Source organism: Macaca nemestrina, chromosome 6, assembly GCF_043159975.1.
Source record: "Macaca nemestrina isolate mMacNem1 chromosome 6, mMacNem.hap1, whole genome shotgun sequence".
NCBI lineage: Eukaryota > Metazoa > Chordata > Mammalia > Primates > Cercopithecidae > Macaca > Macaca nemestrina.
Window position 1 is genome coordinate 75,693,647 of NC_092130.1, and position 144,179 is coordinate 75,837,825.

Genomic DNA, 144,179 nt, shown 5'->3' on the forward strand with positions numbered 1-144,179 from the left:
TGTTTGAAAATATTTTAATACTCTATTATAAAATTCTATATTACTTTGGCATTTCTACCTTAACACCTTTATACAGTATAATTACTTTTCAAACAACTGCCTTGGAACATAAAACACATCTATTATCAAACAACAACACAAAAGGCATAGTCAGATACCTAAACAATTGGAAAAGTTGAAGAAGCCTGAGTTTAAGTATTTACTTTTTTTGTCACCAGGCACTGCCTTTGAAGATATATGTAGCATATCTGTACGACAAAGTTATATCCAGCTGTTTGCTGAAATAATTATCATTTTGGCTTCTCTTTAATAAATTATGTAGCACAAAGAAAAAATAAATAATTATGCAAAACAGCCAAGGATTTGTGTTAGAGTTTAAATAGTAAAGACAATTTGAAGTAGATTATTAGCCCATATAGCTATCCAGGAAGCTTTAGATTAACAACTTGAAACCTTTGGTTTGTGACGAAATAGGTCAGTCCTTGAGTTGAGATTTCTTTGGTATTTTAAGAAGATTCAAAGAGCAGAGTTTAAGAGAATATGAACACGACATCCATCAACTGGAGAGCTGGCCGGGCATGGTACCTCACACCTGTAATCCCAGCACTTCGGGAGGCCAATGCAGGTGGATCACCTGAGGTCTGGAGTTCGAGACCAGCCTGGCAAACATGGTGAAATCCCATCTCTACTAACAATACAAAAGATTAGCCAGGCATCGTGGTGAGCACCTGTAACCTCAGGTACTCAGGAGGCTGAGGCAGGAGAATTGCTTGAACCTAGGGAGTGGAGGTTGCAGTGAGCCAAGATTGTGCCATTGCACTCCAGCCTAGGCAAGAAGAGCAAAACTCTGTCTCCAAAAAAAAAAAAAAAAGTAAAAACAAAACAAAACAAAAAATACTGGGGAGATATGAAGAAAATAAAAGAAAACAAAAATCCACAGTAATGATTCCTACATAGCATTTATTGTATATAGCATTATATATTTGAATGTATTAATACATCTACATAGCATTATATATGTATATGTGTTACATATATATATAAACTTTTTTGTATGTATATACATATATATGTACGTGTGTGTGTGCGCATATATATATAGAGAGAGAGATAGCAAGCACATATATATGAAGGGGAGGGAGCAAGACAGATTTGTTACATGGATATATTGCATAATGGTGAGGTTTGGATTCTAGTGTATCCATCACCCAAATAGGAAACATTGTACGTAATCAGTAATTTTATAACCCTTAGCCCCCTCTCATTCTTCCCAGTTTTAGAATTCCCAGTGTCTATTACTTCCCTCTGTATGCCCATGTGTAACCATTGTTTAGCTCCCACTTATAAGTGAGAACATGCAGTGTTTAATTTTCTCTTTCTGATTTAGTTCATTTAAGATAATGGCCTCCAGCTCCATCATGTAGCTGCAATAGACATGATGCCATTCCTTTTTTTTTGGCCATGTAGTATTCTATGGTGTATATATAGCACATTTTCCTCATCCAATCATCCACTGATGGACACCTAGGTAGTTCAATGATTTTGCTATTGTGAATAGTGCTGCAATAAACATAGTAGTGCAGGTGTCTTTTTGATAGCATGATTATTTTTCTTTGGGTAGATATCTAGTGGTGGAGTCACTGGGTCTAATGGTAGTTATATTTTCAGTTATTAGAGAAATCTCCATACTGCTTTCCATAGAGGTTATACTAATTTGCATTCCCATCAACAGTGCATAAGCATTCTTTCCCTTTTCTTCTGCATCTTCACCAACATCTGTTGCTTTTTTGACTTTTTAATAATGGATATTTTGATTGGTATGAGATTGTATCTCACTGTAGTTTTAATTAGCATTTCTCTGATGATTTAGTAATAATGAATATTTTTTAATTTGTTTGTCAGCCACTTGCATGTATTCTTTTGAGAAATATCTGTTCATGTCCTTTTCTTACTTTTTAATGGAGTTATTTGTTGTTTTGTTGTTGAGTTTTTGCATTTCTTGTTGAGTTTGGGTATTGGCTCTTTGTCAGATTCATAGTTTGCAAATATTTTCTCCTTTTTGGTAAGCTGTTTTTTTATTGTGTTGATTATTTTGTTTGCTATGTAGAAGATTTGTTATAGTTTGATTTAGCTCCATTTGTCCATTTTTGGTTTTATTGCACTTGATTTTACAGTATTAGCCATAAATTCTTTGCCTAGGCCAATGTCCAGAAGAGTTTTTCTTGGATTTTATTCTACAATTTTTAGAGCTTCAGTATTTACATTTCAGTATTTAATATATCTTGAGTTAATTTTTGTATATGGTAAAATATACGGATCTAGATTCATTCTTTTGTATAGGGCTAACCAATTTTTCCAGCATCATTTTAAAAGAGGGTGTTCTTTCCTCATTATATATTTTTGCTGACTTTATCAAAGATTGGTTGGTTGTAGGTATGTGATATTATTTCTGGGTTCTCTATTCTGTTTGATTGATCTATGTGTCTACTTTGTACAAGCACTATGCTATTTTGATTACTATTGCCTTGTAGCGTAATTTGAGGTCAAGTAATGTGATGCCTCCAGCTTTGTTATTTTTGCTTAGGATTGCTTTGACTATTATGGCTCTCTTTTGGTTCCTTATTAATCTTAGGATGTTTTTTTCTAAATCTGTGAAAAATAATATTGGAAAATTTATAGAAATTGCATTGAACCTATATATTGCTTTGGGTAGTGTGGTTATTTTAACAATATTGATTATTTTAATCAATGAGCATGGAATATTTTTCCATTTGATTGTGTCATATCTGATTTATTTCATCAGTGTTTTGTAGTTCTCCTTGTACAGATTTTTCAACTCCTTGGTTAAATATATTCCTAGGTAGTTTAATTTTTTTGTAGCTATTGTCAATGTGATTGTATTTTTGAGTTAATTCTCAGCTTAAGTGTTATTGGTGTATAGAAATTCTACTGATTGTTTATGTTGATTTTGCATCCTTAAACCGTAATGAAGTCATTTGTCAAATCTAGTAGTTTTTCAGAGAAGTCTTACGATTTTCTAGGTATAAGATCATGTAATCAGGGAATAAAGATAATTTGACTTCCTCTTTTCTAATTTGGATGCCCTGCATTTGTTTTTCCTACCTGGTTACTCGGTTAGGATTTCCAGCACTAAGTTGAACAAGACTGATAAGACTGGGCATTCTTGTATTGTTCCAGTTCTTAGGCAAAAGGCGTTCAACTTTTCTATATCCAATCTGATGTTGGCTGTGAGTGTGCTCTATACACCTTTTATTATTTTGAGGTATGTTCCTCAACATCTAATTTGTTGAGCATTTTATCATGAAGAAATATTGGATTTTATTGAATGCTTTTTCTGCATTGAGATAACCACATAGTTTTTATTTTAAGTTACGTTTAAGTGGTGAATCACACTTATTGATTCATGTATGTTAACTCATCCTTGCATTTCTGGAATAAACCCCATTTGATCATGATGCATTATCTTTTTGATGTGCTATTGATTTTAGTTTGCTAGTATTTTGTTGAGGACATTTGTACCTATGTTAATCAGAAATACAACCCTATAGTTTTATTTTGTTGTTGTGTCCTTGACTAATTTTGGCATCATGATGAATTGATTTTGTAGAATGAGTTGTATAGAAATCTCTTCTCCTCAGTTTTTTGGAATGATTTCAGAAAGATTTGTACCAGCTCTCCTTTGTGTGTATAGTGACATTTGCCTGTGAATCCATCAGGTCCTCGGCTTTTTATGCTTGGGAGATTTTTATAAAAGAACTTATTCAATTTCATTCCTTGCTATTGGTCTGGTCAAGATTTCAGTTGCCTCCTGGTTCAATCTTGGAAAGGTGTATGTCTCCAGGAATTTTCCATTTTCTCTAGATCTTCTAGTTTCTGCACATAACTAGATAATCTCATGATAATCTCTGATGATCTTTGGTATTTCTGTGGTATTGGTTATAACACCACCTTTATCCTTTCTGATTTTGTTTATTTACATATCCTCTATTTTTTCTTGGTTGATCTAGCTATCACTCTATCAATTTTGTTTATGTTTTCATAGAGTCAAATTTTTGCTTCACTGATCCTTTGTATCATTTTTGTTGTGGTTTCATTCTCATTTACTTCTACTCAGATATTTGTTATTTCTTATCTCCTATTAGCTTTGGGTTTGGTTTGTTCTTGTTTTTCCAGTTTCCTGAGATGTAATGTTAGGTTGTTAATTTGAGATCTTTCCATCTGTTTAATTTAGACATTTAATTCTTTAAACTTTTTTCTCTTAGCACTTCTTTGGCTGTATCCCACAATTTTGAAATGTTTCATCTCCATTTTTCTTGTTTCGATTTTGTTTCTGCCTTAATTTCTGTTTCTCCAAAGATCATCCAGGATCAAGTTGTTTAGTTTCCATGTATTAGTAAAGTTTTGAAAGCTCCTCTTAGTATTGATTTCTAATTTTATGCCACTTTGGTCTGAAAGATATTTGATATTATTTTAATTCTTTTTAACTTCACTGAGACTTAATTTATGGCCAAGCATATGGTCTATTTTGAAGAATGTTCCATGTGCAGATGAGAAAAGTGTATATTCTGCAAGTGTTTGATAGATATCTGTAAATGTCTATTAGGTCTGTTTGGTCTAGATTCCAGTTTAAATCCAGAGATTCTTTGTTGATTTTCTGCTTCAATGATGTCTAGTGCTACCGGTATGGTGTTGAAGTTCCTCACTATTATTTTATTACTGTTTCTCTTTTCTTAAGTCTAGAAGTGTTTGTTTTATAAGTCTGGGTGCATATATATTGAGGACAGTTATATTTTCTTATTGAATTGAACACTTTATCATTACATAATGACCTTCTTTGTCTAAATTTTACTATTATTGATTTAAAGTCTGTTTTATCTGATATAAATTTTTGTTTTCCATCGTGTAGTGTACCTTTTTCCACCCCTTTACTTTGAATCTGTAGGTGTCTTTAACCATTAGGTGAGTCTCCTATAGACAATAAATGTTTAGAACATGTTTTGCTTGTTTGTTTGTTTTCTTAACCCAATTTGCCTGTCCGTATGTTTTAAGTGAAGCATTTGGGCCATTAACGTTCAAGGTTAACATTGATATTTGAACTTTTGTTCCTGTTATAATGCTGCTACCTAGTTGTTTTGTAGTCTCAATTGTGTAATTGCTTTATAGGATTTGTGAGCTTTGAACTAACGTGTACTTTTATAATGGCAAATATCACCTTTCCATTTCCACATTTAAAATTCCTTTGTGCATTTCTTGTAGGATTAGCCTAGTGGTGACACATTTCTTTAGCTTTTGCTTCTCTGGGAATGATTTAGTTTCTTCTTCCTCTATAAAGCTTAGTTTGCCCAGATATGAAATCATTGGCTGGCATGTTTTTTGTTTAAGAAGGCTGAAGATAGTATGGCAATCTCTTCTGACTTGTAACATACCTACTTACAGTCTAGGCTGTAAGTCTGATGGAACTTCCTTTATAAATGATTAGACATTTTTCTCCAGATACTTTTAGGATTTTTTCCTTCTCTTTGATGTTGGATAAACTGATGGCTATATGCTTTGATGAGGTTAGTCTTGCAGACAATCTGCCAGGTGGTCTTTGAAGCTTCTAGTGTCTGAATGTCTAATTCTCTCTCTAACCAGGGAACTTTTCCTGAATTGTTGTGTAAAATACATTTTCTAATATTTTATGTCTCCTTCTTCCTCAAGAATGTGTAATTAATATGTCTGGCCACTTTACATAATCCCATATTTCTTGAGGGCTTTGTTATTTTTTTATTTTATTATTTATTTATTTATTTATTTTTGCCTGACTAGGTTAATTTTAAGGACTGGTCTTCAATATCTAAAATTCTTTCTTCTGCTTGATTTAGCCTACTGTTAAAGCTTTCACATTTTGTGATTCCTTCAATGAATTTTTTATTCCTAGAAGTTCTGTATTTTTTTAAATATCCATCTCTTAAGCAATTTTTTTCATTTATATCCTGAATTGTTTTCCTGGTTTCTTTCTGTTGGTGTTCAACTTTATCTTTGATTTCATTGAGCTTTCTTACAATCCATATTTTGACTTATTTGTTTGTCATTTCAGAATTTTCATTTTGGTTAGGATTTATTGCTAGAGAGCTACTGTGATCTTTGGGGTGTTGAGATATTTTGGGGTTTTGTACTGTTAGAGTTATTGCATTGATCCTAATCATCTAGAAAACCTGCCATTTGTTATTTTTAAATTTATTTTCTTGGATGAGATAATTCCCCCCCTTGGGGGTGTGACTGTAACGTCTACTGTGTATGATCATTTGGCTTCAATTCTCGGTGACTTTAGAGTGCCAAGGTAATATATGAGTTCCTTGGTTATAGGTAGCTTTAGGACAGTTTCCTTCTCTAATGCGGATTATTGTAGCAATGTACTGAGCATGTGAGTTGGTTCACTCTCTTCTGTGGGGCTTCAAGTATGGAGGTCTCGGGAAGCTTATCTCATTCCCCAGCAGTTACACAATTGCCCGACCAATCTTTTGTCCAGTAGGTGGCACTGAGGAGTAAGAGCCAGCTTGCCCACAAATTCTCCAATGATCAACACAAGCACATATGCTGACTTGGGTGGCAGAGGGAGAGCATGGTGGGTTGTGCTGAGGTCTTGGAACTCTTCTCTCAGTATTCCACTCAGGCTATGATCATTCACCTACTATCATTCACATAGCATCTTAACTGCTCATTAAAATATCTTTACTTCTAAGCCAGATATGCTTTTTAAAATCATTATTTACAATTAATATTCACAATTTTCCTCTTGTCCCTGGCATCTTTTGCTTTTTTAGGGGCACCAATTCATCTCGAGATGTGTAGTACACAAAATACGTTTTAGTGTCAAAAACTGCTGAAAGTAAACAGTAATTTCTTAGAAAAACAGATACAATAGAGATTTTCGAAACACACATATTAACAATTGTGTGTTCCAATGTTTCATAATCTTGAAAGTAACCGATTTTGATCAACTGTTATCACTGTTTGAAATCTAGTCTATAGAGACCCCCATGTATCAAAAAACTTCATTGAATGTACCTTTATACAAAATCTAGATTGACATGGAAACAATGAGGCCAACCTAAATGCCCAACATGCACACACATGTTTGCTTTAATAGATGTAAGATACTGTAAGTAATAAAATGTTATGCAAATATTATTCCTCTATGACTTTTTTAAAGTAATCCAGTAAAGCATATGTTGAAGTTGTTAGTAAAGTAAAAGAAACATACAAGTAAATATAGATTATGACTATAAATTCATTAAAATGTTTATAGAAAAAAGAATGGAGGAAAGTACATGAAAAAGTAAATTATACTTTATTATGCAAGAGTTATTATAAATTTATTTTAAATAGTTTATTTATATATTAAGTAGATTCACTATGCACTGATTACAAACTTGTGTGAGTCTGGTGAGACACAACACCAATGCACACAAATTACACAAAGTGGATGTATTACTTATAAATAGACAGCAAAGGACAACGGAGGCTTAGGATTTATTGTGAGCTGCTCTCCCAAGGTTGAGGAAAGCAGCTTAATGTGGTTGGAGTCTTGACTGTGAGTGCCCCACTTGCACTGCAGCTGAGGGATCATGAAGGGCAGACCCAAGGGTAACATACATCAGGGACAACACGACATGCTGTTAAAGCCTGGAGGTACATTCTGCTTCTAAGGGAAAGAAGAATAGATCCCAGGTCGTTCTCACCAGTACAGCCCATCTCAGGATTTTGCATTCCGGCACATTCTACAATTTCTTGAGTACTGCAAACAAGAAAAGAGAGGAGAACTGAGTTGGTGCAAGGCTACCTAGTGAATTGTCCTGCACTCTACTATGCATATTTGACCAGTGAGAATGTCTTATCGTAGCAGAACAAGCCTCAGACAAAACCCCTCAGACACCAAGATAGCGCAGGGAATGGCTTTAATCAGCTGGGAGCATGGGCAGGCTAGCGTCTTAAAATCCGAGCTCGTCAGATGCTTAACTTCTGTCCCTTTTAAGGGCTCACAACTCAAAGGGGATGCGCGTGAGGGGGTCATGATCGACTGAGCAAGCTGGGGGGTATGTGCCTGGGGCTGCGAGCACCTGTGGTCAGAATGAAACAGAACAGAACGGAAGGTTTCATACTGTCCTTCCATACAATGTCTGGAATCTATAGATAACGTAACCGGTTATGTCAGGGGTGGATCTTTAACTACAAGGCTTAGATCAGGCAGGCCCAAGCCTAGTTCCTGATCTGGTTCACAGACGCCGGTCTACCTGCCTTTAGTTTCGCTTCTCTTTCCTTTTCTGAGTATAAAACAATATAAAACAATATAAGAAGGTCTCTCTCTTCCCTCATAATCACTTGTAATTTTAGTGGTATGAAAAAATAATTTGACAGTGATGACATTCTTACAAATCTTACCTTATTATATAATAAAAGTGTTTAAAATTTTGTTAAAAGCGTAATGGTAAAGTATTTTACTAAATGGCATGTGAAGTAAATTAAATAGAAGAAACTTGCTTTTGCTCTCAAGATAATTACAGTATATTTGAAAAAATGAATATGACTTTGGAAATAATATCAAGAAAGACATAAAGTTATACAGAGTTCACAAACAAAAAAGATAAACGAGGAGATTTCTTATTAAGATATTTTAATTAACTTTATAAAGGCTCCATACCATTGAAGAAAAAAGAAGAAGATTGACTAATTACAAGTCTGAACACTTGTAGTCGGGAGAAATAGCATGGAGACGGGAAAGAATACATTATGCATGGTGAATGATAACAGATCTAGTCTAAATTCTGTGCTATGAAGAGGGCAAGTCATTTTCGCAAACAGAGAGCAGTATATAAAATTCAGAGAGAAAATTACTTTTCCATTTCCTACATGTGATATATAAAGAGAGACACTTATATGTAAATAAATAGAGTAAACCTTAAACTGTTATGCTAACACTATTGACAACATATCATAAAATTTACTAAAATAAAAATGTAAAGGATGAAAGTTGAAATCACAGAAGAAATTAATCCTGGATCTAGGAGAGGAGCATTTGCTATTCAGAATCCTTATATTCTAGCAGAGTTCTTATATTTCTCTGTAAATAAATTGCCATAAAGTTTGGCTTGAGCTTATAAATACCAATAGTACGAAAGGCCAAATATGAAAGGCCTGGGCTTTCCTGATTTGATTAGTGTGTTCTTCCTTTAAACTATGGGAAATATACTCTTTCGAAAAAAAGGGGCTGTGTCTACTAAGTTATTTTAAGACACTAAAATATATTATGTGTTTTGTTTTTGTATATCTTTTTTTATTTTTTAGTTGTTACTTAAGCATAAGAAGCCATCGACAATTTACTTTTATTAAAAAGGAAATGCATCAGACAATTCAAAAGATTAGATAATTAGTAAATGTTTCTCTCTTACTTCAGATTTATGGTAACTTATTCCCCAAAAATAACTCTGCTAACCGTTTGTTTTAAATATTCTTCCACAAATATACTTCATATATGAAGAGTAACGTGTATTCATTTATAAATTTATACTTTTACAGAAAGGGAGCATATACTAGAAAAAAGATACCCTCTTCCACTCTTCCTTTTAGATCTACATAGCTAGCAGATCATTCATATCATTGATACTGATCCACCTTACACTTCAAAAGGAATCAAAATAACTATGTATTATTTTGTCTAATTTTATGAAGTTATCTTGGATTATTCAATTGGTACCTATTAATGGATTTTTAAAAATATCTGTCTTTTGCGATTACATAATGTTCATTAACATCATCTCTATTCTTTCTTTATTTATTTTTTTGTCTTCCATGCAGTCCAAATTATCTTGCTTTTTCTGTACAGACACAGCCTGTCTGTAGAATAAGTCAACACCAGTAGAATTTTGGGATTGAAATTAAGGTGTATTTTAAATGTGGATACATATTTTATCAACACTTTTTGAATAATCATTTCTCCATAAACTTAGGACATTGCATATTACTAGCCTTATGATTATTTCTGTGATTGGTGACTATTGTTTTGTGGTGTAATGTGTGTGGAGTTGAAGAATTTTTATGGACTTTTTAATTTTTTTTTGAGACAGGGTCTCATTCTGATACCCAGGCTGGAGTGCAGTAGCATGATCACAGCTCACTGCAGCTTCAGCCTCCCAGGCTCAGGTCATCCTTCTACCTCAGCTTCCTCTGGAGCTAGGACTACAGGCACACACTACCACAGCAGGCTAATTTTTGTGATTTTTTTTTATAGTGATAGGGTTTCATCATGTTGCCCAGGCTGGTCTCAAAGTCCTGGACTCAACCAATCCTCCTGTTTCAGCCTCTGAAAGTGTTCAGATTACAGTCATGAACCATCATGACTGGCAAAGTTTTATATTTTTAATCAGTAAATTTTTTTATTTTTCTATAAACTATATGTTCATGTCCATTTCACCGTTGAACGTTAGGTATTTTATCTGTTTATTTTTAAGAAAATATGTCTTTGCGAAATTGATGATTTAGATATTTTTCTGAGTTATTTTAATAATTTGTTTCTACTTGGAAAATTCATAATTATGACATCTTAAATTATTTGCTTAAAAAATATGATTTCAAGTTACAGGCCCTGCTTAGAAAGTCACTCCTTAATCTAAATATACATTAAATGTAATTATCCTACATATTCCTCCAATAGCCTTCTAGTTTCATTTTTAACTTTAAATTATTATTGACCTGTAATTTAATATTGTATAACAAGTGAAATAGGCATCTATCTATATTTCGTTTGTTTTGTTCATACATCTATCATGAACCAGAAGGCTGAAACTCATGTATTAAAATAACCACATTCTAATTCCCTCACAATTTGAAATAACTTGACATTAACCTACTATGTTCACATAGGAATTTGGGGTTATTTCATGTCTCTCTATTCTATTTCATGATTTGCTTAAAAGTACAAGGTGATAGGAAATGCTTTAATTAAATTTTAAATACCTATCTGACATGTTGAAATGTAAATTCTTAGTAAATACTCCTCTATAAGATTTTGTTTATTTTATATGCTATTTTTTCCATATATACTTTAAATACCTCTTGTCTAGTTCACACACAAAAAGCCTGTTAACATTTATTGTGATCATAATGTAGTTCTAAGTTAATTTAGGGAGAAAATATGTCTTCGTAAAACCATCGCTGTTGTCAAATTTTACTTCATTATAATCAACAAAGTTAAACACTCTGCTATGCGTACACCTACAAGCTATAAGTTTATTTGTCGCAACAGGAAGCCCCTGAGATGTGGTAAAACAGTAAAGCATTTAGCCCTGTGAATGAAAAGTCTCAATTAAATAAATATACACAAACTTGGCCTTATATATGCAAACAATGAATGATGCCCAGAAGTTTCTGAAATTCTCTAAGATACGTTTTCTTACATTTATTACTGTAAACTACTAGATTTTAAAATATCCGGGAGATTGCAGTTAATACTGTGACTTAAGATTTTTAACATCCAATACTAGTGAACTATTTTCCTTAATATTGCCACAGTCAATTTTATAGAGCTATTTCATGAAATATTTTTATATTTGTTAATACATTTTATTTTTAAAACATTCTGATATTGGTATATCAGGAATCATCATTTTCATTTATAGACAAAACACTGAGTCTTTTAGAAATAAAATTTCTTAGGCAAAAAGGTTAATTAAAGTAGCTAACATGGACTATAAATTTCAGTAATTTTGATTTCTGATTCAATGTAATCATATTCATTATTGAATATTTCAGAGTCTGTACCTCAAAACAATTTTCATTTCACCAATTTTGGTCATTATTTGTGTGTGTGTGTGTGTGTGTGTGTGCGCGCGCACATGTGTATGCAAGTGTGTGTGTGTCTTTCTGTTTGTTTTTAGAGGTTTTCTGTTTGTTTCTGATTTTTTTGCTTGTTTATTTGTTAAAATGAAAATAAGAAAAATCAGTATTGATGAGAAAATATAAGATTGAGAACATGAAGAGCAAAGAAAAGTTTATTGTTATTATCACAGGGACTTGACTTTAAACGTCATTTATTCTTTTTGTTTCCTCTTTGGAACAATATGAATAACTGTTTTCAATTTCTAAGGAGTTTCCTTGGGGTCTAAGGATATTTGTCCACTTAAGATGCAAAATTATAAAGAACTCTAATATGAAAAGACCTCCCCATTACAGAGGAAATAGAGTAGGATAAATAAGCAGGAAATCTGAGAAAGTGTATTAAGTGTATTTGCCCAATAATAAAAAGGAATGGGGGTTTAAATGGAGGCGGCAAAAGAAATAGAGCACATCAGCTGTGGATGTAGCCTCTAAATTTCACTACAATATCCTTGTGTCTTGTAATTATTGCCTTGTTCAAAATCTGCATTTCTAGCAAATATTGACTAAACATTTTATACAAACTTGAGAACTTTTTTCAACTTTGGGAGAGAGAATTCTGAGGACTTGATGATGATTCAGTCTTAAGGAAAAATGAAGACAGTAGAGGCAATGATCTTTGAAATCCAGTACAAGTGTAGCAGGACAAGCCGCAGACAAAAACCCTCAGACACGGAGTTAAAGAAGGAAGGGCTTTATTCAGCTGGGAGCTTCAGCAAGACTCACATCTCCAACAACAGAGCTCCCCGAATGAGCAATTCCTGTCCCTTGTAAGGGCTCACAACTGTAAGTGGGTCTGTGTGAGAGGGTCGTGATCAATTGAGCAAGCAGGGGATACATGACAGGTGGCTGCATGCACCGGTAATTAGAACGTAACAGAACAGGACAGGGATTTTCATAGTGCTTTTCTATATAATGTTTGTAATCTATAGATAATGTAACCGATTAGGTCAGAGGTAGAGCTTTAACTACCAGGCCCAGGGGGTGGTGCCGGGCTGTCTGCTTGTGGATTTCGTTTCTGCCTTTTAGTTTTTACTTCTTCTTTCTTTGGAGGCAGAAATTGGGCATAAGACAATATGATGGGTGGTCTCCTCCCTTACAAGAAGTTACAGAAAATTATCTCACTGAGCTCATGAAGAAATGGAAGCTGTTACTTAGAGCAGCTCTGGAAAACAAAACAAAACAAAACAAAACAAAACAAAACAAAAAAAACATAACTTGCCACGTCAGAATCAGGGGCTCTTCTCTCCCTCCCCTGGAAATCTGCTCTTCTGTTAATTCATCAACTTTCTTTCTGATTTGAGCTTCCTTAGATATACGATCCATCACTCACTATTCTCTGAAAATAATTCATAGCTTCTTTGTAGCCTTGGCTTCTTTCACTTTATTGCTTCTACCATAAACCATATATTTTTTTAAGTGTATAAGGGTGAAGTGAGGGAAGAATGGTAGTATCAAAAGCAAAATCATACAGAATAAAATTTAAAAGGTGACAAAGACTTTATTCAAGACCCTTGCAAAAATGGAATGAGTCTAGAACTCAGTCTGAGTTATGCTGAATTGAAAAAAAGAGCTATAAAGATTTTAAGGGCTAAGGTGGGAGGGACTATAGGCCACCTGTGTTTGTTAACTGGCCTTAAACTAAAGAAAAATACACTTTCTCCTGTCTTTACAACGGGAGATAGTTCTACAGTTTGGAGCAAGGCTCTGTAGAATGCAGGCTCCTACCATCCCACAGAAACTGGGAGATCAGGGCACTATCTGTCTTGATGCTTGCATTTCAAAGGAGTGCCTCCTAGGTCCTTGAGAAACATTCCTGGGTTGTAAACCTGGCAAGAGCTTTTAAAAAGATTTACATCTCAAAGAAGCAGAGAAAGAATTCACAATTGCAAGTTTTCTAAAGTAAATGTTCTAAAAAAAGAGAGGTCAAGAGCCTAAAGTCAAAAAGAAGCCTGGTTAAAGTTTAGTCAAGCTGAGGTGAACATTAAGGCCATCTAGGTCAGGAGGCATAATCTCTCATGGGTGTTAACCTATGTACATGTGTTAGGTTTTTGATGATTTTTAATGCAGTTTTTTAACATTGCTTCAGGGTGAAAAGAATTATTTCCCTATGTAGACCCATATAATTTATTTTAGGTACGATTATGTTTCATATTATAGCACATTTCCAAGAATCATTTTTATTTTCCTCTGGGATATCAGAATGCACACATGGAATCTCAGGGTGAAAATAGTAAAAATGTTCTAAATTAGGAGCTAGTATAGAGTGTTGTAAGAGAGGCTCATGTATTTTGTACACTGGAAATGCAAATACTGGAATCTATCCCTACATTATTTCTGGTTCCTGCCTCCTCATATCTCTTGGCAATTGCACCACTCTCCTGCCTCTTTCCCATGTTCCTGTCTTAGATTTTAGCTATATTAGGCAAGTTATGGTTGAATTGGTAAGTCACTAGCTAGTAACATGTGCTACTGTTGGAGTAGAAATTTCAGATTAAATTCCCAAATGGATCCTGAACTTTTCTGTGTCTAGGATGGCAGCCTTGGATCCAAGTAATAAAGTCTAGTGAGTTATTTTGTGCAAAGCCTTGCTGTATCTGCCCTAAGCATAATTATTATTAATTTAAGTACTTACTTGGAAGGGGTTTTAGGTTTGGCACCCTTGGTAAGTATTAGTTAATTTTCTCAATTGCAGTTCTAAAGAGAAAGATGTTCAACATCCGTTGGGAAGAATTGACTTCCTTGAAATGAAGAATCAGTTCAGGAGGTTAGAAATAGAGGAGTACAGAAGGAAAGGCAATTTTGAAATTTCTTAGAAGGAGTGGAGAATGAGACATTGGGACACAAAGGGATTACAAACATTTATACATACACATGTGTACACGCACATATATATATATATATATATATATGCACACACACATAAACATATTTAAATTCCTAACTTTCTAATATTTAATATTCTTAATATTAATAATTGGCTCTTCCCTACTTGTCATAAATAAAGCCACTCTTAGACTGAGAAAATAGTACTCTCCATCACCATCACCAACTTATATAGATCATTAGGCTTATTGACCCGTATTTCCAGCATATCAAAACATAAACCTGGAAACTAGTATGAGTATGGAGTTTGACCAGAAAATTAAATGTGTGTCTGTAGTGTGAACACGTGTGCCTATATTCCAGTTGCTATAATGGGTGCTAATGTTTGAATGTGTTCTATGAATTCACATGTTGTAAAATTAATCCCCCGTTCAGCATTGTTGAGAAGTGGTACCTTTCAGAGGTAATTTGGTCATGAGGACTCTGCCTTCATGAATGGAATAATGGTCTTATCTCAGGAGTGGGTTACTTATCCAGAGAGATGATTCTTGATAAAAGGATAAGCTCAGCCCCCTTCCTTCTTTCTCCTGTGTGCTTTCTTGCCTTTCTGCCTTTTGCAAAAGGATAACGCAGTAAGAAGGCCCTCACCAGATGTGGGCTCCTCCACTTTACACTGCCAAGCCTCCAGAACCGTACAAATGAATTTCTGTTCTTTACAAATTACCCAGTCTCTGGTTTTCTGTTACAGTAGCACAAAATGAACTAAGAAAATGGGGTTGTATATAATAATCACCTGGGCAAATTTTGAATGACACACAGCAGAATGCCATTCCTGCTCTATATAAGAGTTTCTTATATAATGCAGTTCAGTGTATTTTCAAAAAGTTCCTCCACTATTATGATGCTTTCATTGATTAAGAATTACTGGTTTAAGTTAGTTATTTCTATAAATACTGAAGTAAAAATTTGTCAAATGGATACTATTCAGTATTCACTTTTACAAGAAACTATATGAAGGCTTTTTTCTCTTGATGTAGTCCCTTAATATTCATACATTGTGAATCAAAACAAGATATACTCATCCAAAATACCATAAGTTATCATAAGCCACATCAACCAAGTTTAAAAAATGTCTTCACAGTAATTTGGAATCATAATCCCATTATAATATTTTTTATAGAAAAACACTATTGTCATATTTTTTACAGAAAACAATCCAGAATTGATAATCAAAATCTAAATTAGGTGATTATAAATCACAGCTCTTAACAAGAATTTTAGAATGTACACTGCAATGGATTATCTAGGAAAACATATTCTTCTAAAAACTATGAAACAAATGCATTTTAACATGGGATAATTTTTAATTGATTTAATTTTGTAAAGTCCAGAAATAACTATGTACTCATTTAAAGTGAAATTAATTGCCTAGAGGCCAATGTTCCTCTATTGAAACAAACTCAGGGATAACAAATGATTAATACACAAGATAAATAATTCATGCATTTACTTAAACATTTATTAAGCTCCTACCAAATACAGATTACTAAGTAAAATTATGTTAGATCCCATTTCCTATAAAAGATTTTGTATCCTCTGCCTTCAAGAGTTATATTTTAGTAAATAAACTTATTTTCAAATTTTAACATCACTATAGTTTATGATATAGATAATACTATCAAGTGCAAAGTGTTGCAGGAAGTCAGGGACCCTGAATGGAGGGACCACTGAAGCCGCAGCTGAAGAACACACATTGTGAAGATTTCATGGACATTTATTGGTTCCCCAAATTAATACTTTTATTGTTTCTTATGCCTGTCTTTACTGCAATCTCTGAACATAAATTGTGAAGATTTCATGGACACTTATCACTTCTCCAATCAACACCCTTGTGATCCCTATGCCTATCTTTACTTTAATCTCTTAATCCTATCATCTTCGTAAGCTGAGGAGGATGAATGTTGCCTCAGGACCCTGTGATGATTGCGTTAACTGCACAAATTGTTTGTAGAGCATGTGTGTTTGAACAATATGAAATCTGGGCACCTTGAAAAAAGAACAGGATAATGGCAATGTTCAGGGAACAAGAGAGATAACTTTAAACTCTGACTGCCAGTGAGCCAGGTGGACCAGAGCCATATTTCTCTTCTTTCAAAAGCAAATAGGAGAAATATCGCTGAATTCTTTTTCTCAGCAAGGAACATCCCTGAGAAAGAGAATGCAACCCTGAGGGTAGGCCTCTAAATGGCCCCCTTCTGGGAGGCTGTCTTCTATGGCCAAAGGGATGAAATAAGCCCCAGTCTCCTGTAGTGCTCTCAGGCTTATTAGGATGAGGAAATTGCCGCCTAATAAATTTTGGTCAGACAGGTTGTCTGCTCTCAAACCCTGTCTCCTGATAAGATGTTATCAATGACAATGCATGCCCGAAACTTCATTAGCAATTTTAATTTTGCCCCATCCTGTGGTCTTGTGATCTCACCCTGCCTCCATTTGCTTTGTGATATTCTGTTACCTTGTGAAGCATGTGATATCTGTGCCCCACACACTATTTGTACCCTCCCTCCCCTTTTGAAAACTGCTGATAAAAACTTGCTGGTTTTACAGCTTGAGGAGCATCACGGAACCTGCCAACATGTGATGTCTCCCCTGGACACCCAGCTTTAAAATTTCTCTCTTTTGTACTCTTTCCCTTTACTTCTCAAACCAGCCAAAATGCTTAGGGAAATAGAAAAGAACCCACATTAACCATCGGGGGTGAGTTCCCCTGATAGCAAAGAAAATGCACATTTAACACAGAAGGGTGTTTTTATATACACTTTTGGTGAAAAAGCAATCATGAGAAATTTGACAAAATTAAAATAAATTTTGTATTTTATTATAGAGGTAGAAAGTTAAAAATTAAATATGCAATTTATATTAATTTACATTCAGTTATATTAATTACAATTTATATTTATAAAACTGATACAGCTGAAAATTAGTTCCAAGTTTTCTTTGAAAAAATGGTATTAGAAGCATTTATAATATTTTTAGCAAGGATAGTACATACTAGTGGAAAACAACTAACCTAGGAATTTACTATGAAAATGCAATACAGGTTGCCATGTAACTATTTGTAAGTAACTATTTACATAGACTGGATTTGCAGCAGCAGATAGGGATTTTAAAAAGAATGAATCCCCAGTTAGCTCTGATTCAAGGAATTATCAGAACTTTACATCTTAAAACAAACCACCTCCAAAATGTTTTATTTGTAAAAAATATTCTAAACAATCTTCAATCATCTCATTTTTCTCAATACTGATCAATTATCATGATTCTGCAAATTTGAGTGACTCTTAATGAATACACTCGGGATATTCAGTGTCTTTCAGTTCAACCTTGCCTGTTCCCTGTTTTGTTTTTCTGGGCTGAATCTGCATCAATAGCTCAAAGGATTGTGCATTAGAAACTTATATTTTATGGAAAAAAGCACATATTCTATAATGTTTTATTTAAAAATAAAAGTATCTTCAAAAACAATCATTTCCTTTATTAAAGATAATAGATTTTCAGTGTTGTTGCTCAAAGAAAAGAATTGCCATATAATACTGATATTGCAATTTGAGTGACATCTCAAATTACTTCCATAAATTTCAATCTAAATAGAAGCATCAGGCCGAGGAGTCCTCAAAATCAATTATGCCCTAAGAGGTACCCTTGAAATCCGTATATAAAGAGGGTGCATTTTCTAAAAGAGAACTATTGCTTGAGAAAGGCAAAATTGAAAGGAAAAGTATAAGAACATAGATTTCACCTATCTCAGAAATACATGCTAGCCAGAGTAGTCTCAAGAAAAGACACAATCATGAGGTGAAAAGAAAGCTACTTCAGTCAGCAAAATTAATACAGCTTGGAAATTAAAGGTATTATAGCTGAAAATTTCAAATTTGGCATTTTCTCAATACTGAATCTTAGTAGTGAGAATTATAAATATATGCCAAGGATGTTAAGTGCTTTTAGGAATCAAAGTTTATGCAAAGTCCTCCAAGGTTAGGCAGAATTTTTTTATTATCAGTGAAAAGTTTCCTGAAATAGATGCCAGTGTTTGAAATGTTAACTGAGATGAAAGAGAGAAATTAAACTGCAATAGAGAAATCAGGATTTTAAGGGAAACACAGAAAATTTAGCTGATCCTCCTAGGTCAGTGGCATTTATTTAGGCCCTTAACATAGTACGTCTGGCTTCTCTAACCAGTTTTCTAAAATAACTATCAGACTCTCCTCTTGAATCTTTTCTGTGACTATTTTCTTTCTTTCTTGTACTCTAATTTATCTTGAACATGATCTCTGAATTAATGTCCTTTCATTCTGTTAGTGTTCAAAAAATCTACAACAGCTCCTAGTTGTCTTCCTAAGCAGATTTAAATTTTATTCTCTCTTTTCTTTTTTTTCATTTCTCTGCATTATTTTTATCTCCCACTTAGACACTACTCCCAAGTATGGACTTTTCTCTAGAGTTGATATCGTCATTCTGTGTACAGTGTACTTGCCTAGTATAACATTTCTCAACTTGCTTCCTTGCTGAAACCCATCTTCTCTCCTTCATAAGCTGAAATTCTTCCTATCCGTTCTTCATATCCAAGCTTCATCCTAAAGTCTACTTATTTACATTTTTCTTCTTTTTTTTATAGTGTTTTGCAGATACACTATTTGCTCTGAATAATTTATAATGTAGGCGTTTATCATCTTGTTTTTCACTTTTATATACATTGAATCTTAAAACATATATAAGACAGTAAGCTACTGAATGACATGAACTACATCTTATGTTTTTATACTATAGGATAGACAGTGAGTACATAGAGGAAGGTATTTTGTTTCATTTAATAAAAGTGGAATTCAAGGAGTATTATTAAAATACATGTTGTACAATGAAGGATAACTAATTAAAAATTAGTGAAGGAATTGAGAATAAAGGTAATGTGGTAGTTTTCCATGTGACTTAAAAACAACAGAAACTGGCTGGGCATGGTGGTTCATGCCTGTAATCCTAGCACTTTGGGAGGCTGAGGTGGGTGGATTACCTGAAGTCACAAGTTTAAGACCAGCCTGGCCAACATGGAGAAACCCCGTCTCTACTAAAAATACAAAAAATTAGCTGGGTGCAGTGGTGCGTGCCTGTAATCACAGCTACTGGGGAGGCTGAGGCAAGAGAATCACTTGAATCCAGGAGGCAGAGGTTGAGGCAAGTGGAGATCACGCTACTGCACTCCAGCCTAAGCAACAGAGAGAGACTTCATCTCAAAAAAAAAAAAAAATTGAAATTGATTGACCCATGATCTCTTTGACTAAATAAAACACCAGGTAACTATTTCACCTGCCAATATTATTATTTCCTACAATACAGATAATTCATGTTTTTGTTTTCCCATATATTTTCTGAACCTTCCTTGCCATACTCCATATGGAGATCAGGCACATGGGGGTGGCTGGTTGGGGGTAAGAGGGAATATATCCAACAAATTGTTTTTCCTAGGCTTCTGGGCTAATTGAATTTAGTTTAGATATCCTTTTATTATTTCCTGACTTCCATTTTCCGTTAAGATCTCAGTTGTCAGTTATACAACTTTTTCATTAAATGCTATACATCACTTTTCCCCTCCAGCTTCTTTTAATATCATCACTTGGTCTTTGATTTTCAGCTATTTGATTATAATACACCTAGGTATTTTTTTCTTTGTATTTTTCCTACTTGAATTCACTGGCAATATCTTTCAACTGACATGGGAAGTCATTCACCATCATTTTTTCCAGTTTTTTTTTTTTTTTTTCTAACTCTGCATTCTCCTCTGAGAACCACCCTCCCTGTCACCTTTTTTTTTTTTTTTTTTACCATGTTCTGCATATCTCTTATGCTTTGTGTGTTTTATGTGTCTACTCTTTTTTCTCTCTCTGTTTTAGTTTGTGTATTTTTCTAAAACTGTATTTCTGAGTTCAATACATGTTCTAGGCAATGTATGGTCTACTATTTATCACATTCATGAGACCCACTTAACTCTTCTTTATATAAAATATATACACATTCTATTAATTTTCTCCATCTATTTAATCCCCATTGTTTTCCCTTTTCTCTTTTTCTACCATTTATAAATATCCATGGTTTGAAGTCCTTATAGAACAGCTATAATAATTATATCATCTCTGGGTCTGCTCTGTTTATAGACTACTGTATCTCTTTGTTACATATAATTCATTCCTGTTTAGTCATATGACTGGTGATTTTATATCTTATCTAACCTATTGGTTATGAGACATTATAGAGACACTGGATTACATTGCCTTCTCCATCTCCTAGGTATATTTGTAGGGCATGGATCTTAAGCCTAGGATCTTTTTCTTCATTTTCCAGCATGGTTTTCCTTTAACAGAAGTCCTGGGTTTCACTAAAATAGCTTATTTTTTTGCTGAGCTTGAATTCCAGTATCTTTGTAGAGTTTTGCATCCACTAGAAGGAAAGTAACTAGAAAAGAGGAATATGACATATTTATTGCTTATCAAACATCATCCAAACTAGTGAACCAAATATACAGTATTTTATAGAGTTTTGTGGCTCCTTCTTCATAATGATTTTCTCTTTGACTCCTGAAACTCAAGTCAGAAAGGCAGCAATGAATACAATTTCACTTTTTTCTAGCCAGTGATTGTATTCATTCATTTTCACGCTACTGATAAAGACATACCTGAGATGGGGAAGAAAAAGAGGTTTAATTGGACTTACAGTTCCACATGGCTGGGGCAGTACAGTATGAGGTGAAAGTCACTTCTTACATGGCAGTGGCAAGAGAAAAATGAGGAAGAAGCAAAAGCGGAAATGCTTGATAAACTCATCAGATCTCATGACACTTATTAACTATCATGAAAATAGCACGAGAAATACCAGCCCCCATGATTCAATTACCACCTCCTGGGTCCCTCCAACAACATGTGGGAATTCTGGGAGATACAATTCAAGTTGAGATTTGGGTGGGGGGACAGCCAAACCATAGCATTCTGCCCCTGGCCTCTCTCAATCTCATAACCTTACATTTCAAAACCAATCATGCCTTTCCAACAGTTCACCAAAGTCTTAACTCATTTCAGCATTAACCCAAAAGTCCACAGTCCAAAGTCTCATCTGACACAAGGCAAGTCCCTTCTGCCTATGAGCCTCTAAATTCAAAAGCAAGCTAATTACATCCTAGATAAAATGAGGGTACAGGTATTGGGTAAATACAGTGATTTTAAATGGGAGAAATTGGTCAAAACAAAGGGGTTACAGGGCCAATGCAAGTCCAAAATTCAGCAGGGTAGTCAAATTTTAAAGCTCCAAAAAGATCTCCTTTGACTTCCTGCCTCACATCTGGGTCACGTTGATACAAGAGGTGGGTTCCCATGGTTTTGGGCAGCTCCACCTCTGTGATTTGGAGGGTACAGCCTACCTCCAAGCTGCTTTCATAGGCTGGTATTGAATATATGCAGCTTTTCCAGGTGCACAGTGTAAGCTGTCAGTGGATCTACCATTCTGGGGTAGGCCTTCTTCTCACAGCTCCACTAGATAGTGCCCCAGTAGGGACTCTGTATGGGGGCTCTGACCCCACATTTCCCTTCTGCACTGCCCTAGCAGAGGTTTTAGATGAGGCCACCATCCCTGTAGCAAACTTTTGCCTGGGCATCCAGGCATTTACATAAATCTTCAGAAATCTAGGTGGAGGTTCCCAAACCTCAATTCTTGACTTCTGTGCACCTGCAGGTTCACCACCACATGGAAGGTGCCTGGGTTTAGGGCTTCCACCCTCTGAAGCTGCAGCCTAAGCTGTCTGTTGGCCCCTTTCAGCCATGGCTGGAGCAGCTGGGACAAAGAACATAAAGTCCCTAGGCTGCACACAACATGGGGACCCTGGGCCTGGCCCATGAAACCCCTTGTCCTTCTGGGTCTCTGCGCTTGTGATGGTAGGGCCATGAAGGTCTCTGACAGGGCCTGGAGACATTTTCCCCATGGTCTTGGGGATTAACATTAGGTTCCTTGATGCTTATGCAAATTTATGCATCCAGCTTTAATTTATCCCCAGAAAATTGATTTTTCTTTTTGATCACAGAGTCAGGCTGCAAATTTTCCAAACTTTTATGAATGCCTTTAACAGAAGCCAAGTCACCTTTTGATTGTTTTGCTGCTTAGAAATTTCTCCTGACAGATACCCTAAATCACCTCTCTCAAGTTCAAAGTTCCACAAATCTCTATGACAGGGGCAAAATGCTGTCTGTCTCTGTGCTAAAACATAACACGAGCCACCTTCACTCCAGTTCTCAGGAAGTTCCTCATCTCCATCTGAGACCACCTCAGCCTGGACCTTATTGTCCATATCAGTATCAATGGTTTAGGCAAAGCTATTCCAAAAGTCCCAACAAAGTTCCAAATTTTCCCACATTTTCTGGTCTTCTTCTGAGCCTTTGAAACTGATCCAACCTTTCCCTGTTACCCAGGTCCTAAATAGCTTCCACATTTTCAGGTATCTTTTCAGCAATCCCCCACTCCTGGTACACATTCACTGTGTTAGTCCATTTTCACACTGCTGATAAAGATATACCTGAGACTGGGAAGGAAAAAAGGCTTAATTGGACATATGGTTCCACATGACTGAGTAGGCCTCAGAATCAAGGCAGGAGGCAACAGGCACTTCTTACATGGTGGTGACAAGAAAAAATGAGGAAGAAGCATAAGCAGAAACCCCTGATAAATCCATCAGATCTCATGAGACTTACTCTCATGAGAATAGGATGGGAAAGACCTCCATGATTCAATTACCTTCCCCTGGGTCCCTCCCACATGTAGCAATTCTGGGAGATACAATTCAAGTTGAAATTTGGGTGGGAACACAGTCAAACCATATCAGTGATATTGCCACTTTCTGTTTAAATTCTATTTACCTGCACTGTGATTTTGGAAGTGCTCCTAGAGAGAAAGCCAGAGTGCAAGCCTGATGGTTCATTTTATGTGCTTCTCTTCTCTTAAGGACTCTCAACTGCATTGTTAATTTCCCAATGTCTGTTTGAAGTGTTTATATAAACTTTCTATTGTTGTTGTTATTATTATTATTATTACTTAGTTAGTTAGTTACTAAGTGGATAGAATAAGTAAAACAGCATCTGCATGGACAGTGCTGGGGCCTGCTTTTCTTGTAATTCCAAAATTTCATGGCACAGATGCTTCCTTGAAGAGAAGTTGAATATTGTCTAAGTGTAATGCAGTCAAATCTGTGCATGGAATAAAAGTGAAATTTGTTAACTAGGAGGAAAGAATATGGGATAGGTATTTATTGCTTATGAAACATCACCCATATTTTCTAATTTCTTGTTGATATAGTTTGGCTGTGTCCCCACTCAAATCTCACCTTGAATTGTAATAATCCTCACATGTCAAAGGCTGGACCATGTGGAGATAATTAAATCATGGGGGCAGTTTTCCCCATACTGTTCTTGTGGTAGTGACTAAGCCTCACGAGATCTGCTGGTTTTATGAATGGGAGTGCCTCTGCACAAGCTCTCTTGCCTGTTACCAGGTAAGATGTGAATTTGCTCCTCATTCACCTTCTGCCATGATTTTGAGGCCTCCCCAGCCACGCGGAACTGAGAGTCAATTAAACCTCTTTCCTTTATAAGTTACCCAATCTTGGGTATGTTTTTAATAGCAGTGTGAGAACAGACTAATATACTTGCTTTAGGATTTGTGCCAATCTGGCAAAGAGATATGAGCAGAAATAATATAATAAAAGATATGAGCAGAAATAATATAATAAAAGTCTCTGTAAAATTCTCATAAGAACTCTTCTCTTTGAAGCTCTTGATATGACAAGAAGATTCTTGAGTCACTAGTTAGAAGTAATCAACCAAGCAGCATTGGACTACATCTGAATAAAAACCATTCTTTTTTTTAAATTGAGATATAACTCACCATTTAAAAGTATACAACTCAGTGATTGCTTTTTTTAGAAACACGTTAACAACTTGTATATCTAGATGGATGGTGTACAAAAGAGTGGTTTGTCATATATTTTTACTTTTCTGTGTGTTTGTAATTTTTTTTATTATACTGTAAGTTCTGGGATACATGTGCAGAATGTGCAGGTTTGTTATATAGGTATACACATTCCATGGTGGTTTGCTGCACTCATCAACCTGTCAACTACATTAGGTATTTCTCCTAATGCTATGCCTCCCCCAAGTCCCCACCCCCAACAAGCTCCAGTGTGTGATGTTCCCTTCCCTGTGTCCGTGTGTTCTAATTATTCAACTCTCACTTATGAGTGAGAACACGTGCTGTTTGGTTTTCTGATCCTGTGTTAGTTTGCTAAGAACAATGGTTTCCAGCTTCATTCACGTCCCTGCAAAGGACATGAACTCATCCCTTTTTTATGACTGCCTAGTGATCCATGGTATATATGTGCCACATCTTCTTTACCCAGTCTACCATTGATGGGCATTTGGGTTGGTTCCAAGTCTTTGCTATTGTGAATAGTGCTGCAATAAACATACGTGTGTATGTGTCATTATAATAGAATGATTTGTAATCCTTTGGTTATATACCCAGTAATGGAATTGCTGGGTCAAATGGTATTACTGGTTCTAGGTCCTCGAGGAATTGCCACACTGTCTTCCACAATGGTTGAACTAATTTACACTCCACCAACAGTGTAAAAGCGTCATTTCTCCACATTCTCTCTAGCATTTGTTGTTTCCTGAATTTTTAATTGTCGGCATTCTAACTGATGTGAGATGGTATCTCATTGTGATTTCTATTTACATTTTTCTAATGACCAGTGATGATGAGCTTTTATTCATATGTGTGTTGGTCGCATAAATGTCTTCTTATGAGAAGTGTCTGTTCATATCCTTCACCCACTTTTTGATGGGGTTGTTTGAAAAACCATTCTTTTATTGTGTTTTATCACTTAGATTTCAGGATTTATTTTAGAAACACAGCACATTCACAAAAGTACCATAATTAGTGCAGAAACTCTGGATAAATTCTAGATATAATTACTTCAATTATTAAGCATATTTTACCACTAGATTCAGAAAGCCCTGACTAAAAGAGAAAAGAGTAATGGTTTTTGGTTTTCTTTTTTAATAAAAGAAATAGTAACCAAAAAACTACTGCTTTGTGGAGTAGCAGTGCATTTAAGTCTTCCTGAGTTTCCCAAGAAAACAGACACCGGGAATAATATGTTAAGAAAGAAATAAGTTAATAAGTAAAACATCAAAATTATTTTAAACAAAAGTAGGTAAAGAGGTAGCAATAAAATTTCAAAATTCCATTGATCTGTGCCAAACTACCAACATAAACAACACCTTTGTATATAATTAACAGTGTGCGAGAAACTAGAAAGAAGATAAATAAAATAATTTCTGGCAGCTCTGATGTTGGTATACCCAGAAACTGCTAAAAATGATTCATTCAGACAGCAAGAGAAGACACTATGGAGTATAAGTCAGTTGTAACAATCTGAGGAAAACAGCTAAACAACAGTAGAGGAGGCTTTGCTCTCTCCATTTCAAGGGGAGTTTGAGGGGACTCCAGAGTGTTAGTGCTGAGATTGTCTGGATGTCATGGAAGTTTAAAATCAACCAGCCAAAGAAGGTTTCTTCCAGGGCAAAGCCCATGCTAAAGAGAAACTGTTAGGAATAGAACACAAATTCAGCAAGAAAAACATTCTAACAAGAGAGAAACATAGAAAGAGAGACAGAAAATATTGATTTTAATGAAGAAGAGGGAAATCAAGAAGGTTCTCAGCACTTGAACTAACTTGTTGATACTTCACTATAGAAAGCTCTGGAGTCATAAAGCTATGAAAGTTATCCTGGCACATTCCCATGCTGGGTAATTTAATTTGAAAAATACTTTAAAAAAACCCATCTCGTGTAAATATTTAGAATACAATAGGATGTGGATGAATTCCATACAAACTCAATCCAGGTAAAAAGAAAATTATGAGCAAAATAAACTATTTTCAAACAGCAAAGACATACCAAAATAACATGACCTTCCCACTTAACATTTTTTGGCAGGAAGACTAGCTTAATATTTCAAAATAAGCAGTGAAATTAATTTATGAATAAAAGAATAAATAAGAACTAGAAAAAAATTTTAAATTATGTCACTAAGGAACTTTTGAACTCTGAGAGAGTTCAGAAATGATTTAGAAATAAATTTCAAAAGTTAAGACAAAACTAAATAGATAATGAAAGTTAATGCGTATTCTAAATAATATGGTAAAAGTGATAGTAGAAAATAGAAAAATTGAAATTAAAATCAAGCAAAAATAAAGAAACACATAAATGAGGGAGGAACTGAAAGAAAAAAAAAGATAGGGAAAATGGTTCTAATGTATGGGTTAAAAGACAAAAATGAAAACAAAAGCGAGAGCAAAGCATAAATATGAAAAACTGCAATTTAATAAAACTTTTCTGAAATAAAATAAGAATGATCTCTTCCTATTGAAAATGAATACCATGCCTCTGAAAAGCTTTTCCCAGGCATCCAAAACCAACACATATTGCGGTAAAATGATTTGACTTAAGCTTCAAATGATTTCACAAGTGAATTACTTTAAAGAACTTTAAAGATAATCCTAGTACAACTTCAACAATTTTAAAGCATAAAGGGAGCAAAACTTCAAAAATTCTTATAATGAGGTGAATATAACATTGATTATAAAACCTGATCAAAATCACACAAAAGAGGAAACTATAAAATAATTTTTCATGTGAATATTAATAAAAAATTTCAATTTTTAAATGTAATATAATTGTAATATAAACAGCATTTTTTAGCTAGAAGAGTTTATTATAAAGTTCATGTGAATGGACAAACAAGCAAAAAATAGGATGACTGTAAAAATTGTGAAAAGGGTATGCTGGCCATGTCCTATATGAAAAGTATTATGTATCTCTATAATTAAGACAGTAAGATATTACACCATGAATGGGCCAGAATAGCACATCTGGAAATGGACACATTTGCAAATACAAATTTAGTATATCATAAAGGTTGCATCAGAAATCGGTGAATAAAAAATGTACTTTATACTAGGTGGTATTGGGATAATGGCAGAGTTATATGAAGAAAACAAAATTATCTTCTTACTGTATGTACAAATATTAGAAGAAAACATGTATGGATTCATCTATAAATCTAAAAGTAGGTAAAATAGTCTTACCTGTGACTCACCATATAGAAGCAATAAAAGTTAATTTTAATTAGGTAACTTGTCAAAAATATCTATGACAAATAAATATTATGATCAACAATGACAAATGACAAAATAGTGAAACACATTTGCAACAAAAATGTTTAAAGTCTATCAAGAATCATTAAATAAGACTTTACGATGCAGGAATTTTGTAATACAGACAATTTAGATACATCCTAAGGACAAAAAGAAATGCAAGGTGTTGCTTTAGCAGCACATATACAAAAATTGGAATGATACAGAGATTAGCATGATGCCTGACCAAGGAGGACATGCAAATTATGAAATGTTTTATATTTTTCTGTACACTTAAAATGGTTAAAATGGTAAATTTTATGTAGTATATATTTTGCCATAATTAAATATATATAAATATGAAAAAATTTTAAAATAATGTGGAAAGCAAAAAAGTGTTAGACAAGGACATCTTCAAATGTTTTCAGTAATCATAATTTCAGGAATAACAATGGTATTGGTTTCATTATGTTTACATTGATACTAAAAAAGTAAAATGACTAACTTATTATATCAGTCACAGTAATAACAATGAGAATAAAAACCAGACATGATCTCCCATCGATGTGACACAGCAGAAAGCTTACAACTCCTCCTATGAAGTGTTCTTACTAAAAAGTAGGACATAAATTATTAGATCACACTCTAGTTTTTCACAGGAAATAAAGAGGTCTGCAGACCATCTTAAGTGTCACAAAAGATTACAATTCACAATAAGCAAAATCAATAAGCAAAATGTTAAACATGCCAAATTATACAGAGTCAATGCCATGGGTTTCTTTATTGAATAAATTGTAAAAAAATAAAATAAAATAAAATAAAACTATACCAATTTACTGCAATGTGTATACTCTCCTGATTCAAACAAACTGGCTCTAATTTAAAAACACTATGAGATATTGGAGGAATTGTGAATACTGTGTTTCTCATAACACTAAAGAATCATAGCCATCTACCTTAGGAATAACAAAAATATTGAAGTGACTATTTTTAAAGTTTCTTATAGATACATACTGAAGGATCTATAAATGCAATAATAGGTTATCTACATTGGACTAAAGAAATACCTAGGGTTGGGTATGGGATGAAGAGTAGATATAGACTTAGAGCAAAATATATTCACTGTGTTGAAACTGAATATTGGATTCATAAAGATTCATTGTGTTATTTTTCTCTCTGTTATATACTAATACATTTTCATAAGAATTTTTTAAGTAATACCAACAATAATTTCAAAGACCAAATAGTATTCAATGAGAGAAAATATTTGTTACAAGTTATTTACAAGGCTTTGATTGAGGAGGAACAATGAAAAAGAACTTAAGCTTATGCAAGCTTCATTTATTTTCTTTTACAACCTTTTTGTTTCACATTGTTTCAACCCACTGTCACATGTACCCTGGCTTTCCTATTTTCAAATGAATATAACTAGACATACAGAAATTTGTCAACCAAAAATTTTTGTCAAATTCTTTTGTGATGAAATAGATATATTTGGCCTTTTTTTTTTTTTTTTGCCTTATGTAACAAACTAATCTTAAGGATTAGACATCAAATGCCAGCTATTTTTTCTAAGTCTATTTGCTATTTACTCTCTACCAGGGGGAAATGTGACCTCATTGCATGTTCCATATAACACAACAGTACCCTAGTGATTAGTGCATCAGGTCAGATGGGAGAAAAACACATGGCTCTGCACTTACAACCACCTGCTCAGCCGTAACCCAGTTACCAGGGAATCTAAAGAGAAAGAAAAGAAAATGTTAATTGATTAACCACAAGGGACAATAAATTGAAAATATTAAACAATATCCTATATTTATATTCTTGATACAGAGGTAACAGCCTCCTGAAAATATTTATCTTTTAAGCTCTATTGAGCTATAGTAAACATACAAATGTTTTTATTCATTTTAAGTGTGTGGCCCAGTGTTTTTGAGGAATGTTGACCTATTACCGCAGTCAAAGTTTAGAACACACCCATCACTTCAAAAAGTCCCCTATGCCCCTTCCAGCCAATACCCGATCCAACTTCTGCAGCTAGGCACACCCAGTGATCTACCAGTATGCAAACTATAGTTCTGCCTTTTTGTAGAATTTTATATAGGTTTCATACAAAACCCTAACGTATGTGCTCTTTAGTGACTAGCTTCTTTTACACAGCTCCTGACAATGTAATACTGGGAAACTTTGCAGTATAATTCAAAAGGAACTCCTTGATGTAATAGGGATACCACTGAAAAGTAGGGCGGAAGGCCTGAATTCAGTCTCTGCAACCCCAGTCTGTACGAACGTATATTTCTTAACTTTCCTGCTTTGTCAACAGTCAGATGAGAATAGTACGATTCTGCTCTCCTCAAGGGTGCTGGGTGGGTCTAACTAGAGAGGGTGAACAAAGTGCTTTCTATGGTGAAGACATTACATGGATGAATTCTGGAAAGACAATCAGAGATAAGAGAAATAGGCATTTTTAAAGATGCTATTAATCTAAATAAATGCACATAAACATATAATTTTAAAATTCTACTTTTTTAACTGTGGAGACGAGAATAAGAAGAAGAGATGTTATGAATGGATGGTAAAAGGTTAAATATAATAGAAAAAAATGGAATCAGAATTATAAGAAGAAAGAACAACATTAAGCCCACCTAAATAAAAAAGCAAGCAATCAGCTTAAAAAGTAAACTATATTATTTTCATTTTTATCATTATCATCAAAACTTACCAAGAATTTATTCTACACAGAATATATTACTTGACAAAGTTACAAATATAAAATACATAAAGCATATTATCTATGCAGCCATAAAAATGAATGAGATGATGTCCTTTGCAGGAACATGGATGGAGCTGGAGGCCATTATCCTTAGCCGACTAATGCAGAAACAGAAATCCAAATATTGCATGTTCTCACTGATAAATAGGAGCTAAATGAGGAGAACACATGGACACAAAGAAGAGAACAACAGACACTGAGGCCTACCTGAGGGTAAAGGGTGAGAAGAGGGAGAGGATCAGAAAAAAGTAACTATTGAGTACTAGGTTTAGTACCTGGGTGAGAAAATAATCTGCATAGCAAACACTCGTGACTTGAGTATACCTATAGAACAAACCAGCACACCTATCCCTGAACCTAATATAAAAGTTTTTTTAAAAAACAGAGTATATGAACATTGACATTTCTAATATCAAAGTAAAACATATATATATACACACATATATACACACACACACACACATACACACACACACACATATATATATATATTTTTGCTATTAATTAGTTTTGCCTGATGTCAAGGCAGGAGACAATATAAGTTACCTCTCTGTGTCTACCTCCTTACAACCATGATGGATGTCCATTCCTGGTCCAGTTTTTTTCGGCATAAAGTTCTCCTATCCCTCTCTATAACCTAAAGAAAGGGAAGCAATTGCAGAGTCAGGGGCTTAAAGATTTCTGAGACCAAAGAGGAAGCTTAGAGGGAAGGGCTCCAGTTTGGGATTAAAGAAATCTTATGATTCTTGAGCAGGCATAAAGGATGATGACATGTGGAAATGGGAAATATGGGCTATACAAGAAGAAATGTTATATGGGCAGTCAAGTTTTGACAGTTGGAAAAAAATACACACACACACACACACCAAGTTAAATGCCTGGACAATCTCACCAGTTTTCACGTGGATGGAGCTGGAGGCCATTATCCTTAGCAAACTAATGCAGAAAAAGAAATCCAAATATTGCATGTTCTCACTGATAAGTAGGAGCTAAATGAGGAGAACATATGGACACAAAGAGGAGAACAACAGACACTGAGGCCTACTTGAGGGTAAAGGGTGGGAAGAGGGAGAGGATCAGAAAAAGTATCAGAGCCCAGTAAAATATCTGAGATCTCTTCATTAATGATGATGTGAGGAGAAAGAATTTGACCTACTGAACTGATGTAGCTAGTTAAAAATATAACTAATTCCCCTCAATTCAGTCACTGTGTCCAAGAAAATGTACAAAATATACAAAAAGTAAAATGTAAATTAGTGTAATAAATGTTGAAGTATGTAACATATTGGACAATAGTTTTATTAGTAATAAAAGTGAATCATTGATAGTTAGAACATTTGAACATACCAGGCAGAAGTTAATTTACATAAAAAAATTAAAAATTTAAATTTTAGAATTAGAAAATAAAATATCAGAAAAGATTACATAATGTGCTCAATATTAGTAGTAAGAGGATCAAAGCCAGATTTTATAATTCTAAGAAAACAATTTACAGCTCCTAAGATGGTTGCCATACCTTTACATATTTGTTCAGTATAATGTATTGAGTGCCTATAATGTATCAAGTTCTGTTCTAGCTGCTAGAGATAAAGCAGAAAGCAAAACAAAGCAGTGAACAAAAATAAAGTCCCTCCGTTTGTGGAGTATATATACTAAAGGAAGGTTGCAAGATAGTATATAAGTGATAGTGGCAGGAGACAGACAAATTCCTAGGGAGACAGGGGCAGGTCCCCAGTGAAACCTGACCTTCAAACCAAAGACAATTTAAAACCTGAAAACGGAGCTGCCAGTTCTGGATAGAGTCCATGATCAGAATGAGAACTTTTATTCCTGTTTGCCTACTGTTTCCCAATTGGTTCTTTCTGAATGATGCCTTTTAACTAATTGAACGTTGCGTTTTCCAAGGCTATCCACAGTCCATGCCTCTTCATTCCAAACCTATAAAAACTTCTGGACTCAGCCACACAGACGGCTACCCGCTTTCAGTCCCCTGTCACACAGAAGACTACCCACTTTGGGTCCCTTCTTGTTGTCAAGAGCTTTTCTGTAACTCAATATTTTTCTCTGCTTTGCTCACTCTTCGGTGTCTGCATACTTCATTCTTCTTGGAGGGCCGTAACGCTCTCCAGGCCAGCTTGCCGAGTGGTGGGCAGCATGAATGAAAAGAGCTGTGACACGCTCCTGTTCGCCGGACTAGGGAGTGAAGAGCTGTGACCATTTTGGGGACCCAGACCTTGGGACTCCCTGAGCCAGAGCTTTAATATGCCCCTGTTCACCAAGCCGTGGGCTGCAGGAACAAACGAGTTATGTAACACATCCTCCCCATTGGCAAAGCTGCAAGTGACAGGAATGAGAGAGAAAACTGTGGCATTCAGACCTCGAGACTCCTCAAGCAGAAGCTGTGACACCCTCTTGGGGGCTCCGTGGTTGCTGGTTTCTCTAGGTTTACAGGTGCCACCATGTCCTCCTCATACTGACACTGGTGCCCAAGGCGGAAGGTGGTTGCAGCACACCCAGATCAGCCACGGGCTGAACGCAAATCTGTGGTGGGTGCCGTATCCCGGCTGGTGGCAAGAGTTGCGCACAGCCTGCTGGACTGAGTGGACAGAGCGAGACCGGGGGCTCCAGGAAAGCCCAGGCAGTGGTTCCACCAGCTGTGGAGACTTTCAGCTGTTGAAACAGCACGAAAAGGATCCTGTGTCAGAAGCATGTATTTAAAACATGTATTGTTATATAAATTAACTTCTGCCTGATAATGTTCAAATGTTCCAACTATTAATGATTCACTTTAATTACTACTACAACTACTCTTCAATATGTTACATACATATTTTATTACAAACATAAAATAAATATGTATAGTACAATGTCATATAATGCTGTAAGAGAATTAGAAAGGGTTAGAAGACAGGAAAAAATAGTGAAACATACTTTTAGACAGCGTGTCTAGGGAAGATGTCTCTGGAGAGTTAACGTTTAAGGTTTATTTTAAATGAGATTTTAGACAGGGATAAGTGGGTATGGAAACTCCAAAGTGGAAATATGTGAAGCATGAGATATTAATGGCCAAGAGGTCAGTGTAGCTAGAGAAGGAAAAGCCAGGGAAAATCATTAGATTTGTTCAAGAAGTCTAGACATTTTAGGTAAACATATATAATATATTTATTATATTATGTCTAGACTTCAATAAATCTAATGATTTATATATATATATAAGCATATAAATATATAAAATGTGTCATTATTGTTTAGAGAACCTCTCAATGCTTATTCCACATCCTCACAATTTCAATTTATGTTTTTTGACCCTGGTCACATTTCTGTGATACCTTCCTAACCTTGCTAAATAGCAAGCATGCCCCTCTATTTTTTCTTTCTACTGAAAGATATATTGATAAATTGATGGATAAACAAATGGTTGTATCAGTTAGCTGTTCTCATAGAAAAGGGTATTCTGTAACTTAGTGGTTTATGCCAATAAGCTTAATGACAGAAGTTTTTTCTAAATATTGAAAGACACAAATAACCAATGCTTACTCAGGAAGGAATAGTCCAAATACTACTACATCTATGAAGACATTGCATTAATAGTTAAAACTTTCAACTAGAAAAACTGATTCAAATGGCTTTACCAATTAATTCTACACAATATTAAAGGGAAAAATACCAATCCTACAAAAAAACTTATACAAAATAGAAGACAGAGTACATCCTAACTCTTTTTATTTGGCCAGCATTACAGTGATACCAAAACTAGACAGTGATATTATAAGAAAAGAAAATTACAGACCAATTTCACTCATAAATATAGAAATAAAAATCATTTAAAATTACTGGCAAATTAATCCAGCATATTTAAATTGGTAATACAAGTGAGATTTATTTTGGAAATGCAAGATTAATATAACCTTCAAATATCAATCAATATAATTCACTTATACAAAAAGTTTTAGTTCATTTATCAAATATTTTAAGAGGAAGGGTCCCACTCTGTCACTCAGGTAAGATTGCAGTGGTGCAAGCATAGTACAATACAGCCTCAAATTCCTGGGCTCAAGCAATCCTCTTACCTCAGCCTCAAATTCCTGGGATCAAGCAATCCTTTCCCCTCAGCATCCTAAGCACCTGTGACTACAGGCATACACTAGGCTAATTTTTATAGACAAGTTCTTTCTATATTGCCCAGGCTGGTATCAATCTCCTGGCCTCAAGCGATTCTCCTATCTCAGCCTTCCCAGTGGCTAGGATCACATGTGTGAGCCACTATGCCCAGCTACACCAATGTTTTAAAAAAGAAAAGAAAATAACTTTGTCTTTTCATCTAATACATGCCTGAAAAACATTTGACAAACTTCAATATACATTTATGACAAAATCTCTCCTCAAGCTATGAACGAAAGTTAAAATTTTCAATCTTAAAAAGGATATTGATTGAGAACTACAGGTAACATCATATTCTATTGTTAAACACTAATTTTTTTTTTCTTATGAGTAGAGTCAAAAGAAAAATATCCACTTGCACAACTCATCCTACAGCATACATGCCAGTGCTATAAGACAAGGAAGAAAACATAAGTGATAAAGTTTGGAAAGTAAGAAATAAAACTGTCTTTACTCAGAGGCAATGAATGTTTACACATGAAAGTTCCAAATAATTTACCAAAATTAATGAGTTTTACAGGTTACAGAAAACAAGCTTATCCTATAAAAACTGTTATCTTTAAATATACTAGCAATAAACAGTTGGATATTGAAATGTTAAAAATATTATTTGCAATTGCACTAAAATATTAATTAATTAGGAGTAAATCTAAATAACATGGACATGGTTTGTTTATTAAAAACATACATTTTGAGAACTATTAAAGAAGATATAAGTAAATGGAGAATTATATCATATTCATTGAGTAGAAGACTCAAAATTTTCAAGACATACATTCTTCTAAAATTGATCTATAGATTGTGCACAATTTAAAAGAATCCTGTATGGCCTTTGAAGAAGCCTACAAGCTGATTTTAACTTTATATGAAAAAGCAAGAGGCCTCATATCTCCAAAATCATTTTTAAAATGAAAAAGTTAGGAGACTCAGTACCCGATTTTAAGATGTTCTATGAATCCACAGTCATCAAGATAGTATGGCACTGGTAATACAAGTGTCACATGTAAGTTGAACAGAATAAAACACACAGAAATAAGCCAACCTGTATATGAGCAAATCACTTCTGATGAAGTTGGCAATGTGATTCAACAGAGAAAGTATAATTACCCAACCAATAGTTCTGAAACACATATCCCATGTGCATGGAAAACAGTAGTCTTAAAGTAAAACCTGAAATTGAAAACTTCTGTCTAGAAGAAAACATAACAGAAAAATCTCTGTGATCTGAGATAAGGCAGTCACTTTTTAGATAGGATTCAAAAGGTCTTTACTTTTTAAAGAATAGTGTTTAAAAATAGAAGGCAAACCATAGCTTCAGGGCAAATATTTGCAAAACACACTTAATAAAATAATGGTAACCAAAATAATAATGAAATACAAAAAAATACTAATAAGAAAAATTAAAAATGGGTAAAATATATTTTAAAAAATTACTACATAAGAGATATGGATTTAAAACAAGCCCAAGTAACAATGCTCACTATCATTAGGCACCAGGAAAATGCAAATTAAAACCACAGTGAGACATCACAACATACCTCATCAAATGTCCAACAAACAAACAAAAGCATGACAATAGTAAATGCTTATAAGCAGGCAAAGCAACTGGAACTTGAATAGATAGCTGTTGGGAATGTGACGTGGTATAGCCAATCTGGAAAACTGTTTGGTAGTTTTTTATGAAGCTATGTGTATATTAATATATAACATGGAAAGTAAATTAAGTTATGTTCACACAAGAGCCTGTATACTAATGTTTACAGCAGTTTTAGTCATACATAACCACCAAAACTGGGGGACATTCTAAATGTCCACTAACTACTTAAAGAACAAAGAAATCATTGTATATCCATATAATAGAATACTACTCAGAATAAAAAGGAATGAGCTATTATTTACACTATGACATGGATAAAATGCAAAAGCAATATCCTAAGAGAACTTAGACTCAAAAGACTACATTCTATATGATTCCATGTATGAAACATTTTAGGAAAGGCTAAACTATAGAGACATAAGTCAAATCAATAGCTGCCAGAATCTAAAGCAGTGATGATGTTTGGGGATTTGATTACAAATGAACACAAGGAAATCTTTCAGCATGATGGAAATAATCGTCTATACAATCGTTGTGATGGTGGTTAGGTTATTATATAGGCTTGTCAAGTGCATGGTCCTCCACACCCAAAATGGGTGAGTTTTATTCTTCATACATGCTACTTCATTAAATCTGAAATATTACAAAATTTAGCCAATTGCTTGAAGAAAATAGTCATTAATTATTAGTCATATTCCTATATGTTATTGAAATGGGAGTTCCATTGACCCCATTGTGGGGCTGGAGAAGGGGTTGGCTCATTTACTCAGCCCACAGCTGTCAAACTCTCATGGGAGGGGTGGCACGCAGATGAGTGGGTGCAGGGTCTGGGTCGAGTACTTCTGGGCACTGGCAGAAGTAGCATTTTATGCAGCCCTGTGGCAGTGTCTAGGGAGTACCCGTGACCCCCAGAACCCCAGAAGGTGTGTGTTACAGTGTGTTCTTTTAGCTTTGCTGTCCACAGATGGCTTAAGTGTTTAACAGCTCAGTGGAGGGTCAGGGTGACAGCGTTTTGCGCCTGCCCTCTTGGTATCTGAGTTGTTGTCTGGCATCCAGGGAGAACCAGGTTGCATGAACAAATTGAAGGGTGGTGAATCTGGAGGCTTTTATTCAGTGGTGGAAGTGACTCCTAGTGGGAAGGGGAGCTGGAAAGGGGTGGAGCGGGAAGGTGGTCTTCCACCTGGAGTTCAGCTGTCCCAAGCTGACCTCTTCTCTGAAGTCCCACTGTCAAGCTGTCCCTCTGAAGTCAAGTTGCTTCTCTCCGACATTCAGCTGCTTCTCTTCTCTCCTTCTCTGCCACTCTGCCCATGGAGCCTGGGGTTTTTATGCGAACAGAAGGCAGGTGGGGCAGACAAAAAGCAACACTGGAGTGGGAAAACAGGAACGCATGTCCTCACTTTGGGCCACGAGTCCAGGCTTAAGAGTGGGGCTGCGCCAGGGAATCCTACCCTTTTCTGCCTAGTATTTCCCAGTCTCCTGTCTGTATCATTATGTAGAACTTTCTTTAGGGATTGGCTGCACTAGGTTAATCTTGGGTAGCCTTATGTGTCCAAGGTCAGCATGTGTATATATATGGGGGCAGGCAGAGCTAACTGGTCTATGTGACCTTGCCTAAGATGGCTCTTTGACATGTGTTTTCTCATTCATACCAATATGTTTCACTTGATAATCTCAGGGTTTCCAGAGAGAGTAGAAAAGTCTTGGGTCTAGCTTTTGATCTTACACAGCATAAATCCTGCTTGATTTTATAGGACATAGTAAATTATAAGGATGAACACCAATTCAACAGGAAGAGATATACTGCCTTGTTATAGGAAATGAAATTATTTTGAAGTCTACATAGTGAGTGAATAAATATGTCATCATCCTGTATCCTATCACCTAAACTTCTAATGTTTCCTGCCATTTTCTTCATACACTATAATAATATGTATATATTCTTCATATATATAATATATATTTACACACACATACATATATATATACACAATCAATCTTGACAAGTTATAATTCAAAGGCTATAGACTAAACTCTAAAACTTGGGTTATGTAGTAAACTTAGTGTTGACAACTAACTTGTGTAATTAGTCTAAATTAAGAGCTTTTACTCACATTTTCTGAGGTATTGCAAAAAGAAAAAGGTGTTTTGTACAAAATGCTTTAGATTGTGAATAAATTGTTTTAGCATCACAATAAATTTTAAGAAAAAGTTGTTTTATGAAAGTTAGTTAGCCTGAAAAATATATGGAGTAGCATTTATACTAAGTGAAAAAAATCATAAAAAGCACCTTTGCCATAAGCAATTTGTGTGACCATGGATATTTCTAAAATATAAAGTTATATTTTGATTAGATAACATGTAACAGGTAAAATAAAATCACATGCTTATATGGTGCTCACTGTAGGCTAAAAAATACCCTAAGTAATTTACATATGTTATATATTTTAATCTTTATAACACTGTTATTGGTTAAGTCTAATAATCTCTATTTTACATATAAGAATACAGTGGCACAGAGATGTTAATATTTCTTCAAGGTAACTTATATTATGAGATAGAGCCAGGATTTGAACTCAGGCAATCTAGCTCCAGAGTAAAAGCCTGTTTTGGCAGAGACTGAGATGAAGCTTTACTTGGGAATATTGTCCAGGGAACAAAATTGTGCTAGGGTACTGAGGCTAGAATTCTACCAGTATTTTGGTAGGTCACTGGCTTTGATAGGATAAAAAAATCAGGTATTCCTTCCTTTAGGGAAAGGCATTTTATTCATTGTCCTGTCTCCCAACTCTCATCAGTCAAGGGTAGCCTGAAGGATGTTAAAGCCCTTACACTTCTGGATGGCTCATGAATGTATCTCAGTCCTTTTATTTAGGCATCACAAATATTACAGGTACATGAAATGGTCCCTAACAAGACAAGATGAGGTTGCATTTAAGTCAGACTAAAACCTATGTTCATCTACTTAACTTTTCTAGACAGTAGGGCCTTGAAATGAGGCATAGACGGAAACAAGGCTCTAAATTGCCTTTAAATTTAGAACATAAAAAAAGTGATCTAAAATAATGGCTATCTTGTCAATATATTTTCATGAGATTCATTTAAAATAAGAGCTACGAGATGTGTTGAATGCATAAATCATATTGATTATTAAATGTAAATAAAGGTACGTAGTTATTTTCTCCTAGTCTTTTCTGAATCTCTTATTCAATATGCAAATGACTTGGGACTAAAACTAATCATGAAATATATTACTTTCCTTATGAGAACTATAAATCAAAGAGGGCAGACTGCTCCTTATCAAAAAAAAAAAAGGTGCATGGAGGGAGGATATACTGCCTTTAGACTAAGTGGTTCAGACTCCAGAAATGTACTACGCCATACGTTATCTCTAGTTAGAGATAAGAGATATTTTAATATCCAAAGCCTTATTGTTTTTTATTACTTTCTAAAATGCAAATAGATAAAGGTTATTATTAAATAAAATAAAGTTGACTGCATCCTCCTCTTCTACATAGAAGGAGAACATTTTGTGGAGAAGGTGTAGAGATTAATTAGACATATAAAGGGTTACTCTCTCTTCCAGCATACAGACATACGTTATATAATGGAAATATATTCTATCAAAGGAAAGAGGCTAGGTTTTCTGTCCTTCAGAATGTACTAAGTGTTTGGAGGAACAGATCTGAACAGACCTGAACAATAGCTAAGATAGACAACCTTCTTCAATAACTCAAGCTGCTTCCACAATGGATTCAAAGTGCCTTCAACTTCAGGCACATTAAACATGCCTGGATGCAACAGCCTGTTTTAAAGAAGGCAGGAATTTTTTAATTGTGGTTTGGCTTTCCCTCAAATTAAGTTAGTGAATCTTAGAAGAATGAGAATAAAATACCAGGCTTTCTTTCTAGGTCAAAGTGAAGCTGTTAGAAAAATAGTAGCTATGCTTTAAAAATGTTCTCTTTCTGCTTGATTGATACTGCCTGGAAAATAATTGCTTGAAGAAGAGGAAAAACATTTAAAAGATAATCAAACTATTCATGAAAACTCCTTTTGTTTTTAAAAAGGACAAATAACAATATAAAAGAATGGGCTTCATTAAATTTATCAATCAACAAGCTAAAAGCCCAGCTGTGTTCCTTGCACTGCATGCCAAAAGGCATTCAAAAGCATCAAATGACATTATGTTTTCAGTATTAGTGTAAGCTGAATTTAGTCCTAGCTACATTCATTTGAGATAGTGTTCCCATGTATCCTTACATACTTTTTTCTTTCTCTCTAATTATCTTTTCAGGTTTTTGTTTAGAGGGGAATATATTTCTGATAAAAATTAATTTTCAACAATAAAATTTCATGTGTGCATTTTTGTTTTCAAATTTAACGTAAAGAAACTCACTAAAAAAGAAAAAAAGATTTTGAAATTCGCTGTGTTTTCCTCAAATTAAGCTTCAGTTAAAACCATCGCTCCATTTGGGAGTATGTTATTAACAATAAATGAAATTGATAGAAATGCCCTGTTCTGTCATGAGCCTTCTGCTTAGGGTTGTTAGCTTTTCAATACATTTGTATTTAGAAACAATCTTTAAATATTGTGCTTCAAATAGTACAAATGTGCTATAAGACTTTAGCAATAAATGGTGAGTTTAAATGTTGGAAACAATGTGTATCTTTAACTGTCATGAAGGAATTATGGGAATATCATAATTACATGATTGCTTATAACACTTTTAAGGACATCTGAAGATCTAATATTTATTTTCCAAACATTTTGTAGTGAAAATATTTAACCCTTTAAAAAGTGGAGAGTAGTATAATTAACCCTTATAAAGCCATCACCCAAGCTCAAAATTAACCAACTTGTGGTGAATCATTTAAAATCTATACTCCACCAACTTCGACTTCTGTATTATTTTGAAATAAAATTGATACATATTATATCACTCATAATTATTATAGTCCATAATATAATTTTAAATGTCATCTCTTTCATAGACTTTGAGAATTCCAACAGAATTGATAGAATCTTCCAGGCAAACTATTTAATGAATATAAATATCTGGAATAATTTCTGGTATATAGTAAAAGATTAAAATATTTTTAAATTGAGCAAGGTTATCAATGAGTATCTTTAATATGTTAATAATACAGAATTATGTTATGTACATAATCAAAACATTATAATTGGTTGATTCACAAATATAAGTTGCTTTGACAAAGAAGAGATATATTACATTTATATTATAACTTCTGCTCAAGATGTCAGACAAAACCCATATAAGACATCATTCTTGATTCTCACACACAGAAGTGCTGTATTAAATATATTGAACGTAGATATTTTAGGATTTAAGAACCTATGTTGGGAGTAATTGAATGTAGTCAGTGCTCTCCTTAGTGAAATACTCTAATTTTCTTTCTTTTTTTTTTTTTTTGCATAAATCAGAAAGTATGGACAAAAATAATCTAGAAAAAGGAGACAAACAAAAGTGAGTTAACAATCCCAAGTCCGACTGGCAAAAAAAATGTTACTTAACAAAAATGAGAAAACCAGGTATTATACATGAAGATGTACTGGGACCCACATGAACTGATAGGGGCAGTAGACAGAGAAGTTCTAGGCAGAAAAGGGCAGGGTCCATGGTGAGGGTCCCCACCCTCAAGCCTGGAACTGTAGCCCAAAGTGAAAATTTTGTATCCCTGTTTTCCAATCGAATGTTGCCTTTTCCAAAAATCACCCTGACCCACTCCATCCCCTATCCTGTACCCATAGAAACCCCAGGCTCCACTGGCAGACAGCAGAGAAGAAGAGAAGAGAAGCAGCAGCTGGACAGTGGAGAGAAGCACCTTGACTTCAGAGAGACAGCTTGATGGCGAGACTTTGGAGAAGAAAGAGCCTGTCCAGGGATGGCTGGACTTCAGGGGAAGAACACCTTCCTGTTCCATCCTCTTTCCAGCTCCTCTTCCCACCAAGAGCCACTTCCATCTGCAAAAAAATCCCCTGCATTTACTATCCTTCATTTCGTTTGTGCAACTTGATTTTTCCTGTATGCTGGACAAGAGCTTGAGATACAGACGGCTGTCACACTGACCCTCTTTCTTCACTAAAAGGCAGGGGTCCACTGAACTGTTAAACACTTAAGCTGTCTGCGGATGGCAAAACTAGAACAACACTGCCTGTAATACTCCTATTGGTGTTTTGGGGAATCATATGTACTCCCAAAGATGCTGCCACGGGGCCTGTGTGAAGTTTTGCTCCTGCTGTCACGCAGAATCACTCGCCCCGGCTCCTGCACCCACTCAGCTGCGTTCACCCTCCTGAGAGGAGTAGAGTGCAGTGGGTCTGAGCTAGTGAAGCCAGCTGAAGCAACTGGCTAGCTCCAGTTCCTTCATTTCAGTTTCTGTCTGCAAAGCAGTCAGGAAAATTGTCCTGTTTCAAAACTAAACATACAGATATTAAACCCAGACTGAGAGAACTCGATGTGACTGGCTAAAAAAACAAAAACAAAAACAAAAATCTATTATTTAAAGATAATTGCTTAATCTAGATCAAAGGCATATCTGAGATTTTCATGAATGAAAACTCCCACTGATTTGATATCTATAGGCAATTTTTTTTTAAAACATGTGACACAATTCACCTATGTGTTGTAACATAAACTATGAGAAAACAGCTGAAAATGCAAAGATTATGAAGACTTTATTCTTAAAACATGTGAAATAAAAAAAAAATAAAAAAGAAAAGAAATTGGACTACATGAGCTGATACTCACGTAGTTGGTGCTGGAACATCAGTTGTGAACTATCAGTTGTGAACAATAATTTTGTGTAGCATTTGGGGAAAGCTCCACTGGAAAAATCTCAACACACTTCCTTAGGTTTACAAAGAAAGTCCATGACATCTACAGAGAAGAATTATATACCATTTGAAAACCAATTCCTGAATTTCTATTAGGCTCTGATAAAGATGGAGTACCTAAGCATTAGACACTAGTTGCCCATGTATCCAGAACTGCTCATTATGACCTCAGCACTTTCAGAACCTCAAAGACTTAGTGCTCAGGGGATTAAAAAATAATGCATTGTATGCTGGAAGGGATAAATCTGGGACTGAGTACAAGCAAAACAAGAAGACCAAAGGAAGTTAGCTGAGCAGGTATCCCAGATATTCATGTCATCCACCAAGGTTGTATCGGTGGCCCTTTCTCTGTGACACATCCATCCATTGGAAACTTTGTACAACTAGCTGAAGGAAGAGAAACATCCTATTTTATGGTATGTGGTTGTAGAGCAGAAGCAACTTAGAAAAACAGTAGAGAGGGAACATTGTCCCAGAGGGCAGAGCTTCTGGCAGGGTACTTGGTTGTTCACTTTGTATGAAAAGAAATATAGCCCCAAATTAGAATATATATGGACAAATTGACAGAAGTAAATGGCCTGGCCACTTGTTAAGAGGACTGGAAAAGAAGCATTCGGAAAATCTGGGACAACGAGGGTTATAGTAGGAGGATGTGCATGGTCATACTTGAGTTGGTATGAAGCGTGAAGATTTTTGTATTACAGGTAAATTTCTACCAAAACATGTCCACTATGGTAGAGTCCCACACATCACTCACACACACACACACACACAAATAAGTGTACTTAGTTGATGTTAGCCAGACTTTGTCATTGGCAACCCCAGTGTGGAACGATAGTCACATAAATGAAGAGGCTACAGTAGCAGAGATGGAGGCTATGCATGGGCACTATAGCAAGGACTCCCTTTGAGCAATCCTGTCCCAGTTGATTCCCCTTCTGAGTAACAAACTTAGCAGCAACAAAAAACAAATGACATTAATTTGTTCTGCTCCTCAAGGAGAACAACTGAATACTTCTCAAGTTGACTACATTGGATTCCTTTCAGCTGGGAAGGTCTAATGGTTTGTTTCCACAGGAATAGATATATAGTTAAGGGGTATGTTTGTATTTTATACCTGTAAGATCTCAATCAGCAGTAGTGTCTGAGGGCTCACAAAGCATTACATCCGCTAAAGGGGATACTTTATGACCTTATAACAGACCAGAGGACATATTTTACACTAAAGGATGTTTGAGAGTGGATGTTGGGAAAAACCAATGTTTAAGTCCTTATTCATTGAACAAAAAACAAAAGAGTCCATTTGTTGGGTAAATAGGGCTCTATTAGAGCATTGGAATGGCCAGTTAAATGCAGAACTGAAACACCAGCTCAGTGGCATTACCTTGCCAGGACGGAGCATCATCAAGACATAGTGTACACATTGAATTAACATTTTTTATACAAAATGGTGCCCTCTATGAGAAGATTATATAGGTTCAAGAACCAAAGAGTGGAAATATGAACATTGTTGCTTACCATCACTTCCAGTGGTCCATTTTGAGAATTTGTATGTCCTCTTTCCACAATTCTGGAATCAGCAGGGATAAAAGTTCTGTTTTTTAAAGGGGGCATACTGCCCCTTGGTAATACAGGAAGGGTCATATTGAATCCTATGGGGCAATTAACACCTAGACATTTGGTGCTTCTATGTCCACAAACCAATAGGCCAGAACCACAGTCAACATCCTGGCAGAGTTATATCCTTTGATCTATATAGCACATATAGCATCTATTTTCATTGTGTCTTTAGATGAACAGAAGTTTGTGTGTGTGTGTGTGTGTGTGTGTGCTTCCTTATGTGTCAATAATAAAATTGCAAACAATCCAATTCAAAAATACAAGCAAACAACCTGAACAACCCAATTAAAAAACAAACTTGAATAGGTACTTTACGAATGAAGATTTGGGAATGGCGAACAAACCCAAAAAACTAGTCAACATTATTCAATCACAAACTAATGTAGATTAAGTAAAACTGCATTCTTACTGAAATAGATGAAATTTTAAAAACTGAGGATATAAACTGCTGGATTAAATAAGAAAAATCTGGAACTTTCATACATTGCTGGTGTGGTTGTAAAAAGGTACAATTACTTTGGAAATAAGTTTTAATTTTTCTGACAAGTTAAACATATACCTAACCTAGAATCCACAACTCCAATTCTAGGAATTAATCCAAGAGGAAAAAAAATGTACATATATAAAACTTGAACAATAATATTTGTAACAGCTTTACTCATAATAGTTAGAAACTAAGAACAACCAAAATGTTCATCTACACCAAATGGCCAAAAAATTCAATGAAATAATTCTCAGCAATATAAAGAAATAAACTACCAATACATGCAAAATGAATGAATCTCAAAAACATAATGCTAATTGGAAGAAACCAGACAGAAAAGAGGATGTATTATATTTTTCAGTTAGGATGATGTTCTAAAACAAGCAAGACTATGGATGGTAAATGAAACCAGAACTGTGGCTACCTGGAGATGAGCATGAATTGACTGGGAAGTGACCTAAGGGATATTGCTGATGAAAATATTCTATACTTAGACAGATGTTTGGATTATATTAGTGTATGCAATTGTGAATACTCATGGAACTTTACTCTTAACATATGTACCTTTCACTTTAGGTACATTAAACATATTTTATTAAAAAATGTTATCACTGAGTATTATTTGCTAGACTATGTTAAGTAGAGTAAAAGTATACATTTCTGAAAAGAAGGATAGAAATTGTTTAGCAGATTCATCCTCCTCCACAAAGCATATTAGAATATTGACTTTTTAAAAGTAAACTCTTAAAAGAATAATAATTATTTCAAAAATAAATGTGGAAGCAACAATTCACTTTAACAAGATTGAAATGTTTTTATTGAGTACAGATAAGTAATCATCTTGCCAAAATGCAAAGTTTCATATTTCTTTTTCAATGTCCCGGGAGGCGCTCCTCATTTTAATTGTTTAATTGAGGTCATAAGGAAAATAACATCTTTCAATGTAATTTGCAGAGGTGTTCCAATAAAAAACACAAGCTCTCTCAACATCAGTAAATTTAAAGGCTAAAATTTCTGATTTCTCATCAATAGCTTATGTACCAACAATGCTGCCTCCACCACCATTTAAAATATATTTAGGCTGACAACTGCTAGTATGAGAAAACAGTCAGTATGATTTCATTCATCTCTCTATTTTTAACAAAACATTGAGGAACTCCAAAGACCATTTTTATTCCTTTGATATTTATTAATTCTCTGAAAATCTGTTTCTCCTACCTCCTTTAAGTTGCTATTTTTGACAAATGATTTTTCATTTTTTCCTATCTTCAGAGATCTGTTCACACTCTTCCTTTATTTATGGTGCTTAGGAAAATGAGGAAATTTTTGTATTGCAAAAGAAATACTGTCTTGAAATATTTCACTGGAGTGGAAACTGTTAAAATACTAATACATCTAGTATATGTTAAAATACAAACAATAAAGAATAGAAAATTTCAGAATAATATCTCCATCACTCTTATTCCTACCATTTATCCTATCTGTCAGTGCTGACTACTAATAGTGCATCTTTCTAAATGGCATATGATAGACACTTTAGATATATTGAGGGACTGACAAAACATTTAACAAGAATATTTGACTAAGCCATTATTCTTAGAAAAGTAGGCATGGCATTGTCCATATGAAAGTTTAATGGACTTTAAAAAAACCTCATGCTGAAGTAATGAAAAAATAGCACTGTGTGTACCAAAAGATACAAGTTAAAAATCTGGATGATTTCTTTTAAAAATAGCACAGAGGACACAATTCCATTATTCTGTGCTCAGTTACTTTGCTTTTTAAATGCAGATGATAAATCAACACGGCAACAGAAAGCAAAATGTAGAATTTAATAGCCAGAAAAGATACAAGCTCAACTACAGCATGAAGTAGCCTCTAAAAGTTTACACTACAATTTTGTAAAGAGTCAAACCTTCATGTCTATGTAATTAAAACAAGACGGTGTACTAATTCAGTCCTTTGTGTTATACTGCATTTTAAAAAGGTTATTTGAAATTATTATGAGAATATATTCAGCAAATAAAAAATGCTCCTAAAAATGTGTTTTAGTAAATACATAGAAAAATTATATGAATATAATTTGCTATGCAAATAAATCACTGTGTAAAAGCCATAGAAAATTTTTAGAAAGATTATATTCTATGTGCATCATGATTTCATGAATGTTAGCTTGCCCACTGTAGTGAAACCTTCATGTAGGAAAGTGTATAAACTCATAAGTTGCACATCATCTACTCAACATTAATTTGATCAAATGACTATAATAGAGAACTAAGAGAAAAAATATAGCACTAATGGTAGCCATAAAAATGACTGGTTTGCAATCCTGTGGAATTTATGGGCATGTTTTCCATGTGATGTGAAAGTGAGGGCATGAACCCTAAGCGCATACATAACTAGAATACAGGAGCTCAATCAAACGTACACAGTCTTTCAGGAAGATGCCTCATTTGTCCACTCACAAGAAAAGCTTATCTGGAATTAAGCATTTATATTGTGACAGTATTAGGCAATGGAGTTGGTTAAACATTATATTTTAATTTATTTTAGTAAGTAAAAATTTTAAATACAAGATAAATATAAATTAGGTAAGATACTTCAGTAGTATAAAAGGGAGAGTAATTAAATGAGTCTGAGAGGAATGAGAAAAAATAAAACTTCATATGTTAGTGATATCTACCATACTACATTATTTCTAAGAGAGTATACATAGACTATCATTAAGTCCATCAACTGGTCAAACACTAAACTTAGCAGTTATTATGCTAATATATACTTGTCAGTCAGAAAGGTGCGCAAAATAACATTATAAAGCAATCAAGTAGTGATCAACAAGCATAGGAAGACAGAACCAGAAAAAGTTTTAAAAATGTATTAATAGTAGTGTATAAAAAATAACTAAAACTGAAGCCTCATACTGCTTCTGCTACTAATTGTATAGCAGAATAACAATGTAGAATACATTATTATATGACAAGTGAGTTAAACTTATCCAAAACCTTACTGTTGTAAGTCCTCACTAAAAATCATCGATGGTTCTTAGAAACAGCAACTTCAAGCAAAATAAAGTACAGGGAAACCAGTTTCACCATAGTCTAAGTGATATAAACAAGAGTTAAGTTCCTACAGCACAATTCTGGTCACAGAAACATCACCAATATTCTAAATAAAGACTCAAAACACTTTAATGTAAAACACTGAAGTAAATATGAACTATATATATGTTTAAGAAAGATTAACAAAAAAAAGTAAGATAATTATTTACCCAATATTTTGGAAATCAATGAGAAACTTCACACTTTTTTTAACTGGGACATGTTAGACATGTGCACAGCTTATACACAATCTAACGGACACGGTCTTGGGATGTTTGAGGAAACCAGGGTACCAAGAGTAAACTCATGCACACATGAGGAAAACATGCAAACTCCATACAGACAGTAGCCTCAGCCAGTAATTGACTTTTCTCATCAACGTATAACCAAAAGACAATGAAACAAAGTTATTCGAAGACCTGCTGTATCTATACCTATCAAATAAATACATTGAGTCATATCATCTCTGGATCTTCTTTTTCTCTAAAAAAACTTGATCTACAATCAACATATTTAGATACAGACAGAATGGCCCATGCTAGAGATGTTTGGTTAAGAAAATCACCTTTTGGTGTAATTTTGTGAGAAATTTTGAAGAAAATTAGAAAAAGGAGCACATTGTTTAGCCTTGAAAAGAGCAATGGAGAGCCATACTTATTACAGAAAAAAATTCTAAATTGGTTGATTGGGATGGAACACCCAGAAAGTGGATGAAGGAAATGCAATTATTGTTGCTGAATTATAGAATATAAAGCATAAAAAGATGAAAATAAGAGTAATTAGAGGGGAAAAACATATAAATAAAAGCTTTAATTGAGATGAAATTAAAACATCATAAGCTTCTGTGAAGTTATCTCCCAAAATGTTGTAGACTAACATTTGGAACATTATTCACTACAACTACCATCTCAGAAAATATATCTAGCCCCTTGATATTTACACCAAATTAGTAGAAAAGCAGGCCAACTTTAAGTTTTAATATGTTTAGGTTTTGAATATTTTTCTCTTCCAAGCAATAAAACAATCACTAGAGAGAGTGTAGCAATTTTAAAGCTTCTCAGCAAAGGTCATGTCATTTTTAATTTATTCTATTGTCATCACAAACGTGTTATGCATTTAACTACCTTATATTAAAGATGACATTTACACATTGCAATCTTACAATATATTGCCTCTACCTTCATCCCCCAGAATGGTAAATCTGAGTCAATAAAATGGTTTCTTTCAAGGAAGAACATCCTTCTTTGGAGATTAAGAGATATATGTATATTTGATTATGAAAAGGAGGCCTCTGGGAGAAAACTTGAAAGAACTGAGACTGAATGAACTGTTCTTCATCAGGAATTTGAAAATAAGGGGCAAACTGACAACGGAGGGAGTCTAGAAACATGGGAGAACAGGAATCCAAGTAAAAAACAGATCAAATTCCTTCAGGATCACAGGGTCAAAGGATACTTTTTAGAGATACATCTACTCCTCTTTTCATGTTGCCTGCTTTTTTGCACTACCCCAATTAATTCAAATAATTCCAAAAACCAGAAGTGTCATAAATGTAGTATCTAAGAGTAAGAAAGGCAGTCCAAAGGTAGGAGACAATAAACATACAGGGAAATTGACATTCGGTTCAAAAGTGACAACTGAACCAGCGATGATTAAGCAGAAGTTCCCCAAGCTTCTGTAGAAAGAGGAGGAAGGTTTCTGTTTACCTTTGAAGACAATTGGGTGTGTGTCACTTGTCCATTGCTGTGTTGCAACTCACTACAAATTTAGAAGCTTAAAACAACACACATGTATTAGTATTTCACGATTTCTGTGTCCGTAATCTGGCATAGCATGGTTGCTCTGACTATGGTTTCAAAAGTTTGAAATCAAAGTGTCAGCCAGGCTGCTATCTCATCTGAGACTTCATTGTCTTCAAAGCTCATGGCAGAATTCAGTTCCTTGAGGTTATAGGACTAACGTCACTATTTTCTTGTATGGCTATTGATTCTAGGCCACTCTCAACCCCTAAAGCCTGCCTCTTGTTGCTTTGAATCACTGATTTTCTCTCTGTCTGACTTCTAGACCCAGATTTAAAAGGCTCATGTGATTAAGTCAGCTCACCCAGATAATCTTCTTTTCTTAAAACCGACTGTGCCATATAACATAATCTAATCATCAGAGTGAAATCTCATTATATTCACTGATCTTGTCCAGTTTAAAAGAAAAAGAATTATACAGGGCATGAACACCAGGGTGGGAAATTTTTTGTACATCTTCAAATTTTCTTACCACAGGTATTCAATCCATTTTTACTTTAGTTTTACATGGCTGGACGACTTCCTGGAAACTGCAACACTTGGGACTACCCAAGGATTGAGACTTCTATTATGTGTAAGTAATTTATTCAATTTTTCTAATACAATCTTTCCATAATGGTTCAAATATTCTGGCTTCTGTTTCTTATTATATTAATATATAACTCAAACTTGAAATGTATTTTAAAGAAAAATATTCAATACGTATTATGGTTTTCCAAGCGCAGAATTTTGAAAAACAAGTTTGTCTGTGACTTTTAACATAATTTTAAGTTTCCCTAGAAAAGATAGATATGAAAGAATAAATACCCTCAATTTTGTAAGAAGCAAGAGAGTGACACAAACTTACGGTAAAGAATTGAAGTTGTGAAAACACCTTGATCTTAAAGATATGCTTTAGTAGGAATCAGAAAACTTTTTTTCTTTTCCATAAAGGGCAGGTAGTAAATATTTCAGGCTTGGAAAGCCAAGAGGTAAAATCAAGGGTATAAGTAGATGCTTAAATGACAAAAAAGTTTCCACACAATTTTTAATTGATGAAATTCAAATTTCATTTCTGAACACAAAAATTTAAATTTTACATAAGTCATCATGTGCCACAAAATATTTTTTTTGCCTCTTTTAAAACAATTTAAAGAGGTAAAAAATTTGTAGTACATTAGTTATATAAAAACAGACAGTAGCCCAAACTTCGTTTGTGGGCCTATATATATATATATATTCCTTATTTCTGTAGTTTTACTGAATGCTGCTCTAGAGTTCTTTTACAGAAGTCACTTTTGGCCCCATTAATAGCTAAATCCTTATTTTTTTTCTTACTCTTTTAAGGCCTCTCTCTTTCTCTGTATATACACATATATGTATGTGTACATACAAATATACATACATACATATATATACACAATTATAGTCAGATTTTTCTTGTTTCTATTAACTACCATTTGAACTTATAAATTCTCCCACTTATTTCCACAGTCATTACCTCATTTAATTTCATTTAACTAGATTTAGACAAAAGAAATCATTATAATGTAGATAGAATACATCCCCAATGATTTTTTTTTGTTCCAAAGGGACTTGGTTCTATTATCTCTTACAATTAAATGTATTATACTATGTATCAGTAATAATAGTCTCTAAAATTTATGATGTTCTTAATTTGTATGCTTTCTGTAACTAACACATAAAGATTTGTAAAGAGAAAAATGGTATTTTGTTGATGTAATGTTTGAAATCCAGTTCTTGGAATTTTAACAGTAGTATTCTGTGTTCTGCAAAGCCAGAAGTTAGGTGACTGGAATTTACACATTGTGCATTTTGGACTGTTAGAGAGAATATGTGCTAAAAGTCCTTGATAGTCTAGGTAGCCCATAATCTAAAATCATTTTTTTGCTCTAAAAATTTTTTACAAAATGATTTATTCAAAAATTGATGGCTATTGTACTGAAAGGGTATTTTTAAGTTCATATTCAATAACGTTTTAAAAGATTAAATTATGGTCGGTATACCTGGAACCCATGTGGGTTGTTAAATACCTTTCTTGGAAAGTAAACATCAATGTTTGATGGAACTTTCTAACGTTAAAACCAGATGAAAAACAGGCTTTTATTCTATACTTTTTCCAAAGCAGTATTTATGATTACTTTTTTGACAAACTAGTATTTCATAAATACTTCAAAATAGCCTTTTATAGGTTTCCAGGAAGCTTCTTGAGAAAATGTTTTGAACTTTTGACCCAACAAAGGTTTCTAGACTGAAAATACCTCACCATCTTTTCTCACTTACCGTTGAGGTAGTGATACGCAAGGTGGTTACCAGGGGAGGACTCAGTTGTTTTTTTTTTTAATTAAACTAAAGAGATTCCTGACAGATAAGGAACTACATAATCAAAGCAAAAGACAGCTGTTATCTCTTCAGCCTTGGGGAAGACCTAAAGGACTTCTAAGAAACTGAATCCCAAAAAATGAGACAGTTCACAAACGTCTCTGAACTTGACAACAGAGAGGAGCGTTTCTCTTAATTTAGGTATTGAAAGGGGAAATGCGAAGGTGGTAAGTCAATGTCTAGGAAATAATAGAATGAACAATTCTGACTCTCAAAGTAATCGTTTCAGAGTATGACACACAGAATCTCTTCAAGCTAAAAAACAAACCAACAAAACTATATTTATTTAAATTCCATTTATTATAAAAGTGTTGTGTTTTTTCTTTTCATGGTTGAAAAATACAGGTTGTCATTAACTTGTGTTTCTTTTAAAACAGTGTTCCATATTTATTTAAAGAATATAAAGGCTCATGTCCCCATTTCTAGTAGAAGACTAAAATATTTAGCTTTAGCATTTTATTTATTTCATTGTAGAAAGCTTTTACGATTTGTAATTGTTGTTATTCACAACATCATTTGTTATGCTGAATAGATTTTTTAGATTACAGATTCACAAATTACAGTATGAAGGCCAAATCCAGTTGTACATTGTTTTTGTAAAGTTTTATTGAAACACAGTCGTGCCCATTCTTTTATCATTGCGTGCATATGCTTTCCCCCTACAACTACAAGAGTTGAACAGTTGTTTCAGAGACTACATTGCCCACAAAGGTCTAAAATATGTATTATCTGGACATTTACAGGAAGATTGCTGACCCTTGAATCTTTTAGATAATCAAAGCTGTTTCCAAATAAATATATCTAGTAGTTCAAGTGTTGATAATTTGAAAAACATATAGTAAATAAAAAATTAAATAACACTTTTAAGTTTATCATGTGATGCTCAAAGATTGCCTAACCAAAGAGAACATTTTGTAGCGCCTCATAATATTAACAAACTGCTGTCTTAGGTACAATAAGCAGCTGATTTATTGAAAGTGACTTGTGCAGTCAATATCTGGAATGAAACAGCCAGTTTCATCTTGTCCAATTTTTACATTACTCTTCATTTTCCCTGAGAACTACATAGTGGAAACACTTTTAGTAAAGCACTTCCTTGTAAAATGATCAGTTGTATCTGTCACCAGGAAGAAATGCATTTTCCTGCTTTATTACAGCCATCTGCATCCTTCATTTTCTTTTAATTCAGTCACTGGAGCCCTAATGATCGCAGCCATTTCGAGAGATGCCATCAATTACAGCCAGGAGCTCATTCAGAAGTGAAAGATGAGTTCCATTCTCTGTTACTTAGAGGTCAGTGATCATTCCCCAACCTCTTCGTAGTGAACAAATAGTACAGTAACTTTCACAGGCTCCTTCATTTTTCTCAAGTCTGCTTCTTTATGACTTTTTGTAGACCTTGGTTATAATAACTTCATATGTTTGATGCTGGCAGCCCTAAGACAAGCCTGACCCAATCATTTTCCTTGCATCCACCATGATAAGTTCAATCATATATAAGTCTGGCTTTCAGGAAGGATGTTTTGAAGAACAAGTATTGTTAAGGTGGCATGTAAAAAATTCCGAAGCAAACACAGTTTGTAAAATTTATATTCAAAGGTTTCCAAAGTAGTAATTGTTTTTCATCAATTAACTTTATGTTGCTTTCTATAAAATAATCATCTTGAAGGATTTAGTATAATTATACAATATTCAGATACTAATTTTACATACCCTAACTGAAATACTTTTAATAATTAGGAATACAAATCAATTGTCAATATTCTGTTTGGTGGCAAAAGGATTTATATGACTAATACAAAACCAGCAAACAGATGTTTGTAGCTGTTTTACATATAGTCACTTAAAACTAGAAACAACCAAGGTGCCTTTCAATGAGTAAATGAATGAACAAACTGTGATATATTCATATAGCAGAATATTATTCAACAATTTTGAAGAAAATGAGCTAGCAAGCCATAAAAAGACATGAAAGAATCTTAAAGACATATTACATAGTGAAAGAGTCATTTAAAAGGCTACATTCTGTATCATACCAATTACATGATATTCTGAAAAATGAAAACTAAGGAGACAGTTAAATGATCACTAGTTGCCAAGGAATCGAGGGAGGGAAAGATTATTAAGTAGATGAAGCAGGGGTATTTCAAGGTCGTAAAATTATCCTGTGTGACACTGTATTAGGGAGTAAATGACACTATTTCTATTGCCAAAACCCACAGAACTATATAGCATATAGAGTTAATCTTAATGTATCCAAATCAGGAAAATTTAATCACTTAGTAAGCTGGAGAATCCCAGATTGGAATGGAAAAGTTGACAAAATATAAATATACAATAAATGCATAAAATTACCTTGCTAAAGAGGATTGGGAAAATGGTGCTTACCTATATAACTCTGGAAATAAATAGACTATAAAAATAAAGATAAAAGAAATTGTACTTAAGAACTATACTTCAGTTGATAAAATTGTTACCCTTAGGGGACCGTGATAATAATTCTCATACTTCTATATGGGTGTACTAGATGAGAACAATTAAGTAAATGGTGGATAGTAGGACCAAGTTTCACATATATATGTGTATATGTAGTTCTGTGTGTGAGTGTGCGTGTGTGTGTGTGTGTGTGTGTGTATTTATATATATGCTTTCTTTTTTCTTACTCTGTCAGCTGAAAGGGCCTTAAAACAATAATAGCTAAGAAAATTAAGATGATTCACAAGAGAATGACACAAAGCAAAAACTTAAGGAAGAGTCGAGTAACTCATCCTAGATAGAAATCTTTAAACAGCTATTTAAAAATGAGATAAATTGGCCAGGCGTGGTGGGTGACACCTGTAATCCCGGCACTTTGAGAAGCCTAGGTATGTGGATCACTTCAGGCCAGGAGTTTGAGACCAGCCTGGCCAAAATGATGAAATCACATCTCTACTAAAAATACAAAAATTAGCCAGGCGTGGTGGCACATGCTTGTAATACCTGCTACTCCGGGAGGCAGAGGTTGCATTGAGCCAAGATTGCACCACAGCACTCCAGCCTGAGTGACAGAATGAGACTCTGCCTCAGAAAAAAAAAAAAAAAAAAAAAAAGGGATACACGAAGTGAAAATTGAGACATCGATAGGGTACACTCTCTTTTTGTTTTGGATTCTAATGAGGAATTCTCTGTAATTCTTACACTTCATCCTATGTAGATAAGGTATTTTTTTCATCCTGTATAGATAAGCTGTTTTTATCTCTGGTTTCCTTCAAGACTTTCTCTTTGTCTTTCATTTTCTACATTATGGATATTTTGATATTTGTCCTGTTTCATGTTCTCTGGACCCCCCGGATCTCTGCTTTGATGTCACTAATTTTAATAAAAATTCTAGGCCATTATTACTTCGAATATTTATTTTCTCTCTCTTTTTCTAATATTCCTACATGTATATGTTACACTTTTTGTAATTCTTCCCACAGTCCTTGAATATTTTGTTTCATCTTTCTAAATGTTTTCTATTTGAATTTCAGTTTTGAAAGTATCTGTTGACGTATCTTCAAGCTAACTGATGTTTCCTTGGCCATGTCCAATTTACAGATGAGCTCATTAAATGCATTGTTAATTTCTCCTACAGTATTCTTTATTTTGAGCATTTCCTTTTGTCTCTTAGCGTTTCCATCTCTTTGCTTACATTACCCATCTGTTTTGGCATGTGGTTCTTTTTTTTTTTTTTCATTAGAGCCCTTAGGATATTAATCATAATTGTTTTAAATAGATAGGCTGACTACTCTAAAATCTCTGCCATTTTTGAATCTGGCTCTGACATTTGTCCTTTCTCTTAAAACTGTGGTGTTTGCATTTTAGTATGCTTTTTGATTTTTGTTGTTGTTGTTTTTATTGAAAGTAGGATATGATGTACCAGGTAAAAGAAACTGAAGTATAAAGGCCTTTAGTGTGAGGTTTTATGTTTGCTGGCTAGGAGTTAGTCTGTTTGCCATTTGCCATAGCTACAGGTATCAGAGGCTAAAATTTCCTCTGATGACCTTGTTTTTGTTTCCCTTTTTTTCTTTGAGTTTCCAAAGAAATTTCTTAAGTAACTTGAGACTTCCAGTTTTTTTATTTGTAATCTTTTCTTATTATATAGAAGCCTATTGATATGGTTGTAAGGTGTGGGGTGAGGGGAAGTATACTACAGTTCTGTGATGAGATCTCAGTCTTTCAGTAAGACTGTGTATTCATGAGTTCCCAGCTATTTGGTTGTATTTTGTTTTGTGGGATAGGAAGACTAGAGATGGATGGAGATGGGTATCTTCCTTCACATGGATGCCTAGGATGGACTGAGGTTGAGTATTTTCCTTTCACCAAGTTGCTTAGGCTTGGGAAAACCCCACTCAATTTGTGTTTAGTAAAATCCTTTCCCTTGAGTGCAGACTTTGTTAAGGAAAAGAGAAGCTCTGAGTTTATTTCAAAATGGCTGCTTTTTCCCTCCTAGTGACAGAGAGATGGTATTGGGGCTTTTTTGTTTTGTTTTGTGTGTTTTGAGGCAGAGTCTGGCTCTGTCCTCCAGACTGGAGTGCAGTGGTGTCATCTCGGCTCACTGCAAGCTCCTCCTCCTGGGTTCACACCATTCTCCTGCCTCAGCCTCCCGAGTAGCTGGGACTACAGGCACCCACCACCACGTCCAGCTATTTTTTTTTTTTTTTTTTTTGTATTTTTAGTAGAGATGGGGTTTCACCATGTTAGCCAGGATGGTCTCCATCTCCTGACCTCGTGATGTGCCTGCCTTGGCCTCCCAACGTGCTGGCATTACAGGCGTGAGCCAACAAGCCTGGCTGGTGTTGAGGCTTTTTATCTGCTCTTCACTGAGTCAACCTGGTAGAGTTCTTGGAGGCAAAACAGACACAAATGTGGTGACCTTCTTAAAATGAGGCCCCACCAAAATTTTAAGACTCATTTTGTGTTGTAAACACAAAAGCATCTGAGACAGGTCTCAATCAATTTAGAAAGTTTATTTTTGTCAAGTGACACAGCCTCAGTAGGTCCTAACAACATGTGCCCAAGGTGGTTGGGGTGCAGCTTGGTTTTACACATTTTAGGGAGATATGCGACATCAGTCAAAACATGTAAGATGTACCTTGCATGTATGGTACATATTTCTGGTTTGGTCCAGAAAGGTAGGCCCACTGGAAGCAGGGGCTTTCATGTCACAGGTAGATTTAAATATTTTATGATTAGCAATTGCTTGAAAGCATTATTATCAATAGAAAGAAATGTCTGGATTACAATAAGGGATTGTAGAGATCAAGCAAGGTTTTATCATGCAGATAAAGCCTCCAGTTAGCAGGCTTCACAGAGAACAGACGGTAAATGTTTCTTTCAGACTTAAAGAGCCTGTTCTATCAGCAATTCCAAAAGGGAGGAGGTTATAATGAGGCATGTCCAGCTACCGCTTCCCATCATGGCCTGAACACGTTTTTCAGGTTAACTTTGGAATGCCCTTGGCTGAGAGGAGCATTTGAAAATTTATTTTTGGTTTACAGCATATATGGAACCTCCAGCAATTCATTAATTACAGTCTTTTCTGTTTCTTTTTTCTTTCTTTTATCCTACCCTGGTCTGGCTCTGACTGTGGTTTCTCTTTCTGGACATTTGCTCTAATGAAATGTGATTCTCTATATCTACCTATCTGTCCCCCCACTTTTGGTGGGGATGGACAACAGTTTGCTCTGTGACCTCGATTCTCTGATGAATCTAAGCAGAGTTGCTTATTTCCAGTTTTTTCTCCTTTTTTTTTTTTTTTTTTGCATCTAGGACATGTTTGATGACTTCCAAGTTTCTTACATGTTGGATCCTAAGTTCACTTTAATGAATTCATCATGAGGAAATAATTAAGTATAGTCCTATATAAGCAAAATATTGTTAATCACAGTATTAAAAATTATAAAATATAGATTAAACACACTGTAGAATTTAAAGTGATAATGCATATTTATGTTTTGAACTGAGAAGTGAGAAACTGCAGATATAAACAAGTGAGAAATGGAAATTACAAAAGTGTACAGTCCCATTTTTCTAAATGTTATGGAAAAATGTGCACATATTAATACCAAAACTTTAACAGAAGTCATCACTTGTTAGGACAATAATAAGTTATATTTTTATCTTAATTTCCTTATATCTGTAGCAAATATAGATTATTTGAGTAAAAATAAAATAGCTAAATTTATTTTAATAACAGATTTGTTTACAAAGAAAGCTATATATTTAAACTTAATTACAGAGTGCTTTGCATATATGACAATTTGAGCTAGGCAATAGTGAAAGGAAACAAATAAGAGTGTACATATCCTCATGGATCCCCCATCTTCTGAAAAATGGAGATACACTGAATTTTAATGAAATAATGAGCAAGAAAGAAAAATTCTGTCTCTTTTATGCATATTTCATAGGCATCTATCATACTAAGGCATTTTTTATCTGCTTCGGAAAGTTAACTAACAGAAGCGATGTAGTCTATGGGTTTTGAGCAGATTTTTGTTAGATTTTTCTGTGTAGAGAGAAAAAAAAATGTGTGTGAGTATATGTGTATGATTGTCTTGTTTGTTATTATACTGTTATTTGTTTGCTGTCATTTTCCTAAGATACTGATGAAAAAATTAAGGTAAGTCATTGTATTATCAATCATAGAAGGCTGACTACATCCTGTTGTGTGATTAAATCTGTTAAATTGCTGATTCGGTAATACTTAAAGACTTTAACATACTTATGGCAAAAAATAATCCATAGGTTAATGGAGGCATATTTTCATTTTGATATGGTAAAATTTATAAATAATAAATTATTTTTATTAGTTTATTTGTTTTGGTTTGTTTTTAACTCATTTTCTTCATATTCTTCTGCCTTCTCTAACAATTTTAAACTTTATAAAAGCCCTAAATAAATAAATCACAACCTATCTCTAAACTCCACTGCAGTTTACATACATTTACATAAATTCTCACTGATAAATTGAGGAAATAGCTCTAGAATAGCAAATATCATACCCCAGCAGTAGAACAGCTGACCTTTATTTAGATTAAATTTTCCCGATGTACAGAAAGGATTATCATACTTTTAACACAATTAAGTTGAATTTTTTTTTTTATGTTTAGCTACAGATGTATAAAAATGGTATTCATTTTAGAAGAGGAAAAAAATAACTCTGGCTATATCAATTTGTCCTCCATGGATTTTCCTCTGTTTACTATTAGTGGTAATTTTTCACAATCTTTAAAATTAATAATTTATTTCATATTATTAGTTAATAATTTACTGTAAAATTTTATATGAGCTATAGAAATATATAGGAATAATAAGAACTATACAAAATAGTGACTGTGTTTTAGCATTGGGTTTAAAAAAAAAAAACCAACAAATTTTATTTTTGGTTCAGACAATGAGTCCCCAGATATTCTGCTACTTCCAGACTGATTGCTAGTAAAGAAATAAATTGGGTTAGAACTCCAGCTGACTAAGTACTATATTCAGCACTTCCAGAGTACAGACTACATCCATAATAAATGACTTTAATTTAAATGTGATTTCTAACAAAAATCATTTTACCATTCTGACCGTATATATAGTAGTTCCTTAGGATAACAATTATTTCTAATAATTTAAAACTTTGAACCTGCTGGCATGAACTTTATTTCCGGCACAGTACAATATGAAACATTTAAATTGGGCAAAGTCAGAGGTATATTATAAGATTCTCTCTCTCTCTCTGTCTCTCTCTTTCTCTGTCTCTCCCCCGCCCCACACACACACTCCCTCCCTCCCCTCCATTCTCCTCCTTTCTCTTTTTTCTTCTGTCTCTCCATTTCACAAATTTTGAATGATTAGTGTGAATATTGGGAAACCAAGATAGATATTTTGGGATGTAAGTGTAAATTCTCACTAACTCTTTCAAAAATACTTGTCAACTAGATGCTCCAAAATATAAAGGGAATTAACTGATGCATCCTGCCCTCTGGCAGAAAATGGTTCAAAGGGGAACATAATGGTGCCTATAATAAAGTTTTACATGAGATAGACAATTATTTCAGCTCCAAGGAGGGTATATATTTTTTAAAAGGGGGGATTCAGAGGAGTAAGAAAATTTGTTTAGTTGATGAGATTAGAGAAACATACATTGAGCATATGATGGTTAAATTAGTTTTCTAAGGTTATTGAAGAAAGAGTTTCTTGAGAGTGATTGTAGTCTGAACATGGAAACATGACTGAGACTTTAATGCACATATAGAAAATATAATTCAATTTGTGTGTGCATGTTTACACAAAATAATGGGTCAGTAAAATTAGAAAATAGCTCATACTCTAATTAAGTACATCAGCTATATAACCATTACAAAGTATGTTTCAGCAAAAAAATACAAATAAATCTTTCTCCTTTCTTGTTGATTTTGATGTTAACTGCTTTCTTGCCACCTTGAGTAATTCTATACATACTCTCATCCCAAATCCTTGTAAACACAAGATGATTACAGAAACTAAATTGTGTACCATTTCTGTATGAAAAGAAAAACATGAAAAAATTTTGATAACCAAAATGGATTTATATCATTTCTATCTATCTAATTAATTAAATGTTTAAATAACTATAGATGCACAGGAAATATAGCCTATAATTATTTAAAATTTAAAGTTATAAAAATTCCCAATAAATATCTATTTGAGGACTGGGTCCTCAACCTACACATTTCTACCTAAGAGATCTATGAATGCCAAATCCTCATCACCTTAAAAGTGGCTCTAGAGAGCACTATGCCTGTCATGCGCGTCCGTGTGAAGAGACCACCAAACAGGCTTTGTGTGAACAATAAAGCTTTTTAATCACCTGGGTGCAGGCGGGCTGAGTCCTGAGTCCAAAAAGAGATTCAGCCAATGGAGATAAGGGTGGGGCCGTTTTATAGGATTTGGGCAGGTAAAGGAAAATTACAGGCAAAGGGGGGTTGTTCTCTGGCTGGCAGGAGTGGGGATCACAAGGTGCTCAGTGAGGGAGCTTTTTGAGCTAGGATGAGCCAGGAAAAGGAATTTCACAAGTTAATATCATCACTTAAGGCAAGGACCAGCCATTTTCAATTCTTTTGTGGTGGAATGTCATCGGTTAAGGAGAGGCAGGGCATTTGCACTTCTTTTGTGATTCTTCAGTTACTTCAGGCCATCTGGGCGTATAGGTGCAAGTCACAGGGGATGCAATGGCTTGGCTTGGGCTCAGAGGCCTGACAATACCATTTTATGGCATCATTGGAATCCACTTTAATTTGTCTGCTGGCTGTACCGTTTTTATTTATTTATTTATTTATTTATTTATTTATTTATTTATTTGTTGCTACATAGCAGAAGTCTACGAGTAGCAATCTGGATGGAAAAATAGGCTATGGAAATTTCCCTGAGGTTGCATATCCAAACCAATCTTGAATTTTTTATGTAAAATATGTTTATTTGGAGTAGCCTAGGGAATTGACGGAGTTTAATAGGGAACAAAAACCTATTCAGGTTAGCACTTGGAAATACCATTATCCACTCATTCAACTCATATATACTGAATGCTAACTGTGATCCAGGAACTATGATAGTACACTATCATATGAAGATATAGTAACATGAAAAAGATAAAGTCTACTATGTCCCCAGGAGACATTGGATATTTGAGGAAGAGAGAACATTCAATAAGAATAAATAGCACTTTTAAATGAAGATAATATGATGGAACAAAAAATACAATATTGGAACACAAATATAAAAATATTTTATGAACTCCAGAAGTGGATATGCCTGCCTAACAGTATCATTCCCTTTTCAACTACATCAAAATTATGTATTCCTAGGGTTGGAAAGTTACTTGAGGATCAAAAGAATTACTAGTTGAAAGGCGAGAATTTTATATCATCTGAACATTAAATAATAATCTCCAAGCTCTCAGCTGGAAATTCCTTACAGTTCCAGAGTACATACTGCTGACTGACAATCACAACTGCATCCTAGAAAGTACTTCTTTGCTATCTTCACTATATACACAGGAAAATTCGCAGTTCAAAAATATTTGAGGTGGTCATCTATATAAATAAATCTGACAAAGTGTGTGAAATTATAAAACAGCTCTACCGTGTTAATTAGGTCAGTATATTCGCATACGTGGAGACATGACAACATAGCTGTAGGTCTACTGGTTAAATTGATGCAGTGAAAGTATATACTTAAAACTAAGGGTGACATTGAATCAAAATATTCACTGTAATGAGTTGGTTGAGGGGGCTATTACACATTTTGTGTTTTAACAGGACAATAGATTATGTTGGATGTAGATGAAGTTTGGGCAGAATCAGGGATCAATGACTCCATTTAAATTGTTACACCAAAACACAGGCATATGCCTGCTTTTAGATTTGAAGAGGGAATCCTCTCTGGAAAATGTAGAAACTACTTACAAAAGGTTGGAGGACCAACACTTCTAAGAAGCAGGAGGTGGGTGTTGTAATTCAAATTATATGCTAATTCTCATTGATCAGACTATTTAAATGGTAATGAGGCATAGATAGTGCTTCTGGTCCCTGTGTTTGAAACTCTGTGTAGAGCGTGTCTGTAAGCAAGAAAAAATACCGCTCCTTGCTTGAAAAGTTGTGGTTGCTTTATGGGCATGTGATTGTAAAAGATATTTAACTTCCAGCCCTCTGACCTGTGGAGAAGGAGATCCTATTGAGAATTTTTAAGACTACAGGTACATCTAACTTCTACTGAAAGGACACAAAGATAGATGTGTACCCGCCCCCCACCCGCTACACCCTTGTTCTGCTCTCTAATCTTTGCACATACCAGAGATTTCGTAAGTTCTGTGAGTACCTGGTTTTCTGCACGTACCAGAGATTTTGTTTTGCACATACCAGAGATTTTGTAAGTTCTGAGGCAAGGTCACAAGACGTGTTTAAGTAAGATAAACTCTTGCTGCCATAAACCTGCTCTCCCGCCTCAAAGTTTGAACCAAAATATCAGAAATGGCAGGAACCAATCATAGTTAGCCAAATCACCTTGTTCAAACACTAGCCAATCATATATCTGATTTGTATAATAACTCTATGCCCACTTTTCTTAGACTATATAACATTATTCGGAGCTGAGTGGGGGAGCTCTCCTGCCCGTCTCGTTTCACGAGCGAGGGAGAGTTCCAGGTTCGAACCTGTAATAAAGATCCTTGCTGCTTAGCTTTGACTCTGGACTCTGGTGGTCTTCTTCGGGGAATAAACGGTCTGGGCATAACAAATGGGGGCTCGTCCGGGATTTCCCCCAAGCCCACCAGACCCCCAAGTCAACGGATCTTAATCTGTAGGTAAGCTGGCTTTGTCACTGTCTCTGTCTTTGTCTCTGTCTGTCTCCCTGAAATTTCGCAAAATCCGTAATCTGTAATCTGTATTGGTCTGTTCTGTAAGTGGCACGGTCTTGGCGGATGCGCTAGAAGACAGCCACTCGGGACTGGTGGGAGACGTTCCCCAGTGCCCATCTGGGGGCCTCCATCCTTGGTTGCCCCGTCTGACTCAGGTTGGAAGTCCGACACGCGCTCGCGAATGCTCATCGTTATTACTGTCTGTCCGTTATTGTTAAGTGTTAAGTGTAAGCCCAAAACGAAACATAAAACCTTTTCTTCCCCTTCCAGGACCGGACCTGTGAGATACTCCCCTCTGCTTCACACTCATTTTCGTCCCCCCTTCTCTTTGTAGGAGCAGTCCAAAGATGGGCAACAACCAGAGCACGCTGCTCTCACTCCTTGTTACCAATTTTAAGGATGTGAAGGCTCGGGGGCGTAACTTAAGCGTAGAACTAAAGAAGGGAAAGCTAGTTACTTTCTGCCATTCGGAGTGGCCCTCTTTCGGCGTAGGGTGGCCCTCCGAAGGAACTTTCTGTCTCTCTATTATTACTAAGGTAAAAACTAAGATTTTCCTGCCAGGGCACTCAGGACATCCTGATCAAATTCCTTATATTCTAGTGTGGCAGGATCTTGTGGAAAACCCACCACCCTGGATAACTCCATTCATCCCTGAGCCCTGCAAAGTCCTAGTAATGCGACCTACAAGACAAAAGACTCCCTCTGCTCCCTCGGCCCCTGTGCTGCCGGACAGCCAGGACCCCCTAACGTTAGAACCCACATTTCCCCCACCATGTCCGCACCTTATCCCGCAGGACCCAGTTCCCCAGGGTGGTGCTTCCGTAGAGGGAAACCAAGAAGCGGAAGCAGCCGAGAGCGAAAGTAACCTGGGGGGGCCGGCTGGCCGAACATGAGGCCGCGTACAGCGGGACCAAGCTTCCCGACTCCCTGACTCCACTGTAGCCCTGCCTCTCAGAGAAATAGGATCGCTCGATGATACCGGGCTCTCCCGTCTCATGTATTGGCCTTTTTCCACCAGTGATTTATACAATTGGAAGTCCCAAAATGCTCGGTTCTCAGATAATCCCAAAGATCTAACCTCGTTGTTAGACAGTGTCATGTTTACTCACCAGCCGACCTGGGATGACTGTCAACAGCTCCTCCAAATCCTATTCACAACGGAGGAGCGGGAAAGAATCCAAGTTGAGGCCAGAAAACTGGTTCCAGGAGATGACGGCCAGCCAACTGCAAATCCTGACCTCATTAATGTGGCTTTCCCTTTGACCTGGCCCAGATGGGACTACAACACGGCAGAAGGTAGGGGACGACTGCTCATTTATCGCCAGACTCTAATGGCGGGTCTCCAGGCTGCAGCTCGCAAGCCCACCAATTTGGCTAAAGTATATTCTGTGTTACAAGGTAAGACAGAAAGCCCCGCTGTGTATTTAGAGAGATTAATGGAAGCCTTCAGACAGTTTACCCCTATGGACCCGGAAGCACTGGAAAATCAGGCAGCGGTAGTAATGTCCTTTGTAAACCAGGCAACACCAGATATTAAAAGAAAACTCCAGAAATTAGAAGGTTTAAAGGGAAAGCAGATTCGGGACCTCCTTCAGATGGCCCAGTGAGTTTATAATAATAGGGATACTCCAGAAGAAAAACAGTTCAAGGCAACCAAAGAAATGACCAAAGTCTTAGTAGCAGCTTTCCCCCAGGCAGGAAATGGCCAAAACAGAAAGCAGAAAAAGCAAGGTCCTAGGCAAGGATTAGAAAAAGATCAGTGTGCTTATTGCAAGGAACGTGGCCACTGGATTAAAGACTGCCCAAAGAAACGGAGACCAGCTAACCCTACCTCCGTACTCGTTACCCAGGACTCTGACTAGGGAGGACGGGGTTCGGACCCCCTCCCCGAACCCAGGGTAACTTTGCAAGTGGAGGGGTCCCCAGTTCGCTTCTTGGTCGATACTGGGGTGGAACGCTCAGTCCTAACCAAACCAATTGGAAAAATATCTAAGAAAACATCCTGGGTGCACGGGGCCACAGGCATCAAAAAATACCCCTGGACAACCCAGAGGACTGTAGACTTAGGAACGGGAAAAGTCTCCCATTCCTTCCTAGTCATCCCAGAGAGCCCCTGCCCTCTACTAGGGAGGGACTTGCTGACAAAGATGAGGGCCCAAATCCACTTTGAGCCAGAAGGGCCCAAGATAACTGATTCCCAAAACAGGCCAATATCTATCCTGACTGTCACCTTAGAAGATGAGTACCGACTCCATCAAGAGCAAAAGCCCCCCGATCAGGGAATTGACTCTTGGCTCCAGCGTTTCCCTGAAGCGTGGACAGAAACTGGGGGCTTGGGGCTAGCTAAACATCGACCTGCCATATTTGTGGAAGTTAAGCCAGGGATGGACCCGGTTCGGGTTCGCAATATCCTATGCCCCTGGAGGCAAGAGAAGGAATTACGCCCCATATCCGCCGACTCCTTGACCAGGGAGTCCTACGGGCTTGCCACTCATCCTGGAATACTCCACTGTTACCTGTTCGTAAACCCAACAGTATGGACTACAGGCCAGTACAGGATTTAAGAGAAGTTAATAAAAGGGTCATGGACATACATCCCACTGTGCCCAATCCATACACCCTTCTGAGTGCCTTACATCCCAAAAAACAGTGGTATACCGTTCTTGATCTAAAAGATGCTTTCTTCAGCCTTCCTCTGGCTCCCAAAAGTCAAGAACTCTTTGCATTTCAATGGAGAGGGGCATCAACGGTCAGCTAACATGGACCAGACTGCCACAAGGGTTCAAGAACTCGCCAACCCTGTTCGATGAAGCCCTTCATGAAGATCTGGGTGAGTACCGGCGGCAACACCCTGAAATAACTCTTTTGCAATATGTTGATGATCTCTTAATAGCGGCCAGGTCCCCGGAAACTTGTGTTCGAGGGACTGAGGACCTCCTGAAGACTCTGGGGGAGCTAGGCTACTGAGCCTCAGCAACAAAGGCTCAGATCTGCAAGTCGGAGGTAACTTATCTGGGGTACCTATTAAAAGGGCGGCAACGCTGGCTAACCAAAGCCCAAAAGGAAACAGTCCTACGCATCCCTAGACCCCAGTCAACACGGCAAGTGAGAGAATTCCTGGGGTCGGCAGGATTCTGTAGGTTATGGATACCCGGATTTGCTGAGTTAGCCAAGCCCCTATACCAGGCAACAAAGGAACGGCAGCCCTTCAATTGGACGGAAGAGGCTGAGCTGGCCTTTCAGCAAATCAAAACTGCCTTGTTATCAGCCCCCGCGCTGGGGCTCCCTGATGTCTCCAAGCCCTTCCACTTATACGTGGATGAAAGTAAGGGTGTTGCAAAAGCCGTGTTAACACAGTACCTAGGCCCCTGGCAGAGGCCAGTTGCCTATTTGTCAAAAAAATTAGATTCAGTGGCTGCTGGCTGGCCACCCTGCCTCCAGATAATCGCGGCGACCGCCCTAATGGTCCGAGACGCTGATAAACTTATCATGGGGCAAGAGTTGCACGTTATAACCCCGCATGCCATTGAAGGCGTCCTCCGGCAGCCGCCGGACCGATGGATGAGTAACGCCCGGCTCACCCACTATCAAGGACTGCTGTTAAACCCCCTCAGAATAACTTTTCTGCCCCCAACCTCTTTAAACCCTGCTTCACTGCTGCCAAATCCAGACTTGGACGCCCCGTCCCATGAGTGCACTGAGATACTGGCTCAGGTGCATGGGGTGCGGGAGGACCTGCAAGATCGTCCGCTCCCCGACACAGAACTCACCTGGTTCACTGATGGCAGCAGCTACGTCCACCAAGGCCAGCGGTATGCAGGAGCGGCTGTAACGTCAGAGACTGAGATACTTTTTCAGGATGGACAGAAGCGTTCCCAACTAAGAGAGAAACTGCTCAGGTTGTAGCAAAGAAAATTTTGGAAGAAATCCTCCCCAGGTATGGCTTTCCCGTCCAAATAGGGTCAGACAATGGACCAGCCTGACTTACCTTGCTAAGGTAAGTCAGGATTTGGCTTCCTTTCTGGGGGCAAATTGGAAATTACATTGTGCTTATAGGCCCCAAAGCTCAGGACAGGTAGAAAGGATGAATCGGACTCTGAAGGAGACCTTAACTAAATTGACCATGGAGACTGGCGCTAATTGGGTAGTATTTCTCCCCTACGCTCTGTTCCGGGCCCGAAATACCCCTTACAGACTAGGCCTCACACCATATGAAATCATGTATGGCAGACCCCCACCCCTGGTCCCCAGTCTAAAAGATGACTTACTCAAACCTGAAACTGAAAATGTCTCTGAGCTCCTGTTCTCCTTACAAGCCTTACAGAAAATTCACCAGGAAATTTGGCCCAGACTACGAGAACTGTACAAGGCAGGACCTCCGCCGACGCCTCATCCGTTCCAGCCGGGAGACTGGGTCCTAGTCAAGCGCCACCGGCAAGAAACTCTTCAACCCAGGTGGAAAGGACCACTGCAAGTACTCCTGACTACTCCCACCACTCTCAAAGTAGAAGGCATCGCTTCGTGGATCCACTACACACACGTCAAACCAGTGGACCCAACATCCGACCTTCTCGAGCCGTCTGGAGCACCGGTTACATGGACTATAGACAAAGCTAAGAACAATCCCTTAAAGCTAACCCTGCGCCGTCATCCCCATAGCCGTAACCATGTCTAGCTTACCTATGCTTTTATGCCTTATGCATCTGACTCTCCTCACTGCTGCGCCGTCTAATCCCTATGTCTGGAGGTTCTGGCTCTATGAGAACAAAACTCACCCCGGGGAAACCCCCCAAGCGGGTAAACTGCTAGCTAGCGCAGACTGCCCCCCCTCAGGGTGTAATACTATAGTTTACCTCAATTTCACTAGGTTCCAGATTGCCCAACCAGCAATACCCATGATCTGTTTTGAGTATGATCAAACTGAATATAATTGTAAAAATTATTGGTGGCACCAGAGTGCAGGTTGCCCATATAGCTACTGTAAGACGCACTCTGTCCGATACTGGAGAGAACGACAAGGGTGGTATTTTTACAAAACTGAGTCTCCCGTCACTTACACTTGGATAATTAGAGACCCATGGGACTCTCGGTGGACAACCCCACAACATGGGGGAGTATATTACTCATCAACTAGTACCTGGCCCAGTAGCCATTTATATCTGTGGAGAAGTCTAGTCCAGATTCAACCCTTAATCCACACACAAATCCACAGGCAAGAAACCAAGCTATCACAAGACTTGCAGCCCTTCTCCTGGCTAACTCTATTACGGGAAGGGCTAGCATTCGCCAACCTCACTGGTTTAGGCGACCTGTCCTCTTGTTTTATGTGTGCAACCCTAGGAAGACCACCATTAATGGCTGTTCCTCTATCCTCCCCTCCCACAAACTATACAGGTTTTAACTCATCGATAGTCACGATACCCGATGTGGCCTGTACCGTGGCCCATACCAAGAGAAATACCCCTATTGTTATTCGGCATTTAGCAACAGCCTCTGTAACCAATCGGCTACATACCCTAATAGTCCCATATATGCTCCCCCTGGTGTGTTCTTCTGGTGTAATATGACTCTGTTAAAAACTCTGTCCAAAAGTATCTCTGATGGACAGTTGTGTATCCCTGTTACCCTAGTTCCCCGACTGACACTGCTAACCCCGGCAGAGTTCATAGGCTGGGCAGGGACCGCCCCAACTAAAACTGCGTGACATAGACGAGCAGTTTTTCTACCACTAATTGCCGGAATATCCTTAACCACCTCTGTCGTCGCAGCGGGGTTAGCAGGAGGGGCCCTACAACACTCCATGATAGAAAACGACAAGCTGTTACAACAATTCTCTGTTGCTATGGAAGACTCCGCCTATTCCCTAGCCTCCCTTCAGCGGCAGCTCACCTCCCTAGCACAGGTCACCCTTCAAAACCGCAGAGCCTTAGACTTACTCACGGCTGAGAAAGGAGGTACCTGTATGTTCCTCAAAGAAGAATGCTGTTTCTATATAAATGAGTCAGGGTTAGTTGAGGAAAGAGTCCAACGCCTACACGAACTAAGCTTAGAAATGAAAAAGCAACAATTCACTACAGCCGCTAACAATTGGTGGAGCTCTTCAATGTTTTCCCTTCTGGCACCCCTTTTAGGCCCCCTAATGTCTTTACTACTTCTATTCACTATAGGCCCCTGTGTGGTAAATAAAATTTTACAATTTGTCAGAGAAAGGTTTGATACCATCCAACTAATGGTCCTCCGTAGCCATCACCAGCCTCTCCTGCACCCAGAAAGTGAGGCTATATTATAAGACTCTGGAAATCCAAGATTGGACATCCAGTTACTTATGAGAAGGGGGAAATGAAAGGACACAAAGATAGATGTGTACCCACCCCCCACCCGCTACACCCTTGTTCTGCTCTCTAATCTTTGCACATACCAGAGATTTCGTAAGTTCTGTGAGTACCTGGTTTTCTGCACGTACCAGAGATTTTGTTTTGCACATACCAGAGATTTTGTAAGTTCTGAGGCAAGGTCACAAGACGTGTTTAAGTAAGATAAACTCTTGCTGCCATAAACCTGCTCTCACGCCTCAAAGTTTGAACCAAAATATCAGAAATGGCAGGAACCAATCATAGTTAGCCAAATCGCCTTGTTCAAACACTAGCCAATCATATATCTGATTTGTATAATAACTCTATGCCCACTTTTCTTAGACTATATAACATTGTTCGGAGCTGAGTGGGGGAGCTCTCCTGCCCGTCTCGTTTCACGAGCGAGGGAGAGTTCCAGGTTCGAACCTGTAATAAAGATCCTTGCTGCTTAGCTTTGACTCTGGACTCTGGTGGTCTTCTTCGGGGAATAAACGGTCTGGGCATAACACTACCATCCTTCCAAATTGTCACCGTTAGCTGACCAGGGCTGTATTCTTCTGTAAACCAGAAAGAAGAACAGATACAGCTATAATTGCCACTTTTGTGGTGGAGATGGATGACCACATCACACATCATTTTTAGCAGAGTGCAGAGGAAGTCTGATTGCTTTTCCTGTTCAGCAAAATCTTAGCTACACAATATGGATGCAAAGTATTGATTCAGGAAACAAAGCAAAATTAAGATGTAATCATTTAGATAATGAAATGTTGTATAAAAGGAGGTTATGGCCCAAAAGGGAAGGAAGGATGTAAATATGTTTAATACATGGTAGCAAGCAATGCCTTTCAACAACAGTGTAAGAAAGGGTGCCAGGGAACAACACAGAAGCAAGAAATTGCTCGAGGCTGGTTGATAGGGAGCACTTATCTGAAATGCTGGTATGTGAAATAGTTGTTGAAAACTGTACAGAATGTGAGAATTGAGGAATAGTGAGCTGGAGGAGGAGTGGAAGACATTTGATATCTAACAGGGTAGGAATCAGCTTATGAAAGCCTCTTGGAAGCTACGGTGCCAAGAAATAAATATGGCCTGTTGCCCAGGGTGACCTTGAAATAGTTGGAGGAGTAATTAAAATAATTTTTATCAAATAACTGTTTGATTTTAGAGTTAATGATGAATAGGTAAATTGTAAAATGAGTGTGTGTGCGCCTCAATTTTTTCTCATTTGTTTATAATTTTATAATTATTATCCAATTCATACTTAGTACTAATGTTTGTTTCATTCATAGGAAATAACTAAGTTTTTTGTTATTTTTTAAATGTTTACTGTCAGGCAATGTATTAAGCACTTAACCTACACTTAATACATACACAGTCCAGTAAGCTGTCACAATAAAACACAGATTTTGCTAACCCTGAGAAAAAGCCAATGTTATGTTACCGATCATTTTGAATAAAATAATTTGAATGATTTTCTGGAAGATAATCTGGAGCCAACCTGATTGTTAGAAGTGATGAACCGAAAGTTCTGGGAGGTTAGATTACAACCGGGACAGCTACTGGGCTTGTTCTCAGCCCCAAATCCTCAAATCAGATATTTAAAGTCACAAGATCCTTTAACCAGTCTAATCACTATGCTAATAGTATAAGCAAATTCTTCCCTTCTTGTAACTATGTTAATTTAATCTAGTATCTTCCCCCCCCCACCCCACAAAATTCTCTGTCAAATATAAAAATTTGAAATGTTTTTTTTTAGAAGTATATTTCCCTAGTGGCAAATTTAAATGAAACTTTGGACAACATGCTCACAAACATTCTGTCTTGAGAAGTTGCTTTATCATATTTAAAGAAAAATCACATATGTCTTTATGTGGTTAGTTTCTTCACAAAAATACACAAAAATATATTCTCATTAAGTACAACACAGTCCTTTAATAGTCTCTTGTGGCCACTACTGTCGATCTTTATATTTCTCTTGTATCACAAGTACTCCAAAATCTTCTCTACAATTTAAATAAAGAAATAATGACCCTCCCACTGGACTACATCTTATAAGGCTCTCCATTATTTCACCTGTCAGTTCTCTGGCTCAGCTCTTTTTAATGTGCATCAATTTAGTTCTTCTTGCTTCTTCCAATCCTCCTACTTGACAATGTCCCGGACTCCTCGCAATAATGAAGAGCACAAGAGTTGATTAACAAAGTAGAACTCTTTTTCCTCCTCCTCCTTGAACCCTTACATAATAAATAGTTTTAGTTTTCTAGCATATGTCTGGCTAGATATTTTTCATCCTCTGCCAAAAGAGACATAAAGTATAATTTTCAAAATAGTAACATTGTTACTCTCATGCAAATATAAAATGAATGTGTGTCTGAGGTTTTATTCAAGTAATTAAACAAAAAGAAAACTAGTAAAATGTATTTAAAACAGACACGCACATAAGTTCAAAGAATATTTAAGGAACTGGGCATCTATGAGCAATCTAGCATAAAATTGTTGGGTTAGATACAAACCTGTTTAATGTCCTACCCTTGGGGTTATCTCTCCTATCAAAATTAATTACTTTCATCTTTTCCAGACAAAAATCTGCAAGTTAAACTCTACTCCTACAGAGTTGTGGAATAGTCCAGTCAATATAAAATAAATCAAAGTTTCAAACTCAGAATCACAATAAAAGAACACCCAGGAATTTCTTCTGCTCATTTCCAACATTCAGATAATTTTTTTTTTAAACTTAAGTTCTTCCCATTTACAGACATTTCCTACTTTTTCTCACCCTTCTCTTGAGTACAGGGTTTCCTCTCTGGCACTATGAAGTTGCTGTCATGGCAAGTTTAGGTATGTCTATCAAAATATTTCCTAGGACACCAGAGTTGTGATAGCTAAGAATTGACTCAGTCTTGAGATGACTGTGCCAGCATTGTCTCAATTGCTTTCCATTCTAGTTTCTGCCCATTGAAATATGAGAAAAATAATACATTCCTCAGCTTTTTAAAAAATTTTTTCCACAGGACCAATACTTAACATTCTGGTTTATATATACTGAAATTATTATAGGCTCACATTTTACCCCCTGTGATTCTGAGAAACACAAGTACTGTATATCTGTTCACCATAATTATATTTGTAAAAAATATATATATCATACTAAAAGCAAATTACGGGACAAACTCCTGCCTGAGAAAACAGTTATATTAAATTTATTGTATTTTGATGGTAAAGTGGGGGGAGGTAATGGAGGTGAACAAATCTATGACTGTGGGTGGAAAACCTGTTAATCGTCTCTCACTAGAATCTTGCTCATTGAGCTCTTACATGTTGCATTTTTATACCTCAAATATACCCTAGCATCTCTGTCTGAGCTGAATTATTTATTGTTACTTCCTGAGTAGAGCCACGAGGCTTCATTTTTTTCTTCCCAGTTCTGATTAGCTACAGAAAAGAATTAAAATTCAAGGACACTCGTGGTTCCTGATGAATTATAATAATGTTGGATAAGTTGTTGCAAAAGATTCCTCCAGATACATGTCCAGGCATTTCTTATTCCCTGAGCCAAGTTATTTTGCTTCATATTAGATAGTTTAAGTGTATTATCCATTAGCAATTGTATGCACTTACTGAATCTTTATAACAACAGTTTAATGTCTTTCCTAATATTATCAATTTTCTAAAGATACAGAACCTGAGGGGCAGAGAAGCTAAATAGGTTGACCCTACATCACTATGAGAGAACTAAGATTAAAATTTGGATTTTCTTGTCACAGGTGAATAGAAAAAAATTTGAGTTACTTTAGTGTCCCACTGTCTTATATCATAAAGGATTTTAAATATTTCAAAATGTATCATAAACTTGATTTTAAAGTAAGGTAAAATTATTGGTTAATTGGTTAATATAGGTGAGATATATAATATGAACAAATCACAACTACAAACTTTATTTCCTAAGCTACTAAATATGATACTATATCTGCCAATTTTTAAAACTAAAGAAAAACAAAATGTATATTATAAATACACAAGTACTGAAGATACTGATTTTATCTTTATATTTAAAAGCTAACTTTGTTTTAATTTATATGTTTCAGTATTTTGCTAACATTTTGCAACATGCTGCATGTTTGTGGTAAAAAACTACTAACTTATGCACACAAAAAATGTCAGTTAAATAAATTTAAATGTCTTATCTTTTTTTCTAGGAAAATAAGTTTGAATATTTATTTGGTAGTTTGTTAACTATTGTTCCAGATCAGAAATGTTGCTTTGTTCTTGTTTTGATTGATTTGGTTTTGATTTAGCATTTCCAACTTTGGGTCTGCTTTCAAATTTATGAAAAAATAATTATGTGATCTTATATAAATACGATTACAGCTCATGATAGTACAGGCTTTTGGAGTCAATAGCACTTCATATTTGTGAAATACTTTAAAAGATCACCTCTGTTTTGAAGAAAATGAGGGACTGAATCAAATGATCTTGAAAGTTTCTTCTAGTTCTGAGATACAATGCTAACCAATTGACCATTACATATTAGGTATGATTTATAGGAAGTGACCCTTAACATTTTTAACATATAGCATACAGTTGCCTGTAGTTGAATAACTTATAATTATATATTACAGGTTATTATATTATTATTAATAATATATTGAATATACAGTTGAATTATCTATAATAATATAGGTAATTCAACTCTATATTCAATAGTGTTATTATATAATTAATAATAGCAAATTAATATAATATTAATAGCTATATTATATAATACTATTAATAATTAATAATAATATAAATAATGATTAATATCTATTATACAATTAATAATATATATTAAATATATGTTGAATAACTTATAATAATATAGATTTTATTTAACTTATTAAACAAAAAGAAAACCAGTAAAATATATTTAAAATAATAAAATATAAATGCATTATATTTAAAATATAATAATATAGATTATTCAACAGTATTATTATTAATACTTTTCCTATTATATTCCCCACCCCAGAGGCATTGTATTATTTTATAACATTACAAAAAAACTTACATTGCTGTTTACATAAACAAAATATTAAATTAAATATATATTATACTGTTGGCTATCAACAATTTATGTTACTGTCACGGAAGAAATAGAGAGATTAAAAGAAGGTGTGCCAGAATATATTCACTCTGGACAATGGACATATATATAGAAACATATATATGTAGGACATATGGACATACATATAGAAACATGCATATATGTGTATATTTTAGACTACTACAACAGGCCTCCGATAGTACAGATATAGTCCATTATTCCAAAGAAATAGAGAGATTAAGTGTACCAGAATATACTAACTCTGGACAATGGACATACCTATAGAAACATACATATATAGACATATATAGACATATAGGTTTGTTTCTATAGCTATGTCCATATGTCCTATATATATGTTTCTATGTATCTGTCCATATGTCTATATATATATATGTTTCTATATATATGTCCATTGTCCAGAGTTAGTATATTCTGGTACACTTAATCTCTCTATTTCTTTGGTGACAGTAACATAAACTGTTGATGGACATATGGACAGATACATGGAAACATACATATATATACACACACACACATATATATGTGGAAACATACATATATACATATGTCCATATGTCCATACTTACAGAAATTGGTTTTTGTGCAGATGGTATATCCACATGTCTACCCATGTATATTTATTTCTTGTATCTGCCTCTAATGTTGTATTTAGTTTGTATATATGTATATGAGTGTATATATGTATGTGTGTATACATATGTATGTGTGTATATATATGTATGTTTCTATATATATGTCCATATATACAGAAAGTTGTTTTTGTGCAAATAGGCATGTCCACACATATATCCATGTACATTTATTTCTTGTATATGTCTCTAATGTTGTACTTAGTTTGTATAATGTTAAACAAGAAAACATTGCTATTTTAGAAAAAAATTTAGGGAATAAGCATTTAAGACAGTTTGGGTGTCCACCTAAATTTTTCATGACAGTGCTTAAAACTTTGAACTCAAAACTATTCAATGTTAGTTTATAGCTTTAGGGACTACCTACATATACCTATATGTGTATATATACATACATGTGTACATATACAAATATGTGTATATATACATATGTGTGTACATATACATATGTGTGTATGTGCATGTAAGTTTTTCAGTTGTTTTCTGCTGTGTGTCAGTATGGAGTTAACCAGAAATGGTTTTACAGGAATAATGGACTATATCTGTACTATCGGAGGCCTGTTGTAATAGTCTGTTTTCACACTGCTGATAAAGACATACCTGAGACTGGGAAGAAAAAGTGGTTTAATGGACTTATATTTCCACATGGCTGGGGAAGTCTCACAATCATGGCAGAAGGCAAGGAGGAGCAAGTCATGTCTTACATGGATAGTAGGAGGCAAAGAGAGAGAACTTGTGCAGGGGAACTCCTCTTTATAAAACCATCAGTTCTCATAAGACTTATTCACTGTCATGAGAACAGTGTAGGAAAGACCTGCCCCCATGAATCAATTACTTCCCACCTGGTCCCTCCCACAACATGTGGGAATTGTGAGAATTACAATTCAGGATGAGATTTGGGTGCGGATATAGAGCCAAACCATATCATTCTGCCCCTGGTCCCTCCAAATATCATTTCCTCACATTTCAAAACCAATCATGCCTTTCCAACAGTCCCCCAAAGTCTTAACTCATTTCAGCATTAACCCAAAAGTCCACAGTCCAAAGTCTCAAACCAGAAAAGGCAAGTCCATTCCACCTTTGAGCCTGTAAAATCAAAAGCAAGCTAGTTACTTCCTAGATACAATGGGGGTGCAGGTATTGGGTAAATACAGCAATTTTAAATGGGAGAAATTGGCCAAAACAAAGGGGTTACAGGGCCCATGCAAATCCAAAATCTAGCTGGGCAGGCACATTTTAAAGCTCCAAAACCATCTCCTTTGACTCCAGGTCTCACATCCAAGTCACACTGATGCAAAAAGTGAGTTCCCATGGTCTTGGGCAGCTCCACCCCTGTGGCTTTGCAAGGTGCAGCCTTCCTCCCAGCTGTTTTCACAGTCTGGCCCTTGAGTGTCTGTGGCTTTTCCAGGTGCACTGTGCAAGCTGCCGGTGGATCTGCCATTCTGGGGGCTGGAGGATAGTGGTGACCCTCTTCTCACAGCTCCCCTAGGCAGTACCCCAGTAGGGACTCTGTATGGGGGCTCCAACCCTACATTTCCTTTACGCATTGCCCCAGCAGAAGTTCTCCATGAGGGCTCTGCCCCTGCGCAAACTTTTTCCTGAGCATCCAGTCATTTCCTTACATTTTTTGAAAAACAAGTGGAGGTTCCCAAACCTCAATTCTTGATTTCTGTGTACCTGTAGGCTCAACATCATGTGGAAGCTGCCAAGGCTCTGAAGCCATAGCCCAAGCTGCACGTTGGCTCCTTTCAACCATGACTGGAGGGCCGGGACACAGGGCAACAAGTTTCTAGGCTGCACACAGCACAGGGACCCTGGGCCTGGCCCAGGAAACCACTTTTTCCTCCTGGACATCTGGGCCTGTGATGGGAAGGACTGCTGTGAAGGTCTCTGACATGGCCTGGAAACATTTTGCCCATGGTCTTGGGGATTAAGACTGGGCTCTTAGCTACTTATGCAAATTTCTGCAGCTGGCTTGAATTTCTCCCCAGAATAAAATGGGATTTTCTTTTCTATCGCATAGGTTGCAAATTTTCCAAACTTTTATACTCTGCTTCACCTATAAAACCGAATGCTCTCATCAGTACCCAAGTCAACTCTTGAATACTTTGCTGCTTAGAAATTTCTCCTGACAGACACCCTAAATCATCTTTCTCAAATTCGAAGTTCCACAAATCTCTATGGCAGGGGCAAAATGCCACCAGTCTCTTTGCTAAAGCATAATAAGAGCCACCTTTACTCCAGTTCCCAACAAATTCCTCATCTCCATCTGAGACTACCTCAGCCTGGATTTTGTTGTCCATATCACTAGTAGCATTTTGGGAAAAGGCATTCAACAAGTCTCCAGGAATTTCTAAACTTTTCCACATTTTCCTGTCTTCTTCTGAGCTCTTCAAACTGTTCCAATCTCTGCCTGTTACCCAGTTCCAAAACTGCTTCCACATTTTCGGGTGTCTTTTTAGCAACATCCCACTCTACTGGTACCAATTTATTGTATTAGTCCATTTTCATGCTGCTGATAGAGACATACCTGAGACTGGGAAGAAAAAGATCTTTAATTGTACTTATAGTTCCACATGGCTAGGGGGGCCTCAGAATCATGGCGGGAGGTGAAAGGCACTTCTTACATGGCAGCAACAAGAGAAAATGAGGAAGAAGCAAAAGCAGAAAACCCTGTTATATTCATCACATCTTGTGAGACTTATTCACTGTCGTGAAAATAAAACAGGAAACACTGGCCTCCATGATGTACCTCCCCTTAGGTCCCTCCCACAATATGTGGGAATTCTGGGAGATAGAATTTAAGTTGAGATTTGGGTGGAGATACAGCCAAACCATATCAGGCTTCATCTTCAACACTGCCTTTTCTTAAAACAAGTTTTCCATATATAAATTACTGGTTTATTTAGGGCATTATTCCTATATACCTTTCGCAATGCCTCGGTGAGTTTACCATTCTTTCATCCCAACTTCATCATAAATTTTTATGTTATCCTTGCTTCAATTCCAGCAGAATCAATGTTGCTTTGATAGGAATACTTTTTAAATTGATGCCTAAGCATCATCTTAGTACCTTGACTAACTCTTGTTCAAACTTGTTATAACAATTTAGTATGAGCTTAATCCGGTGTAAGAAAATTTTGAAATCCATGCATAGTTTTTTTTTCCATAATATGCATTTTTCATGAGCTTTCTGAAGACCCCATGATATTTAAATAGCATGTTAAAAATTAATATAAAAGTTATAGGATGGCATGTGAATACCTGATGTTGTCTTGCAATTGTGCTTTTAGACAAATCCAAATTAAATATTTGAAGTGGTTGAAGAAAATTTCATTTTTTTTTCACTATATATCATAGATATTACATAGTGTCTGTTTTAATTGAAATGTTGTTTTTACTGTCAGTAGATAATTTACCAGATACAGGAGGGTTGCCCAGAATGCAATTACGTGAGCTTTAAACAACAGTTACAAATTTTTTGATGCTTTTCCCATGGAATATCCCTACACCTTTAATCTGGGTGAGCTTGTAGCTGTGTCAATCAATAGATTACAATGGAAGCATGCCATGAAAATTTTCAAGTTTTCTTTCAAAAGGCCATGCAATCTCTGCTATGTTTCCTTGAATACTTGCTCTTACCTTCCTGAGCCACCATCTAAGAAGGCTAATTTCTTCTGATAGCCAGGCTGAAAAAGGCTACTATGGGCACTTAATAACATCAGCTAAGACCAGTCTGCCAGCCATCCCTGCCAAAGCACCGAACATGTGAGTGAAGCCATCTTGCACTTCCCAGACTAACCTACCTATCGGCTGAATACCACTGCATAACTTCTGTGTACACCACGTGGAGCAGAAGAATTACCCACCCAAACCCTGCCAGAATTCCTATCCCACAAATAAGGGGACTATATGAAGTAGGTTGTATTTTAAGTCATTATCTTTTGAAGCAATTTGTTATACAGCTATAAACTGATAGAACACATTTCAAACATAGTAGCAGAAGTCCCGCTTTTCAGAGTCAAATATCCAGAGTACATAGTATCTATAAAATGGTTATGAGCAAATCCAAAAGCAGGATTAATTAATTATTAATGATAAATTATAGAAACCACAATATTTACTAGTATTTATTGAATGTTTAATTTCACCAACCATGGGCTATAAATTATTTATGAATAACTGACATAAGGGTCACGTTACCTAGTCTAAGTGTATTGCATGCGACAGCAAGCTCAAGGCATAATATCAAATACAATACATCTAGGTCAAGGAGCTTATGGAAGATATGGTATGGGAGTATAATAGAAGTTCTGTTTGTTTGGGGATTTTAGCAATGATTAATGATGACATGCACTCTATATGACATTATCATGTTATTAGCTATGAAAATCATTGTGAAACATTCTTTTCAGATTAGATAGCCACACAACTGATATTTCTGAAAGTTGTGTTTGAATACAAAATGTAATTATTTTATAGACAAACATATTTCCACCATTACACAGAGAAATAAACATAAAAACCTTTTAAGAATTAATGTCCAAGGCATTTTTTTCTAAGAAATAAGAAAAAGATTTCTACAAAAGGCTTTCTGAGTGTTTTTGAGTTTATATGGGAAAACCAATATCATTTAGATTAAAAATATTTTACTAACTCACTTAGTTGAGACAGAATATTTTGTAATAAGTAAGTAAGGAAAGTTACTTAAGCTTTGATTACTTTCGGTGTGTTTAAAACCTCTTATATATGGGTGAATTATTAATCCACTCGGGCAGTACTAAATACTCTGCTCTTCATTTCAAAAGATCAACTACTATACTATTCAACGATAAATGAGACCTTTGAGGATCTTGCAGACTAGTTAGGAAGAAAGACAGGGATTTTAAAAAGTTACAAAATCTAGTAAAATAATAAGTGCATGAAGATAATACACAGGTTGCAGAGTAACAGATGACTAAATTTGACTCAGGTTGGCAAAAAAGGTGATTATGGATAGTTTAGATTAAATTTCTATTGCTACCATAACAAATTATCACAAATTTAGTGTTTTAAAGCAATACAGATTTATATAGGTGAGAATTTAGGTTGGCCTGGTAGATTTCTCAGCTCTTGATTTAACGAGGAAATTAAGATGGTGGCAGATGGGGCTCTTATTAGGAGCCTATTGGAAGAATTTGCTTCCACACTCATTCAGATTGTTGGCAGAATTCAGTTCTTTGAGGTTATAGGACTGAGGTCCCCATTTCTCCTGGAGGTATCTTTCTGGTCCTTACACTGAACCCTCTGCTTTATAAGGTTCATGTGATTAGTTTGGGCCCACACAGATAACCAAGAATAATATCTCTATTTCAAAGTTCATAATCATAATCACATTTTGCCAGGTAAGGTAACATATTTATAAGACTATACACACACACACACACACACACACACGTGCAAGATTAATGTATAGACATGTTTGGGAGGACATTCTATCTGGCACAGTTCATGAACCTAATAAATGCATTTTAGAATGAAAGATCAGTGTAGATTTAGAATCAGAAAATGAGGATATCTAGTTTGAGAGTAAATTATCTAAACTAATATGTATTCTAAAAATAATTTATAATATTGGAAACAAATCTTCTGAGAAAATAATTTTCAGGCAGATGAAGACATGTCATACACTTTCTTGTGTGAAAAAATATGACAGTAACATTAATATACACAGATGATGTTAGCTTGAGCCTAACCCAACTTTACCCAATGGAATAGCTTCATACACAGGTTCTTTTTGTAGCCTACTAATAAAGATAAACAAATAATAACAAAGAGAAAACAACTTTAACAAGAATATTTTCCCCACTTCTCCAATTACTGCCCAGTGTTTGCACCGCGCAGAATATAGTGTCACATTTGCAATACTGGAAGAGCAGCAACTCTTGAGAGGACAGACTCTGAAGTCAATAACTCATAGATGTTTAAGATATTATACTGTTAAAGTGGCTTTATTCACAGAAGTTAGTGGTTGGTAGGGTCCTTTGAATTATCTATGCATGCTCAGATTTTCATTCTCAACAAATTTTCTTTTCTCCAACTGATGATACTAAGCGATATTTAAGCCATATAAAAGGTATAGATTGTGTATGTGTATGTGTATATTGAGAGGGACAGATGGACAATTACAGTCATGCTTATAGGTATGGGTATGGGAAAAGACTTATTTGCCATCTGAGAGGAACTCTGAAACTGGATTCTTGGGAAACGGACAATTGTGTCCATCTACTTTTACCATGTGAATACCTAATGAATAAAATTACTTTATAGAATTTTTGGATGTGTTTATTAAAACACTAGTCCAGGAAGACGATAACTAGCTAAAGAGCGGGTTTTGAGAGTATCAAAATGTCATACTTGTGGTAAGAACTTAGTTCAGCTCCTTGAAGAAGCATATGCCAAAACAGGTTTAGAAGTGCAAGAGACTTAGTTGCAATTTAAGAGGAAATGCCCGTGAAAGAAAAGAGGAAAGAAACTTGAGTGGGAGGGAGATCTGTCAGAGCATGATGAAATCCTGACACCTGTGAAAGAGAAAGAAAAAGTAGGAAGAGTCTCAGTTTGTAGCATAGCTTTAAGAAAGTTTTGATAAGGTTGATGGGAGTCCTTGAGCCAAAACTGGTGTTCAAGGAGTCCTTGAGCAGCTACTCCTGTTAGAGGAGTTCTGCAGAAATTGGCCTTCCTTGCTACCACCCTATGCTCAGCCATTGGCTGGGAGCAGCCAGTGAAAGCCATAGTCTCAGCATGAATGTGGTGAAAAATGAAGAGTACAGAAGTCCTTCACTTATATTTCCCACAGCAGGAGAGCTGAGTAGAATCTTAAGTGTCTGCCACAGTCCACCCCTTGTGCCATCATATGGTTTGGTTGTGTCCCCACTGAAATTTCATCTTGAATTGTAATTCCCATAAATCCCTTGTTTTGTGGGAGGAACCGGGTGGAAGGTAATTGAATCATGGGCAGGTTTTCCCATGCTGTTCTCATGACAATGAATAAGTCTCATGAGATCTGATGGTTTTATAAAGGACAGATCCCCTACAAATGTTTGCTTGCCTGCCACCACATGAGATGTGCCTTTGCTCCTCTTTTGCCTTCTGCCATGACTGTGAGGCCTCCCCAGCCATGTGGAACTGTGAGTCCATTAAACCTCTTTTTCTTTATAAATTACCCAGTCTTGTGTAGTATGAAAATGTACTAATATGTACCATAAAATCACTTCCAAATTCAGCTTTGGGGAGCACATCCTCCTTGGTTCTTCCAGGCCTCACTTGCTGAGGGGAAAATACAGATGGTAAGTGGAGTCAGCTACAGCCCTCTGCTATGTGATAGCTAATGGCAAGCATCATAACCTGAGATCAACTTCAGTAACAGGACCAGTTTCCTCCTCTGGGCCTCACCCAAAGATGGCCACAATCAATGCCATCTGTTATATGGGTGAGACAGCATTCGGAAGTACAGAATATGCTGCCTTCAAACCCCTAAGAGCGTTACCATATAAAGTGCTTCCTTCTTTGTAATAAAGGATGAAAGATAAGTCAATTTTCCTTTTCTCTTGTGGGATTTTTGACACATCCTGAACACATCCTGAACACTGGACTCTGAAAACATCACTAAAGTAGAATGTTCCTGAATCTTTGATAGTTTATTTCCTATATTAGGTAACACTTATATCTTACTAAGGCTGCCAGTGAACTAATTATCCAATATGAGGAATTTATTGACTATTTGATGGAATCCCCAGGCTGTTCTTTTCAGACTATAACAGAAGTTATGAAAGAGGGTAAAAAGAATTAATGTACCTCTGAAACAAAACTTCAGATAAACATTCTCTACCTTCTCATATGAACATAAGCTTTTAAAAATCCTGTCTTATTATCAGAAGGTAAAAAAATCCAATCTCCATGTCAATAACTATATACCATTGTATATGCCATGTACCTGAAACCTAATTAAATTATTGTAGTAATGGTGCCTCTGTCAGCAAAACATCCATAACTATAGCAGCCACATGGTTAAGTCTGCAGTAGTCTATAATCATTCTCTAGATCTATGCAGTTGTTTGTAGGGGAAGACTAGTAAATTAATAGAGATATAATAAAGATGACCTCCCCTGTAAACTTTAGATCTTTAGTGGTAGTAATAGCCTGCAGCATCCTTCTGGGGATGTGATATTGGTTTTGACTCAATCTTAGCTGGAGGGAGGATGTCATTTCAAGAGGTGGCAAGTTGTCCTTCTTCATAGTCATATCTCTCATTCTGCAAGCCAAAGACTCAATGTGAGTATTACTCCAACTGCATAGTAAATTCCAATTTGTATTTTGGTACCTGGAAAACAACTACTGGGTGGATCCATGGACAGAGTGGGCCATTGTGGGTTAGATTTTAGTCAGTGCTCCATTTATTTCCCACTATACTTAAGCCTCCAATCTTACATAGGGTCAATGATGACACATTAGGACTTCAGTTGTCAATGTCAAGTTACACTCAGGCTCTGTCCAACTGTCTTCAAATATATGAGTGTTTCCCATTCTTTAGTGTACAGCGTTATGACTAGGGAAATAATCACAACTTCTAATGTTCTGTAGTGTTGCATGGTGCTTCTTCCTATGAATCTGACCACCTCTTCAGTCAATGGCTTCCAAATCTAAAACTTGACACAGGTCTGAGAACTCAGCAAGTAATCATGACTTCTTTTGAAAAATTATGGATTCAGAATGTGTATATTCATATATGTTACCTGGATATATTGCATAATGGTTTGGACTTCTTGTGTCACCCAAATAGTGACCATTGTACCAAATAACTAATTTTTCAACTCTCATCTCCCTCCTACCCTCCCCAGTTTTGGAGTCCCCAAAGTCTATCATTTCCATGTTTGTGTCCATGTGTACCCATTGTTTAGCTCTCACCTGTAAGTGAGAACATATGATTTTTGATTTTCTGGTTTTAAGTTATTTCACTTATGATAATGGCATCCAGTTCTACTGCATATTACTGAAAAGACATGATTTCATTTTTTTTATAGTTGCATAATATTCCATGGTATATATATACCACATTGTTTTTCCAGTCATCAATCACTGAATGCTTAAGTTGAGTAATGGCTTTTTATTGAGGGTGACTGTACTAAATATCTGTGTCTTGATTCTTGTTTTCTTCTGTTTTGTTTTTGTTTTTGGAAGGGGAGTTGTAGATGTCAAGCAGCTTCCTTGTTGTCTGCCCATCTATTTTGCCTTTAGGGGCTTCCCACTCTTTTAATCATCCCAGCTCCCTGTAAGTCAAACTCCCTTGGCTGCCTATGTGTCCTTGCTAGACATTAGAGTAATTGCTCTCCCTGCTTTCTGGTGTTCAAGTCTTACAACTGGCCTCTAATATTTTGGGGTGTCATCATCTCATGGGTATTACAAAGCTCAAATCTGAGAAGACCTTGTCTACCATTAACCCTGACCTACAGATGAGAGCCACCCCCAAACTTTTTAGTGATCCTGCCCCTATATATTGGCACATCCTGATGACCTTGATCTCTAGTTCTTCCTGTGGAACATAACCATATGGTAGGTCTTCTGGCCTCACATAATAAATCCATTCCACATTCACATGTGCTTCAGCCTCTTCATTCCTTTCACTATTTTCTTCCAGAGCAATTCAGGAATTTCCATTTTGCTTAGTATTAGGCATCACTTTCTCCAGGTTTCTAAGAATAACACTTACAGAGAGTTTTCCTCATTTCCTAGGTTCTTTGCCAAGATGTGAAGACCAAAGTCGGTGAGTGAACCCCATGTCAATGAATTCTTGCTTTTCTGATCTTACATTCCATCACTTTGATCCAGTACCCTCAAAATGCAATCACAGTTGTACATGCCTTGTCCTGTCAATAAATGCTACTTTATTACTGCAGTTCCTTAGGTGTGTTGTTTCTTTCTTTTCTTATCAGGCCCAGAACACACTTAACGTAGATCATGGTAAGATTTAACTCCAGTTTTCAACCTAGCCGCAAGGAGAAATGGGACTGTTTAGTATTTTAAAATTTTATAGTCTCTTTCTTTCTTTCTTTCTTTCTTTCTTTCTTTCTTTCTTTCTTTCTTTCTTTCTTTCTTTCTTTCTTTCTTTCTTTCTTTCTTTCTCTCTTTCTTTCTCTCTTTCTTTCTTTCTTTCTTTCTTTCTTTCTTTCTTTCTTTCTTTCTTTCTTTCTTTCTTTCTTTCTTTCTTCTCTTTCTTTCTTTCTTTTTTTTTTTTTTAGACAGAGTCTTGCTATGTAACCCAGGATGGAGTGCAGTGGTCAATGATGCAATCACAGATTACTGCAACCTCTGCCTCTCAGGTTCAAGTGATCCTTCCACCTCAGTCTCCTGAGTAGCTGATACTACAGCGTACATCACCACGCCCAGCAAAGTTTTGTAGTTTTTAGTAGTGATGGGGTTTCATCATGTTGCCCAGGTTAGTCTCCAACTCCTGGGCTTAAGTGATTCACCCACATAAACCTCCCCAAATGCTGGGATTACAGGTGCGAGCCACTCTACCCAGCCTGAATCTTATAGTATCATAGAAGAGTGAAAGAACTAAAGTTGACTGCACAAAGGTGCACCATTTCTCCAAGCTCTGCCAGTTCAAAGGTGTCTGTGAGTCACCATCTACATGAACACTTGTCTAGATATTCCCATCCCAAGCTTCAGAGTCCCAGATTTTTTTTAACCAGGGCCTTGACTTTAGCACACAAAAAATCTGTCTTGAAGGACTTTCAGATATCTCTGAAGCTATGCAAATATAATTATCAAATTTTCAACTTGCTGCTGTGTCTGCCCTTCTCCAGGAGATCTGGATATCTATTTAAACTACCAAAAGGACCCTCTGGTGCTCACATTTTGCTGTTAAATGCTTGTTTACATCCATCAGTTTGGCATTATTTCACTGCAAGCCACCAACATAATATAGAAGTCCTTGTCTTTTTGATGCTGCCTCCTAAACTCTTATCATTCAAATGCCTGAATTATTGCATTTGAAAGGGTATTTTATTGCATTGTAATGTATTTTCATGTCTCAAGTGGTGAAATCAATAGCAATTAGGCTACCATCTTGTGCCAGAGACTCTCTATGCCTCACCTACCACTTAGGATGGCATTCGTTTTACCTGTGGGCTGGTGATTGAACCTGTCTCCAATTCCCATCTTGCTACCTATTTTTGGACCTGTTTCAGTATCAAACATGTTAGTTCAGATCCACTAAAAAATGCTCAGAAGAGTTTATGCAAGAGATTTATCGAGGAAACACATGTAAAAGAAAATGGGAAGTGCAGAGCCAGAGAAGGAATAAGACAGGTCTACTTCTGGAAAAACAGCAGCAAAGAGGTAAGATTAGGAACAGTCTTAGACTGTAGCACATCTCTAAGAAAGACTAGCTCACATCAATAGAATGTCCTTGAACCAAATTCAGCATTCAGAGAAGACATATTTTGCAGGAATAGATCTGCCATTGTATCAATGCTTGGGTCATCTCAAGAGAAGCATGACTTTGGCATAAACACTGGTAGATTCAGAGAACAGAAACAGGGCTACGAATCAACTGTTTTTTCTGCAGCAGAAAGTCTCTGTATTGTATTTTCATGACTTCCATAGAAAAATAAACATTTGTGCTGGGTTTTCAGAAGCTATAGCAGGTGGAATGTGAAATAGGAAGCTGTCAAAGTGCAAATGCATGGACATGTGAAGCAGAGTTATGATTAGGAAGGATAAGTAGAACAAGTATTACTGATGTGTGACTTTTGAGTGGGATTAGAAGTGAAGGAGATTCAGTCAGAGGCTCAGCTAGAGGCAACATAATCGTGGAGAGTGGAAATACAACGTGAAATGAACACTTGAGCAATACTCATACCCAACACTTACTTCTGGAGAAAAATCTTTGTGAAACTTGGTTTTGCTAAATACTCAATAACCAGGGCTCTCACATTTGCTTGAATAGTTTTTGCATTGTTTGAGGTTGTCTAGCTGAGGAGGTGAAGGAAACTGAGATCGGTTCAAGCTGTATGACATGGTGCAAGGCTACACCTACCTGGAAGGAAGGATGCACAAAGATGCCATCCACTTAACAAAGCCCTATGCTTGCTCAGAGAGTGTCATTTTTATTTTTTTGTCACTAGAAGCACAGCATTAGGCTAGTAATGAATTACTACCATCACTTATTAAGATTCTTTCCATAGAATATACTTCAGTTTGGAATTCTTTGATATATATTCTTCCTTCTCCTCCTCCTCCTTCTCCTCCTCCTCCTCCTTCTCCTCCTCCTCCTCCTCCTCCTCCTCCTGCAACACTAGGGCTTTAAAGTGTAGCACAAATTTCAGAGAATCATGATCATGTAATATACAGATGAGTGACCATCAGAATGACTTCAGACAGATCTACATAGGATATGTGAGTTTCTGAGTTTAAAAATGTGAAAATGTATTATCTTGTGTCACAAGTTTAGCCATCACATCAATGTTTCTGGAATTTAACTCATTGAAGATAAGGTACCTGGTCTATAATTTAGTCATTTCAATGACAACATGAGATTTTCAGACCTTTCTGTTGCTATTACATTTATACAGACTATGTTTTCCACCTTTATAAAGATAATCATTACTATAATATTCTATGACATAGTTGTTAACTGCATTTAATGTGTTTTCCAAGATGATGGATAAATAATCAAGCTTTTTAAAAATTGTATACCTGTATTACCATTTTAAAATATATATAAGCTACTCTTTATCACCACTGATGTTGTATCAAGCCTAGCAGAGAAAAGATTGGCTATAATGTATTACATGACATCATAATATTATTGCCTGAAATGTTCCACCAAAGTGGATACAAATATTACACATCATATTATTTTGGTGTCTTTTTTGTGGTACTCCTGTCTGTGAAAAGCTCACATGTTCCCACTCTGCTGTAATCTGTCATGGCCATGAGACTTGGTTTGGTGTGTGTCAGTGCCAAGTAAAATATTATTTTTAAATGCCAAATCTTGGTTTAAAATATCCCCATCCTGTGATATAGTGATTGACAATACTCCAAATGGAAACTACTTTATTAAAATGGATCTCAGAGTAAATATGCTGTGAAATAAGGTCTCAGTTGGTATATAATGTGATGAAAAAAATAAAAAGAATTTAGCTTATACTCAAATTTAAATACTTAAAAAATATCTATTTTCAACACAGGCAAACCAAATATCCTGATTTGTCATGAAAATTGACCAAAAACTATTGGTCAAGATTCCATCTTGATAGAGTTGCACCAATTCAGAGATAGTATATATTGATTATAATAGATTTTGCCTCAAAATAATGGAAAATGTATCTAACTTTAGCTCACACTACAATGCTTAACAGTTTTGTTGCAGTTATGTGCAACACATGGCTAGCTAGCAATTAATGGTTTGGACAAAGAGTCTACATTTACTCTAGTAGTGTTTAAAACATTTGAGTGCACAAACCTTATCAGAACTATCACAGTTACATCTTATCACCCTCAAGCAAATGGCTAGTCTGAGGCAATGGTATTGACTATGAAAGTTACCCTAACGTGATGGTTACAGAAGACTACTGACAGGATTTTCATATTTCTTTTTGTTGAACATGTTATCCTATGTTGAAAAGCATGAGTGGAATATGCTGAGTAATACATAGCTCAATGTCTCAAAAAATGCTAATTTAAACTTTAACCAGATTTAAGGGAAAAAAATAGTGCCTATTTGTTTATTGCTTTTTCTTTTTCAGCATTGTTAGTTGGTCGTTATAAGATATCCTAGAATGAAAACAAGTAAGTTCACAACCATTAACTTAATAGTCATGATCCAGAGTGCAAATTAGCTAGGGTAAAGTTCCAGTGTTGCTCACTAGAAAAGTTCTAGAGGAAAAATAAAAATACCCATATATCTAATAGAAGGTAAGCTGTATAAATAACATTTTACCATAGGGAAAGGCATTTGTAAAACCGTGCTTACTGCAAGAGCCTAGTGTATTTGTTGACAAAATAAATAGCTGACAAATAACTTCTGAATACAGAAAATTAATGTCCTTGAAGAAAGAATATTAGTTCTTTTTCAGGGTGGATATCCTCCTCCACTGAATGCAAACTATTAAGTAATGAAAAGGACAGCACTCCAAGCAGTATAGATTTATTGGCCAACCTGGCAATCAAGGTTGACTGACAGGAAAATTGATTGCTTCACATTTTAATTACAAAGGTATTAGCCCCATATAATTTTTCTTACAACAGAAGATCTATTAGCAGTTTTTCCATCTTACTGATTAGCCATATTGTCTTCTAGATACTCTTTAGTACCATAAATTAAGGAAAGCACTAACATTTTGTGGCTACTGTAATTATCAAAGTATAATTACCTGTGTTTTCTCACCTACGTATTTGAGATAGAGACGAAGCCACCTAAGTTAATCCACTTATAATAAAAATGTCTTCTGAGAGTATATTTGTGCTACCTTTTCTGAGGATAACTGTGGTTCAATATTGGTGATTTGGGTTTTTTAATTTTCCTTAATTTCATATGATATTTTAATAAAAAGAAGCCAGCTTAGTTTTGAAAGTAAAACATTATTGTCCATGAGACTTCCTTTTTCCTTCTCTGTATTTTAAAAATTCATCTATATATTCGGTTTACTACTGTTACTACTTTAGACATGGACTGTCCTCACCCCTATTATAGAAGAGATCTTAGAAACAGTGACCTTTAGTTGCATTTCTAAATGACCTATGTCTTTTCTAAAACTGAACTCTCATATGAGTTCTTTCTGCAAATGGATGACAAGTTAAGTTTAGCAATTTAGTCATGAATTCAGACTTCAAATAATTGTTTTATAAATTTCATTATGCTGTGGCACCAAACCAATAAATACAGCCCATACAAGATGTTTTAAGTCACTTACTAAAGACTAGACTTTTCAACTCTATGGCCTTAAAATTGATGGCCTCAATTCTCCACTTGCCTTGTAACCCTGATGGAGCTGATACAAGCATGATGCTCCTTGATAGTAGAAGTGCTATGCTTAAATTAAGTCCTGTGATGGTGCAGAACAAGTCATATATTTAAGTGAAACTGTTTCTCGGGTGAATAAGATATCTTGACATGTCAATGGAATATGAAACTCAATTTCACAAGATTTTTCTAGTGCCTAAAGAGATTTAAGTAGAGCTATCATTTTTAGTCTTAACAGAAAGAATAAGTCTTCCTCTATAGACCTCTGCATTCCTGGCTTCTAAAATTTAATTTTATCATTCCTTTTAAAGCCCATTATTCTTTAGGCCTTCATGAAAGCAAAATTATATTTCATCATTGATTTGTTTCCTGTTTCCACTTTTAGAAACTCTTTATTACTTCCAATCATTCCACTGTTCATCCCTCCACCAAATTTAAGGTTCTCTTAAACTAACCAGACAGTTTTCATAGACCTGAGTTCATTAGAGGGAAAAAATGGAGAATTACAGCATTTTTTTTAACTTATATTATCTTAAGAAGGCTAATAAATAATTCTGCAATCAGTGAAACACATGTTAGAAGCACACCCAGCTGAGTAAAATTGGGACCATTTTCCCTCAAAAATAGCATCAAAATCCCAAGAGGACTCGAAAAATTGAGAAAAAAAGCCAGAAATCAGTTTCTAAAAGTTCTTAGTAGGTAATAAGAGTTATTCAGCAGTAAGAATTTTAAAATGAATGAAATTTTTCTTTAATTATTCTAAAATCATTGTTTTATTTTGTCATCGTTGATTATTTCCTAAAGAGTGATGATTTCATGAAGTATTATATGGTACTTCAAACTTTTAAGTACCTTTTATTCCCAATCTTCTGTGATAACTCTTAAGTGTCTTTAGCTAAGAACCATTCTTCCACTTACTACACCAGACATTGGTTCATTTGCCCCAATCAAACTTCAGATGTTATCTGCTTATTTTTAATCAAAATTGGAATCAACATACCTTCCCCAAAAGTGCTCACTAATGAACCTGCAAGCAATCAAATTAATATGTATACAAACTATCAAATATTCTTTAAGTAGAAACGAACAAGTGCAATTTCAATGCACTAATGAGAGCAGAAAAATATTTCACAGTAGAGAAGAGTGGAGAGTGCATGTATATGATTTTTTAAACTGAATTCCCTTCATTAATTAGCATATATTAAAGAACCTCACATTATTTTAGAGCATTACCATTTGGGGCAACGAGTTCATGGGCTGATGTTATGCCATGGCACATCACTGCATGTTATTTCTTCTTCATTTCCTTGATAACTAAAGTTTTTGTAATTCAGGATGTTTTAATTATAAGATATATATGCCAATAATGTGATAATAAAGGTTCAAGGGAAATTAACGTGGTGGAGCTGATCCTGGTGGTGGTAGTGCAATTACCAAGTAGAAGAGGTGGTGCTTTTTTATAGTTCAATTAAAGTTTGATCTCTCATTACCTTTAATTACATCTGCCTTTTCTAGTGTGTCTTTTCATCCCAGAAGCACTCTGAGAGAAAAAAAGAAATCATTGAATAATATTCCTCTGTAATTCCATGACTTCTCATTGTTGTTTTCACAGTGTATCACCCAAGCCAGCACTTGCTTTAGATCAGCCATTGCGGAGAGGTCCATGCACAGATTAAATATCTTGTTCAGCCAGATATTCAAACTTCACTGCTATTTCTGACGTATGTTGAAAAAATAGAAGAAAATAGTCATATTTCGTTTTACTGTGCTTTGCTTTAGTTCACCTCACAGATACGGTGTTCTGGTTTTTATTTTAAAGAAATTGAAGCTTTGTGGTAACCCTGTGAACAGCAAGTCTATCAGTGTCATTTTTCCAATAGCATGTGCTTACTATGTGTCTGTGTATGTCATTTTGTTAATTTCTGCAACATTTCAAATTTTTGTATTATTATTATATTTGTTATGATTTGTGATCAGTGTTTTTTGATATTATTACAGTATTTGTTTTGAGGCACCACAAACCACATCCATACAAGACAGCAAATTTAGTCAATAATTATTTATATTCTGACTACTCCAGCTACAGGATGTTCACTGATCTCTCTTTCTCTTCTTAGGCCTCCCTATTTCCTGAGAGAACAATATTGAAATTAGCCCAATTAATAACCTATAATGTCCTTTAAGTTTTCAAGTGAAAGAGTCACATGTATCTCATCTTAAATAAAAATCCAGTAATGATTAAGCTTAGTGAGAAGGACGTGTTGAAAGCCGAGATAGTTCAAAAGCACGGCCTCTTGCACTATTTAGCCTAGTTGTGAATGCAAAGGGAAAGTTCTTGAAGAAAATTTAAAATGCTACTCCAGTGAACACATAAGTGATAAGAAAAATAAACAGCCTTATTGCTGATAGGGAGAAAGGTTGAGTGGTCTGGATAGAAGATCAAATCAGCCACAAAATTCCCTTAAACTATAGCCTAATCCAAAGCAAATCCTGGTGAGAAAGCTACAGAAGAAAAGTTTGAAGCTAACAGATTGGTTCATGAGGTTTAAGGAATAAAGCCATCTCCAGAGCTTATAACTGCAAGGTGAAGCAGCAAGTGCTGATGTAGAAGCTCAGCAAGTTATCCAGAAAATCTGAGACAATTGATGAAAGTGGCCACACTAAACAGGTTTTCAATGAAGATGAAACAGCCTTATATTTGAAGTATTGGAAAAAAATGCCATCTCAGACTTTCATATCTATAGAGAAGTCAATGGCTTGCTACAAAGCTTCAAAGGACATATCGAACTTGTTGGGGCTAACGCAGTTGGTGCCTTCAAGTTCAAACCAAAGCATTGACTATTCCACATATCTTGGGGCCCTTAAGAATTATGCTAAATCAATTCTTTTTGTGCTCCATAAATAGAATAAGAAAGTCTGGATGACAGTACATCCATTTATAGCATGGCTTCCTGAATATTTTAAGCCCACTGTTGACATCTACTGCTCAGAAAAAAAGAAAACAAAACAAAACAAAAAACAAGTTCCTTTTTCAAAATATTACTGCTCATTGACAATGCACCTGGTCATCCAATTGCTCCGATGGGGATGTACAAGGAGATTAATCTTGTCTTCATGCCTGTTAACATCCATTCTGTAGCCCACAGTTAGAGGAGCAATTTTGCCTTTCTAGTAGTATTGAAGAAATATGTTTTGTAAGGCTATGGCCGCCATGAATAGGGATTACCCTGGTGGATCTGAGCAAAATACATTGAAACCCTCTGGAAAAGATTCACCATTATAAATGCCATTAAGAACATTCATGATTCATGAAAGGAGGTCAAAATACCAACAATAACAGGAGTTTGAAAGATGTTGAGTCTAACCTTCAGGGATGACTTTGAAGGCTCTAAGACTATAGTGGAGGAAGTAAGTGTGATGTGATAGAAATATTAAGAGTACAGCCGGGTGCGGTAGCTCACACCTGTAAACCCAGCACTTTCGGAGGCTGAGGAGGGCGGATCATGAGGTCAAGAGATGGAGACCATCCTGGCCAACATGGTGAAACCCCGTCTCTACTAAAAATACAAAAATCAGCTGGACATGGTGGCGCTTGCCTGTAGTCCCAACTATTCTGGAGGCTGAGGTAGGACAATCTCTTGAACCCAGAAGGCGGTTGCAGTGAGCCGAGATCGCGCCCCTGCACTCCAGCCTGGGAGACAGAGTCAGACTCTTTCTCAAAAAAAAAAAAAAAAAAAAAAAAGAGAGAGAGAGAAAGAAAGAAAGAAAAAGAAAAAAAAGAAAGAGTACAAACACTAGAAATGGAGCCTGAAGATGTGACTCTGTTGCTACAATCTTGGGACTAAACTTGAACAAATGAGGAGTTGCATCTTATGGATGAGCAAAGAGGGTGGTTTCTTGAGAAGAAATCTACTCTCGGTAAAAACATTATGAACAATGTTGACACGACCACACAGGATTTAGAACGTTATATACACTTAGTTGAGAAAGAAGTGGCAGTGTTTGAGATGATAGACTGCAGTTTTAAAAGAAGTTCTACGGTGGGTAAAATGCTATCAAATACAGCACCTTGGGAGGCCAAGGCGGGCGGATAACGAGGTCAGGAGACCGAGACCATCCTGGCTAACATGGTGAAACCCCGTCTCTACTAAAAATACGAAAAATTAGCCGGGCACAGTGGTGGGCACCTGTAGTCCCAGCTACTTGGGAGGCTGAGGCAGGAGAATGGCGTGAACCGGGGAGGCAGAGCTTGCAGTGAGCCGAGATCGCGCCACTGCACTCCAGTCTGGGTGACAGAGCAAGACTCTGTCTCAAAAACAAAAACAAAACAAACAAACAAACAAAAACCTATGAAATTGTATTGCATGTTTCAAAGAAATCTCATGTGAAAGAAGAGCCAATTCATGCAGCAAACTTCATTGTTGTTTCATTTTAAAAAACGCCACAATCACCCCAACGTTCAACAACAGCCTCCCTACTCATTCAGGAGTCATCAACATCAAGGCAAGACCTTCAAATAGCAGAAAGATCACAGCTCATTGAAGGTTCTGATGATTGTTAGCGCTTTTTAGCAATAAAATACTTTAACTTAAGGTATATACATTGGTATTTTAGACATAATGCTACTGCATGTTTAATAGTCTATAATATAGTATAATCATAACTTTTGTATGCACTGAGAAATGAAAAATTTTGTATGACTGAATTTACTATAATATTAACCAAACCACTGAAATAAATATCTCCAAGTTATGTATAATACCTCCATGTTATGCCTGCTTCGCTGATAATTAGGTTGTCTGCATTGTTTATTGATTCCTAGCCGCCTGATAACTTGCCTGCTGCCCCCTACAGGAGATCCAAAATCTATTTCACACATTTCTCCCCATGGAATCCTTGAAGGGCTATACTTGATTGAGTGTCATTGCTAATAATGTAAGCCAAGGAACTTGCTCTGGGAATATGTCTTCTGTGAACACAGTATCATGTACTTGTGTTGTGCAGAGTTCCTGATTATTGTACAGTTTAGACAGAAAAATTGTAAAGGCTCGTTTGTTTCTTTAATATTTTAAATCCCCTTCACAGTGAAATTCCATCGAATTGGAAGGCTCAGCCCAGGAAGAAAAACAACAGATGTCACCATGACAATGAGTATTGGCTTTGTGATGAGAAATGATATAATCCAATTACTACTATCAGTTCACAGCTCATGGGGACTACAAACTCTTATGTCTCCTTCCAATTGTCTATTTGGTTTATATGCTTTTCCTTTTATGTCATTCCCCAACAGATTATTATGTCATAATCCTTAGCTACATTTTGTGGATTATATTTATAACATCTACAAGGCCCAGCTTCCAAGAATAATGTCATATATCTTACAATGTATATTTGTAAAGGTACAATGCTAAAAGCATATGCTAACATATCAGAGAAAACTATGCATACTCACATAAACTGCAAGGACTAGCTTGCACTTCTCTTTGTATTTTTTCATGCCTCAATTATTTATGGCCTGTTCAGCACATCTTTATTTCTACCATCTGCTTAGTATCCCAGTTACAGAGTTGAAATTATTTTAATTAGACTTGTCATAGGTGATTCACTAGCTGCTTGAAAAGTTGAAAAGTAATACCTAGGCTAGATTCTGCCAACTTTAACCCTCCATGACTGTTTATTTTTTTCTTGGCTCTTTAAAATAGAACATATTTCTCCGTTAAAGATAAATGTGAGCCCGATTCCATTCTTGGCAATATACTATTCTGTTGTTGGGGTTGGATTATAATCATTATGTTATAAATTCTACAAGATGACTAATGCTAAATAGCTATTTCCTGCCAACAATTTAAAATAGTGGATATTGTGTAGCTGAACACAAACTAAAGCATGAAGGTTTTTCCTCAAAGGATGTGCAAATTCACCATGAACCTCATCCAAATGAAAACCACAGGAGAGTTATAATCTGTTCTAAATGTATGTATACTACTTCTTATTTAAACTAATTAACATGGCAATACTTTAAAGTAAAAGTAGATATTCATGTTAGATAGATATCTATGAATTAACAATCATGTTAGTCAAATTTATATGGACCATAAAGAGTAAATGACGTTAGAGCATTTAAATTGGATAATGCTGTCAGTTGCAACATGACGTGTAACAGACAGAAATATTTCAACCTCTAGTATTCTTTCCTTTTTTTAATTGAGATGAAATTCATGTAATGTAAAGCTGACCCCTTTAAAGTATACATTCAATGACATTTAATCCATATAAAATGTTGTGCACCCATCGCTTCTTTCTAGCTTCCAAACAATTTTATCACCCACAAAGGAGACTCCATATACTTTAAAGCACAATATCCTACTTCTCTGTCATCAGTGCCTTGCAACTACTAATCTACTTTCTGCCTCTATAGATTTACCTATTTGGGATATATCATAAACATAATATTATGCTGTATTTAATGTTTTGTGTCTGTCTTCTTTCACTTAGCACAATGCTTTGACGGTTCATTGACATCCACAATGTAATATATATATTAGTAATTCATTCTTTTTTGTAGCTGAATTATATTCTATTTTGTGAATATACCACATTTTATTTATCCATTCATCTATAGTGGGCATTTGGATTACTTCCAGCTTTTGGCTCTTGTGCATAGTGCTGCCATGAACATTTGTGGGCAAATAATTACTTGAATACCTATTTTCAATTATTTTGAATCCTACATACCTAGAATTGAAATTGGTAGGTCATATTGAAATTCTATGTTTAACTTTATTTTGTTACCCATGTTTTATAGATGTAGAAACTAAGTCTTAATTTCAGTAATGCACACAATGTTGTTCGAAAATTTCAGCAAGATTATATCTACAGTCCACTCTAAATCTGAAATTCGGTTATTCTAAAATCCAAGATGTTCCACAAAGTAGATTCCTCATATACCTTTATTTTCACAGGTGTTAAAGAAGACAACATCTCCAAGTCATCTAGCTATGCTACACCTGCCCATTTCTCGCTGCTTTTTTCTTATAACATGGAGTAACTTAATATAAAACTATGCCTATTTTTTTTTCTTAATCTCAATCCCAAAACTTGTGATTAAATTTATTGGTGGGACAAAGGAAAAAGTTGAACAGGCTCAGACTATTCAAATGATAAGAGCTAAGAATAGAGAATTCAATGGAAGACTAAAATGTAAACACCTCTTTCAAGACAGGAATTGTGATAAACTACACTTAAAGTTGTGAGTATTGAAAAAGAGTGAGGATATAACATGTGTGGCCCAGAATTATGAATGAATGGAAAATGTGAAGGGACACAGTGCAGGCTGAACTCCTATAGCTGGCATAGTTTCTGTGTTTTTCTATTTTTTCACTCAGGTTATTTTCTGCACTAACTTGATTTTTGGACAGACTCCCTGCTAAACACTTCACATTTCAGTTCTCCTCTGAGCCTTTAGTGGAGATTAAAGTAGCAGTTAAAGCTGGCTATGCCCAACAGTCAAGGCAAATTTTGTTTACAGGATGCTTCCTGTTACAGTGTTTGCATTATCTTAAAAAAACAGGCAATAAAATCTATCAACTGGAAAACTCTCGTTGTAAATGACTGTTTTAATCAGTATCTTCTGCTGAATAATCTTTCAAGGGCAGTCCAGTTTTGATATTAAGAAAGCTATCTGAAACCAGTCTCTAAGTATTTATTGAATTAATGATCAAACACCCAGAACACTGTTGGGCCCCCCAGTGGATACAAAAGTAGTATAAAAAGTCCCTGCCTGTGGGAACTTAACATCGATTCGTGGGGACAAATTAAGCCAATCTTTTTCAAATGGGGAATTAATATGTATGTTTCTGGATATAAATGTATCATGAGATCAGAGTTGGAGAAAAGCTGGACCTAATGTACTTTAATTTGGTGTCATGAAAGAACTAGAACTCGAATTGAGCCATAAAGAATTTTGAAAATGTGAAATTATAGGAGAGATAAAAAAGAAAATGATAAAGACAATATGGATAACAGAGAAAAAGTTGAATGAGATTCATACGAAGTAACAATTAGAAGTAACAATGGATGAAAATGTACAAAACACACTTAAGGCCTTGCAAGCTGAACAGAGTGGCTTAACTCATTGAGGAAGTCATTGTAGCTTAATGAACTGAGAATGAAATGAGATTGATTTTGCATATACTCCTGATGGATATAATTACAAAATTGTTTCCAGAGATAACTGGGAAGCCTGGAGATTACAACTTGCTGTAGTCTAAGGATAAAGAGATGAGATTCTAAATGAGGCAGTGGTAATGAAGTGGAATATAAAAGAAAGGAAATATATAGTTTATACTTAATATGAGTGATATTCATAGTAGCTTTTCCCTATTTTTCACTCCATCAACTGGTTGGTATTGGATATGAGTAAATTGAGAGGTTTTATGACCACCTTTGAAATTGGACAGTATTGTAGGTAATTCTGTTTTCCCTCATACCATGGTATCATGTCCCCAACTCCTTACTGTTGCCATTTTGCTTTTGTTATCTGGAGATAGGGAGCCCACTTTTCACCAGGTAGACTGCTTATTAATGCTCATGCTGCCCTCAGTTTCTCTCTTGGTCCCACAGAGTTCTACAGGCCTACATTGCTGCCAACTTTTAAATGCTTTTAGTTACTTTTCAAAATCCAATAGTAATATGCAAAATTTTTCTCAGGTTTTGATGTAGAAAGAAGTCTTGAGTTATTTGGTATCATCATCTTCTTTCTTCCTCAATCATATCTTTTTTTTTTCTACCCAGAATCATCTCTCCCCCAGTTCAGTATCTCCTTAAAATTGTCTCACTCAATCTGCCAAAGATCTTTCCCTGAAGTCAGCTCCACTCCTAACTACCTGTGCATGTTTGTATACTATAGTTTTATAACAGTGTCGGTGATTTTTTTAAAGGCCTCTGTTCTTAGCATACTTATATATACTTGCCTTTTTCTTTAAGAACTTAAAATATCTCTTTGAGGAAGGCTGGTGTGCAAATGTCAAGTGCTTTCTTATGTAGTAATTTGAGATTAAATGAGAAGAAAAAAAACCTCTAGCAATATTGAACATCATAGAGAAAAAAATCATGTTTAACTAGATCAAGCAATTTCAGCTTTCTTTCTTTTTTTTTTTTGAGAGCTTTTCTCCTCATATTAAACTATTCTGATAAACTGTGGCAATGAGAAGAAAAGGAAGATGTTAAAAGCTATAGCCAATAGGAGCTCCTCATTTTGGAAATAATTTTTGCTTTCAAGAATCAATACTAAAAATGTTCTTGTGAAAACTCTATGATTTAGCTGTCACAAAAAACTGTTTTTTCTCCATTTTGTGTTCTGTAGATTTTTTTCAATGCTGTTCTGGTTGAAAGCTTGATAGTCTAATAAAGTTGTCATATACAATCTGAGTGTAGAACTACAGAAACACTGATTTTGTAGAAAAGCATTCTGAGAACATAGACATTACTTAAATTAATATAGAGTACTGTAAGAAATTATGTCTTTTTATTAGACATTTAAATAATATATATTTTGAAGTTCAAAGTTCATATCTCTAAGAGTATCAGTATTTTCTTCAAGTTGTAATGACACTGAAATAAGTTATAGAATCTCAGCTTTCAGACTCATTAAATTGAGATATTAAAAAAAACTTTTCACAAATGAATTTCAGTGTAATCTTGTGAGGCATCAATAGTCAGAGTAATGCTACATGAGAATCTTCATTACTTTAAGAAAAATTTGCAGAACAAGTAAATAAGCCTTCAAAGTCTTTAGATAATTGGATATCAATACTACCATGTGAAACAGAAATGAATAAAGGCTTAATCTAAATGATTTGTGGCAATATTACTGCTATTAGGACTTAGGGATATCCCTAGCCCCTTTTCCTATTGTGCAGCCTCACCTATTTTCTTCCAGCTAGACAATTCACATACATTCTTTTCTCTGCAGGACATATTTTTTAGCTGGACTCCTCATCTTGCATTCTGTTTAATGCTACTTCTTCCTCAGAGATGCCCTCGCTCAATCTCCGGATTAATTATTATTTGTCAATAGCTCTGTGCTCTCTGTAGACTGCTAAATCTATGAGGACTGAAAGGAAGTCAGCTTTAGAGCTCCACGGTTGGCACACAGTACATTTTCCATAGGTACATCCTGAGTGAATATTTAACAAATAACCAGCATATTATTATCATCATTTTTCAGCTTCATTTTGTCCTTAGAATTATTTATGAATGGAAGTTTATAGATATAAATGCCAGCGTTTTTCAACTTTCTTTAAGCATAGGGCTCTTTTAGCATTTGGCAGCAGAAGTAGTCAGAAGTAGGTATACCTTTTCCCTGATTAACTTACTATACATAACTTTTATTAGCACAGTAAAATCTGTTGTATTTTGAAAAACAACTCAAATATAGAATAATGAATAACAATATAATTGGATTAATGCTTGTGGACTAATATTTTTTATTATCACTTAAAGGACACTTTCTAGATTTTCTGATCATTGTCATTTGGTTTATTATATTTTACCATATGACAAGCCTGCATATTTCCTTTCCCAACACATGCCTAATTTTCTCATTAGAATATGAGACCAGTCAAGTTTTGAGTCCATGACTATTTTGCTTACCAGAACCCACCATGAGCCTTAAACAAAGTAGAGGTTCAATCATTGTAGAAATGATAGTATACATTTCATGCAAAGCAGAGGAAATAGACTAAAAAAAACTTTCTGGGAAAACTCTTCAACTTTGCAGAGGAAACAATTTAGAACAGTCATCAGGAAGACACACTTGCAAGTGGCAAGGCCAAGGATCTAGTAAAGTGATTATATCATTGAAGAAATGGCATTAGGTTACTCTGCAACCTAAGGCAAAACTTAAAAGAGTTTGGCTCATAAGGTTTCAGAAATCTTAGCATGGGCTCAATGTAGAGCAGACTACTCATTCATTCTATCATTCAGCAACTCTTTATCAACCATCTATCATTAGTCAGATGCCGTTCTAGTTGTGGGGTTACAACTGATTATTATTGCTGTTACAAATATAAATTGATTATATGTTTAATGCACAAATTACTCAATACTACAAATGTAGTCACAGCAACCCACATACATTCCAAAAATTGTACTGTATCCATGTTGTTGTGGATTTCATTGCTCCTTTGGCCTGACCCTGCCCTGTTCTGTCAAAGAAGATAGGAGAACAATACCTTGTGGATTGAAGGCTTTATCTTATTTTGTTTCCTTTTCCCGGAGCCAAATACAAGCCTTGGCACACAAAAGCAGTTCAGTAAATGTGACTTTATAAGCAATGAATTTTTCTAGTCTTGCTCAGTTAATCAATTATCTGTGTAACCTAGAGGAAATCATGTTTCTCTCGGGTCTAAGTTTCTTTATCCAATAGATAGAATAGATGTCTACTTTATAGTTTTTTTCTCTTTCTGAGGAATAAATAATTGTGCAAATGGTTTGGTACAATTCCTGGAGCATAGTAATTATACAGAAACTATCCATTAATATTTTATTAGAAATAATATTAACACTTTCATGATTACTAAGTTTCCATATCAAAGATTTATTTGAAAGATAAAATTAAATTGTGAATGTGATTTCTAAAACAAATTCTAAAAAGCAATTGATTATTCTGACGCAGGTGACTCATGAATCACACTTTGAAAACCCTGACTTTAAGACATGTTATCGAAACTCTGAGGGGTACCACTCAATTGAATTCTTTCCATGGAGTTTAAAGCACCACTGGGTAGTAAGTGAAGCAATTGAATGGATTCATTAATTCTGTCAGATGACTAAGGAATCATGTGGTGCCTGCCACCTATGATTGACACAGCAGCAAATACAATCCACCACAACGACGGCCCTGCAGTAGTTTTCCAGCTAGAGTAGACTGTCTTATTTCAACTTTTGTAGAATAAAAAATTTAATCTCACAGTTTATCAATACATTTTTATAATGCAAAGAAAAAAATATAGGTGGGCCAGAAGTAGCAGTTGGTACCTTTTATCATTCTTAAACAGAGAAGAAATAACATTGGCTACATATTATGTATAAGTACTTTAGACCCTTTATGTATAATTTTTTCAGGATGGAGGCTGATTCAGTTACAACTTAATAAAATATAAAAAATAGTAATAACTACCTTTTATGCAGTATATAATGTGCCAAGAACACTATATATTATTTAAATTGTATTATATTATTTAATAATTTGTATAATATTATTTAGTATATAGTACTATTATCTATTTTGTATCAAAAATTAAAATTAAGAACCAGAAAAAAATTTTAAAATCCCCAATATAAAATATTTGGTTACTAAATGGTAGATTGAAATAAAAAATAAAAACAAGTATCAGCAACATTCAAATCTCAGATTTTTACTATAGCCCTGCATTGGCCCAAAGGAATAGCAGTGCTTAAATATATGTTACTAAAAGCCTGTTTATAAGTAACCATTGGGGATTTTTTTTCTGTTTAAAAAACATGATTTCTAAAATCTTGAGATATATTAAAACTGCAAAAGTGGCTATAAAATCAACATGTATGTTCTTGAATTTGTGAATTGACTGATTTGTCAGATTTATCATTTTTTTTCCATGTATTTCATTCAAACTTTCTAACAAGAGCAAACTCATGAAAACAACATGACAGTTCTGACAGGCATCTGTTTACTTCTCAGTTTGTTTCCTTGTTCTGATTCACTGGTCTGAAGAATTCTGGATTTAAGTAGCAAAGGGGGGCAAATGTGAACAGCACACTAAACTTCTCATCTTATTAGAACTCTTATCATTGCATACTCTTGGTTGCATTTACAGGATGTAAATGAAATTATTCCAGAATCACTCCCTTTTAAAACTCATTATAGGGTAGAACGAATGTTACTGCATGTTGAACACACCCGAGGGTAGATGAGCAATCAATGAGTTATCATCAGCCCACAATATTACCTATTTCATTAGGACAAAGAAACAAAATAGAGAAAAAAACAAAAGTAGCTGATAGAATAAAGAGGCCAACATAAATTATTAAAAATAACACATAAATAAAAAATACTGAATTTTATCAATACACAGGGTCCTGACAGGTAAATTCATATTTCTCTCATCACTACTTTACATATTCTCAGCAGAGTGAACTTTGATTAAAAGAGTAAAAATAAAAAGAGTTTAATATTAAATGTTTATGACAGTTTTTAAGTGGAAAAATTACATCAATATCGATTGGTATCATGGAATTTTATACAAAAAATTAGGTGAGATGTTCTGGAATTAGAGGTCACTCTCTATCTCTTGCATTTTTGTTAAAAGGAGATTCCATGTTGTGAAAGCTGATGCTTAGAAAGAGTAAAGATTCAATTATTCGTACTCTGCTGTACTTATAGGATTTAAAACCTGGATAAATTCTTGGAAACTCCTCTTCTATTACCCTTTTAGATATAGAGAAGAAAACTGACGTCCTAAGGTAAAATGACTTTTTTGAATTAATTGGCACAATACTTCTAAAACTAGAGCCTTCTTGTTCCTATGCTAGCATTTTCCAAAGAGTGACCCATAGAATTTTTGTTATACCAGATTATTTAAGGAAATATAAAGATATGCCAATTCATGACTCTCATTTGAAGTAACCATTCACTATATATATAAATGATATAGATTATTTTAATAGGTAAGATGTTCCCAAGGAGTAAATACAAAAACACTTAACAATAGGCCTCGTGTGGTGGTTGACGCCTGTAATCCCAGCACTTTGGGAGGCCAAAGCAGGCGGATCACAAGGTCAGGAGTTTGAGATCAGCCTGGCAAACGTGGTGAAACCCCGTCTCTACTAAAAATACAAAAATTAGCTGGGTGTGGTGGTGGGCTCCTGTTATCGCAGCTATTTGGGAGGCTGAGGCAGGAGAATTGTTTGAACCTGGGAGGCAGAGGTTGTGGTGAGCTGAGATAGTGCCACTGGACTCCAGCCTGGGCAACAAAGCGAGACTCCATCTCAAAAAAACAAAAAACAAAACAAAACAAAAAAACAATAAAAATCTGTCTTCTACCCTAAACTTAATTAGTTACCTAGATTCCCTTAGTTACCTAGATTCCCTTCCATGCTCAACCACAGACGCTATTGTTGCTAATGTCTTAGGTATTTTCCTAGAGTGCTTTTATACAAAAGCAAATATAAATATTTATTTTGTTTTATCACTCATACACTCATACACGAATAGTGGCTAGTGATTAAAATGTTCTGCACTCTTACTTTTTTCACTAAACTATAACTTTTGAATTACATAATAATTGTAACTTTTGCTTTTTTTTGCAATGTCTGATAGATTGTTCCCTACTAATACATAGAGAGCTTCCTTGTTGTTTTATACAGATATGTATATAATTTTTGCTAGCGTGCATGTACTGAGCATTTACGTTACCTCCAATTTTTTGCTAATGAATATGATTGACCATAAAAACCATTGTACAGTTCATCATTAGGTACTTGCATGGCTATATCTAGAAAAAGTTCTAGAAGTAGGATATCTGGTTAAACATAATCTATAGCGGTTGTAGTGGTTGTAGTGATAATGTATGAGAGTATCCTGTTTCTCCACAGGTACATAATTGACACATATTAGGATTTTCAAATCATATTGTTTCTAAAAAAGGATATTTAGGCACTGTTTTAATAGGCCTATTTATATTAGAATTGTGGTTAACTAGCTTGTCGTATGTTTATGAGCCATTTTTCTCTCTTTCACTGTGAATTTCCTAGTCAAAATTAAAACTTATTTTTCATTGTTACTAACCATCTTGTTATACGTTTGCAGTTCTTATATATTAGAGAGAATAGCACTTTGTATTTGACAGAAATTGGGAGTATTGTCTTGTCCTCAGTTTATCATTATGCTTTGAATCTGTCTATAAATTTTTCTTAATGCAAACTTTAAAAAAATGTGCTGTTTCTCTCTCTGTATATATATATATACACACAAGCACAAATATATATATATGCTGCTGGACTTACAAAAATCATTAGAAAGGATTACCTGGTTAGATTAAATCTTTGACTCATTTTTTTATTTACCTCATTGTACAGTGTCAGATTTATATTAATCCTATTTTTTTTGCTCTAATGTCTCTTCATTAATCAGAGTATGATACGATAAATAACTTATATTTTCCTACTGAGCTGAGATGCCATGTTAATAACTTACTACATTCTCATATGTGACTGGGTCTATTTATGATTTTTATTTTCTTCTATTGTCCTCCCTGAAAGCTTATGTCTCAACACTATACTTATCTAATTATTAGAAATTTATAATGTTTTATTGCATGAAACGATTAGGATGTATACATTATTTTTCAAAAATGTCTCTAATTTTCTTAGTTGTTTCTTCACAGAAAATTTAGAATTAGTTTGTTTAGTAAAATAAATAAACTGCCAGCTAGTGTTTGGTATTTTCATGAGTATCATATTAAATTTATGAATTACCCCAAAAAAGATCTATTTTAATATGTCTTTCTATTCAAGAATGTGTTATGTCTTGCTTTTTTTCAAGACTTCTTTTGTTTAGTGAGAATTCTTCATGTTGTGCACACTCCTAAATATGTTATTAATATTTTAATAAAAGTTGGAAATTCCTTGCAGCATATTGTATGTAGAAATTATTAATTTACATACATTAATTTTACATTAAAAAGACTTATAACATCATTTTATTTTTGGATTAGTGTTTTAACTGATTCTCTTGGGACTTCCAGGCATACAGTTGTGTCATATTCACATGTATATCAACTTCCTTTTTTTTCTACAAAGTTTTTCTTCTTTTAATTGAGTTGACTAGTATTAAATACAATATTTAATAACAGCAATGAGAGTAGGCATTTGTCATTCATTTTTTACATTAATAGAAATGTCTTTAATATTTTCCCATAAAACATGATGATGGGTTTGGGCCTGAGAATAATCTATTTTATAAAGTAAAAGATTATATATATACTCATTTTGTAATTTTTATCCAAAATTTTGCTGAATTTTTAGTTTCTATAGCAATCATGTATTTTTATAAATACTAATATTTTAGATTATATGAATACTGATACTGATATTAAAACATTTTTAAGTTCCTAAAAAAACTTATCTAATTATGAGGGCTATTATTTTAATAAGCTATGTATTAATTTTACATTATGAATTTTCCTATACCAAAGATAAAAGTGCCCTATGATTTTTTGGTAAAGTTATAGTCAGGTTTTTAATCAAGATTATACTCATTTGTATAGGATTTGGGAAAATTTCTTCTTTAGGATAATTTTAAGCCTTCAGTTGACACAAAAACCTCAATTTACAATTATAGCACATCTATCTTGTTTTCTACTTAATAAAGATAAACTATAATTTAATTGGCAATCAAAATGGTTCCTCTTTTTTATTAACATCTGAGACAGTTTTGGACACCAGGAAATTATCTTTCCAAGTAGCATTATGAGAATATTAAAAGAACTTATCCCTTTTTAACACACATTTTAAGTTAATTCCTAAAGATGATAATGGGAGAAATACATGCATCCACTTAATATTTACCATGGTAGATAAGAAAGGAAGAGGGTGTTTAATAATTCAATGATGACTTAAAAGAAAATGGCTCTAAACTCTGTAACTGAAAATGGAGTACATATTTCTGTTAAGTTGTTTAATTAATCAGTGAGCTCTAAAGTTAATTCTTCATTCAAATAATCAGTTTTTTTTTTTTTTCCTTCAAGTTTTATGGCCCCTGCATTTTGAGAATGCAACTGCATATGAGAACCAAACTTCTTGGAAATTCTAACGGGCATGTCATAGGCAGCCTAGCTACTTTAACAGAGCATTTCAATCAGCCTTTCCCCACGGTTTGGCCAAATAATTAATATGTTTCCTGGCAACATACTGAGAAAGAAAGCTGGTATAGAATCATTCTAACAACAGACCAAGATGAGAGAAGAAGCCAAATCTACTCCATTTCTCAACCTTCAGTCTTCTTGCATATGGGAAAAAGGTATGTCCTCAATTTCAAGTATGTTTGAAGATTTAACTGTCACTCATGTTTAGAAATTTTAATTTTTGGATTGACACTTTGTTTTACTCTGGAATGATCAGAAAAGTTTGAAACTGCACAATTACAATTCACAAAAAGGGGAAAAACAGTTTTAATTAGTAAATTTAACCAGAAGTTGAGCTTCATGATATTTAAAAGGATAGTGGGTTTTATGATTACTCTTCATAGATTCTGTCTGTTCAATTTTTAAATTACTATATCTGATATTTTGCATGAGTTTGTTCATTAGATAGGATCTGGACATTTAAAAATAAAACTAAAAAACACATTGTTCAATATACAAAGATACAAAACCAACTTCTAAGTTTGCCTTTTGGGTTTTCCAGATAGTCCTTTAAAGCAATTTATTTTCAACGTTTCTCCAGACATCAATTTTCAAGTTATTCAAGGAGTGGACAATGCTCCTTTTCTCCAGACATCAATTTTCAAGTTATTCAAGGAGTGGACAATGCTCCTTAACAATGTGTTTTGGCGCTGATACTAGCTTGATTTCTTGGGTGTGGTGTGGCAAATACTGATTTGGGTGCTATAAGAGATTATTTTAAAAGTGTACTGTATATGCTTTTAACTTCTTCAAATACAAATCTGTATCAAGAAGGATACAGCAATAACTGTAAACTTTATAGGATGCTCATAAATCAGTACACATTTTTAGTTATTTCTCTATAAAAGCATACTTTGGTAATGATGAATAACATTTTCTCTTTTCTGTTATTTTGTGGGGCCATGTCTGGCCATGAATGAGAAAACACATCTAACCTCTCATGTATTTTGGCAAGAAAAGTATTGACCATTGGAGTCAAGGAGCAGGCCACTGAGAAAAAAATCAATCCATTTATTTTTTGGATAGTATAACTCAGTTGGTATGGCCATAATGTCCAAGCACTTATATTTGAGCAGGAAACTGACACCAATGAAAATGCTACTGTTACAATGCATATCAAAAACACATATTGAAAATATTGTTAATGGAGATTTATATGAAGCTCTTTCCTGACTTATTCCATTTTTTAAAATCAATAGCTTTGTTGTATCCAACAGAGGATTTAGCAGGAAGGATAAAATTATAGATGAGAGTTTTGAATATTTCAAAACAATGAGACAAGTGAAACTCTCATACATGTTAGCAGGAGTGTAACTAGCTCTACTTCCTTGTAAAGCACTCTCACATTCACCTATTATTGGGGGAACCCACCCCCAATAGTTAACATGGGTTCTTTTCTATTTCCCTAAGCATCGGCTGATCTGAGAAATAAAGGGAAAGAGTACAAAAGACAGAAATTTTAAAGCTGGGTGTCCAGGAGAGACATCACATGTCAGCAGGTTCTGTGATGCTCCCTGAGCCATAAAACCAGCAAGTTTTTATTAGCAATTTTCAAAAGAGGAGAGTGCACAAATAAGGTGTGGGTCACAGAGATCACATGCTTCACAAGATAATAGAATATCACAAAGCAAATGGAGGCAGGGCAAGATCACAGGACCACAGGACGGGGTGAAATTAAAATTGCTAATGAAGTTTCAGGCACGCATTGTCATTGATAACATCTTATCAGGAGACAGGGTTTGAGAGCAACTTGTCTGACCAAAATTTATTAGGCGGCAATTTCCTCATCCTAATAAGACTAGGAATGCTACAGGAGACCAGGGCTTATTTCATCCCTTGGGTCATAGAAGACAGCCTCCCAGAAAGGGGCCATTTAGAGGCCTACCCTCAGGGACGCATTCTCTTTCTCAGGGATGTTCCTTGCTGAGAAAAAGAATTCAGCGATATTTCTCCCATTTACTTTTGAAAGAAGAGAAATATGGCTCTGTTCTACCTGGCTCACTGGCAGACAGAGTTTAAGGTTATCTCTCTTGTTCCCTGAACGTTGCCATTATCTTGTTCTTTTTTCAAGGTGCCCAGATTTCATATTGTTCAAACACATGTGCTCTACAAACAATTTGTGCAGTTAATGCAATCATCACAAGGTCCTGAGGTGACATATATCCTCCTCAGTTTATGAAGATGATGAGATTAAGAGATTAAAGTAAAGACAGGCATAGGAAATCACAAGGGTATTGACTGGGGAAGTGATAAGTGTCCATGAAATCTTCACAATTTATGTTCCGAGATTGCAGTAAAGACAGGCGCAAGAAATTATAGAAGTATTAATTTGGGGAACTAATAAATGTCCATGAAATCTTCACAATTTATGCTATTCTGCCATAGCTTCAGCTGGTCCCTCTGTTCAGGGTCCCTGACTTCCCTCAATAACCTATCATCATTTCAATGGACAGATTCCTTGACTCAGAAAATGTACTTCTTAGAACATACACTGTAGGTGCAATCACACAAATTCATGAAGAAATAAGCTTAAAAACATGCATTGCGGCTGGGCATGGTGGCTCACAACTGTAATCCCGTCACTTTGGGAGGCTGAAGCAGGCGGATCATGAGAGATCAAGATCATCCTGGCCAATATGGTGAAAACCCATCTCTACTGAAAATACAAAAATTAGTTGGGCATGGTGGCACATGCCATAGTCCCAGTTACTCAGGAGGCTGAAGCAGGAGAATCACTTGAACCCAGGAGGTGGAGGTTGCAGTTTAACACAATCACACCACTGCACTCCAGTCAGTCTGGCAACAGAGAGAAACTCTGTCACAAAACAAACAAACAAGCAAACAAACAAACAAACAAACAAAAACATTCATCGCAGGATTTTTATTAGAGCACAATTTGAGAAAATCCCAAATGTCATTAGGAGAATGTAGGTTGAATAAATTATAGTAATTCATAAAAGAGAATACTATCTTCTTCCCACTGGGGAAAAAAGGGAACACTCACTACAAACTGATAATGGACAAACTTTAAGCTATTTTGTTAAGTGAAAATAAGAGAAGAACATAAAATTTGTTATAAGACCATTTGTATGAAAATAACAAAATGTGATAAATATGAACATATGCCTATATAGTATAATAGAATAGCACAGTCTATCTCTACAAGGAATCCCTAAAAGCTGCTAGTAGGCCTCTGATCAGAGTAATTCAGAGACTGGAAAACTGGGAAGAAAGGGAGGGACTAGAAGGAAGAAACACAGCTGAAAGGGACTTCTATGCTTTAAACCCTGTTCAGCTGGTGAGAACTGACACATCAGTTCTCTGAATAAATACTCAGAGAAAAGAGCCTTTAGTCACTCACCTAATTTTTGTTGAACATCTGTCTTATATAGACATATATTTAATCTGATTCCCTTGTCTTTTCAGCAGAATTATAAAAATCTCCTTGAAGTACAGATTCTTTCAGCTACCTTTCTTATTAAGGAGGACAAGGAAAAACAGTCAAAAAACTGTTGTTCTCCAACAATGTTCTTTATTTTTGTTCACTGAAATCTTGCCGGATGATCACCTCAATTTGACAGAAAACACTTTGGTATATGATGTGGCGCTTACAGGCTGATAGAACTTGAGAAGGGGAGAACTGCTTCACTGTCACCTCTGATGCTGAACACATTCTGAGGATTCAATGTGACAATTGAGGTTGATGCTCTCTGATTATTCTTTTGTCTTCTCAGGTTTATATGGAGCCCATAGGGATATTCAAGACAATCAGGTTCTCCAGGGTGATATAAACAAACATTACAATTACTATAAGACAATTATTCCAACTTTATTGAATTTACCACTAGAACCACTATTGGATCCTTTGATATGACCTGATGTGGGAAAGCCCATCTTTTATCAAAAGCTGTTTCTGTTATTTTTGTTGTTGTCATTGTTGTTTTAATCCAAGATGTCTAACTAGAGATATTGGATGCCAGTTGTCTACAGAAAGCAGAACCAAAGTTACAGGTGAATAATCATGGTCTGAGTGAAATACTGAAGGAACAGTGCCAGAACCTATCCAAGAATACATGGGAAGAATCTGGGGTGCAGAAAAAGAAGGAAGCAAGAGTTTAGCAGAGATTGACCCCTGTGAACTCAGAGGCCTTAGAAAGGGCAGGTGGGGGTATATTTTGCTCTCCTAACTCCTGCAGCTGGCTGCCGACTGCCAAACTATCTGAGAGCACCTCTTTCTTTGCTAGCCCAAGTATTGTTGTGGGTGGCAATTTGGGAACTTCTTGAGGGCAGAATGCTGGGTGGCCAGGTGGCATAAGTTCACCCACTGAGCTGCCCCCAACACTTGAGCTGAGGTAGAGGGCACCATACTGGTTGTGCATCCATTGTGTGCCTCTATCCTGCCCAGGAATTCTCAGCCCTTATGTCTCTGCATCCCTATATCATCCACAGATATTTCCCAGAATTACTTCAGACTGTGACAACTGCAAAGGTCTGGTGGGACCCTGGGGTGCTGCAGGTTCCTAGAGTTCAACCCTCATGGTAGGTTGTCTCTAGGGGAAGGATACAGCAAACCAAAGCACCCTCTGGGACAAAGGAAGCCAGATTGTGCATCTCTTCTGCCAGATATCTCCCCAGTTGTGAGAAGAAGGTAAATGCATCCCTCCCAGCAGAGACAAGGGTACAGTTCTGGGCTCTACAGGAGCCAGAGTATGATTCTACACCAACAGAAAGGTGGCACCAGTGCCCAGGAGTAGATATGGATAGAGGAACTTCTACCTACCCCCACCCACTGCTGCAAATATGGCCATAGTTGTTCTCACTGGGGGTTGGGATGGATGCACCTAGGAAAACATGTCCAAGGTTATGCGGAGGGGTGGGTGGCTGCACCCCCACTGGCAGTGTGCCCACCAGCCAGGACTTGCATGAAGGGTGAGGCAGGAAGTGGGGCACAGTGGCAGACACACCAAAAAGGTCACACTAGCTCTCTAGTAATAGACTCTAAGCAAAATGGAAATTGTGAAATGACAGATAAAGAATGTAAAATATGAGTTGTAAGGAAGCTCAATGAGATCCAAGAGAAAGTTGAAAACCAACACAAAGAAAAAAAATTCAGGATGTGAATGAAAAATTTACTAAAGAGATAGATAGAATTAAACAAAAAACATAACTAGAAATGAAAAATTTATTGAAGGAATCACAAAATATAGTCTAAAGTTTTAACAATAGGCAGACCAGACTAAACAGGAGAGTGTCAGAGCTTAGACAGGCCTTTTAAACTAATCTAGTCAGAAATAACTAAAAAAGAATTCTAAGAAATGAACAAAGCTTCTAAAAAATATGGAATTATGTAAAGCAACCAAACCTACTACTTATAGGTATTCCTGAGGGCAAAGGAAAAATAAATAGTAACAAGCTTAGAAAACCTATTTGAGGGACTGATTCTGAAGTACTTCCCTGGTCTTCCTACAGAGTTACATATTCAGATACAAGAAGCTCAAGGAACACCTGGGAGATACTTTGCGAGACGAACCTCATCAAGAAATATAGTCATCAGACTATCTAAAATCAATATGAAGGAAAAAGCTGTAAAAGCAGTGAAAGAGAAGCATCTAATAACTTATAAATGAAATCTTATCAAATTAACAGTGCACTTCATAGCAGAAGTCTTACAAGCCAGGATCCTATTTTGTCCTCTAAGAAGAAAAAAAAAAAGAAAAAAAAAATCTGCCCGTCAATAATTTTGTAGCTTGCCAAACCAAGCTTTATAAATGTAGAGATAAAGTATTTCTCAGACAGTCACATGCTGAGGGAATTCATCTCCACTGGCCTGGTTCTACAAGAAATGCTTGAAGGAGTTCTAAACATGGAAATAAAAGGATGATACTTCCTGTCCTAAAAGCACATAAAAGTATAAAACTATCAGATCCTATAAAGCAGTTACACAATTGACACTAAAAACCTGTTTATTTGCCACACACAACTGCCTATATCACTGACCCAAACTTTGAAGTGCTATTTGCTTCAATTTCCAGGCAAATAGACTCTCTGTACACTCAGTACCTTACCCACTTGGCATTCCCTTCATTTTCTCCATAGATTCAAAATGAGCCTTTTCATTGACCTGCTTTCTGTTGATTTCCAACCTATTTCTTTGATGTATATCTGTAAGCTTTTCTAAATCTAGGAATTGGCTAAATATAATGCATGATGGACTGAGTTGAACACCAGAATTAAGGATAAGATGCTCAGATTTACTAAACAAGTTATGGCCTACTTATGTGGGCTATGATTCCAATAACAGTTTAATTTTCAAAGACTTCACTATATTGTTTTGATTTGCCTGGTACTTGTGGTACCACTGGTGCTCCCACTGGTCTTTGCTGATGCTGTCTAGAGAGGCAGAAAGGTGACCCCAGTGTGGCCACCTGGTGTATTCTGAAGGAGAGGAGTCGAGTCCCCGGACTGTGGTATAAAAAGTCTTCCCTGTTAGATGCTTGTTGTGACAATTCAATGTCTGTCTGTTGGGGATAGATAGTGGCTCCCCAATTGCTTGTTGTGCTGTGATCTTCTGCTGTATTTTCTTTTTCTTTTTTTGAGGCAGAATCTCACTCTGTCACCCAAGCTGGAATGCAGTGGCGCAATTTCGGCTCCCTGCAACCTCCACTTCCCAGGTTCAAGTGATTCTTCTGCCTCAGCCTCCCGAATAGCTGGGACTACAGGCACGTGCCATCATGCCTGGCTAATTTGTTGTATTTTTAGTAGAGATGGTTTTTCACCATGTTAGCCAGGATAATCTTGATCTCTTGACCTCATGATCCGCCTGCCTCGGCCTCCCAAAGTGCCGGGATTACAGGCGTGAGCAACCGCAACCGGCCTCTGCTGTATTTTTTATTTGTAATTTGATTTTGAGGTTTCTCTCCTGAGAGTGGGTATAAAGTATAACCCCAAAAGGGCTTCAGGGGAGGCTGTTGTGTATGTTTAGAGTGTGCCCTTCAAGGGATACCTCTTTATCCTGGAGAACAGTTTAATACGTAAGTGTCAACCTGTGACTAGGTGTCCCTCTCAAATAAAACTTGTTTATTCTGGAAGACCCTTTCATGGCTTTTGCCTGACCTGTGTCCAGTTTACATCTACCCATATAATCACTCTCTTACAGAGCACTAACTTGGAAAGAATTTAGGTTCAGGTGTGTTGGTCAGATAAAACACAGAGGAAGCAACACAACACAACACATTAAATAACAGAAGCAGGTTTATTACTGACAGTTCCCAGAGAGAAGTTGGGTGGCATACCTTGCAGGTCCAACAGGAAGGGGGGCTGATTTCTGGGATATGCACTCTCAACAAGCAGGTGGGGAGCAAGTTAAAGAGAGAGGGGTCTGTGGGATGAAGCCTTTATCGGGGTTCCAAGTGTTACCCAAGCATGCTTTCCTCAGGGAATTTTAATTGGGTTTTGGGCAAGTAGGTATGAGATCCTTGGAGACACACCGTGACTGAGAAGTGATCCCTGAGGCACATCTGCACATTCCACACGTGATATGGAGGTGAGTGAGACAAGTGGTTTGATCTAGCTGTCTCACTGGAAACTGATCACCAGGAAGTGGTTGTATAAGGTAGATATCTGGATTGTCAATATTGAGGAACTGGGAGAAAGCAGAGACCTAGAAACCGTCAAGGGTGACTAAACCCTGCTTTTGGCATAAGAAAACTAAACCTATACTCAAAATGGATCCTGAGGCAACATAAAACTATAATAATTCATTACATCTTCCTGCAGGTTTCTCTCTCCTCCCCTGTGATCTCATCAGCTTCTCTAGCATCTCTATTCCCGGTAGTGAATTCACAAGACTAGCAAGGAAAGAGAGTATTCACTCTGACTACTTATTGTTAGTGGAGCTCCCAATCGATTTCCCTTGCTAAATCTGCCAGGGCTAACATGGTGTTTTATGTACAGTTCCCATTTTGTCTGAGAGAGAGAAATGGGCCTACCTGGAATGCCTTCTGCTCCTAGTTTGAGTGTTGGAAAACCTCAGACCCAGGTGATCATTTTCTGCAATGCTTGGATCCCAAATCAGTTTGCATTCTGCCTATAACCCTTTGGAGTTCCTTTGTTTCCCTCTCCCCTATTTCCAGCGTTTTTGGTTGTACATAGCAGTTACAATTAGGGGAAAATATGTGTATGCCTTCTCGTTCTGTAACTGAAGTTTCAATAAATGTTAGGTAAGACAGTAAGTTTTATGATATCCCTCTACAAATGCTCCTTAGAGTCCTCTCCTGTAATATAAATGCACAGCATGCTAAAAATAAACTTCCAAAGATATTTGTTATTATAATGTTATTGACATTCTTTGTTTATAGAGAACCATATTCTAGGAACTTCTAGAAAATTCAAGGTTTTAGCCATGTAAGGTAAGTACAGGTAAATGTGGAACAGCCTTTCTGGTTATCCTCAAGAGAACAGCTACTGGGTTTCCTAATTCCCATAAGTTAAGATATACCTATTTTCCTAAACCTGAGATCGTTTTATCTTTTAATCCTTCAGAATCATAAATTATTTCTTTCTACTTTTTTAGACAGTCTTGCTCTGTCGCCCAGGCTGGAGTGCAATGGTGCAATCTCAGCTCACTGCAACGTGGGAGGCTCACTCCCTCCCAGGTTTAAGCTATTCTCCTGCCTCAGCCTCCCGAGTAGCTAGTATTACAGGCACCCTCCACCATACCTGGCTAATTTTTGTATTTTTAGGAGAGATTGGGTTGGCCAGTCTGGTCTTGAACTCCTGACCTCAAGTGATCTGTCCACCTCAGCCTCCAAAACTGCTGGGATTACAGGTGTAAGCCACCATGACCAGCCAGAATCATAAATTATTTCTTAATATTTAACCCAAGTTCCTAGTCTCTTAATGAAAAGAAAGTTTTCCTGTCTAGATATTCTTTTCCAATCAAGTAGAAGTCAATGAAGTACGTAGTGGATTAACTACCAAAAATGTCACTTTTATCATGGGTTCTGTTCAGACCTCTAAATACTAAAGAAAAAAAATATATATACAATGGACCCAAGCTATGCTTTGTTTCAAAATGTTTATCTGTGAGGCAGCTGAAAGTGTTTTATTATTTTGCAAATGAGCCAGGAGTTTGTCTCATAGTCAGCTTTTCATCCTGTCATTTTTATCTACATCAAACAGAAGGTGCTAGTATTGTTTTACATAACATACCAGAAAGCTCAAGATGAATGTGATAGTCAGAGAGATTCAGAGAGGCTGACATAGTTTCCAAAAGAAGAAACTATAAAGAGGCTGGTTTCTACGTGGAATCACTGAAATAGAGAATTATACTGGGTGTGATAATAAAAGAAACATTGCAAACATGCCAAGAGAATTTTAATATTCTATTTTGCACCTGAAACTAGAATATTATAAAATTGGATTTAGGAAAAGGCAACATTAGAATACAAAAGTAAGCATTTAAAATGGTTTAAATATATTTTGGCATATTTTATCTTATTATCCTCATAATCAAATAACTTAATTTCTACATATTCTGTATTTTCCTTTTACTTCCCTATTTCTAGACAACTTTAACCTGGTATGTTCCATCATCATAGGTCATTTTGTTTATGCATTTAGCTCACAAGAACTCAGGAAAGGGAAAGTGAATTCATATTTAATGATCACCTTCCATGTACCAGCAACTGAGTTCACCGCTATTTCTCCTCCTCCTCCTTAAGACAACAAAAATGAACCTCAAAGATGTTAAATAATTACTCATTGACTTCACAAACAAAAGTGGAGAAATTCATATGAATATCTAATTGTCTAGTTCAGAGACCATGCTTTTTTCTTTAAACTATACTATTTCCATATTTCACCCCAATCACATAATTAACTAATTTGTTGATCCTCAAAATAATTTTTAGTCCCTATTAATGGTGAAATAATAAGTATTGTAGAATTTCCTTGCTTATAAGTGGTATTTATTGGTGATAGTCTGAGATTAGTATATAATTGTTTGCCATTTAGTTACTATTTTAACAAACATTCATTAAACAACTTCTAAATCACATACATCATGTTGGAGATATAATGAGAACTACATTTTAATCACAACAGATTTCATTACGTAATATCAAAGATTTATCAACAAACAATGCTATTATTCAAGCAGAACTCTAAGAAGTTTTATTTGAGCACTGAAAAAAATTATTTTGAGGCATGCAAATATCATGAAGAAAGTAACATTCGGGTTAAGTTTTGAAAGATGAGTATGCATAGAATATAGTGAAAGGGTAATTCAAGCAGATAGGAAAATACAAGCAAAGGCCCTAAAAATTAAATTACGTGATGTAATTCAGACATAGCCAGTTGTGTCGTCTTCTTCCCCTCCCCCTCCCCCTCCCCCTCCCCCTCCCCCTCCTTCTCCTTCTCCTTCTCCTTCTCCTTCTCCTTCTCCTTCTCCTTCTCCTTCTCCTTCTCCTTCTTCTTCTTCTTCTTCTTCTTCTTCCAGGGAAGCATAGGAGAAAGTGAAAGAAGAAGGACTGGAGAGATAAGTTGTTGCCACATTATAAAGGGCTTTGCATGTCTAATGAACTGCGATGACTTTACAGGGAGACTCTGAAGGATTTTAAGCAGAGAGGTATCATAATATTATGGGTAGCTCCCTACTTCTATACACAGTGGCTCTTATTCTAGGTATTATGATGTTTGTGTCATCACATTGCAATGTTTTTATGCTAACAATGAGTTAGCAAATATTTTCCTTTAAAAAATAAATTAGTAATTGTATAAGATTATTACTTTAAGTGTTTCTCACTCAGGCACTCAGACATGCTTTCTAATGTAAGAGAAAAGGAGATTATAGTTATCTAGGTGTTGTGCATGACCAGCAGTGTATTTTATCAAAACAACATTTATTATTTCGGATCCTAGACAATGTGTCTCATATGTATATGATTGAAATATTACTGTAGGAAAGAGAAAAATATAAAAACCACTCCAGTAGAATAGTGAAGGTGTAAAATAGCAAATCAGATGAGAACAATGATTTCATTACTAAATATGGTTTCTTGTCCTCTAAGCTTCGTTGTACCCTATTGTGAGGTCTTCTTTCTCATCCAAAGCAGCAAGAGTAGACAGTTTTCTAGGGCAGTGAACAGAGCTGTCAAGTCCTTGGCTCTTGCCACTGGCATAGAAAGTACCATCTAACACTAGTATCTCAGAGATAATTGGCAGTCACTTAGACCCACAGACTGTCCAGTCTGCATCTGCGGATTTCTCTTGAACATCTTATATAGCCTGTGACCAGAATATTTATAATTTTTTCTTGTTTTGTCTTTAGCATGGGACAATTGCCTCCACTATCAGCAGCTAACATTTCTGGACCTCACACCTTGGTCAGTTCCCCAATTGACCACTCCAGGTGAAGAGTCTGCATCACCCTCTATCCTGCCTCCATTACAGATAAAAAGTGGATCTTGGACCCATATCAATGAATTAATGATGTGAAAGATGTCACTTGGAGCTGTCTAAAGTGATCCTAGACGAGATAAATAAAAATCTTTTACTGTACCCTGACAATGTGGAACACATCACCCTTACCCAGCACTCTACTGAATAAAACTACTTTTTACATAGCAGGGAGTTCCTTTTTCCTTTTAATTTTCAATTCCACAGACTACTCTGCCTGTCATGGACTGCATCCTTTCTACAGTGAAGAGAATGAACCATTGTGGTAATTGAAGAGGAATTTCCCTGTGTTTTTAAATCCACATATATTTGATTAGCATTTTTATAAGTAAATAGGTAGTAATTAGCAGGTAAACTTTGGAGAGATGCTACAAGGCTCACTGAATACATTACAGAAATCAATTCTTCTGGTACAGTGATTGTCTAGTTATGGCACATTGACCTCTGGAAAGTTTCTCAAGAGAAATGTAGATCTTATTTATATTAGTGATATTTTACTGATGATGCCAAAATAATGGCATTCATTTTGGAGCAATGAGGTAGAATAAGCTTTTAAAGAATAAGCCCCTTTTTACCTTAATAAATAGAATTAGGTCATGGAGGATTGGATTTGAGAGGAACCACAATGATAATATCAGGCAGTCTTTGAACTCATAGGAGTAGATATTGAGAGAGAAAGTGGTGAAATGGTTGAGAGTATGAACCAGGAAACCAGACTATAAAACTAGTTGGATTTTAATGCCTTCTAAATATCCATGTAACATTGAGCAAGTGACAATCTCTGTGTACCTCAATTTCTTTTCTTTAAAATGGGGATCATCAGTAACAGTAGCTGACCATTGAAGTAGTTTTAGGGTTGCATGGCATGGTACATACCTGTAATTAAAAAAAAAAAAAAAATGTTGCTGTACATGGTGGCTCACTCCAGTAATCCCAGAACTTTGGGAGGCCAAGGTAGGTGGATCGTTTGAACCCAGAAGTACAAGACGAACCTGAGGCAACATGGGGAAATCCTGTCTCTATGAAAAACACAAAACGTAGCCACCCCTGTAATCCCAGCTATGCATGAGGCTGAGGATGAGGAATCACTTGATCTTAGGAGGTCGAGGCTACAGTGAGCCATGATTGTGCCACTGTATTCCAGCCTAGATGACAGAGTGAGACCCAGTGTCAAAAATAAATAAGTAAATTAATTAAAAAGCTGTTCATCTGAAAATCAAATGTTACTAGGCATCCACTACTTTTATTTGCTAAATCTGGCAATGTGTAAGGATTAAGTGACACAACGCATACAAACTGCTTAAGGAAAATTCCGAGAGATGCACCAATGGTGAGTTCAGGAAAAGCTATATATTTTTAAGTAATACAACAAAAATATTTATCTACTAAGATCAAAAAGTGGTAATAATCTGAATTCATGACTTTCATAAGGCCACATTGCTATTTTATTACTTCTCTGATAAACAATCTTCAACATTGATTAAAATAGAGAAGAAATTTCTATACATCCAGTCAGTACCTTTTCTTAATTAGTAATCTGTATGAACCCAGAAAAGAACAGGTTTTAATGTCAGGTAGAAGATAATTTATCAGAGAAGTAATAAAATAGCAATGTGGTCTTACAGAATATTGGATGAAAGTGAGGTACATTAACATACCCACAAAAATTAAGTGCTTTAAATCCAAAGAATGACTCTTCGTTATTAGCTTTTTGTGGGTTATAGCCTAAGATTATTCATTCCATACTTATTACTTCCTATTTATTAGCACTGGTGAACAAAACTCGATCTCAATTACACGTAATAGCCACCAGAAACAGTTACATCCTATTTTCTCATTTTAGAAGATTATCCTCAATTCAAACTCTTCAGTTCTTCCAGCCTTGTAAGATCTGGTAGATTAATTGTACAGAACTGGCCTTGTGGCTAATAATAATATTTTCTTTTCTTTCTTAAAAGTGCAATTTAGGAGGCAGTCTGAGGTATCAAAAATTATTAAAGGTGATAACACACATAAAAATACCTAGGGTTGGGGGAGCGGAGCAAGATGGCCGAATAGGAACAGCTCCAGTCTCCAACTCCCAGCGCGAGCGAGACAGAAGACCGGTGATTTCTGCATTTTCAACTGAGGTACTGGGTTCATCTCACTGGGGAGTGCCGGACGATTGGTGCTGGTCAGCTGCTGCAGGCCGACCAGCGAGAGCTGAAGCAGGGCGAGGCATTGCCTCACCTGGGAAGCACAAGGGGGAAGGGAATCCCTTTTCCTAGCCAGGGGAACTGAGACACACAACACCTGGAAAATCGGGTAACTCCCACCCCAATACTGCGCTTTAAGCAAACAGGCACACCAGGAGATCATATCCCACACCTGGCCGGGAGGGTCCCACACCCACGGAGCCTCCCTCATTGCTAGCACAGCAGTCTGTGATCTACCGGCAAGGCAGTAGCGAGGCTGGGGGAGGGGCGCCCGCCATTGCTGAGGCTTAAGTAGGTAAACAAAGCTGCTGGGAAGCTCGAAGTGGGTGGAGCTCACAGCAGCTCAAGGAAACCTGCCTGTCCCTGTAGACTCCACCTCTGGGGACAGGGCACAGTAAACAATAACAAACTCAGCCGAAACCTCTGCAGACGCAAACGACTCTGTCTGACAGCTTTGAAGAGAGCAGCGGATCTCCCAACACGGAGGTTGAGATCTGAGAAGGGACAGACTGCCTGCTCAAGTGGGTCCCTGACCCCTGAGTAGCCTAACTGGGAGACATCCCCCACTAGGGGCAGTCTGACACCCCACACCTCACAGGGTGGAGTACACCCCTGAGAGGAAGCTTCCAAAGCAAGAATCAGACAGGTACACTCGCTGTTCAGAAATATTCTATCTTCTGCAGCCTCTGCTGCTGATACCCAGGCAAACAGGGTCTGGAGTGGACCTCAAGCAATCTCCAACAGACCTACAGCTGAGGGTCCTGACTGTTAGAAGGAAAACTATCAAACAGGAAGGACACCTACACCAAAACCCCATCAGTACATCACCATCATCAAAGACCAGAGGCAGATAAAACCACAAAGATGGGGAAAAAGCAGGGCAGAAAAGCTGGAAATTCAAAAAATAAGAGCGCATCTCCCCAGGCAAAGGAGCGCAGCTCATCGCCAGCAACGGATCAAAGCTGGACGGAGAATGACTTTGATGAGATGAGAGAAGAAGGCTTCAGTCCATCAAATTTCTCAGAGCTGAAGGAGGAATTACGTACCCAGCGCAATGAAACTAAAAATCTTGGAAAAAAAGTGGAAGAATTGATGGCTAGAGTAATTAATGCAGAGAAGGTCATAAACGAAATGAAAGAGATGAAAACCATGACACGAGAAATACGTGACAAATGCACAAGCTTCAGTAACCGACTCGATCAACTGGAAGAAAGAGTATCAGCGATTGAGGATCAAATGAATGAAATGAAGCGAGAAGAGAAACCAAAAGAAAAAAGAAGAAAAAGAAATGAACAAAGCCTGCAAGAAGTATGGGATTATGTAAAAAGACCAAATCTACGTCTGATTGGGGTGCCTGAAAGTGAGGGGGAAAATGGAACCAAGTTGGAAAACACTCTTCAGGATATCATCCAGGAGAAATTCTCCAACCTAGTAGGGCAGGCCAACATTCAAATCCAGGAAATACAGAGAACGCCACAAAGATACTCCTCGAGAAGAGCAACTCCAAGACACATAATTGCCAGATTCACCAAAGTTGAAATGAAGGAAAAAATCTTAAGGGCAGCCAGAGAGAAAGGTCGGGTTACCCACAAAGGGAAGCCCGTCAGACTAACAGCAGATCTCTTGGCAGAAACTCTCCAAGCCAGAAGAGAGTGGGGGCCAATATTCAACATTCTTAAAGAAAAGAATTTTAAACCCAGAATTTCATATCCAGCCAAACTAAGTTTCATAAGTGAAGGAGAAATAAAATCCTTTACAGATAAGCAAATGCTTAGAGATTTTGTCACCACTAGGCCTGCCTTACAAGAGACCCTGAAGGAAGCACTAAACATGGAAAGGAACAACCGGTACCAGCCATTACAAAAACATGCCAAAATGTAAAGACCATCGAGGCTAGGAAGAAACTGCATCAACTAACGAGCAAAATAACCAGTTAATATCATAATGGCAGGATCAAGTTCACACATAACAATCTTAACCTTAAATGTAAATGGACTAAATGCTCCAATTAAAAGACACAGACTGGCAAACTGGATAAAGAGTCAAGACCCATCAGTCTGCTGTATTCAGGAGACCCATCTCACACACAGAGACATACATAGGCTCAAAATAAAGGGATGGAGGAAGATTTACCAAGCCAATGGAGAACAAAAAAAAAGCGGGGGTTGCAATACTAGTCTCTGATAAAACAGACTTTAAACCATCAAAGATCAAAAGAGACAAAGAAGGCCATTACATAATGGTAAAGGGATCAATTCAACAGGAAGAGCTAACTAGCCTAAATATATATGTACCCAATACAGGACCACCCAGATTCATAAAGCAAGTCCTTAGAGACTTACAAAGAGACTTAGACTCCCATACAATAATAATGGGAGACTTCAACACTCCACTGTCAACATTAGACAGATCAACGAGACAGAAAGTTAACAAGGATATCCAAGAATTGAACTCATCTCTGCAGCAAGCAGACCTAATAGACATCTATAGAACTCTCCACCCCAAATCAACAGAATATACATTCTTCTCAGCACCACATCGTACTTACTCCAAAATTGACCACATAATTGGAAGTAAAGCACTCCTCAGCAAATGTACAAGAACAGAAATTATAACAAATACTGTCTCTCAGACCACAGTGCAATCAAACTAGAACTTAGGACTAAGAAACTCAATCAAAACTGCTCAACTACATGGAAACTGAACAACCTGCTCCTGAATGACTACTGGGTACATAACGAAATGAAGGCAGAAATAAAGATGTTCTTTGAAACCAATGAGAACAAAGATACAACATACCAGAATCTCTGGGACACATTTAAAGCAGTGTGTAGAGGGAAATTTATAGCACTAAATGCCCACAAGAGAAAGCAGGAAAGATCTAAAATTGACACTCTAACATCGCAATTAAAAGAACTAGAGAAGCAAGAGCAAATACATTCGAAAGCTAGCAGAAGGCAAGAAATAACTAAGATCAGAGCAGAACTGAAGAAGATAGAGACACAAAAAACCCTCCAAAAAATCAATGAATCCAGGAGTTGGTTTTTTGAAAAGATCAACAAAATTGACAGACCACTAGCAAGACTAATAAAGAAGAAAAGAGAGAAGGATCAAATCGACGCAATTAAAAATGATAAAGGGGATATCACCACCGACCCCACAGAAATACAAACTACCATCAGAGAATACTATAAACACCTCTACGCAAATAAACTGGAAAATCTAGAAGAAATGGATAATTTCCTGGACACTTACACTCTTCCAAGACTAAACCAGGAAGAAGTTGAATCCCTGAATAGACCAATAGCAGGCTCTGAAATTGAGGCAATAATTAATAGCCTACCAACCAAAAAAAGTCCAGGACCAGATGGATTCACAGCTGAATTCTACCAGAGGTACAAGGAGGAGTTGGTACCATTCCTTCTGAAACGATTCCAATCAATAGAAAAAGAGGGAATCCTCCCTAACTCATTTTATGAGGCCAACATCATCCTGATACCAAAGCCTGGCAGAGACGCAACAAAAAAAGAGAATTTTAGACCAATATCCCTGATGAACATCGATGCAAAAATCCTCAATAAAATACTGGCAAACCGGATTCAGCAACACATCAAAAAGCTTATCCACCATGATCAAGTGGGCTTCATCCCTGGGATGCAAGGCTGGTTCAACATTCGCAAATCAATAAACATAATCCAGCATATAAACAGAACCAAAGACAAGAACCACATGATTATCTCAATAGATGCAGAAAGGCTTTTGACAAAATTCAACAGCCCTTCATGCTAAAAACGCTCAATAAATTCGGTATTGATGGAACGTACCTCAAAATAATAAGAGCTATTTATGACAAACCCACAGCCAATATCATACTTAATGGGCAAAAACTGGAAAAATTCCCTTTGAAAACTGGCACAAGACAGGGATGCCCTCTCTCACCACTCCTATTCAACATAGTGTTGGAAGTTCTGGCTAGGGCAATTAGGCAAGAGAAAGAAATCAAGGGTATTCAGTTAGGAAAAGAAGAAGTCAAATTGTCCCTCTTTGCAGATGACATGATTGTATATTTAGAAAACCCTGTTGTCTCAGCTCAAAATCTCCTTAAGCTGATAAGCAACTTCAGCAAAGTCTCAGGATACAAAATTAATGTGCAAAAATCACAAGCATTCTTATACACCAGTAACAGACAAACAGAGAGCCAAATCAGGAATGAACTTCCATTCACAATTGCTTCAAAGAGAATAAAATACCTAGGAATCCAACTTACAAGGGATGTAAAGGACCTCTTCAAGGAGAACTACAAACCACTGCTCAGTGAAATCAAAGAGGACACAAACAAATGGAAGAACATACCATGCTCATGGATAGGAAGAATCAATATCGTGAAAATGGCCATACTGCCCAAGGTAATTTATAGATTCAATGCCATCCCCATCAAGCTACCAATGAGTTTCTTCACAGAATTGGAAAAAACTGCTTTAAAGTTCATATGGAACCAAAAAAGAGCCCGCATCTCCAAGACAATCCTAAGTCAAAAGAACAAAGCTGGAGGCATCACGCTACCTGACTTCAAACTATACTACAAGGCTACAGTAACCAAAACAGCATGGTACTGGTACCAAAACAGAGATATAGACCAATGGAACAGAACAGAGTCCTCAGAAATAATACCACACATCTACAGCCATTTGATCTTTGACAAACCTGAGAGAAACAAGAAATGGGGAAAGGATTCCCTATTTAATAAATGGTGCTGGGAAAATTGGCTAGCCATAAGTAGAAAGCTGAAACTGGATCCTTTCCTTACTCCTTATACGAAAATTAATTCAAGATGGATTAGAGACTTAAATGTTAGACCTAATACCATAAAAACCCTAGAGGAAAACCTAGGTAGTACCATTCAGGACATAGGCATGGGCAAAGACTTCATGTCTAAAACACCAAAAGCAATGGCAGCAAAAGCCAAAATTGACAAATGGGATCTCATTAAACTAAAGAGTTCTGCACAGCAAAAGAAACTACCATCAGAGTGAACAGGCAACCTACAGAATGGGAGAAAGTTTTTGCAATCTACTCATCTGACAAAGGGCTAATATCCAGAACCTACAAAGAACTCAAACAAATTTACAAGAAAAAAACAAACAACCCCATCAAAAAGTGGGCAAAGGATATGAACAGACATTTCTCAAAAGAAGACATTCATACAGCCAACAGACACATGAAAAAATGCTCATCATCACTGGCCATCAGAGAAATGCAAATCAAAACCACAATGAGATACCATCTCAAACCAGTTAGAATGGCAATCATTAAAAAGTCAGGAAACAACAGGTGCTGGAGAGGATGTGGAGAAATAGGAACACTTTTACACTGTTGGTGGGATTGTAAACTAGTTCAACCATTATGGAAAACAGTATGGCGATTCCTCAAGGATCTAGAACTAGATGTACCATATGACCCAGCCATCCCATTACTGGGTATATACCCAAAGGATTATAAATTATGCTGCTATAAAGACACATGCACACGTATGTTTATTGCAGCACTATTCACAATAGCAAAGACTTGGAATCAACCCAAATGTCCATCAGTGACAGATTGGATTAAGAAAATGTGGCACATATACACCATGGAATACTATGCAGCCATAAAAAAGGATGAGTTTGAGTCCTTTGTAGGGACTTGGATGCAGCTGGAATCCATCATTCTTAGCAAACTATTACAAGAACAGAAAACCAAACACCGCATGTTCTCACTCATAGGTGGGAACTGAACAATGAGATCACTCGGACTCAGGAAGGGGAACATCACACACTGGGGCCTATCATGGGGAGGGGGGAGGGGGGAGGGATTGCACTGGGAGTTATACCTGATGTAAATGACGAGTTGATGGGTGCAGCACAGCAACATGGCACAAGTATACATATGTAACAAACCTGCACGTTATGCACATGTACCCTACAACTTAAAGTATAATAATAATAAATAAATTAAAAAAAAAAAAAAAAGAAAATGTGGCACATATACACCATGGAATACTATGCAGCCATAAAAAAGGATGAGTTTGTGTCCTTTGTAGGGACATGGATGCAGCTGGAAACCATCATTCTTAGCAAACTATCACAAGAACAGAAAACCAAACACCGCATGTTCTCACTCATAGATGGGAACTGAACAATGAGATCACTTGGACTCAGGAAGGGGAACATCACACACCGGGGCCTATCATGGGGAGGGGGGAGGGGGGAGGGATTGCATTGGGAGTTATACCTGATGTAAATGACGAGTTGATGGGTGCAGCACACCAACATGGCACAAGTATACATATGTAACAAACCTGCACGTTATGCACATGTACCCTACAACTTAAAGTATAATAATAATAAATAAATTTAAAAAATAAAAATAAAAATAAATAAATAAATAAAATATTACAAAATAAAAAAAAAATACCTAGGGTTGGGGGGAGATATATATATATATATATATGATATATGTATACATATATGTAATTATATATAGTACATACATAGTATAAATTATAATACATAATTTATAATTGTAATTATGTAATTATATAAAATATATGTATTAATTTATAATTATAATATACTATATATTATATATGTAATATATGTAATTTATATATAATCATATATTAATGTTATGTATTATATAATATGTAGTATAAACTTGATATGTGTTATATATGTTATATATAAAACATAAAATATATAATATATAACATATAATTATATAACATATTAATTATGTTATTTAACACATAATTATATAATATATAATATGTATAATAGATAACTTATAATTCTATATATTGGAGATACACATATACATATCTAATTGTTATATATTGATTATGAAATAATCTGTATTATAGTATATATAGAGAGATTATTATTAAAAAGAGAAATATTTGAACACAGAGAATCTTAGAGAATAAATTTTGTGGAGGCCGGGGAGATAAAGACAGTTGTGTCCTACCCTCCACTCTCCCCAGTCTTTGAATGGCCATGAAGTGATAGCCTTGGTCCAATTAACAGGAAGGGACTGACACATCCAGAAAAATACAGTTGTGTTCATTTTTGTTGTGGTAGCAACTGAAGTTCTGGAAATTTTATGTCTAGAGAAAGACATTGGATATATGGCCTATTTGTTAACACCATGAAATTAGTTATACTGGCGAGGAGGTTCAGCAGAAACACTGTAGTGTTTTATTTAACCTGAGTGTCCAAATTATCCCAAGTGACCCTGAATTAGAAATCAAAGTTCTAACTTTAGCACAGTGGCTGGAGTGCAGTAAATGGTCAATATATATTAGGTTTCTTTCCTTTCCTCTCCTTTACAATATGGAGAGGAAATTCATGGAAAACTTTATCTAATTAAATTAAAAGTATATGATATTTGGACTAACAGTTATTGAACATGTATCATACTCTGGATTATTGGTTATGTTTTTATAGATGTTGTTTCTCATTACCACAAAATCTTTTTAAATAGATGTTGTTTATTCTAGTTTGATGAGCAAATCAAAAATTGGTAACATAACTAATGAGTCCAAAATCTCTCAGTAAGGAATCGGAAAAGCCAGATTCAAACAGCAGGACTGCCCCACTCAAGTCCACTCTTTTCCATTTCATCATCCCATACTATCCTTAGTTTGGCAACGTGTGTAACAATTTTGAAAATTAACAAATTGATAAGTGGTTTAGAGGAAACAAATATTTTTATAATCTAATGAAGAGTAAAACCTTTACTTGAACACTGAATTTTTTATTTCACAACACATGAATTTTTTTTATGCCTTATAGAAAGCCAACCATAAAGACAAATAATGGGCTAAATGGCCATAATGATAAGTTATTTGTTGAATAAGCAATGAGATGCACACCACAAATATCATATCAACAATCATATTGACTCATGATTAATTTCTAAATAAAATCTAGATAAAAATATTAGAATAGGAAGGCAAAACCTAATGTTTTTATTGGAATAGCTTTTTGAAGAAGTCTTGGAATTCACATGTAAAAATTCAGGTATCATTCTTCTTGCTCGTTTTTCAAATTTTAAGATTATAAATAAATTTGTAATTTTGGTGTAATACAAAACATGTGGATGATTATGTTAGCAACATTGTATGAATTAACCAATTTAAAATGTCCTCATTAATGATATACATACTATGAATGCACACTTTTAATTATTCTTTAAAATATCTAAAGGGTTTTAAAACTATCACAAAAATTTAAATGCAGGCATAGACATATATGAAACTATTTCTGGAGAAACTACTAACATACTTTTTGTCTGAATCGAAGACTTATATCAAATGGCTAGTTTTACCGATAATTTTTTTTCTGTAAAAACTGACTGGCTTTGTCTTCAAATAATGAAGCAAATATTGCACAGGTACAAACTTATCTCACTCAACTCTAAAACTGCAAAAAATAAGAATAAGAAAGAATTTGCATTGAGCAAGAAGATATTAATATGATTTGATTAATTTTCTTGTATTAGTGTCTCATATAAGGAAGAAAAAGGCTGGTATATTTGTTCTTGCTTTCTTAACTGGACTTATTTTCAATATTATGTTTTTCATCAATGACTGATAAAAATGATCATATCCTGACTCTAAAAATGTTTTATTGAGTTAAACTTTCTGCAGACACCGATTAGACATTTTCGCGTTTCAAGAGGGCTTTGTCATTCCCCATAACACCAACTTTAAAAAGCACTTTATTTACCTTCTACACCTGGTCCTATTATCATGGCCACAGCTACCTCATTTCCTCAGATCTGAGAGTGTGAAATCTCACTATCTCCTCCCAGGAAAACTGTTCCACTGAAATATGCATAAGTGGAAAAGAAGGCAAGATGACAAATCTTCCACAAGAGTTGTTTTTATTCCCTCAAAACTAGGAGTTAATTCATGGAGGAAATGTTAAGGCAAAGGTGTTATAAATAATCATAAGTCAATAATCCTTCACAAAGAAGGTTCACATGAAAAAATCACACACACACACACAAACATACACGCATACAGAATAAAGCATTTCTGTTTAAAGAAGAATAATCCAATCGTATTATTTTCATGAGATTTCTATCAACTACACAGAATAGAGCACATAGACCTTAGGTGACTGCTCACTTCCAATTGAGCTGGTACTTTCAGTAGCAGAGTACGTCAGTAAGTGTACTCTATACTATTTAATTCATCATGTGACTTCCTGATTCATTTTCCCCTGCAATGTTAAGTAATTTTCAACTTTAAAGAAATTGTAGGAAATAATTCAGGAGATAGCACAAAATGTCTTTGTCCTTCATTTCTTTGTCAGTATTATGTTTGGCGTATGTCAATGGGGAAGAAAAGCTAAGAACCTATATGACTGTGAATAATTTCGTTCTCTCACTACTAAAGTATTGAAATTGTCTGACTCCTTTTCTTCTCTTCTCTTTTTACCATCTAAACTTTTGGTGTTTGGGAGGAAAAAAAATCAAGAATAAATTTACCTGGAGAAGCTAGAAACAAAGAACAACTGAACATCTAAAGTAGTCTCTATGTGTGTACTTGATTCCATCTTATTTCCTCCAAGTACCAAACAATATGTTATTTTCTTCTATGTACCAATGTAATGAAAAAAATGAGACACCAGTGTATAAATATGAAAAAGAACACATTAGTTATTTTTTATTAAACTTTTAAAACTTTTTATTCTGTTTCAATTGTCAAAACCTAATAAGGTATGCGTGTAAAATGACTCATGTGGAGTCTGAGTAAATTGATTTTATGAATTCGGTTTAGCTTAATGGTGTCCTCACCTGTGAACAAAGCATCTTTGTCTTCTGAGCTCAAGCCCTGGCTTAAACATTTTTTCCATAACTCTAAGAAATTGTCAAGAAGTCGTGAGCATCCATTTTTCTTATCATCATCAGACTCCACTCACCACCATGGACACTTAAGAGGTGTATCCCTTTATCCTTTTGCTTTCTAAGGGTCTTCTGTGTTCTGTAACCACAGAAATAGAAAAGGGGTGGGTATCAATCATGCAGTTTCTATAGAGACAGGAAGCATTAAATTGACTCCCTGGCTTTGTCCTTTGTCTCATGTTGTGAATTTTTAGAGCCAAATGCATGTGTCTTCTAGTGAATGTCCTTCTCCACAAAATTTTATGAAATACTTTTGAATTTTATCTTTTATATATGCTAAAAGTGGTGTTATTGTTTGTTTTTATTTGTTTGTTTTTGTTGTTATTACAGATCACCTGCAAACTCAATGTTCTTCCATGTGTTTTACAGTAACTTCAAAAAGATATTTTTTTTATCTGAAAGTATAAGGAAACTATAAAAACATGCTGAACTTATAATAAAATGTGAGTGAATCATTGTAGTTTCCACGTCAATAAATCCTTTTACTCAGGTGGCACTTAGCAACGTACTGCTCTATAACTTGCCCAGAAAAGATAATACCCGAGTTTTTCTTTTTCCTAGCAGCTGTATTTCAACTCAAGCAGCACATTGAAGATCCTGGATGTTGTAATTAGTTTCAGACACCTCAGATTTAAAGCACACATTGGTCTATACTCAGAAACACAAGTTAAGGCTAAAGCCACATTCTACAATAAGCGGGAAGGAAGGAGAAGGTAACCACATTCATATAAATGCTGTTTATGCTCAAGGTTCTATAGTATAGTCTCTCTCTCTCTCTCTCCTCTCTGTTTTTTTTTCTCTCTCTTTTCTTCTCTGTCTCCCCCAACTCTACCTCAAGTTCTCTGCATGGGGACAGTGAGGGGGAGTGGGTGCAGCCTAAACTTCTAATGTCTGGAGGTCTGCTTGGGCATGGAGTAGAAAGGGCCCCACTTCACCACGGTCTCTGTATAGGAAAATTTGGGTGATTCAGGCTGCTGATCTGAGTGAGTGGGTGCTCTGCCTGGCTGGAGATCTGCCTAAGTGTGAAGTGGATAAAGCTTCAGTGCACCACAGTCTCCACATGGGGAGGGTGAGGTGGTTCAGGCTGCAGAGCCAGTTGAGCAGGTGCTCCAAGTGCCTGGAGATTTGCCTGGCTTTAAAGTTGAGAGGGACCCTCTGTACCAGGATCTCTGCACAGGAAGGGTAGGGTGACTCAGGCTGCTAGTTCATGTGAGTGAATACTCCAACTGCCTGGAGATGTGCCTGGATGTGGAACAGAGAGGGCCCCTCTGCACCATGATCTGTGCACAGAAATGGTGGGCATCTCAGGCTGCTGATTCAGGCAAGGGAGCACTCTGAATGTCTGTAGTTCTGTGTGGATGTGGAACAGGGAGGGCCCTGCTTCAGCATGGCCTATGCCCAAGAAGGATAGGAGCTCAGGCTGCAGGTCCAGGCAAGCAGGTGCTCTGAAGGCCTAGAAATCTGCCTGGGTGTGGAGCAGAGAGGGTTGCAATGCACCATAATCTATGCACAGACATAGTGGGTGTCTCAGGCCGCTGATCTAGGCAAGGTGGCACTCCAAATGCCTGAAATTCTGCTTGGGAGATGAGTGGAGAGGGTTCTACTTCACAAGGATATCTGGGGAGCAAATGGGGCACCCAGCAAGGGCACACCCAGACTGGTTACTGGTTATCAAGCTGGTCCTGGCTGCATGTCTTATAATCTAGGAGAAACCGGAGCTGTAGCAGCTCTCCTTCCACCCCAGGCCTGTGATCGGGGACAGCACAGTTCTACTTCCTAGTGCTCAGGCACTTTCCACAATTCTGGTTGTAGAGGCTCCTACCCGACTCCAGAGCAAGTGCTCCACCTGTGGCCTGAGATTACAATGCTGGTTTGGGCACACAGCTGGCTCACCAAAGAATGGCTTTGTGCCTGGATTTGCGCCTGGCTACACATGTGCCTGGATTAAAAATGCCATCCTGCTCTTGGTCCTGGGTTAGGGAAAATGCCTGCAGCTCTTCCTGGTGTCTTTCCGTCTCAGGGTCTCCAAGCCTCCTCCCAAGTTAGCTCCATGGCTTAGGAGGAACGCAGTGTTCTTCGTCCTGGGTTGCTCAGATCCCCAGTGGAAAGGTGAATCATGAGGAAGGCTCTCTGACTCTCTCACATAGTAAGACTTCACTCACTTTATCAGCCAGATGCCTTCACAGGGGCTGTTTGCCCACATTCTCCTCCCCAGGATTTGGGATGTCCTTCATGAATCTGGTGGAGTCTCATTTCCCTTCTTGAATTAAAGCTCACAGAGTTGATCTTTATGCACTATCTTGCTATTTCCAAATGTCTTAGGCATCCTAAAAACTTCTAATCTGTCATCTTTGGGGAAAAAAACACAAATATTTTCGAACTAGGGAGTTTTGAACGTGTAGCTGTATAATTTATGACATAAAATGTCTCAATATTAAAACTCTGGTGTTCTGTAGCCAAGAAGTGTGTTTACCGGTACAACACACTAAGTAAGAAGACAGCTATAGTTTTTGCCCAATGGATGATTCATTTTTGGCTCAGACTTCTTTTAAAATGTACTTTCCCCCTGATTTTCATCATCATTACAAGGAAAGGAAGGTGAACAGGGGGACAAAATAATACCTTCCTGGTGCTATAAAACATAGCACAATTCTGTAGCAGATATTGATCTGTATAACTTCTGGGAAATTAAAAATAGAACTAGATAATATAAATAATATTTTCTTACTTGGAGTATGAACATGTTCCCATGTGAAACTATTCTCTTCAAAACAAAATGTCTACTCCTGATAAACAACAGCAAAACTCAAACATCATGCTACACAGAAAATGATAGGCTAATCCTAGACCAGAAGAGAAATTTTGACGGAACAAGAAAAGAAACAATTTTCTTAAAAATAATCAACTAGCTACAATTTTCCCTATTCCTGGGGAATAGAAAGGTTACTAGGGGAACAATGAAAGTTTAACAGTTGGACCCTATAACACCATATTTATAGTCCCTAAAATATGTATTTTTGTTTAAACATATTGGCTTATACATTTCATATAATTATAACTATTTTAAATATACCAGGTTATTTTGAATTAATTCACTTGTAACTTTACAAAGCCCTAAGAGAAAGAAACTTCCAGTGATGACAAATGAAGTTCCCATCAGGACTGCAACATCCTGTGTGGTCCCTAAATGGACTTGCTGGTGGGAGCAAGAGAAATTGAAAAATTCGCATCCCACAAAGCTTTTCAAAATGGAAACAGGAAACACATTTTCTCTAATGATTTTTGCGTATTTACTATGTCATAATCAGATACTTTATATAGAGTCAAGTCTGATCCCTAAATAAATTTCAGTTTCATCATCTGTAGAATGGGTAAAGTAACAGAAACTTCAACATATGATTGGGAGTGCTGTCCAGTTTAATATTTGTCCTGGACAAACGTTTTCTAATATGAACAATAAATTACATGGTAACTCTACAATTATGAGAAAAACAAAACACTTTCAAATAGCTTTAGTTTACAAATTTCCTCTTTTCCTGGGAATTAAACCTCTATTGATTAATTTCCCTTTTCTGAACTGAAACTCTGCCAAGATCCAAATACAAAGAACATTCCCTTATTTATGTGTTTAAGAAGTGTTTAAATGTTTAATGGGACCTAATATGTGTACAACGTGAAATACGACATCAGCAATTCACAAGAAGCTCGCAGACTAGTACATAGTTGGCCACCTGTCACTGTAATTTGGCAAGCAAGGTTTCCACAACTACTAAAAGAAGCAACAATTTGTATACATCTGGAAAATTTCATTCAAACTGTACTTTAACACTTTTGACTACACTCACAACAGCAATAATAGATAGAGTTATATAGTACTTGTCTTGAGGACAAATTGCTTCAATTATTTTATTCTGAGAAACAATGAGAATCAGTCTGATATTAGGACAGTTATGAAAAACAACATCATTTTCATTCTTCAGACTATTTCACTGATCATAGAGCCTTCTCACAATGCACTTTTACTAAGATCGTCTTAAATACTTATTTTTTTCCTACAATATCTGGCCATTTTTGTACTTTACTTTTGCAATATGTCTTATAATGTGAGATACCTTTTCTTCCTCCAAAACACTGCATGTGTATAGAAAAAAATCTGTGTTAGTGTTCTCTAAGGTTTTCTATACCTACAAAATATAAAGGAGATTCTTATATAGAATGCTGTCTACAGTGACGCTAAACATCAATAGGGCCACAATAAATGCATTTCTACCTTTCTTTCATCAAAAACCTCAAGGGTAGATTTTTAAAAGTAGAAGATAATGGGAAAGAGTTTTCAAATGGCTTCTGTAGTCCCAGTCTAGAAAGCTATAGTAAACTGAAGCACTGTAATATGCCCAAATAAATTTCATAGCACCTTTAAATTTTACTGTAATCCATGCAATGTAAATATCGTTCATTTTGATATCTACTCTTCTGACAAGTGAAACTGCCATTTTTTGATTTCCACTGCTTGCAGACATGAATAGATACTCAAAAGGAAATAAAAATGAACAAAAATATGATTGTACCACATATACTTCAGTTAAGCTTATCCATGTAATTTGCATCACTCATTTAAATTGCTTAGAGTCAATTTTTATTTTCTCTTCACTGACCAAGATGGCCTTAATGTTCCCCTCAGTTTGATTACATTTTATATCGTTTTCTTTCTTACTCTATTCCTGCCTTCCCTTTTCTCTTTTCTTTTCTTTTTTTTTTTTTTTTTTTTTTCTTTTTTTGAGATGGAGTCTCACTCTGTTACCTAGACTGGAGTTCAGTGGCACAATCTCAGCTCACTGCAACCTCCGCCTCTCAGGTTCAAGCGATTCTTATGTCTCAGCCTCCTTGGTAGCTGGGACTTCAGGCACCTGCCACCATGCCCAGCTAACTTTTTGTATTTTTAGTAGAGATGGGGTTTCACCATGTTGACCAGTCTGGTCTCGAACTCCTGACCTCAGGAGATCCACCTGCCTTGGCCTCCCAAAGTACTGGGATTACAGGCATGAGCCACCAAGCCTGTCCTGACTTTCCTTTTCTTAGAGATTTTACTTTAGAAAACTTGTAATTTTTTTCCCTTTGAAATGTAAATCATTTTAAAGCTTTCTTGCCAGTTTTATTTGGGTAATGCCAAGTAGCAAACACAGGTGGCTTATATAACTCACGACACCCCAGCTCATAACTCTCCAGCTCTTGTTTTCAGAGTGGTTGAGCTACAATGGACTTCTAGCCTCTCTCCCACATTGCAGTATTCTTGAATGAGGCCATTTTTGTGCATTCAGCTTCACCACCCTGCCCTATGTACTTCACAAGGTATACGGTTAATGTGGTTTGGATTTGTTTCCCCGTCCAAATCTTTCGTTGAATTGTAATCCCCAGCATTGGAGGAGAGGATTGTCAGGGGGTGATAGGATCATGGGGGTGGATTTCCCCCTTGTTGTTCTTGTGATAGTGAATGAGTTCTCATGATATCTGGTTGTTGAAAACTGTGTAGTACCTCTGTTTTCACTTTCTTCCTCATACTCCAGCCATGTAAGAAGTGTCAGCCTCTTTTTTGCCTTCTGCCATGATTGTAAGTTTCCTGAGGCCTCCCCAGCCATGTTACCTGTACAGTCTGGGAAACAGCGAGTCAATTAAACCTCTTTTATTTATAAATTACCCAGTCTCAGTTAGTTATTTATAGCAACGTGAGAATGGACTAATACAATAGTATATAAGTAACTTAAAGTACACGTTATTCTTATTTATATATTAAGGTTTCATTAAGCTGAGGTGCCTGTACCTAGCATTGTGCATAGCCAAAAGCAGATTTCCAGAAATTATTTGCTAAGAGGACAATTAGGTGTTTCTAGTCAGGGCCAGTTTTGTTATATGATGACCAAGGTGAATTATGGTAAATGAATTATTCAAGTGTGTTCAATTAGTAGCACTGTATAGAGACTAGAATTAAGATTTTTTAATTAGAAGACTGATTTTACAATAATTTTTTTTACAATTTAATACAAATTGAAAAGTTTTTAATGAATCTGATTCCATTACTCTAAATATTTTATACATTGAATTAAAAGTAAAAAGTATCTTCAGTCCTTGCTGTTCTTTCTTATAATTTCCATGCACTAAAATTCTTGCACTTTCACTGGTGTGGTAATTGCTTTCATCTGTGAACAGTTAAGAACCCTGTCCATTTCTCTTTAATAACCACATAATTTGAAAATGAATCATTAGATTACTCTCCCTCAAGTAGACTGAAAACTAATACTTCTGTATATGTATTCAATAGTCTTTCTGCTCAGAACCAGAAGGTAGATAGCAGTCGCTGTTTTGTAAAACCTTTCATTTCAGTAGTCTCTCTGTGTTCAACTCCATAGAATAAATCCACTTAGCATAGTTGACAAAAAATAGAGTCAGGAGAAGGGTTTACCTTAGAAAGACCAAAGCAAGACACAGGATTACTCTTATTCCTATCCATCACATTTCTCTTGAAAACAATTTTGGAAAATAGGCCTATTTCCTCATAGTAACACTGCTCTACTTATATATTTATTTGATTTTAATTTAACTAATGAAAAAGTCCACAGGTATTTTTGGCTCTGAAGTTTTTTTTTTTTTTTGGATTGGGCTTGAACATAGTTTTACTTCATGTTGAGAAAGAACTGGCTGCAGAAACGAACTTGAAGCAGACACAGGAAATGCATTTTAGGTCAATACGTCCATTTGGTAAACATTTTTCTGAAGGAAAATGAGAAGTCAACTATATGCTTCTAATTACCTTTATTTAAGGTAGATATTCTGGTGAGAATTTATGATAATATTTTTATTTGTTTTAATTACACAGGCCTTTTAACGTTCAGTTTCTGGTAATATTGTGATTTAATCTTTTAAAAATTTGAATGAATCTTTACTAAAAGATTCTAGTGTAAAGGAGCAAAACCATGTTTCAACAAAAGCAGTATTCTCTTGAGAATTCTCTTGTTTAGGGAACATACTTTATTAGACACTGTGGTTATACAAAGGTACAATCTTACTTTCCTTTCTGAAAAGGAGAGTTTGGGCCAAATTAGAGAAATGAGTCTGCATAATATGTAAAAGTTTTTCAACTTCCTAGGCAAAAATTATAATGCTAAATGAATTTTCTTCTCTGATGGTGTTTCCACATGTGGGGACAACTTCTGTGTAAGAAATCAGGTAAGGAGAAAAATAACTAATAAGGACACTTTTGCGGAAAGCCAGGGTTCCTCACTATAAAGCAATGATAGACTATCATTTTACCTTTTCTTTTCTTCCCACCTCTTTAGGTAAAGTTTTATTTAATACCATACTTTGGTATTTAGAAAAACAAACAAGGAGCTCTGTTTACAATGGGGAGGAGTAGTTTAGCTACAGGGATAGCATGTTATTTGAAGTTAGTGTAGCTCAGAGTAAAGGTGCAAAGTCAGATGAAGATAGAATAAAAAAAGGAAAATACTCCCTGGAGATGTGTGAAACACATGGAAGACCACTGAACTTTCAGTCTTCATGCAGACAGAGCTCTTGGACTGCAGTAACTGGCTATCTAATGGAGTGGTACCCCTGGCTGAACTACAGAAACAAAAACTGAGAACACAAGGGATCACAGAATAAAAGATGACATTGTACTGTGGATAAAAATATTAATTGAAAGTACCTTCATTTTGTCCTCAACTTCTGTAAGGCATGTGGCATCATAATCATCTTTTTATCTATCAAGATTTTTACAAATTGAAGCATGAAGAGGAAAGTTACATAAGAGAGAGAAAATCGCAAAGAATGGTGATAGAGTAGAATCTACACGAAGGCCAATGCCTCTAGGAGTCATAAAAATTAAGGGCTGAAAATTCCATCCATGAATGTAAGAAAAATTCTTCAAATCTAGATAATAATATTCACCCATCCTAACCCTAAAACTGTTCATTACAACTGGCCTCAACTACTTTTTCTCATATAAATTTAGGCGGCTTTGCAGATAATCCTGGTATGTTAATTTTCAACCAGAAGATTTGACTAATTCCTGTTTGGATTCTGTTTGTTGAGGATCTTGTAAAAGCCAACTAGAGTAGTGGAAGCTCCTTGACAGTTGATCGCTATGACAGAGTACTCACTTAGGAGTCATTCAACGTTGCCTTGCAGTTAGGGCCTTAGGTAAAAAGAGGTAAATATTCACTGATGTTATATATATTCTGTCAGTGCAAATAAAGAAGGTCCTTCAAAGTGAGCTGGGATTCCAAGGTAAGTCTTAGACTATTTCTTTTCTAATTAGAATATACTAAAGGTAGAAGAATAAAGAGCCTATATTTAAGTCCAGCATATTTACATCCTAATTAGCTCTGTTAAGATGTTAAATTTTACTTGATGTGATATTATGTGTTATCCACATATTTTAATATTTCAAATTTAGAATTACTTTTTACCATTAATAGTTTCAATATCAGAAAAATACATACACATTTTATTTAACTTTCTGAAACCTGATTGCATAAAAATAGAAAATAGAATCATACTATTGCTTTCATGTAAATTATAATTGTTCACTTTTACTTACCCTGTAAATAGCTATAGATCATTAAGTATTAATTATTATATAAATATTTGTAATTAGTATCAGTAGTTTCCTGCATATCGATGGAAGCCTATGAAGTTATTTAATATCTTTGTTTTTAAATTTGTCTAAATATGTTCCTTTTTATTTTTTCCAGTTTGTTTATCTGAATCTCAAGTTTTAACTATAGCTGTCAAGCACAAACATTGCTAGAGGAATAAGACATACTTAAATTATCTATTTGGACCTGGAGTAATCCAAGGTCTTCTACAGTACTCTGGCCTACTTTAAAAAGGTTATCGGAAGAGAATACATATCTTGAAAGTTTAATCCATTCTAACATAAAAAATATTTACAATTGGCTGTCTACACCAGAAGTGGAATTACTACAAAATGATTGATTTTTGATGTATGAAACATCTTATTAACTCATTTGATAATGTTTATTGAGCTACTTCTTTTATTTTTGAAATGGAGTCTCACTCTGTCTCCCAGGCTGGAGGTCAGTGGCACGATTTCAGCTCACTGCAATCTCCGCCTCCAGAGTTCAAGCAATTCGCCTGCCTCAGCCTCCTGAGCAGCTGGGATTACAGGCGCCCACCACCATGCCCAGCTAATTTTTGTATTTTTAATAGAGATGGGGTTTCACCATGTTGGCCAGTCTGGTCCCAAACTCCTGACCTCAGGTGATCTGCCCGCCTGGGCCTCCCAAAGTGCTGGGATTACAGGCATGAGCCATGGCGCCCAGTCTATTGAGCTACTTCTATCTGCCCTATATTATATCACAGCTGAGTTCATATTGTAATAGAAGACACAGTCAAAAGAAAAAAAAATGAGTTAACAGGCATGTACGTGAGATCAAAATAATCAGGTGAAAGCTGGAGGCATGGGAAGGGTTAAATGGTTGTATTTGTTTTTTCCTGTTCAGGATGGGATAAACAAGAAATAATTAGAATCAATATAACTTGTTCCAGCCTCAGTATTTAGGTAACTTGGCTCTCATCAACTACTGCATAATTAAACAGATAATATAAATATAATTTTCACTATATCATTCCTGAAAGTGAGGTCACGGCTTTCATTCTCCCTCTGTCCCTTTTCATGTATCAATGCAAAATCTTTAAGTAATTTAGAGCATCACTACATCGTGGTATAATTCTTATTATCTTTTAAATTGGGACATATTGTTAAAGCTAGAAGTGAGAAGTTAGGATCAAATAGTCTCACAGGAAGTTCAGACTATTTGAAAGTAGAGTTCCTGAGTTGGAATCTTTTCACACTTTCTAGCTACATAATTTGAGGCAAGTCATTACACTCCTTGTCACCCCCCTTTAAAATGAGGAATGGTACAGATGCCTAGCTAAATGAATGATTTATTTGAAATCACTGTATAGAGTCTAAAGTAATGAATAGATTTTGATTACAATATTGACAAATTCATATAATGAATATGACTTGGGGACCTCTTCCAAACTGAATGTAAAAATAAATATTTTCATACTCTGTGAAATTTCATGGAGAAGCCTGTAGAGAAAATTTTTAAAGAAGGAATAAATATTACAGAATGTGAAGACCTACATAGTTTTAGAGTATATCCCCGCCCCACCCACCCCATCACCGGGTATGCTCTGGCATGCTCATAAACGAGAAAGAAAAAAACTCATTTTTGAATACTTAAGAATGTTGGCAAGGTATAAGAGATGTATTGGAAATAAAATCCTGTATAAAGACTTTAAGATGAAAATGCCTCTATTTTAAGTAGTTAAAAATGTCAGGAGATGTGAAGGACAAAAATAGACTGAATAGATTAGCATGTTAACAGCTTTGTGGAGTATGAACAAGTGTCTGAAATGTATTGATTGGTGGCACATATCAGATCAGAAAATATTGGAAGGGCACATTAGGCTAAAATGTTGATATATTCAAGGTTAATATAGTTTGCAACTCATAAGACAGATTGTGTATTACACAGAAAGGAAGGAATGTCATAACTGAGATCAAAGTGAGTTATACTTATTCTAATTTAATGCTTCACACAGTGTTTAAGTATAACAAATTGAGAGCAAAAGCAGGCATTGGACAACACTTTAATGGACAGCCAAATTCAAAGAATCCTTTTGGAAGTTTTGGATGTAGATCTTACAGAAATTAGAAAATCTAAATCGTCTTGAAAGAAACCAGGCAACTTTTTTTATGTTTGACAAAATTAGGTACTGTTCCAGAAAATTAGCTGTTCATAGACTTACAGAATTTAAACTTAGTACCTTCATTTCTCAGCAACTATAAAATAATTTACGCTGTCTTAGTAGGACTTATGATATGATATCATATGTTAGAATTGTATCATCTTCCAAAAACTTAGAATTAGGTTTGTAGTTTATATGGGTAGATCCAGATAGCTCAATGAGTTGAGCTGTGGAATATAAATTGTGATTTAAGGGTAGATTTGGGAAATTCCAAAGGAGCCAGAAATAGTATTAGGGATAAAGTAAGCAAGGAATCCATGACAGCATTTTATTTTAGATAAAAATTCATGAGAAGTTCAATAGAAAAAACAACTTTTTTTAATACCATGAGATAACAATTGTTGCTTTGTATTGCTTTTGTATACCTAGTTCATGAATGTCTAAATGATATTGTTCCAAGAGTCAGTTTTCCAGAGTAGTCATGAGCATAAACTTGCACCTGTACCTTCATGCTTTGTGTCTTCACCCTAACCTCCCCAGTCACTATTGACTGGACTAGTGATCCTTGTATTAGATCCTTGTAATAGATGCTAGAATTCAGCTACCTATGATGAGTTTGAAGATGTACTTCGGGGTTCATGGAAAAAGCAACATAAGCTTAAATGTAGACTGTTCAGAAGTTTGGCTTGGGTAGCTGGTGGTCTTTCTTGATGATGTCATAGTCTTCACATCCACCTATAATATGAAAAAAAAAATAACAAAAATTAAAACTACCAAGTAATAAATCTTCAATCACCTAAGACTGATGAGACAGTGTGAATGTTACTATAAACCATGACTACAAAATCTTTAGCCAAAAAAGTAAAAGTTGTTCAGCTTTATTTTTTAACTCTAAAGCTTTGTGTAACATTCCACAATGTTTCCCTTAATATCATAATACCCCACATCATTATGAATTCAAACAGAAAATGAGAAGGTTTATGAAAAGAAAAGAAGAATAACAATTTAAGTATAATTGTTCCCTATTTAAAGGAGATTCGAGGAAATCATCTTTAAATAAACATTTGACTATTTAATTGTGCATTTCCCTAATCCTTGTTTTATTTGGAATAAAGCTTACACATGATAAATCTCTAATTGCTAAATATATTGAGCAAAAATGTTTGGGAAAATATTTGATAATTTGATTCATTGTTTATTACAATTCTGTGCTTTGAAAAAGAATTCCAAAATCGTCTATTTGCTCTCTAACTATACTAGGTGGCCTACAGATCATTTCAAAGTGATACTTCTTAAAATTCAATGCATTAAAAAAGAAAACTTCACTGCACCTTAGAACTGGTTAATATGCAATCCTGAAATATTACGGACAAAAATGCACATCCAATTATATCTTTATTTGTGGGTCTCAGAGAACCCAAACATATATACGGTTTTGATTCTCCCAGTTTTTACGATTTTGATGTTTGGAAGTATGTCTTAAGAAATATACTTTGCTTCCAAATCATTATCTACAATATCTACATGTTCAGTGTCATTTATCTAAATTTTCCC

The 144,179-nt window shown here is 35.9% G+C and overlaps 3 long non-coding RNA genes and 1 other non-coding gene across 22 annotated transcripts; 2 read left to right on the forward strand and 2 right to left on the reverse strand.

Annotated features, from left to right (window-relative positions):
- Positions 1–7,476: 7,476 nt before the first annotated feature.
- Positions 7,477–29,784, reverse strand: LOC139363809 (uncharacterized). The gene is made up of 3 exons (XR_011624813.1): positions 29,690–29,784; positions 21,039–21,261; positions 7,477–7,801 (listed from the first exon to the last, which is right to left on the reverse strand). It is a non-coding gene; the product is annotated as an uncharacterized lncRNA (long non-coding RNA).
- Positions 28,227–28,328, forward strand: LOC112424830 (U6 spliceosomal RNA). The gene has a single exon (XR_003015771.1). It is a non-coding gene; the product is annotated as a U6 spliceosomal RNA (small nuclear RNA).
- A 568-nt stretch (positions 29,785–30,352) lies between the features above and the next one.
- LOC139363808 (uncharacterized) lies at positions 30,353–43,574 on the reverse strand. Its single transcript, XR_011624812.1, has 3 exons — positions 43,344–43,574; positions 31,333–31,455; positions 30,353–30,475 (listed from the first exon to the last, which is right to left on the reverse strand). It is a non-coding gene; the product is annotated as an uncharacterized lncRNA (long non-coding RNA).
- Positions 43,575–43,637: 63 nt separating this feature from the next.
- LOC105471083 (uncharacterized) lies at positions 43,638–119,864 on the forward strand. 19 transcript variants are annotated; one of them, XR_011624820.1, is made up of 10 exons: positions 43,638–43,845; positions 50,932–51,004; positions 54,002–54,105; positions 108,094–108,365; positions 111,676–111,948; positions 112,699–112,897; positions 113,719–115,792; positions 116,607–116,657; positions 118,748–118,876; positions 119,579–119,864. It is a non-coding gene; the product is annotated as an uncharacterized lncRNA (long non-coding RNA). The 19 variants fall into 19 exon arrangements; XR_011624815.1 differs by lacking the exon at positions 111,676–111,948; XR_011624818.1 differs by lacking the exon at positions 111,676–111,948 and having other exon boundaries at positions 115,714–115,792.
- Positions 119,865–144,179: the final 24,315 nt, after the last annotated feature.